The sequence below is a fragment of the Mobula hypostoma genome, chromosome 4 (assembly GCF_963921235.1).
Source record: "Mobula hypostoma chromosome 4, sMobHyp1.1, whole genome shotgun sequence".
Classification (NCBI taxonomy): Eukaryota; Metazoa; Chordata; class Chondrichthyes; order Myliobatiformes; family Myliobatidae; genus Mobula; species Mobula hypostoma.
The window spans coordinates 131567515-131711693 of NC_086100.1; the positions used below are offsets into that span (position 1 = coordinate 131567515).

Consider the following 144179-nt stretch of genomic DNA (forward strand, 5'->3'; position numbering starts at 1 on the left):
AGATTTTCTCATGTGGGGGATGGGCAGGGGCCACAATGTCAAATCTGTTAAAGAACAGGTTAAGTTCATTGGCCCTGTCCACACTGCCTTCAGCTCCTCTGTTGCTAGTTTGCCGGAACCCAGTGATGGTCCTCATCCCCCTCCAGACCTCTCTCATGTTGTTCTGCTGGAGTTTCCACTCAAGCTTCCTCCTGTACCTGTCTTTAGCCTCCCTGATCCTGGCTTTCAGGTCCCTCTGTATTGCCCTCAGCTCTTCCCTATTTCCATCTCTAAACACCCTCTTTTTAGTGTTCAGGATGTCCTTAATGTCCTTTGTCACCCATGGCTTATTATTTGAATATCAAAGGACAATTCTTGTTGGAACATTGCAGTCCACACAGGAGTTGATGTAATCAGTGATGCACTCTGTGAGCCCATCAATATCCTCTCCATGTGGCTCACAGAGTGCCTGCCAGGCTCCTCCATCCCCCTCCAGGAAGACCTCAAAGCTCTCCGTTTTTTCTGGACATCATACCCAACCAGGTCTCCTCCACCACCACTCTCCTCCGCCAAGCGGAACTTGTCCTCACTTTTACTAATTTCTCCTTTGGCTCCTCCCACTTCCTTCAAACAAAAGGGATAGCCATGGGCTCTCGCATGGGTCCCAGCTATGCCTACCTGTTTGTTGGCTACGTGGAATAGTCTATGCTCCAAGCATATACTGGTAAATGTCCTGCACTTTTCCTATGCTACATCGATGACTACATTGGTGCTGCTTCCTGCACCCGTGCTGAACTTGCCAACTTGATCCATTTTGCCTCCAACTTCCACCCTGCCCTCAAATTTACCTGTTTCATTTCTGACACTTCCCTCTCCTTTCTCGATCTCTCTGTCTCTATCTCTGGAGACAGCTTATCCACTGATGTCTATTATAAACTCACAGACCTTCACAGTCCAGCTACCTGGACTATACTTCATCCCACCTAGTTACCTGTAAAAGCGCCATCCCCTTCTCTCAATATCTCTGCCTCTGCCACGTCTGCTTTCTGGATGAGGCTTTTCATTCTAGAATGAAGGAGATGTCCTCCTTTTTCAAAGAAAGGGGCTTCCCTTCCTCAACCATCAATGTTGCCCTCAACCGCATCTCTTCCAATTTATGCACATCCTCCTGCCACCCTACCAGGGATAGTGTTCCTCTTGTCCTCACCTACCACCCCACCAGCCTCTGCGTCCAGCACACAATTCTCCGTAACATCCACCATCTTCTATGGGATCCTACCACCAAGCAAATCTTCCCTTACTCCCCACTTCCTGTGTTCCACAGGGATTGCTTCCTACGCGACTGCTCTATCCATTCGTCTCTCACCACTGATCTCCCTTCTGGCATTTATCCTCGCAAGCAGAACAAGTGGTACCCCTGCCCCTACACCTCCTCTCTCACTGCCATTCAGGGCCCTAAACAGTCCTTTCAGGTGAGGTGACACTTCACCTGTGAGTCTGTTGGGGGTCATATACTGTATCTGGTGCTCCCAGTGTGGCCTCCTGTATATTAGTGAGACCTGAATTTGATTGGGAGAATGTTTCGCTGAGCACCTATACTGTATTTGGCAGAAAAAGCGGATCTCCCAGTGGCCACCCATTTTAATTCCACTTCCCATTCCCATTCTGATATGTGCATCCATGGCCTCCTCTATTGTCATGATGAGGCCACACTTAGGTTGGAGGCTGGCTGGTGACGCAATGGCATCAGTGCTGGACTCCGGAGTGAAGGCTCCCGAGTTCAAAGCCAAGTCGGGCTGCCCTCCGAGCATGCTTTCCATCTATGCCGGGTTGAGCATTGGCCTCGTAAAATAAAGGGTCGAGTCAGGAGCGTTCATATCGTGACCCGGTTAATCTGAAAGGAGACAAATTCTGACACCACGTGCCAGACAACAATGGCTGACTGTCTGGTGCGACACGCTAAAAAAAACTGGAAAAACAATACTTTATATTCCAGTGAGGGTAGCTTCCAACCTGATGGCATGAACATCGATTTCTCAAACTTCCAGTTATGCCCTCACCAGCCCCACTTCACCATTTCCCATCCCCCTTTCCCTCTCTCACCTTATCTCCTTGCCTGCCCACCACCTCCCTCTGGTTCTCCTCCCTTCTTTTCTTTCTTCCATAGCCTTCTGTCTCTTTCACTAATTAAATTCCCAGCACTTTACCTCATCTGTCCCCCCCCTCCAGGCTTCACCTCTCACCTTGTGTTTCTCTCTCCCCTTCTCCCGCACCTTTTAAATCTATACCTCAGGATTTTTCTCCAGTCCTGCTGAAGGGTTTCAGCCTGAAATATCAACTGTACTCTTTCCCTAGATGCTGCCTGGCCTGCTGACTTCCTCCAGCATTTTGTGAGTGTTGCTCAGATTTCCAGCATCTGCAGATTCTCTCTTGTTTGTTGACTGTAGTGTTGCAGCTTTGTGCTCTTGTATGGATGGAAGTTAACGAATCAACCCTCACTACACCCCCATTCTAACTCTTCATGGTACATTTCCGAATCTTTACTTTCTCAGTTATTTTATCACCATCTCATGGTATAGGTTAGGAGTCAATATCCATTTTAAGTCCACAGACTCCAATAGCTACCTTGACAAGCCAACGAGCATTGTGAGGGTCATGTTTTCTGACTTCTCCAGTGCATTCAACATCATCCGCCCTGCTCTGCTGGGGGAGAAGCTGACAGCGATGCAGGCGGATGCTTCCCTGGTGTCATGGATTCTTGATTACCTGACTGGCAGACCACAGTACGTGTGCTTGCAACACTGTGTGTCCGACAGAGTGATCAGCAGCACTGGGGCTCCACAGGGGACTGCCTTGTCTCCCTTTCTCTTCACCATTTACACCTCGAACTTCAACTACTGCACAGAGTCTTGCCATCTTCAGAAGTTTTCTGATGACTCTGCCATAGTTGGATGCATCAACAAGGGAGATAAGGCTGAGTACAGGGCTACGGTAGGAAACTTTGTCACATGGTGTGAGCAGAATTATCTGTAGCTTAATGTGAAAAAGATTAAGGAGCTGGTGGTAGACCTGAGGAGGGTCAAGGCACCGGTGACCCCTGTTTCCATCCAGGGGGTCAGTGTGGACATGGTGGAGGATTACAAATACCTGGGGATACGAATTGACAATAAACTGGACTGGTCAAAGAACACTGAGGCTGTCTACAAGGAGGGTCAGAGCCGTCTCTATTTCCTGAGGAGACTGAGGTCGGACGACGCTGAGGATGTTCTACGAGTCTGTGGTGGCCAGTGCTATCATGTTTGCTGTTGTGTGCTGGGGCAGCAGGCTGAGGGTAGCAGACACCAACAGAATCAACAAACTCATTCGTAAGGCCAGTGATGTTGTGGGGATGGAACTGGACTCTCTCACGGTGGTGTCTGAAAAGAGGATGCTGTCCAAGTTGCATGCCATCTTGGTCAATGTCTCCCATCCACTACATAATGTACTGGGTGGGCACAGGAGTACATTCAGCCAGAGACTCATTCCACCGAGATGCAACACAGAGCGTCATAGGAAGTCATTCCTGCCTGTGGCCATCAAACTTTACAACTCCTCCCTTGGAGGGTCAGACACCCTGAGCCAATAGGCTGGTCCTGGACTTATTTCCTGGCATAACTTACATATTACTATTTAATTATTTATGGTTTTATATTGATATATTTATACTGTATTCTTGGTTGGGGCAACTGTAATGAAAATCAATTTCCCTCGGGATCAATAAAGTATGACTACGACTACCTCTTCTCCCACAGTCCCTTAAGAACACTATTCCATTCTCCCTCTTTCTCCAGATATGTTGCTCTGACCTGTTCTGATGCTGAGACCTTTGATGATTCTACAATGTCTTCCTTTAACCTCAACCAGTTTTAGTAGGGATCTCAACACCATTTCAAGTTTTCTTCCTATGAAACTCCAGCAGATGCAATATCTGCATTTTTACTGCTTCCTTCCATCGTCCAGGGACCTAAGCTCTCCGTCCAAGTGAAGCAGCATCTTTTCCAATTTAACCTCAGCCATTGTTAGTAGGGATATCAACACCATTTCAAGTTTTCTTCCTATGAAACTCCAGCAGATGCAATATTTGCATTTTTACTGCTTCCTTCCATCGTCCAGGGACCTAAGCTCTCCATCCAAGTGAAGCAGCATCTTTCCCAATTTAGTATGCTGTGTTCAGTGTCCAAGAGGAGGCCTCTTTTCACTGAGAAATTAGATGCTGATACATGGATGATATTGTGTGATTTTAAAGTTTGGGGACAGGAGTTGGACATTATGTTGGGATGTTCTATCCTTGATTTTCTATATTCAATTTGTATGTCATTTAACAAGGTGCAACAGGCTAGAGCAGATTATTAAGCGCTAAATGGCAGTTTCTGGCCCAGCCATTCACAATGTGGATGTAAAGGTGGACACAAAGGCCATCTCATTGTTGTTTCATTTTGAAGTATTCATGGAAGTTTCAATAGCGCCATTCTTTGTTTTTGAGTGGAGATTCATGATTTGTTAAGTTTTATAACTCTAAAACGTAAAGCTAATTGAAAGAAAACATAAACTGGGAATAATATGTGTACTCTATCTAGTCTTGTTTTTACTTTAACGAGGTGCACACACATAATGTGGTGATGTGATGACGCATGCCATTCATGTACTTTTATTTATACCCCATAATGAATTATGTAAACAGCAAGAAATACTTAATCCAACAATTTATTTACAGTATTACTCAAATACTACAGACATATTAAATACACAGCACCATTTTAACTTTGCCTCTATATTTAACAAACAGTGTGGATTGCTGGTCATAAGTGAGGAGTAACACCTGGAGATGAAATGGGGGAGAGAGAAAATTGATGTGCAAAGTATTCCAGTTCACGGCATCTTGACCGTGGAATATAACTGAGCTGCAAAGAACATTGCTTTTCTTATTTTTATTCAGTCAGAACTTTCAAAGTGTCACTTAATCCAGGCTGCATTATATTGAATAATAGTTTACCCTCTGAATCTCTGTTTTTCTAAGCATGATTCCTTAAAAATGCCCAAGTGGGATACCCAAAGATTACTGTGGAAAACTGCTCAAAATGATTTTCATCAGTTTTAAGGGAAATAGCACTTTACAGCTGGTTTATAACTATTCTTCTTGTGTTTAAACTGCCTTTCATGTCAAAAGTCTTTTCCTGCTTACAGATCATCAGGAAGAGTTCTGATGACTATAAGCTCCTCCAGGGGTTCCTGCCTTTGATCAATTGTATCACTTCCATTGGAGTTAAAAATAGGAAGCTGCTGTGATAAGCCTTTCATAGACTAGGCATCCCTTGTGTGTTTAAACTCTTTGTTTCATTAATGTACAGCTTTGTTGCTTTACACTTGTACCTGTGAACACAAAGTATAGTGTAGGAGCTGAGGAAGGATTTGGATGTGGACCTCCTTGTAAGTATACTGTTCAGTTCATGTTGAGTATAGGCCTCTCGGTCAATAGAGGAGGTTGTTAATCCTCTGAGTAAACGGTAGTTAGCACACGCATAGCAGGGTGTGCCAACTCGCTTTCAAAACAAAACTATTTAATTTTTTTTGAAGGAATGGAGCTTTGTAGCCATTTGTTTTCGGAAATGGAAGAAAACTCTGAGAAAGATTCCTTCTCTCAGAATTGAAATCTGAAATTCCTTCCTGTCAAACATAAATAATAAATACAGAGGTTAAAATAGCAAATTGTTTCATTAACCTCTCAAAGTAAGACAGTTATGTCTGGCATGCTGAATGGTAAGTGAGACAGAAAGGAAAATGGTAGTAATTATCTTGGATCATGGCACATTAAGCATAAAGGATTTTAATTATTTTTAAGAGCCTAACTGGCAAGAATTTTATCTACCTTGGCCCCAGAATAGAATGATTTCAGAAATAGACAACTGCTTTTAATTGACAACGGTGTGGAATGCAGTTGGTGTCTGCAGAGGCAGGTTGAACAACAGTAGCACTAAGGGCCCTCCGTTGTTCAGAGGCTCACGCCAGGAATCTTGGTAGCATCAGAGTTCCAAGGCTCAGGCCTCATTCACAAAAAGGCCTTTCCTCTGTACACTTCACTGGTGTAAAATGTGAAAAAATCCAGGAGCTTTTTGCACTTTTTAAAAATTTTGTAACTTACAGTAATTTTTATGTCTTGCGTTGTACTGCTGCCACAAAACAATATATTTCATGACCTGTCATTGACAATAAACCTGATTTTCATTCTGATAATTCCTTACAGCAAAATGTGAACAGGGAGAGAAAATAAAAGTGAGCAGATTTCTAAATGAGGTGAATGAAGAGAGCTAGGGATGACAGTACATACATTGCTGAAAGCAGTAACGATATACTTTTTAGAAATCTCACAGGACCTTGGAATTTATAAATTAAGGCACAGTGTTCAAGAGCTTGAAAGTCCTGATGAAACATTATAGAACAAGGCTACAGCCACAATGGAAGTATTGTGTTCAGTTCTGAGCTGCACACTTTTTGAAATATGTGGCATTCTAGAGAAGATCCTGAAGACATTTCCTCGAGGCAGGGGCCATATGGGGAGCAAGAAGTGGATTGTTTTCTTCAGGATTCCAGACTATGCGAGGAGACCTGATCGAAATATTAACATCATGAAGGGACAGAGGTCATGGAGGGTCTTGTTCCCGTTGGTAGAGAAATCAAGAACCAAACTACATCAGAAAACAGGTGACTGGCAAAATAACTAACATGGCATGAAGAAAAGTATTTTTATGCAGTGATCAGTTAGGAGATACATTTTCAGGGGTTGCAGTTGAGGCAGATTCAATTGTAGCATTCAAAAGGGAGCTGGATGAGGAATTAAATGAAAAGTATTTGCATGATTATAGTGAGAAAGCAGGAGAGGAGGACGAGCTGCATTTCTCTTGTGCAGTGCTGACACAGACTGTGTGAGTTCAGTGAGCTCCTGTACCTTTCCTGTAACTGCTGTTAACAACATTCAAAAGACATTTGCTAATGTTCAATGTTCAAAACATTATTTATTATTGAACTGATACATTCCCAGAGCTGGCCCTCTGTTAATACATTGGATTCACCCAGGACCCAGAATAGAAATCATGGTTTTTGGATTTTCCATTACTTTTTTTAATCATAGAAATTAAGATTGCCTGCCACACAGAAATGTTATCCTATTTCTAAGCAAGTTTGGTTAGATCTGGAAGACCAGCTTGAATAAGGCCAGATCAGGTTACACAAACGCACCTTGGCAGTTCCTGCAACCTGGGCACAGACAGTTGTAACTTCACATTAGGAAGGAAATAATGAGGGTTCATTAAATCACTCAGTATCAAATATGCAGGTATGCTTTAGGAGCTCCTTTGCACTTCACTTAATTTTACATTCAAATGAAAACCATCGAGTAATAAAACCACAACCAATCCAGATTTCCTTCATTTCTGTTTGACAATTTATTTTCATACATTTCGCATTGCAGTCCACTGCACAGGGCGGGAAAAAGCTGCGGAGAGTTGTGAACTCAGGCAGCTTCGTCATGGGCATTAGCCTCTCCAGCAGCATCCAGGACACTTTCAAAAGATGATGCCTCAAAAAAGTAGCAATCCATCATTAAGTACCCCCATCACCCGGGACATGCCCTCTTCACATTGCTACCATCAGGGAGGGGGTACAGGAGCCTGAAGACACACACTCAATGTTTCAAGAACAGATTCTTCCTCCCTGCTATCAGATTTCTGAATAGACAATGAATCGATGACCACTAACTCTAAGGTTTCAAAGGTACATTTAATGTCAGAGAAATGTATACAATATACATCCTGAAATTCTTTTTCTTCACAAACTCCCAAGAAAACAGAGGAGTTCCCCAAAGAATGAATGACAGTTAAATGTTAGAACCCCAAAGTACCCCCCAGCTCCCCTCCCACGCATAAGCAGCAGCAAAGCAATGATCCCCCTCCCCCACCAGAAAAAAAAGCATCGGCACCCCCCCACTGAGTACTCAAGCATGCAGCAAAGCATCAGCAAAGACACAGACTTGTAGTACCCCAAAGACTACTGGTTCACCTGGTATTCGACATACCACAGGTTCTTTCTCTCCCTAATAAGGCAGAAAGAATTATCCCTGTTTCACAATGAGAGGGGACACATAACAAAACAGCTTGCCAATTTATGGTGTTGGAAGTCTGTTGCGTTGCTTCTTCCGAGCTCTGTGCCCAAAGATATCGGGTCTCCGGGCACACAGCCAGCAGCCAGCTCACTACTTTCGATCTTCCGTGTGCTCCCACGACACATCAGTTTTCCACGGTGGCACTGACCTCGAGTCCACCCACTCCCAGAGCCACGAAAATCTGGCACCCTGAAGGCATGCTAGTCTTCTAGGCCGTGTCCTTGGCATATTGAAAAGCGGCCAGTCGTGAGGCCCAGAGAGCGGGTCCCATTCCCTCAAAGAACTGAAGTCAGAGTGTAAGTCCAGTTCAGGGTCTTCAAAAGAACCTTGAAAAGGAAAAAAAGAGATATTAAAGATAGAAATAGAGCTTGTTTCCGAAGATGCAAGCAAAGGAGTTGCTGCCTTTAATTGATACAAGTTAAATTAAATTGATATAAATACCTACACTTTTGGAGATTAAAAAGTCTGGTTCTGACCTGCTGTCTTAGTTGTAATTAAATTTGGAGGGGTCTCATTCATTGTCAACTTCCTTCTTATAGCCTTTAAGATAAAGAATTTAGCAACAGAGTATTACTGATAAATATTCTATCCTTATAACACAACATATTATCCTGTTTAGCATTTGAGAACTGAAGACGTTGACAGAGTTGCAAGGTCAAATACTATTCTCAAATTACTGAATTTCATGGAAGTAATGCCAGTATTAGACAGGATAATATCTATGTCTTTGAGCTAAGACATGAATTTTCTGCTTTAGTGCACAGGCTTTTTGGGTCCAGTTTGACTACATGTGCTCAGTCAGGGCAAAAGATCTTGAAATATTAAGCACAATTGGCACTCAGAATAACCTGAGATTCTGCAATACTTTATGCTTATTGAAAAAGAGTGTTTTTTGATAGTATACCTCTTCTCCAACCACAACAGGCATGCCTTGAGGCTAAATTAACCTCCATTGGAATTGTATTTGTTTCCAGATCTTCTGTGAGACATTAAAATTAGACTGTTCCTTTGTTTACAAGGATTGCACAACCCTTGGTATAAAATATACTGAATATATTTGTTAATATTCCTTTACTAGTTATCTGATAAATGTTCTTCACATGAGCAGATATTATTGTTATATATTAATTTGAGAGTGAGTTTAAATTATTTACAAAAGGGTTAACTCAAAGACAAAGATTTGGTACAATTTTCTGATAAACCTTTTACTCAAGTTACTTTTTTTAAACCAGTGAATAATATTTCTTTTCACAAACATACAAGATTTTTAAAAAAGTATGTCATTTAAATAATTGTTTTAAGATGTTGGCAATTTTGTTTGGATTATGCATTAGAAAGAGATTTAGATAAAGACTCAGAGCCTGAAAAGATTAAAATTGATGCAAATTTTAGTGTTAGAATTTGGAGTTTGTTGTAAAGCAGAGATTATCAGGACTCAGATCCTCCTGTTCAGTGTAATGCCATTGAGCACTGTATGTGTAGTAAACCCAAAGGTCAGAAATTGCTTTGATTCCTTTTAATGACTTTAGACAGAACTGAATATCATCCTGTTATGTTTTGCAGGAGTCCCAAAGATGGTGAGCATCACTGTTCACAGAACAGTGTTGTTTTCCCTAAACAAGCAATGTACTAAAGCTGACACTGCCTGTGTGCAAAGGGAGAACAAAGGCCAATGGCTGAAAACCCACTTGAGATCTGAACAGTTGAGACATTGGATCCCTGATTCAGATCTGGTAGTGGAGGATTCAGTTGAGACATTGAGGAATTTGGGGTTCAACTATATGATGCTGGTGTAAGGAGTGTTTGGCCATTGAAAGTTTAGTGTCTGTGGGTGATTGCATTAGAAGTTCAAGGATTGCACAGGATGGAACTGTTCATCAGTGTCAGAGCTTTACAGAGGATGCTTGGAGATTCAATTGTCAGTGGATCTGAACTAGGGGAAAGGTTTCAGCTGACAGAGAATTGGAGCTGGTGTGGAGATGATTCTTGCTCAGTGAAGCCCCAGAGGACAGCATCTTTAGATGGATGATATTTTGATGTGGTGTCAGGGGAAGAGATGGGGTTGGTGGAAATGCTAAACTCGAACAGAAAATCAGGGACTTGGGATATTTGGTGAAATGGATTTGGGGAAAGTTAAAGGGTAATGTGTTGAATTGAATTGAATTGACTTTATTTCTTACATCCTTCACATACAGGAGGAGTAAAAATCTTTACGTTATGTCTCCATCTAAATATGCGATGTGCAATTTATAGTAATTTCTAATGAATAGTATGTGCAACAGGACAGTCAATATAGCATAGAAATACAATTGTATCAACATGAATTAATCAGTCTGATGCCCTGGTAGAAGAAGGTGTCCTGGAACATGTTGATACCCTGTATCAGGACTTTTGGACCTATGTTAGAACTTGAATTCAGAAGATTTGAAATGTTGCTCGTCAGTTCAAATATCAAACCAACTTTCTTGAGGATGTCAGGTTATCAACATTCATGCAAATTAGGATGAATAATTTAATCACTATTGTAGGTAAACTTTCATTAGTGTCATTCAATAATGCAAAATTTAAACTTTGGTTGGCTATCTGTTTGTTGTCTGCCTGTGATCTTTTTTACTTCACAGTGAGCAATAAAATGACTGTGCATCTGCTTTTAGTATTGACATGGCTCCTCCGTAATTCATTTACATCTGTCTGGAATCTATTACCTTTTGTTTTTGTAAGCAACCTTGTAATTCCCACATCAATTCCATCTCCTTTACCCATGGTAACCTTAGACATGTTTACAAGAGTCTGTTATTGAGCATAAAAAAGATTACAAATGGTTGGATGCAGACAAAATGTTTTTAAAAAGTTACAAAGTCTTGGAAATTTATTTTGTTTATTCTAAGTGGCTGCCAAGGCTCCGATCTGTAAACTCTATGGAGCCATAAAATATAGTGCAGGAGGAGGCCAAGAGGACACATTGTACAGTCTTGTGAGGATCTTTCCAGTTCGCTCCATTCCACTGGTCTTTAAGCAGATCTCAGCAAACTTTTCATCCTCAAGTAGTAGTCTACTTCCTTTTGATCTAATATTGGATCTATTTTACCATCCCTATTGCACCGTTCTTTTCCTTTCAACCTCCCACTTCCTGACCTCTTGTTGCCTTTTACAAACTTGGCATTCTTTGAGGGGTAGGGAATCTTTAGGACAGTTTAAAAGCACTAGTTCTAGTGGAAGCAACCTCAGTAGGTCTGAACCAAGGATGTAGTTATTGGTGTTTCACTGGAAGATATGCACCAGGAGAGTGTCTACAGTTATCACAATGTGAAAAGCTGTAGTAAGCTAACCCAAAGTCAGTTAGTCCATGCCAATGCTCTCTTGCAGTGAACACTCAATTCACTGCTGTCTCAATATTGCCCCAAAATTCGTCACTCCCTCAACATTCTTCCAGCTTTCTTGGTCACACTCCCTCTGTTTAATTTTCCTACCCTGGAATTGTTTCTCTTGAATTCTCTATATAGAGTAGACATACGTGAATTTGTTAACCTAATGATTTTTATAACCTAGTTAAGTTTGAAATTGCAATATTTACCTTTTAATTTACAAAATAAGCCATGGAATTGGATTCATTGTTGCCAGTTTTTAGTTGCCACAAGCATAAATGAAGTATCAATTGTCATGCTCATTCATTTTGAGATGAATGGCAGCAGAGTGATTCTGACAGAAGAGTGAACATGTACACAGTAACTCTCTTGCTGGATCCAATATGGTGCCAAGCTGCGAATTCTGTTGAGTCATGGCTCAGATTTCGTTGCTTTTAAATTTTTTTAGATTTGTAAGGATGGTTTTGGGGACAGAGAGAGGAGTTAATGGTCAGGCCAGGGTTTATGGCAGGGATGCGGGCAATTAGAGGGCAAGTTGGAGTCTAGGTCCCCGCTCTGCATTCGAAGACCAGTGACTGGATTTGGGTCATCTGTGATTGGATATCACATGTTGGGCTGGCAGAAAGTGGGCGTGGGCTCCCCAGGTCAGCCTGATGTGGCTGAATTCCAGAGTCGGAGTTCGATGTGGGCACTAGTAATGAATTCCAATGACCTTCTGGGTTCAAAAATAGGCGAGTCTGGAGTTCACAGTCTAGTGTTCAGTGATCTGTGTGACCTACGATCGAAGTCACGGCTCATAAGCCTGGAAGTTGAGGCCGATTGGCTACAGCTGAGTCTGCGAATCTCCTCGAGTCTGCTGGGGAAATTAAATGTCTGTAGGCCCAAACAAGAGAAATTCTGCAAATGCTGGAAATTCAAGCAACACACATCAAAGTTGCTGGTGAACGCAGCAGGCCAGGCAGCATCTCTAGGAAGAGGTACAGTCGACGTTTCAGGCCGAGACCCTTCGTAAGGACTAACTGAAGGAAGAGTTAGTAAGAAATATGAAAGTGGGAAGGGGAGGGTGAGATCCAAAATGATAGGAGAAGGCAGGAGGGGGAGGGATGGAGCCAAGAGCTGGACAGGTGATTGGCAAACCCCTTCTCGGCCTGAAACGTCGACTGTACCTCTTCCTAGAGATGCTGCCTGGCCTGCTGCGTTCACCAGCAACTTTGATGTGTGTTGTCTGTAGGCCCAAGTTTAAGCCAAAATCTTCTGGAGGCTAGAGGGTGAAGAAGATGGCCGTTTTTGGGGTTAAAGGACTGTGTATCTGCAGTTGTAGAAATCTTCAGCAATTGCTGAAGGACTTCAAAATATCTTCATGTTTCCTGGCTGTCGGATGAATCAAACAGTGCTTATATTTAACATTCCCAGTGCAGCATCAGATAATTACAGTATACGTATTGCAAACTGCAAGACATTCAGAACCACGGTTCCCTCTCTTTTGCATGAGAAGGCAGCATTTAATTCCTACAGCAGCACACCAGCAGTACAGATTAGCTCAGTGGCTTGGAGGAAGGAACACTAGTCCTGATTAAAGCAGTCACCATTAAATTCCTCATCAATGGTGAGTTAAAGATCATTAAAAGTGCTCAATTCTAATCTCCCTTCTCACTTTCCCTTCATTCTTGAACCTTTCTTTTTTCATTTTAGATTATGAGGACATTCAGTCCTCATTTATTGTCATTTAGAAATGCATGCATTAAAAAATGATACAATGTTCCTCCAGAGTGATATCACAGAAACACAGGACAAACCAAGACTAAAACTGACAAAAACCACATAATTATAACATATAGTTACAACAGTGCAAAGCAATACCATAATTTGATAAACAGCAGACCACGGGCACGGTAAAAAAAAGTCTCAAAGCACCTTCAATTACTCCAAAAGACTGAGGTTTGGTAAAATACTGAAAGGCTTTTATTTGCTGTACAATATGACCTCCACAGTGAGTGTCTGCCCCCGGACTGAGGGGGAGGGGGAAGACAAACACCTTTATACAGGACTCTGTGGGAGGAGCCACAGGGGCAGTCAGCAGAGGGGTGTGTCCAGACAGGTAACTGAGTTACAACATATATATATAGTTTACCACATTCACCCCTCCTTTTTTTAAAAAGAGTCCCGCGGGGTGAAGTGACTGACAATATTTACAACAAGTATATTTACAGGTTAAGTCTATCAGGCGGTCGAGTCCGTCGCTGTGATCTATGTAGCACCGATGGTGATTGCACCGGCGATGGCAGTTGTGCTGGCTCCAGCCTGACTTCAGGTGCCAGCACGTTAGGCGTCGGTAATCCCTCGTGCGTGTGCATCGCGCCCGGTATGGGAGTGTCGTGTGGTGTCTGTATAGGGTTTGGGGTGCACGGTGTCTCGTAGGTACATACATCGGTGGGTACAGGGTCAATAGTCACCACGGAGTGTTCAGGGTAGGGGCCTGGAGCTCCTGCGGGCGCCAGGTCGCGGATGGAGACCATGTCCTCCCGCCTATCAGGTAAAACCACATAGGCATACTGGGGGTTCGCATGAAGTAAGTGAACCCTCTCGACTATCGGGGAGTATTTATTGCTCCTCGCATGTTTCCGGAGCAGCACTGGCCCCGGGGATGTCAGCCAAGATGGTAGGGTGGTTCCAGTGGTCGATTTTCTGGGAAAAGAAAAGAGCCACTCATGAGGGGTGGCATTGGTGACTGTGCATAACAGGGAGCGGATGGAGTGGAGTGCCTTGGGAAGGACCTCCTGCCAGCGGGAGACTGGCAGTCCCTTTGAGCTGAGGACTAAGAGTGTGGCTTTCCACACCGTGCCATTCTCCTCCACCGGTCCATTCCCCCGGGGATTATAGCTCATGGTCCTTGGTTGCAATTCCCCTAGCCAGTAGATATTGGCGCAGCTCGTCACTCATAAACGAGGACCCTCTGTCACTGTGGATATAGCATGGGTATCCGAACAGAGTGAAGAGCTTGCACAGGGCTTTTATAACTGACGTGGTAGTGGTGTTAGGGCAGGGGATGGCGAAGGGGAACCGCGAGTACTCGTCGATAACGTTAAGAAAGTACACATTGCAGTCGGTGGAGGGAAGGGGGCCCTTAAAGTCAACACTCAGTCGCTCAAAGGGGCGGGTGGCCTTGATGAGTGGTGCCTTTTCGGGTCGGTAGAAGTGCGGTTTGCACTCTGCGCAGACTTGGCAGTCCCTGGTCATCATCCTGATCTCCTCAAGGGAGTAAGGCAGGTTCCGGGCTTTCACGAAGTGGAAAAGCCAGGTGACTCCTGGGTGGCAAAGGTCTACATCTAGGGCGTATAGCCAGCTGATCTGCGCGCTGGCGCATGTTCCCCGGGATAGGGCATCGGAGGGCTCGTTAAGCTTCCCAGGCCTGTACAGCGAATAAAATTGAAGCACCTTCAATTACTCCAAAAGACTGAGGTTTTGTAAAATACTGAAAGGCTTTTATTCGCTGTACAATACGACCTCCACAGTGAGTGTCTGCCCCCGGACTGAGGGGGAGGGGCAAGGCGAAACCTTTATACAGGACTCTGTGGGAGGAGCCACAGGGGCAGTCAGCAGAGGGGTGTGTCCAGACAGGTAACCGAGTTACAACATATATACATGGTTTACCACAGTAGCCCCATCATCTCACGCAGACGGTAGAAGGGAGAAACGCTGCCTGTCATGAACTCCAAGTGCTGCAAACTTGCCGATGCATTGGAAGCACCCAACCGCAGATGACTCTGAGTCCGCCTGAAAACTTTGAGCATCCGACCAGCCCTCCGACACCGAGCACCGAGTACCATCTCTGTCGAGCGCTTTGACCCCACCCTGGCCGCCGAGCAACAAGCAAAGCCGAGGACTTGGGGCCTTCCCCTCCGGAGATTCTGGATCACACAGTAGCAGTGGCGGCGAAGCAGGCATTTCAGAAGTTTCACAGATGTTCCTCTGAGCTCTCATGTCTATCTCCATCAAATCAGGATTGTGCATGGCACCCTACTTGACAGATAACAGATATCATTCACCAGATTGGCCGCGCAAGCTGCATCGCGCCGCCATCTTCTCCTCCCATTAATTCCCAGCAGGGAACCCTTGCCAAAGTTGGTATGGAGTCCTCATGGTCATGATGTGTAAAGCTGTGATCTGCGCCTCTCTTTCCAAAAACAGCAATGCACTAAATATTGGTGAGTGTGATGGAATGAACAAGACTTACAGATACTATGGGGCACAGTAAACCTCACTCCCACAAAAAGATCAATGAAACATACATTGATCTTTCTGACCAATTCCATATGCTCTTCAGAAAGATGGAATGGAGTTGTCACCACTGCATAATATTGGGTGATGGCAACCTGGCCTTGCATTTATCACCCTTCCTTCCTCCATCCCCTCTGGGCCTGCTCTCCCTTTCTTTCTGTCATGCTGGATATTTAGCAGGGATATCACCAGAACCTCATTTCTTCCTTAAGAAGGGATCTATACTATGTTGTCAGGCGTATCTATGTTGATCTGCAAACCACTCATGCAGCATCTCAAAGTCTAATGATTCCCCAACACAGCAGCTACTTATTGCGAAATCCTTTAAACAGCCAAGCCCAGAGGACTTTACTGTTGCAAGGACCAGGTTCCATGTATATGGTTAATTGGAGCATTAGTTGCCTTGTCATGGTACAATTTGGCATCAAATCAGCATCGCACGAGGACTGACATCACTGACCACTGACTTTGTATACATCTGACACATGGAAGTGACCCATGTGCTAACCTGCCACTCACTTTATCAGGCAGGGTCACTCATGCTAAGAATGTGCATGTGATTTGTGAAAGAAATCAACTTCTACAATACCGAAAATAGTCATTGGTATCAATCCCAATTTCATATCCAGGATGTGAAACTATTTATATTTAGCACAATGTTCTCTTGCAGTTGTCTTTTAACACTTGGATCAAATTAGTAAAATTGAATTTCCTATTTTTCACAGCCTTCAGTCCACATTTGCTTCTGCTACTCCATGAACTACCTGTAAGTTAGGCCGGTGGCCCACTCTTTCAGCCATTTTTACACAGCGATTACTTATTAAGTTTGTGAAATGAGCACTAATTGGATTTAGGCTCTCTTTTTCTGGCCCAGTACCACCACTTCCAAACACCTCCACTTGCATCCAACCTCAGACTCCCAGCTCTTTGTCCTCCTGACTGGTTACTAAATCAAGCTACGAAACCCTTGTTTTGAAATTGGATCTAATCCATCATTTGGATCCATTTGAAGCAGAGCCTAATAGCATCTATAATTCAGATTTGTTTAAATGGGTCTCTATATCTACACTGACTTTTGATGACTGTGTGAATTCCACCCCCCAAAAAAAAGCATGACAAAACATTATTCCTTTCTTACAGCCCAGTTTTTATTAATCAAAGCAATTTCTCAGGGGAGAAATCAATGGTAAAATCATATAATCAAGGTGAAAAATGGGCTATTTCCACCCCTGTTTTCTTTTCAAGATCTTGTTCATGCTAATGAGAAACCTAACTCAGTTTCAGGCAATTAACTCTTTGAACTGATGTATTGGTATCTGAGGTATCTGATCAAATGTTTCACTCTGCAGTCAGTACAGGCCCAGCAACTGTGAAAGTTGTTGGACAAATTGAGACCCGAGGGGTACCACAGTACTTTTTTTTGTAGCTTATTATAAGGTAAGGAAATTATTGGACACCTCCAGCTGCCATTAATCAGACATGGAGTCTGTCTGGAGCCAAAGAAGGGGCCTATGGGTGTATTCAGCTAAGTGCTGGGGAAATGCAATGAGACAGAGACAAATGTTTTTTAGCCTAACAGTGCTAAACTATGTACTTTTGCAGCCTTAACATGCATGTTAAAATTGATTTGGTTCATTTATCGCCACTGTCTACTCAGCTATCTGGTTTTCAGACTGACAGTTTTATATTTTTATGTATTTTTCTGTTCAGTCAGTACTCGCAGTATTTATACAGTAATTATACAAGATACTCAGGAAAGGCCAACCACTTTTAATAGTTCCATTTTCCTGCATGCATGACATTTATGAGCAGTACAATAAATGTCAATACAATGACACTCTGACTAGTTAAATTATTGTATTAATTTGTCTTCACTGCGACATTTGCATATATGATTGTTTCAGCATTTCATGTAGAAAGTTGAGAAGTAAAACAAAAAAGACAGGACCATGTTTCAGTCTCTTAAGTCCTGTTATGATTATGCACATATTACATTGCAAAGCTTTAATATTCTGCTGGAAGTAGTTGTGCATACCTGGCACACAAGGCTCCCCGATTTCCTTTTACCAAATGTTCCTTCATATAATTTGAAGCATCTTCCTGTGCTCTGTCACAAGTAATCTTGAAAATATTACGAAAATATCGCAATTTAGGAAGAGTTTTGAAAAAGCATAAATTAATTTACATAATTTCATAACATGTTCCATTTTGCACCTTCGCAACAGGTTATTTGGTTTTTACTGTCCCTAAGCTGGAGTGCCCTTTCCTGTCAAGGCATACTATCAAGAGCCCAGTGTGGGGTAGATGGCAGGTGGGATTAAATAGAGTGAATTTAGGTAGAGTTTTCATGTGTGTGAATTGGCACCCACAAGCAATAAGATACACCCATAGAGGTTGTATCCAATGTACATAATTTCTTTTAAGTTTCATTAATAATGTAATGCTTGGATGTCCTTGGTAGCTGGCATTCTGTATGATGTATCAGCAGAGAGGAGTGCAAGGTTTACCCAGATGATGAACAACTCTTGCATCCTTTTTGTTGAATGTAGAACAGAGGAGCAGGACCTTTGGTCCATGATGTCTGCACTGAACAAGATGCAGACTAAATTACACTAAATCACACTGCCTGCACGTGATCCATATCCCTCTATTACTTGCAATATTTGTACATCTATCTAAAAGCCTCTTATATGCCACTATTTAACCTACTGCCACTATAATCACTGGTAGCTTATTCCAGGCATCTACAACTATTTGTGTAAAAAATTGTTGCCTCACTCATCTCTTTTAAACTTCCCCATTCTCATCTCAAAAGTATGCATTCTAGTACTTGACATTTCTGTCCTGGGAAAAAAAGATTCTGACTGTCAACACCATCTATGCCTCTCATTATCTTATAAGCTTCTATCAGTTCTCCTCTCAGTCTCCAACACCCCAGAGAAAACAATCTAAGTGTGCCCAACTTTCACTTATAGCTCAGATCACCTAATCCAGGCAGCATCCTGGTAGACCTCTTCTGCACCATTTTCAAAACCTTTGCATCACTCCTATAATGGGACAACCAGATCTGCACGTCATTCTCCAAGTACAAGCTACCTCAAAGTACATGATTCTTCCCTCTTACATTCGGTGCCCTACAAGTGAAGGCAAGTATGCTCTATGCCTTCTTTACCACCCTATCTACTTATGTGGCCACTTCCAGTATCTATAGACCTAGATCACAAGATTGCTCTTGAGGCCAATTCTGTTTAGGGTCCTACCTTTTCAAAAAGGAAAAGTGTGATGAGCTTTCTAGAAACATCATACCAAGCATTGAACTTCCAACTTTTATCCTACTCTAGAGTTACATGTGTGAAAGGAAAACTTATTTGTGCTCCCTTTCTTCTACTACAGTAAGCATTTCTAGAGGTAGTCACTGATGCAGGATAAAAGTATAGAACCTAATCTTTACTTGTACGGATAGCACCAATAGCTATTATTGTGACACTTTTGAATGGTTTATTTGACCAAATCATAGTGGATCAAGATTTTCTATTTTTTCCTAGACTTCCATTTTTTCTCTCCTAGATATGGTATTGACTAACTTTTACTTTCTGTTAAGTTTTTACTAGATAGTGAGAAAAAAAAATCAATATTCAGGTCACCAATTCTTCAGTCACTTTAAGAATGCAGAGTGCAATTTTAGTTTACTTCTTTTTAGCAAGCCAGCATCAATTAATTCAACACAGATAAAGAACTGAACTCTGGGAAGAGTTGGGATAAATGGTCCATCTCTGCACTGTGTTATCTGCAGAGTCAATGAGTTGCTGAAGGAATTACAGTCTGCAGTGTTGATCACAGCATATGCACCTCTGGAAACTATAAATGCAGAGTCTGTGACTTCCATAATGATGGCAAACCAGAGGATGCATGTGTGCAAGTTGTCAAGGTGTACTCCCACATGAATTCAAGTCCACATGAATGATTTTCTGTACAGAGGTTAGTCAACAATTACATGTGCTTAATTGCTGTGGCTATAATAGGCTTAACCAGTCAAGCCTTCATCAATTTCACTTTTCCCAAGTTATGAGCATCTTGGTAAAGACTGCTTGCAGCATAATATTAATTATAATGAACCCTGACATGTGCTTAATTCATTGTTTATGTTGCGACGCAGAATCCTGCCTTATGTTATGTTGAGATGCCTTTCTCAGAAATATCTGCAGCCCTGTAGCTCTGTATAGCAAAAGATTCAATCCAATGTTAATGTCTAAACACTTTGCTTTGCATTCACTGAATCAACCCACATATTGAATATTCAGAATCAGATTTAATATCAATGACATATGTCATGAAATTTGTTAACTTTATAGCAACAGTACAATGAAATACATGATAAATAAATATGGAGGAAAAAACTGAGTTACATATATATGAGTATGATAGAGCTAGTTAATTTTACAAGTTCCTGCAACTTATTTTGATCTTGTGCTTGCCAAAAGGTGATGCAGCCAGTCAGAATGCTCTCCATGGTACATTTGTAGAGGTTTTCTAGTATTTTAGTTGACAAAGCAAATCTCTTCAAATTCCTAATGAAGTATAGCTGCTGTTTTACCTTCTTTATAGATGCATCAATATGTTGAGTCCAGGTTAGGTCCTTAGAGATATTGACACCCAAGAACTTGAAATTTCTCAGTCTCTCTGGCTCTGGGTCTACCTGCATCTCTTGACCCTGGGGCAGCAGGTGGTTCCGATGGAGGAACTTGACAGGCCTATTCCCATCCTCTGGTTTCACCCGGAAAACTGATAGGTTTGGCATCTGACTCTCTACCACATAGGGTGTGGCTGCCCAGTCATTAGCCAACTTATGCTTTCCAGGTAGCCCCAAATTCCTTATGAGGACTCGGTCCTCCACCAGCAGTAGGGAGAGCCTCATCTTTTGATCATACCTCCGCTTATTTCCTTGATTCTGCTTGGCAGCTGCAACCCCAGCTAACTCATAAACCCTTTTCAGCTCTTTTCTCATATCAGACACATACTTCAGATAATTCTTCGGTGGTAAGTCACCCTCGTCAGTCCCAAAACAAAGGTCAATGGGCAACTTCGCCTCGCACCTAAACATCAGATAATATGGTGAACAGTTGTAACTGTGGACCAGATGCCAATATATTGACTCCACCTGCTCTTCTTGCTGATCTGCAGGGTCCTGAGCATGCCTAGCAAGGTCCGATTAAACTTCTCTGGCTGGGGATAACCATGCATGTGATAGGGCGTGGTCCACGACTTCTCAACTCCAAGCGTGCCCAATAACTCATGATGAGTCTGCCCTCAAAATCCCAACCCTGGTCACAATGTATCCACCTGGGAAGGCTATAGTAAATGAAATACTTCTCTCATAACACTTTTGCCACCGTAGACACCCTCTGGTCCTTGGTAGGAAAAGCCTGAGCATATCTGTTGTAGTGATTCTTGATGACTAAGACATTTGCCGTGTGGCTGGCATTGGGTTCTACTGACAGGAAATCCATACACACTAGGTCTAGAGGCCTTGCACTCTGCAAGTGGGACAAGGGAACTGCCTGTGTAGGCAGTGTCTTCCGCCATGTGCATCGAATGCACAAATTGCAGTATTCTTCAACCTCCGATTTCATCCAGGGTCAGTAAAACCAGTCTCTGAGCAATTCATTGGTCTTTTCCACCCCCAGATGTCCAGAATCATCATGAAGTGACTTCAACGTAATCCTCCGATACTTCTCGAGCAGAAACAGCTGGCAATGCCGAGGTCGGTCTGGGGGGTGACATGACCCGGTATAAGATCTGGCTCTTCAACTCCATCAGAGGCCATTCCTGCAGTAATAGAGGCACAGACGCATGTTTCATCTTCTCTGCCTGAGCCATGTCTCCCTTTTCTACCACTGCCCAAATGGTACCAATGCCCAGATCATCTCGGGTGAGCAGCTGTCACTTCCCCAGAACTCAATTCTGGCAGCTGATTTGTCTTCAGAGCAGTCAGGTTACAGTAAACTTGGGGTGTGGCATCATCAGAAGCCCCCAATTGATCCACTGCTCGATCCTGCCTCTCCTGTTCCTCTGCCTTCATGGTGATGGCAAACTGATACATGGCCTTCACCCTCGAGGCAGGAACACTCTCTCACTCCTTGTCCCTGTCCAGTCCCTCATTCACCCATTGGGACAAAGCATCCGCATCAATGTTCTGGCTCCCCGGCCGGTACTTCAGGCTGAAATCATAGGCAGACAACGCTGCCAACCACCAACGGCCTGTGGCATCCAGTTTCACTGAGGTCAGGATGCAAGTTAAGGAGTTTTTGTCCATCCTCACCTCAAACCTGGCCCTGTAGATGTACCCACTCAGCTTATCCACCTCTGCTTATTTCAATGCCAGAAATTCCAACTTGTGCATTGGATAGTTTTTCTTGGAGAGGGACAGATTTAGGCTGACAAACGCAACGGGTCTCAACCAAGTGCCCTGATCCTAATACAGGATGCCCCCAAGCCCTCCTGGCTGGCATCCATGTGCAGTACATATGGCAATTGGGGGTCCGGAAAAGCCAGCACTGGTGCTTGAGTCAGCAGCCCCTTCAACGACTGAAAGGCCTCTCCACAGTTTACATCCCACCTCGGTCCAAAGGGCTCTGACAGGCTAAGATACTCTCCACCCTCCTGTCCACTTTCCCCCTCCCTTTCTTTCCCAAGGGAGGGTAACTGCACAGAAGCTGATTCAATGGGTGACTCACCTTTCACAAACCTCTAGTAGTAACCACAGAACCTGAGGAACGAGCGCAGAGCGCTCACAGTCTGGGTTCTTGGTCAGGTGGTCACTGCCTCGATCTTAGCCGGGTCTGTACCTACTCCAATTCATGAGATGATGTGCCCAACATACCTAACAGACATTTTGCAGAACTGACATTTGTCCAGGGAAAGTTTTATCCTTCAGCTTTCAGGCGGCCGAGCACCTTCAGTAGCCTCGCTTCATGTTCCTTCAAGGTGGATCCAAACACTATAAAGTCATGCAGATACACCAAACCTCAAGCAAGTTCATATCTCCCACCCACCATCTTCTCCATGACTCGCTGGGAGGTTGCCGGGGCTCCTGATATGCCCTGGGGCATCCTTTCGAACCGGAAGAATCCCAGTGGATATATAAAGGCCGTCTTCTGTTTGTCAGCCTCACTCATCGGGATCTGGTAGTATCCACTCCTCAAGTCCAGCACACTAAACCACTTTGCACCACTCAGACAGGCCAGCGCGTCCTCGACCCTCGGGACCGTATACTGGTCAGAGGTGGTGTGCCTGTTCAGAGTCCTGTAGTCCACACACATGCGTATTTCCCGTTCTTCTTCTGGGCCACTGCTATTGGGGACGCCTTGGGGCTTCGAGACTCGGTGATGATCCCAGCTTCCTTCAACTTACGCAAATGCCACTGCACATCTTTCACGTCTGCAGGGGCCAATGTCTGCGATCTCTCTCTAAACGGGGTGTCCTCGGTCACCCGGATAGTGTGACGAGTGTTCTTGGAACAACCCACATCAAACTCATCAGTGGAAAAGACACCTTCCAGCTTTAACATCTTCTCTACCAGCCTCCTTTTCCAACCTGCAGGCACCGGGGAGTCCCCGAAGTTGAATGACTCAGTGGTCAACTTTCCCCCTTTTTCCAATAGTTTCTTCCCGGCGTGCCTCATGGGGGCACTAGACATTACCATCACTGGGAACAAATGTGCCGGAGCATCCCCCGCTTGAAGGTGACCTCCCTCTTCGTAGTGTTCCTGACAATCACTGCCATCCTGCTCGCCTGTACAACTGAGGGCTTCTGCAGCTCGGGTCTCACCAGTATCCCAGCAGAAAATCCCGACTCCTCCTTGTGGTCTTCCGGAGTGTCCACTAAGAGGGCCTCGCCCTCAGGCACTCCGGGAAACTTGGAGGTTCCCATCACTCTCGCTACTTCCCCGGGCTGTACTACCATTGGCTTCGACTGGGTGAGCCACACAGTCCGTCGTTTAAATTCGGTATCTGGCCCGATGTTGCCACACACTTCCTCAAAAGCAGCTCGAAACACTGGGTGCACGGACAATGTCCCCAGAAAGCTCTCACCAGCCTTCTCCTTGCAGGCCCCCACGAGCCTCCTCACAAGAGGGGTGTTGACCCCCATCAAAATTGAAACGCCGTCCTTCTCAGCGGGGACCGGACAAACCAGCACTAATGTATCATGGACCTCAGACACTCCCACATCGGCCTCCGAGAACTCCAACTTCACTGACAAATAACTGTCGTATGGATAATCACCAGCACTGAGACCCCAGACCTCCAGTGCCCTGCATGGTGTCCATGGTAAATGCTTCAGATACCGGTTGTAAAACAAATGGTACAACAAAGTGACCTGTGACCTGGTGTCGAGTATGGCTTTAGCATAAATATTCTCTATCTGTAGTGACATACTGGAGTGTGGCCACACTAAGCCTTCAGGAATAGGGCTTTTCACTTTCGGGGGTTCCTTTGTATATTGCTGGGAACATGATCCCCCAGAAACACCAGGCCGTTCCCTCACTGGGTTGCCTCTAGGTTTCCCAACACCTCTCCCTGCTTAGGTACCCGGCGGCTCACTCTCCAAGGGGCTTCCAACCACTCACATTCCTGCCTGAAGTGTCCTTCTTCACCACAGTTATAGCAGACGATTCTAGCCGTCCCCCTTCTCGTGGAACCATGGCTATCTTCAGCCCTCAGTGTAGTCCATCCCCTTGGCGGGTCCCCCTCTCTACCAGTCCTATCATATGGGGGGTCCACCCCTGCTGTTAACACCCGGGACATGTCAGTTCTCAGCTCTGCCACCATCTCCTTTACCATTCCCTGGGTTGGGCTGACCGCAGTCACTTCACCACAAGGGGCTACTATGAGGACTGTACCCTGCTACGGAGCCCGCCCGCGCCTACGACGCGTTCTCCTCCTCCTGTACCTCTCCGATCAGCTCAACAAAGGAGGGAGGGAGACCCCAAGCAATCATGTCCTCGGGCTGGGCGTCCTTGGGTATCTGGTCCATCCTTAACTGATCCAACTCAGCTGCCTGAATGACCCCCCAGTGCCGCAGGCAATTTAGCTGCCTGTCTAGCTGAGAAAAGTACACGGAAAGCTTCTCCCCCTTTTCCTGACGCACGTTCTGAAACCCCACCATGAGCTCCAGCGGGCTCCCTGTCGTACTGAAAGTGCTCTCCAATGCGTCTAGATACTCAGTAAGGGTAGCGGAAGGTTGGCTAGTTCTCACAGCTCTCACCATGTCAGCCGCCAACCCCTTCAAACTTTCAACCAATCTCCGTCACTTTTCGTCATCAGAGCCCTGCCACTCATCTAACATCTGAGAGGTCTGCTCCACTCACGTCTCATACTCCTCCTCCCCCTCGGGGGTGGGCGTTATTCCAGAGAAAATCCTTGGCTTCCGGTGGTGACCCTCTGCCTGTGCACTGGGCCACTTATTCACCAGAGAGGTAAGGGCTGGTGCCAACTCAGAGGTCTCGCTCTTCACTGGGGGACGGGGACTAATTAGACAACCCAAATCCAACCACTCTTTTCCCTCAACCCTCTGAAACGATAGAACCCTGTCTTTGAAGTCTCCGCTCCCAGCTACGGGAAACTCAACGTGTGACTCAGCCCACTCCGCTACCTTCTCCTCTACTGACAGGCCATGGCCCCGCCTCAGCTGGGGCACCGATAGACGCTGGCAGTCCCACCGCCGTAACGTCAGCGCTAGTCTGAACTAAAACAAGGTCTGGGCTCACCATTCTATCAAAATTCCGTGCTACGATCTGAACTTTGCCAATAGCTTTAACCGCACTCAAAAATCAAATTAACAATTCATCCGGGGTACTATCCACCCCACTCAACACGCACACATTAGTTACCGGTAACCCCACAGAGGCACACCACTGCTTCACCCCACCGGCATCCATACCAGCACAGACTTAAGTACACAACCCACTGGCTCAATGCTCAGGGCAATCACACAGCATCGAACAAAATCGATCCCAAACGAGCCCCACAATCAGCCAGCACGTGTTTGTTTGGGGGAAGACAGCCTCTGGCCCAGCCAAGCGGAGAAATCTCGTTTGTGTGGATGCTGCGTGACATGTTGCCCAGTTACAAATCCGCACTGCAAAATATCAGACAGTACACCATATGCAATTAAATGATTGAACTTTATAAATCTTAATCTTAATCTAAATTTAGGGTTAGTAAAGAAAATAAAAAGAAACGGGGCCCATTTCAGGGAAGAAGTCAAAGTGCACGTTGGAGCTTACATGACCTTCCCGTCCACTCCGTCCGGCGGTCCACCAGCTCTCTCCACACACGTCTTCTCTCTTCATCTCTCGCTGACTGAAAACCGCGAAAATCCCTCTTCCAGACCCACAAGAAAGAACAACACCCCTCTCATTGGCTAACATACATTCCAAAGTCCCTGTTATCTCTAGTCATAACCCAAACATTGCTGCTACAGAGAAACCATTACATTAGAAGTGAAACATTACAGAGAAACCATTGCATTAGCAGTGAAACCTTACAGCGCTTTACACAAATTTTCGCAGTTTATTTTTCACTATTTTCATTAATTTCTGTAAGCTCGATTTTTGATGCACGTAATATAAACCCTTGTGCTAAAGTGATAAGTGACTCCAGCTATTTTTTCTTTGGTCATATCCCACGTATCTAACACTTGGACAATATGAAATTTCTTCACCCACGTGCTTCATTCACGCTATAGATCACCTTCAGTCTCTGAATTCTAATGCTCTCTTACTTGGTTTCTAAATTGCCAACATTCATGAACCTGCGCTTAGACAAAACACTGCAGCTTGCTTGCTACTAGACTGCACATCTGTTACCATTTTTGTTAACTGACCCACATTGACTACTATCTACTATAAAAGTAGTTTTTAAACCTTGTGTTTATATCCTCCCATGGCCTATCATCTCCGTAGCTTTTGATAGTTGTGATTTATCTGTTTGCACTCTTAGCTCTAAAATTTTCAAACCAAGTTTCTCTATCTTTGTAACATTCACAAAATGCTGGAGGAACCCAGCAGGTCAGGCAGCATCTATGGAAAAGAGTAAACAGTTAACATTTGGGGCTGAGACCTTCATAAGGACTAATGTTTATGGTTTCTCTATCATTCTCTCCTTCTTTAAAACCCTTGTTATAATGTAATTCTTCACCCACTTTTCACTAACTCATCAAAATGTTTTCTTCCTTCTTGCTGTGTAAACTTGAGGAAGATTATGTTCCCTCAGAGTATCTCTTTTTTTTTTCTATATTTTACCCATACCCACTATCAAGGACAATTATACAGAAAGGTGCCTGATAAAGGCAGTAGCATCATGAAGGATCCCACCCACCCTGCTCATGGACTGTTTGTCCCACTCCTATCAGGAGGAGGCTAGGTGACATCCATGCCAGTTACCTTCCCAAGCAGTAAGGCTGATCAACACCTCCACCCATAACCCGCCACAATCCCAACCAGCACTACTTTATCATTTCCTGTCACTCACCTTACGTATGGACACTCCTATGCCTAGCCTCACTTTATGGACATATAATCAATCTATGTGTATAAGCTATCTCATGTATTTATATTTATTTGATTTTTTAATGTTTGTGTTTTTTCTTTGTGTTTTTTGTGCTGCATCGGATTTAGAGTAATGATTATTTCATTTTCCTTTACACTTGTCTGCTGGAAATGACATTAAACAATCTTGAATCTTGAATCTATCTTGCTCATTCAGCCATGATAATGTGATAATAATTTAATGCTTCCTTTGTCTACATTGCTTACTTATGAAAATGCTTCAAAAGAACATTTGTCAGATTCCACACCACAGAATATGAGACGGACAAAAACTTAGAAAATTGTAATTGCACAACTCAATAAATGGATAATAGTGCAAATGGATTCCTTATCAGTGGAGAATTCTTCACTCCTTGTATTCTCTGTGTAATTCATTTGTTATCTTTGTATTTCTCCCCTTAATGCTGCTTTGAAGAAAATTATCCATGTTCAGCTATCTTCTTCAGGGATAGAGGGGAAGCCTTTTAGGACCGAGATTAGGAAAAACTTCTTCACACAGAGAGTGGTGAATCTGTGGAATTCTCTGCCACAGGAAACTGTTGAGGCCAGTTCATTGGCTATATTTAAGAGGGAGTTAGATATGGCCCTTGTGGCTACGGGGGTCAGGGGGTATGGAGGGAAGGCTGGGGCGGGGTTCTGAGTTGGATGATTAGCCATGATCATAATAAATGGCGGTGCAGGCTCGAAGGGCCGAATGGGCTACTCCTGCACCTATTTTCTATGTTTCTATGTTTCTATGTTTCTTCCTTGAGTTCATCAAGAAAATAGCTTCCACCTTTTCAAAACCATTTCTCAAATCAGTCTTGGTTCTTTGAATCTTTGGTCACTAAATACTTAGCTGCTGTTTCAAAGAAATATGATCATGCCTTTGAAAAAAGGACATGGCAGCAAGGTTATTTCTTTCTCTTCCAACAAAACACACTCTCACACATTTTAATGGAAACCCTGCTTGGAAACTTCAGTAGCAGTTGTTTTCCCTAGTGGCTAAGCAAAATCAAATTTGTCAGCTTGTCCTCCAGCACTTATTGTGTTGTGAAGTTTTTAAAATTTTTTTCAGTAAAGAAATAGATAAAAAAGACAAAATTCAAATAATGCCATCAGTGATCTACCGATCTAGGGAAACCATTGCACAGGGTGCAAGGACAGGCAGGTTTGCTGCAAGAAAATTGTGAGGTGTTACACTGAAATGAAGGTATTAGCCATATAACAGGATGGGTAGAAGCTATTTTATTTATGACGTGTCCATATGGCTCCCAATGAATCATCTCTTTGTCTCGGGAACTGTGTCACTGATATGAAATAGGTGACCTTCGCATGATCTTATTCCTGGTTCACGAGAAAATTAAAAGAAACTGCTAACCACGTTGAATAAAGTTTGATGCATGTTGGCTTTTGCTGGAAGTGATCACAATGTTCACACGAGAGAGATGTGGTAAATGTCACTGCATTGGTGTTTGAACCAAAAGGCATTGCCTGGAGGTGCCACAAATATGCAATCAATGTAATACTTGAAAAAGCTGTTCACCCCGATCATTGCGAGGCACATCTGTCTTTGTCTGAATGCAACACACACAAAATGCTGGAAGAACTCTGCAGGCCAGGTAGCATCTATGGAAAAGAGTAAACAGTTGACGTTTCAGGCCAAGACCCTTCATCAGGACCTTTCACCTGTGTGCCTGTTGGGGTCATCTTCTGTATTCTATGCTCCTAGTGTGGCCACCTGTACGTCAGTGAGACCCGACGTAGATTTAGAGACTGCTCTGCTGAGCACCTATGCTCTGTCCGCCAGAAAAAGCAGGATCTCCTGGTGTCCACCCATTTCAGTTGTACTTCTCATTCCCATTCCTACTACCATGATGACGTCATACTTAAGGCGGAGAGGTAACTCATTATTGCTTCTCCCCCTTCCCTTTCTTCCATGGTCTTCTACCCTCTCCTACCAGATTTCCCCTTCTCCAGCCCTGTTTCTCTTTCAATATTCAAATTTCCAGCTCTTTACTTCACTGGTCCCCCTCCCCAAGTCTCGCCTATCACCTACCACCTTATACTTCTTCCTCCCTTGCTTTCACCTTCTTGTTCTGACTTCTCAACTCTTTTTTGTAGTCCTGAAGGGTCTTGGCCTGAAACTTTGACTGTTTACTCTTTTCCTTAGATGCTGCCTGACCTGCTGAGTTCATCCAGCATTTTGTGCGCGTTGCATGGATTTCCAGCATTTGCAGATTTTCTCTTGTTTCTTCTTGAGTATATATCTAGTTGCAAAATTGCAGTCTGGTGCATTGTGAATCTGATATTTGGAAATTTCTCATGAATGGTCTGGATTTTCCCATTTTACTTAAGTTTGGACATGCAGTTGGCATGCTGATTTTGCCATCAAAATGTTTCTCCATTTTTTCCCTGGAAAATCCAATTTGAATATGAGTAATAAGCAGGTGGCGAATTTGAACAGTGTGGCTATTTCTTTCCCAGTGAACTGACAAATAAATGAACAGTGATTTAATATAAGGTCTTAAAATCAGTTTTTATGTGATGATGAAGTATAGTAGTCATTACAATCACTATTGCTAGCTGATTGATCTCTCTTCAACAGGTCTGATTGATTTGGATAAGATGGTCAGCATCATGAATTTGACTATGTGGGTGTGCTGAGTTTGCTTAGTCTCAGATCTATGTTTAATTATGCCTCCAACAAAATAAGATCATGTTCAGCAGTAGGCTATATCACTGTCAGGCTACCAGTACAACCTTTACTGCATGCAACAGAAAAGGAATGTATGGGAATTTAAACTTGCTTGGAAAGGCATATGCATATATCCTTAATGTAATCATGACTATTGAGGCGAGACCATGCCATTGCCTGTCCCCACCCTGAGTAAGCACCTGGTAAGCAGAATATCTGATGAGTAAAATTCCAAGTAGCATTGCATTGAGGAGTGAATGAGATGATGAACATTTGCTGCCTAGTATAACCCGGGGTGGTTGTGATCCAGGAAAGGAAAGTTGTAGAGCTTTAATTGATGGAGTATGTTTTGCTCTGTTGAAGGCCACTTTGATTTGCAAGTCTGCAGGAAGTTCAGGGCTCCTGTATCAAGGAGTTTGAACTTGAATTTTCACTTGATTTGCACAGGCAGTGTGATGGGCAGCTTAGAGCTTAATGCACTGGAATGACTAAAGTAAAGAGAAATATGGGCAACCTGGCAGAACCACCCCTCCCCACGCTCCCCCACCCCCTCCCCATGCCGTCACCCCCTCCCCACCCGGCTCCACCCCCTGCCCCCTTCCTCATTCCCTACCCCCCTCTCTCCACCCCATCACCACCCCTCCCCACTCTGACATCACCTCACACCCTCCCCACCCCACCATGACCACCTCCCTGACCCCACCACCCCTTCCCAACTCAGTCACCACCCCACCTCACCCCCACCCCACCACCATCCCACCCCCATCCCACCCCCACCCAGTCATCACCCTTCCTTAGCCCCTCCCCATCCCGTCACCTTCTCCTCCCTACCCCTTCCCCAGCCGCTCCCCACCCTGTCACTACCCCTTCCCCATCCCTTCCCCACCCCTGTCATTCCAATTGGAATGGAGCCATGTTAAGTGTTCTGAGGGAGAAAGTTGTTCAGGAAGGTACATTATTTTAAAGCAGGTACGTGCCAGCAGTTTAGTGTCAGTTTTATATTTAACGCTTGTAGGCAATGAGGTGTGAAGGCCCAGATGGAAGAGGCCTTACACCCCTCTTGTAGGAATAAAAGTGTTATGTTTTGTAACTCTGGTAACTAATGGAAAGAAAATCCGGTGTACATGTGTACTTAGTTTCATTTCTTTAGTGGGGCACGCACATACGATGTGGTGGCATAGTAACGCACCACGTACCACTCACGTACTTCTTATGTATAACTCACAATGAATTATGTAAACAAGTAAAGAATGCTGAATCAAACATCCACAGCATGGTAAGTTTTAAATTGTCTCATTCAATCCTAAAGATTTAAACACCGTTGGCAATTTCTTACTCTTATGGGATAGCATCTCTCTTGATGGGGAGGCGGTCGTGGGGTGGGGGGCATGTTGAAGTTACTCTGCTCGACAGGTGTGACGTGGCTGTGAAACAATATCAGGTTCTGGGGGAGTTCCTTTGTAGTGGTTGTAGAGTTGACACTGGGACTGCAGGAGAAGTGGTTCTGACAGCTCCGGACACCTTTCTTCTCTCACAATTGACACTGTCAGGGCAATGTAGGCTATTCCTAGGGATGAAGAGGCACTGCTCTTGGCTTCTTCTTGACATGTTGGTATTCTGAACAATGCATGGGAAAGCTATTTGATCTGCAGATTGATCCCAGGCCACCGGATAAAGCTTCAGTTTTAACCACATCTTGATGACCAGCATCTAGCTCCTTCAACATGTTAGCTCTCTGCTTGGATGATACAGTAACACTCAATCCCCACATAAGGCAACCCCCGTCAAGGGAAAATTTATCCCTGTGCTGGTAAAAATGGGGCAGCTAGAATTTCTGCAGCACATTCCAGCCACTTTGGGTTGTCATGTCTGCTGTTAATTTTTCAGGCTTTTTCTTTTTCAATGGTAAATGGAACGATCCACCAGCATTTCCATGATTAGTAATCCTCTTGAATTCGATCTTGTAATTGTGTCCTCCAAGAAACAGAGCATTCTCTGCATTAATACTGGTGTTGTTAGTGGAACACCCTTCTGTGGATTGAAAGTGGTTAACAGCGGTTGACCAGTGGTTAACAGTGGTTGATGACCAGTTATGAGGATAAAATCTCTCCCATACAGGTAGTGGTTGAAACACTTTACACCCCAAACATACTCAAAGCCTCTCTGTTAATCTGTGCACAATTTTTCTCTGCAGCTTTAAGGGGACATAATGCAAAGGCGATAGGGTGTTCGCTTCCATTACTCATAACATGTGACATGATTGCACCTATACCATGAGACAAGGCATCACAGGCAAGCTTCCTGAACAATATGAGTTGTGCTTCAGCTAGGAGCCATTATTGAACGTTTTCTTGTAAGACTCCACAAACTAAACAATTGCTCAGTGCATTGTTAAGCCCATCACTGAACTGACAATGCTCAATTTCTTCAATTCAGCCATATAACCCAAAACAGACTCCCCTCGCTTTTGATTTCACTTATGAAACCTAAAGTATTCTACAATTAACAATCATTTCGGTTCTAAATGTTCCTGCTTTCAATTCACGATATCAGCAAAACTCATTTCAGCTGTTTTGGTTGGAGCAGTTAAACTTTTAAGCAAATGGTATGCTGTTCCACCTATAACACTGGCATTCACTTTTCATTGGCTATTTTATTTGCTTCAATTAAATTCATCATGTGGATAGCCAGAGGTTTTTCTTCCCCCAGGGCTGAAATAGCTAACATGAGGGGGCATAGTTTTAAGGTGCTTGGAAGTAGATACAAGGGGGATGTCAGAGGGAAGTTTTTCATACACAGAAGGTAGAGATGGATACAATAGGGTCTTTTAAGAGACTCTTAAATAGGTACATGAAGCTTAGGAAAATAGAGGGCTATGCAGTAGGGAAATTCTAGGCAGCTTCTAGAGTAGTTTACATGGTTGGCACAGCATTGTGGGCCGAAAGGCCTGTAATTTTCTATGTTTTAAAAATACTGCTAAATTTCTTCATTATACATTATCCACTTACCTGTTTTGCAATCAAACACATCTATCTTTCTAATGCGGCCAGACATTTCTTCTTTTTATATAGTTATTATTACCATCACTCGGTTCTGACTGTTTATGAACCCATAAATGCTGCACATTTTCTGCCTTTCTTTTAACTTGACTGTCATGCACCCCTTCTGAAGAAACATGTGCTGCACTTTTTGTTAACTCAAATGTCTCGCTGCGCTTCACCTGTAGGTCGTCACTTTGGGTTCATTTTAAAACTTACTCGTCACCACTGTTATGCTTTGTAACTTCAGCAACTAATAAAAAAAAGACGATCCAGTAGATACTCATGTAATTAGTTCCTTTTCTTTTGTGAGGTCTGGACAGATGACACGGAGGCTTAATTACGTATGTCATTCACCTATATAATTCTTACATATTACCTGTAATGAATTATATAAATAAGCAATGAATGCTTAATCAAATAGTGTTTTTACAATATTACTAAAGTACTACTGAAATATTAAATACACTACAAGAAGAACAGAGCATTTTCCAACCCCCAAGAAAACCTTTCAATTTGATGACTCACAATGATAGCTGCTGGCTGATCACTTTTCTCCATAACCCAATTGACAACAACACCGGCACCATCCTCATCTCTCCTCTCCACCACCCACCCCTGGAGACTGCTCCCTGACAACCAGATCTTTGGAAATAACCTGCAACCACAGAGCAACTCTGAACCCGTCCTGGCTGCTGGGGAACTGAACACTTTTGAAGATGAAGCTCTTTTAGTTGGATCCCTAGGAAATATACATCCTGGTTTCCTGGTCAGCAAACACCCATCTCCCCATCCCCACAGTTCATTGTCATGGGAACATGTGCTATTTTCTATTAAACTGGCCAGACTTGATATTCCTTTTCTGAATTCGAGGTGGCTTTCCCTAACTAAATCATGTCTTTCCAGAAGAGTTTAGTCTTAGCTAATGTTAGAATTTTACATTATTTAAATTTTATAACAATAGAAAAAGTGTAATTAGAATTCTCTTTTGGAAGAATGTCACTTTGTTATTCATGAAGGTGCTATTGAAGGTTCATTATTTAAAATATACTGTATATGTTATTTTTACACAAACATTTGCAAAGCCACTGTAGTAAAAGAGGTAACTGTTATATATTTTGCAGCTATATAATCTACCAATATGAAAAGTTGGACTTATAAGTTAAGGCTTAAGCAAAAAGAATAAGAATGCTTCTGAAAGCACTTCTGAAATGCATTGCTTTCAGAAAAGTAGCATTAACTTGAACCAGCCAATTATAAGGAGGTGTGTAAGTTCAGCAGTGGTGTCAGATGTTGCCCCAAAGACCCTAGTTAAGACAGTACATAAAACATCGAAGATAAGTAGGTGGTTTTTAGCTGTCCTCTGTGAGTACAAGGGTCACTGCACTTTATCCAGTGGCTCAGTTCTGCATGTTTCACATGTTACCCGAGCTGCTCCTTGTTAAAGAAAGAACAACAAACTCTCAAAAGGGTGATGGAGAGGGCTGAGGATCCATTTTCATCCCTACTGCTTTGGTAGCACAACACACTATTTTTTTTCTTCCTAAACTGAAGCCTGTCATGATACACCTTCTTGTGTGACACGTTTCAAAGAGATACCTATTCACTTCATCATCGTTTTGCTCCCAAAGTACATTTTGTGTCATATTTGGCTTTGCGTTAGGAAATGTCATTGAAAAATATCAATATGAAGTTATATTTGGGCTAATTTTGCAATCTCTCAGTCTTGGATAGTTCTTTCAATGTTTACTTACGATTTGAGCTCTGAATTGTATTACTTTCAGCAACATTTCTGTCTTTTTTTTATCTACCTTAACTTAACCTTCTAACTTCTCAATATCCCACAATGATTAACTTAAAAATATTCTTCCCCTTTGGTTGAATCGAGTACTTTTCATAACTGGAAAGTCTTTGGCTAACTATTTTATATCACAGCATACTGGAAAATAATCAGTTCAAAGGTTGTAATTACTGAATAAATTGCCTTTCTATTTTTTGTCCCATATCAGCAAAGATGTATATTGGAATTCGGTAATAAAATAGAAGATGCTGGAAACACACAGTGAGTTCGGTTGCATTTGTGGGAAAAGAAACAGTCAATTGTTCTGACTTCTTTAATCAGATCTGGGAAAGAGGAAAACAAGTTGAATTTCAGTGGCACAGAGGTAAGTTGGATTCCATCCTCCTTAAGAGCACTAAGCATTTGTTGGGTTTCACATTTACACTGAATAAATTGTGGACACGCTAGCACATCACAGAAACCAGCCTTCCCTCTATGGGCTCTGTCTATACTTCTCACTGCTTCAGAAAAGCAGCCAACATAATCAAAGACCCCACCATTCAACCAACTCCAGTCTCACTTCTTCCCTTTTCCATTGTCCAAAATATACAAAAGCATGTACCACCTGGCTAATGACAGCTTCTGTCCTGTTATTATCACTCTTGAACAGTCTTCTTGTACAAAAAGATGGACTCTGAACCTTACAATCTACCTCATGTACCTGTACTTTATCTGGAGGTTTTACTCATTATTCTGCCTTGTTATTGCTTTATCTTGTTCTACCTCAATACACTGTGTCATTGATGATTTGATCTGTATTAACACTTTACAAGACAACCTTTCCCACTCTATTTTTGGTACATGTGACAACAATAAACCAATATCAATACCAACACCTTCCCTTTGTCAAAATTGTGAAGATGGTCACAAAGACACTTAAAACAGTGAAACATAGAAACATAGAAAACCTATTAGGTACAGAGGAGATATCAGGGGTAAGTTTTTTTACGCAGAGAGTGGTGAGTGCATGGAATGGGCTGCTGGCGATGGCGGTGGAGGTGGATATGATAGGGTCTTTTAAGAGACGCCTTGACAGGTACATGGAACTTAGAAAAACAGAGGTCTATGGGTAAGCCTAGGTAATTTCTAAGGTAAGGACATTATTGGCATTGCTCTGTGGGCTGAAGGACCTGCATTGTTTTCTATGTTTATCTGTTTCACAATACAGTCCCTTTGTCCCACAATGCTGTGCAGAACATGTATTTACTTTAGAAATTACCTAGGGCTACCCATAGCCCTCTATTTTTCTAAGCTCCATGTATCTATCCAAGAGTCTCTTAAAAGACCCTATTGTATCCACCTCCACCACCGTTACCGGCAGCCCATTCCACGCACTCACCACTCTCGGTGTAAAAAACTTACCCCTGACATCTCCTCTGTACCTACTTCCAAGCACCTTAAAACTGTGCCCTCTCATGCTAGTCATTTCAGCCCTGGGAAAAAGCTCTGATTATCCACATGATCAATGCCTCTCATTATCTTATACACCTCTATCAGGTCACCTCTCATCTTCCGTCGCCCCAAGGAGAAAAGACCAAGTTCACTCAACCTATTCTCATAAGGCATGCTCCCCAATCCAGGCAACATCCTTGTAAATCTCCTCTGCACCCTTTCTATTGTTTTCACAACCTTTCTGTAGTGAGCTGTAGGACTTGGGTGGTTTCCACCAGGGAAGTGCTAGAACGAAATATACTATGTCCGTTGAGTCCAGGCTCAATCTGCCAAAGCTACTGACACACAGCAGAGGGTGTCAACACCTAGAGGCTCATTCTTATGTCAAACTGAACAGCAGCAATACATAATGGCTGTAAGAGAGGAGGGAGGGAAAGATGGTCCAAATAGTGATGCAGAAGATTTAGTGTGGAAGTTTGAGGGCATGTATGATAGCCTTTGACCCAAAAGTGAGGAAGAGGTGGAGCAGGAAACTAACTACGTATACCATTGGAAGAGCCTGGCAGGAGGAGCTATGGATTAGGCTGCTATAAATTTTGGAAAATGCTGGAAGACATTTTATGCTTTTATTAGATATGTCAGTGTAAGCCCTAGACCTGAATTGTACTGTTTCATGCAAACAACATATGTATATGCACACACACACACACATGCGCACACATACACACACGTGTACACACACACACACACACACACACACACACACACAGCAACAAACAAATTGTTGCTTGACCTTACTTGCCTACATCTCCATCTTCACCTAGTCATTGACATTCTGCTCCATCTGCCCACGCACTGGGGTGACTGATTGCATCTAGGCTTGGTGATCAGAGACAGAGGGCAATAGTGGAGGGTTGTTTCTCAGATTGGAAAACTGTAACCCTCTGAAGGGCAATCTGCGATCTATCACGCATAATAACTAAAATAGTTCATAATGATTACTACTCCTACTAGTTCAGCTGACAGCTATTGTGCAGACAAAAATGGAAACCACTTGATGCCCTTTGACTTCTTTGCAACCTTGTCCTGACCCAATTATAATTCTGTTCTCTGCCACACAAAGGCACTGTGAAGCTCTTCAGGACAAACAATGACATCTGGGAGATCCTTGATGTCCTCGGATGAGAATACAGATGACACTTTAGCACAGATCACAATTCTCATTAAGCAATACATTATCAATCACTGTATAATGATTGGAAGAATTGATTATATTGCTCTTTCGTCCTTGAGATCAAAAGATAATGTGGGAATGGCATGGCAGTATGGCGGTTAGTTGTAACAATATTACAGTACTAGTAACCCAGGTTTAATTCCACTGGTGTCTGCAAGCTCTCCCCATGACTGTGTGAGTTTTCCCGGATGCTCTGCTTTTCTCCCACATTCTAATGATGTACAGGTTAGTAAGTTAATGGGTCTTATGGATGTAACTGAGCAGTTAGGCTCAATGGGCTGGAAGTGCCTGTAACCAAGCTGTATCATAGCTTTTCGTGTCAGTGCTGCTTTAAAGGACTGGTGTGAGAAGAGCTTGGATAGTATAAATCTGGTTCATATTGTATCTGGCTGAAAATGTCTGTCAACTAATTCGTTCAGATGCTCAAGAGCATCTTCAACCTCTCAGTGCTGCAGTTGGAGGTTCCTACTTGTTTCAAAAGGGCAGCAATCAGAGAGGTGGCAGGGAAGAGCAAAGTGACCTGCTTCAACAACTATCAACTGAGTCAATCGAGTCTCCTTACAGAACAGCACCCGAATTTGTCACATCCACTGTGACAAAGTGCTTCGGGACGTTGGCGATGGCCAGAATTAACTCTTGCCTGAGCAAGGATGTGGACCTGCTACAATTTGCTACAATAGGTCTACAGCAGACACAATTTCACCCGCCTTCCGTTTGGCTTCGGAGCATCTACACAACATGAATAATTACGTCAGGCTGTTATTTATCAATTGCAGCTCAGCATTCAATATCATCATCCCTTCAGTGCTAATCAACAAGCCTCTAGAGCTCTACACGTTCCTCTGCAACTGGATTATTGACTTCCATATTGGAGGACTGGTGATATAACTCATTAAACTTACGGTCCTATGTAATTGCTCCGGGTTTCTTAGGAAGAGTGATAAATACTGATTTTCTTCATCTCTTCTGGTATTATTCCAGTCTCATAAATGTCATTGATTAAATCAGTACGTTTTTCAATTCTGTAATCTTCAAGGGTAGACTTGTTCTATTACTAATTCATCAAGTTTAATGAGTCATATCACCAAGATACTTCTAAGAATTTTGATGACAAGAGCTAAAAGTAAGATACAAGCTGAAGTAGGTAAAGAACAATGTAGTTTTGTGAAAGACAAAGGTACAAGAAACACAATATTGATGTTAAGGATACGATCAGAACGAGCTATTCAAGTGGAAAAAGATTTGTTTGTTTGTTTTATTGACTACACAAAAGCATTTGATAAAGTGAAACACAATAAGCTATTTGAAATATTACAGAAAACTCTAGATCTAGATTCGAAAGACCTCTGCCAAATCAGAAATCTGTACTGGGAACAAACTGCCGCTGTAAGAATAGATGGAGAAGTGAGTCAGTTTACGAAAATCAAGAGAGGCGTTAGACAAAGGTGTGTTTTCTCCCCTGATTTATTTAATGTGTACAGTGAAACAATATTATAAAAAATAAGAGACATCTTGGGTATCAAGGTTGGCAGTGAAAACATCAATAATTTCAGATATGCGGATGACACTGTGTTAATTGCAAGTACAGAGGAAGAACTACAAAATTTAATTGATATAATTGTTGAAGAAAGTGCAAAAATGGGTCTATCTATCAATCGCAAAAAGACAGAATGTATGGTGATATCCAAAAAGAAGGAGAATCCTATCTGCAGGCTGAGAATAAACGGGGAAGACATAAAACAAGTACAGAACTTTTGCTACTTAGGAAGCTGGGTGACATCAGATGGAAGATGTGACATGGACATCAAAAGAAGAATAGGGATGGCAAAAGACACCTTTACGAGAATGAAGAGTATACTGACCAACACTAAACTAGGCACGACAACCTGCCTCAGAGTACTGAAATGTTACATTTAGCCAGCAATGTTATATGGCTCAGAATGTTGGACAATATCTAGTAACATGAGGAAACGAATTGTAGTAGCAGAGATGTGGTTTTTGAGGAGGATGCAAAGAATATCATGGATGAAACGAATATCTAACAAGGATGTCATGAACAGAGCAAATACAAAAGGAGAAATAATGTATGAGATCATGAAAAGGCAACATAAATATTTGGACATGTGATTGGGAAAGAGGAGTTAGAATGCACGGTAATTATGGGAAAGACTGAAGGGAAGAAAGCAAGAGGAAGACAAAGACAAATGATGATGGAGACAGCAGCCAGAGAACTGGAAATGAATACCAATGAATTGATCCACTTGACCCGAAACAGGAGTGTGTGGTCCATGGCAGTCAAAGCTCAAACTGGGCATGGCACCTGATGATGATGATGATGATAATGATTGGGGGACTGACAATTGTGCAGATCGGTAGTAATATGTCCTACTCATGGGATTATAAAAATACTGGTGCACCTCGAAGATTGCATGCTCAGCCCACTGCTGTGTTCTCTCTGCACTCACGATTGTGTGGCTTGGCACAGCTCAAACAGCTCAACACTGTTGTTGGCAGAATCCCAGATGGCAATGCGGAGGCTTACAGAAGTGCGATAGATTGGCTGTTGAGTGTTTGCTGAACACTGACTGGTAACCTGTCTGAACGACTATTGCCCAGTGACACTTACATCCACAGTGATGAAGTGGTTTGAGAGGCTGGTGTCGAAGTATGTCAGCTCCTGTCTCAATGGTGACTTGGATCCACTCCAATTTGCCTACCGAAGCACAGATCTACAGTAGATGCTTCAAAGTTGCTGGTGAACGCAGCAGGCCAGACAGCATCTCTAGGAAGAGGTACAGTCGACGTTTCGGGCTGAGACCATTCGTCAGGACTAACTCAAAGAAGAGCTGGTAAGAGATTTGAACGTGGGAGGGGGAGGGGGAGGGGGAGATCCAAAATGATAGGAGAAGACAGGAGGGGGAGGGATGGAGCCAAGAGCTGGACAGTTGATTGGCAAAAGGGATATGAGAGGATCATGGGACAGGAGACCCAGGGAGGAAGAAAAAGTGGGGGGGGGGAACCCAGGGGATGGGCAAGGGGTATCACTATACCCCTTCATTGGAGAAACGTCGACTGTACCTCTTCCTAGAGATGCTGCCTGGCCTGCTGCATTCACCAGCAACTTTGATGTGTGTTGCTTGAATTTCCAGCATCTGCAGAATTCCTCGTGTTTACAGTAGATGCTATCTCATTGGCTCTTCACACAACCCTGCAACATCTGGATAGCAAAGATGCATACATCAAGATGCTGTTTATCGATTATAGCTTGGCATTTAACACCATCAAATCCTCAAAACTAATCAATATACACCAAGACCTGGGCCTCAATACCCCTTGTGCAATTGGATCCTGGATTTCCTCACTTGTAGACCCCAATCAGTTTGGATTGGCAAAAGCATCTCCTCCACAATCTCCATCAGCATCGGAGCAGCACAGGGAATTATACTCCGCGCTACTCACTTTACACCTGTGACTGTGTTGTTAAGTAAAGCTCCAACACCGTATTAAGTTTGCTGATGCCAACACTGTTGTGGGCTGTATCAAAGGGGGTGATGAATCAGCATACAGGAGAGAGATTGAAAACTTGGCTGAGTGGTGTAATAACAACAACCTCTCACTTAATGTGAACAAGACCAAGGAGCTGATTGTAGACTTCAGGAGAGAAAACCAAAGGTCCATTAGCCAATAATCATCAGAGGATCAGAAGTGGAGAGGGTCAGTAAATTTTAGTGACTGTCACTATCTCAGAGGCCGTGTCCTGGACCCATCATATAAATGTTATTGCAAAGAAAGCACACAGTGCCTCTACTTCCTCAGGAACCTGCGGAGGTTCAGCATGTCAACGAAAACCTTTGCAAACTCCTGTAGTTGTGTGGTGGAAAGTGTGCTGACTGGCTGTATTACGGCCTGAAATCGGAGCAACAATTCCTTTGAGCAGAAAATCCTACAAAAGATAATGGACTGGGCCTAGTACATCACAGTTAAAACCCTCCCAACCACTGAGCAGTCCTACACGAAACATTGTCATAGAAAAGCAGCATCCATCATCAAAGATCCTCACCATCCAGGCCATGCTCTTTTCCGGCTGCTGCAATCAGGAAGAAGAAGGTACAACTGCTTCAGGACTTGCAACATCAGGTTCAAGAACAGTTACTACCACTCAACCATCAGGCTCTTGAACAAAAGGGGATAACTACACTCATTTAAGGACTCTTATTTTGTTATTTCATGCTTGTTACTTATTGGTATTTACATTTATTTATTAATTGGTATCTGCATTTGCAGTTTGTTTACAGATAAAATCTTCTGATATTGACAGTTTACAGTTACAGGTCTATAGATTTGCTAAGTCTGGCCCAGAGAAAAAAGAATCTCAAGTTTATATGTGGCCTCTGATAGTAAATTTTACTTTCATTTTGAGCAACAATCTTACACACAAAGACAGCAAGACTAAGGAATTTACTGTGACTTCAGGAAGGGGAAGTTGGGAAAATATGCACCAGTCCTCACTGAGGAGGTCAGTGATGAAAACAGGAGAAGCTGCAAGTTCCAGGGTGTCAACATCTTGGAGAATCTTTATTTATTACTTAGTTAGTTAGTCAATTAATTAATTTATTTAGTGATACTGTGTGGAGTAGGCCCTTCCAGCCTTTCGAGTTATGCTGCCTGAGCAAACCCCGACAAACCCGATTAAACCTAATCTAATCACGTGACAATTTACCGTGACCAATTAACCTGCTCAGAATGCCCTTGGACTGTAGGGGGAAACCGGAGGACCCAGAGAAAACCCTCGCATTCCACGGGGAGGACGTACAGAGTCTCCTTACAGAACGGCAGTGGAATTGAACTCCGAACTCCAGAACACCCTGAGCTGTAAAAATGTCACGCCAACCGTTGCGCTACTGCGGCACCCAACGCATTAATGCCATCACCAAGAAGCTGTGCTGGTGGTTCTACTTCACTCAAAGTTTGAAATTTCATAAGCCACCAAAGACTCTTAAAAATTTCTTCAGGTCTATGTTGGAGAGAATTCTGAGTGGTATGGAGGCTCCAATGTACAGCATCAAAAGAGGATGCAGAAGATTGCAGACTTGTCAGCTCTATCACCGTCAAGGACATCTTCAAGAGGCAGTGCTTCAAGGAGGTAGCATCCATTATTAAGAATTCCCATCATCCAGGACATTGCCTCTTTTTGTTACTTCCACTGGGGAGGAGGCACTGAGCATGAAGACTTAAGCTCCCTGCATTAAGAATACCTTCTTCCCCTCTGCTGCTAGATTCCTCAACAGTCCATGGAATCATGAACACTAACTTGCTAATCCTCTTTTCCACCATTTATTTATTTTTATATATAACTTATTGAAATGTTTATATCTTGCACTGTACCGGTGCCACAAAGCAATGAATTTCACAGCGTGCGTCAATGTTAATAAAACTGATTTTGATCCTGGTTCATGGGCTTACGTACTGCATAATGGGGCCCCCAAATTGGCAATACCATGCAGAATGATGTCAGAATCAGAATCATTATCACTATACATAATAAAAGAGAAGAAAAACTGCGGATTATAGTAAGTAAATCTATATATATATTAAGTATTTAAATTAAATAAGTACTGCAAATAAAAATAGAAATTAAGTAAGTGGTGAGGTAGTGTTCATGGGTTCAACGGCCATTCACTAATTGAATGGCGAAGGAGAAGAAGCTGTTCCTGAATTAGAAACATAGACACATAGTAAACCTCCAGCACAATACAGGCCCTTCTGCCCACAAAGCTGTGTCGATCATGTCCTTACCTTAGAAATTACCTAGGGTTGCCCATAGCCCTCTGTCTTTCTGAGGACCATATACCTGTCCAGGAGTCTCTTAAAAGACCCTATTGTATCCGCCTCCACTAATGTTGCCGGCAGTCCATTCCGCGCACTCACCCACCACTCTCGGTGTAAAAAACTTACTCCTGACGTCTCCTCTGTACCTACTTCCAAGCGCCTTAAAACTGTGCCCTCTGTTGAGTGTGTGAATTACTGAGTGTGTACCTTCAGGCCTCTGCATCTCCTTTCTGATGGAAGCAATGAGAAGCGGAAAATTTTCATCAGTGTTCCAGTGTACTTATGGAAATAACATGTTGTTTGGTAGAATAGAGAAAACATTAGACTCCATTTGGTCATGGTGCATTTGATCTATGATTATGTCATGCTAATGCTGATTTGTAACTGTATCCATTCTCTGTGCTCAGCAAGGAACTGTGCTTGAAGGTACAAGTCAGGGAGAAATAGCTACCATGATATGGTGCAGTTTTCTTGACCCAGTGGTCCCAAATTGGGAATGTGAAATCAGTGAAGACATTATGAAGTGCCCAAAATGGGTAATTGCTCTATTTCACAGAGTAAACGTTGCTCAACTTCAAGTGAAACCAACATTTTAAACTATCAAGCGTTGGATCTTTTAAATCACAGTTCAAAATCCTGCCAAAATAGAATGTAGTTTCTTGCTCAGCTCAACAAAGTTTCAGAGGAACGTGGCAGAGGAGGAGGACATGGTCTGACATGTCTACTGCTGTGGTGAGGCCACACTCAGGTTGGAGAAGCAACATCTTATATTTTGTCTGGGTAGCCTCCAACTTCATGGCATGAACATTGATTTTTTGAACTCCTTAACTTCTGGTAATGGACTCCCCACCCCCCTCACTTCCTTCACCATTCCCCATTTCCATTTCCCTCTTTCACATTATCTCATTACCTCCCTCTGGTGTTCCTGTCCATTCTCTTTCTTCCATGGCCTCTATCTTCTCCTATCAGATTCACCTTCTTCAGCCTTTTATCTCTTTCACCAATCAGTGTCCCAGCTCTTTACTTCACCCCTCCCCCCTCTCATGGACGTGTGCTCACATAGAGGGTCAAAGAAATCAAACAATGATTTTTCCATTAATTGATTTTGACCATAACCTTTCCATAGGTTAAAAGTTTATAGATTCAGAACATTTTCTGGAACTGAGCCAAATTATCTTTCTGGAATGAGGTCAAATTCACTGTTTCTGTTATGACATGCACTCAACCACGCCAGATTCTGGGGTTTAGACACTCTAACTCTCTGGAATATGGATGGCTGGTGCATTTCCTTTAAAGATTCAGGCCACCCTGCTCATGGTAGCCATATTTTGGCGCCAGGATTTGATATTTAAAGAGCACCTGAGCTGAGGTTCAGTGCTCAATAGTCAGCTCAGTTTTGGATTTTCATCTAGCGTCTAGTTTAGAGTCCTGTCTTTGTTTCAGTCTTGTATCATGCCTCGATTCCAGTCTCAGATACTCCAGCAGCTGCCTAGGTCTCTCATCACAGTATGATGGAGCCAACATGGACCAAGCAGGGTACTGGATCCTTTCATCAGCTGTGGCCAGCCACAATGAGAAAAATTTCAAGTCAGGGCCTGGGGATACATGACCTCCAGGTCACCGTTTGCCAGCTATCGCAGGGGCGCTTGGGTGAGGTGGTCAGTCGCTCTGTGGAGCCAGTCCATCTTCGGACCCCGGAGAGATCTGGCAGTGGCCCAGGCTCTTGCTGTGGTTTTCTTACTCAATGTTCATTCGTGTTTGAACTCCAGCCGGTGCGGTGTCCTACGGAGTGCAGAAAGGTAGCCTTCATGAACTCTCTCCTGACTGGGAAAGCCCTGACCTGGCCTGCTCCACATTGGGAACGAAGGCTGGAGATTTTCTTGGATTCAGATGGTCTCCTGGTGGAGCGAGAGAGGGACTACCTTACGAGGTCAAAGGGGGCTAGCCCGATCATGGCCTCAATGCATTGTAGTTCCAAGCACCGACCTTGTACAATGACCAGCCCCAATCCTGCTCAGGATCCTGTCGAGACCATGCAAATTAGCCGCATAACAATCTCCGCCGACGAGGGATTCCGATGTCGGAGTCGAGATTACTGTGGGGAAGCAGGTCACCTTGTGGGCCGAATGTCCAAAGCTTCAGTGTCGGATGAAATGTTAAGATCATCCTGTGTCTGGAGGACTCTGATGGTGGACTCCCAACCTCATGGATTTTGGTGTCACACTGAGGGCAGGGATCTCCTGGGGTAAGAACCGATGAGAGGTGAATGGGCAGCTGGAAATCTGGACTCAGGGACTGCCCATAGGCTAAACATACCACTGCAGGAGTTGAGTCAGCACATGCTCACAACTGTCCTGGACGGTTGTCTGCTAGAGCCCAGCCCGATCCATTAGCAGACATTGGTCTTGAGGGTAAAGATAGAGGATCATGCAGAGGGCATTAGTTACAATATCATTGAGTCTCCTCACATACCACTGGTCCTCTGGCACCCTTGGTTGTCACAGCATAACCCTTTCATGAACTGAAAGGAGGGAGGATTGTTGCATGGTCCAGTTGTTGCAAGAAAGTATGTTTTTGGCTTGATGTTCCAACTCTAAGATTCTCCCAAAACAGCTGCTGACCAGGGGGCAGACTTTTGTTCAGGGTAACCTCGAGCCTTCAGGAAACCCAGTCCTGCCTTCAAGGGCAGACAAACTGGCTCCAGCCAACAGGCCCGTGCGAGTCCCAATCCTGTCCGGTCAGGGGTGCGCTGGAACTAGACAGAAAGGATCTCTAGTTCAGGAGTAAGGCAAGAAAGAGCCCAAGCAGTCTGGAACACTAACAGGTAAGCCAAAGGGCTCCTGTTGCCAGGTGCCATCTAAGGGGAAGGTTCCAAAATGGAGACCCTTGGAGTCTAGACCCAGAGTACAAGGACCATTTGTTGCACCTCGCTGCAAATGTCTGAGGATACAGACAAGGATTTGAACTGTAATCTGGCCTCTGTTTTCACCAAAGACTTTTGTGAACCTATGGAGGAGACTCTGGGGTCTTCCAAATCAGCCCCGTTACCTACAGAGTCTCATGTTATCCTTGGAAGAAGGTTCAGGGATAATTGCAGCACCAAAGCCAGTAGAAATCTCCTATGTCTACAAGGATTTGGAGGAGAAAGGCCTTGATTCTTACACCACACCGGCCCTATGACTGTGCTATAGAACTACTGCCTGGTACTTGTCTTCCATGGGGTTGATTATACACGGTCTCAGTCCTGGAGAGAGTATATAAAGGAGGCTCTTGCCCTGGGGTTCATTCGGCCTTCCACCTTTCCAGCTGGCGCTGGCTTCTTCATAAGAAAAAGGGTGGGAACTTGTGGTCACGCATTGATTATGGAGGACTAAGTTGCATAATGGTCAAGCATTGTTACCTTTTCCACTCATGAACTGATGGAGATTCCCCAAGGGGCGAGAGTATTCTTGAAGCCAGCCTTGCAGAGTGCTTACAATCTGATCGCATGGAGAAGGGCGATGAGTGAAAGACAGCATTCAACACACCGGGATACTATGAGTACCTGGTCACGTCCTTCAGCCACACCAATACTTCAGCAGTTTTCCGGGCCTTTATAGACGACACGCTTTCAGATGCTCTCCACAAGTATGCCTTTGTTGACTTGGACAACATCCTAACTTTCTCGAAATCTATGGAGGAGGAAATTGCTCACATCAGAGATATCCAAAAGAGGCTTTCTGATCATGGATTTTATTTCAAGCTGGAGAAGTTCGAAGTTCACCTCACTGCCATTTCATTCTGGGCTTCATCTTTAGCGGCCATTTCAAGATGGATCTTAGTAAGACGCAGGCAATTGGAGATTAACCACAATGATCCAGCGTGAAAAAAGTCTAACAATTCCTGACATTTACCAACTTTAACTGAAAGTTCATTAGAAACCTCAGTTTAGTGGCAGCTCCGCTGACAGCACTAACCAAGAGATCCACGGGCCCTTTAGTTTGGACTACCGAAGCGGAGGCTGCTTTCTCGGAGCTCACCAGATGTTCACGACAGCTCTCATTTCAGATTCAGCTAACCCGGATCTTCTCTTCATCATGGAGGTGGAATGCCTTAGACATCGGAGTGGGCGCTGTGTTGGCTCAACAGACACATTCAGATAATAAACTGCACCCATGTGCGTTCTTCTCTAGGCAGCTACCCCAGCACAGGTGAACTATGACAGAAATAGAGGGCTACTCGCGGTCAAGTTGGCTCTGGAGGAATGGCGTCACTGCTTGAGGGGACCAAGAACCCTTTCATTGTATCCACGGACCGCAAGAACCTAGCTTATATTCAGAAGGCCAAGAGACAGAATTCCAGGTAGGCACGTGGTTTCTTTCCATTAACCACTTTAATTTCATCCTGACCTTTTGACCGGGGTCAAAGAGCCAGATGCCTTGTCCCGTTACTGTGACGAACCCAAGTGAGGGAAGCAGCCTATTACCGTTTTGTCTCAAGCCAAAATGATAGCGTAAATCCACTGGGGAATCGACACACTTGTTTAGTAGGCCCAGGCACAAGGGAAGATTCCTCAGAACGACCCTCCGGATGAGCTGTTCGTTCCTAGTCCCATCCGGCTCAAGTTCTTCAATGGGACATACATTGAGAATGACTGCTCACCCAGGAATGCCAGGGTCCTCAATTTCATTAAGAGAAGATATTGGTGGTCTGGAATGGCGAGGGAGGTCCGTTAATACGTGTAGGCATGTGAGCGGTGTGCACACGGAACAAGGAGCCCTGCATCCAACCTCAAGGTTTCTTTCACACTCTGCCTGTTTTGGACAGACCATGGGCACACATCTCCATGGACTTTGTCAAGGTCCTTCCTCCTTCCATGGGAAAAACTATCATCATGCTAATTGTGGATCGCTTTTCAAAGGCCTGCAAATTCATCGCCTTGGATGGCCGACTTTGTCTTGCACCAGGTATTCAGGGTGCATGGCTTTCCAACGGACATTGTGTCAGATCACAGTCTGCAGTTCGCGTCATGCTTTTGGAGTGCATTCTGTAAGCTGATTGGGGCACAGTGAGTCTTCACCCACAGTGCAATGGCCAGATTGTGCTGATGAACCAGGATTTGGAATGAACCCTAAGATGCCTGGCTTCAGAAAGACCAAACGAGAGGTGAGACTATTTGTGTGGGCAGAGGTCGCACACAGCACTTTACAGCATTCGGCATGGGATGTCCCTTTTTGAGTGCCCCTTTGGGTTATTCTCCTCCACTCTTCCCTGAGTGGGAGGCAAAGGTTGGGGCTGAAGATCTCATCTGATGCTGCAAGGAGAAATGGACTAGGACAAGGGAGATTTTGTTGGCCTCTACACAGAAGGCTGAAGTAAAGCTTAACTGCAAGAGAAGACAGCATCATCTTTGCTGCCTAGGCAGCATGTCTGGCTGTCGACTCAGGATTTGCCTCTCTGGATGGAATCGAGGAAGTTGGCACCCAAGTGGACGGGACTGTTTAAGATTCTCAAGAAAGTAAACCCAGTGGCTTACACCTTGCAGCTGCCCAAGACCCTGAGGACCAATCCCATTTTTCACATCTCCAAATTAAAATGCTTTAGCCTCACCACCATCCATCCTACTGCCACCCAGGTTTGTCACTGGGGAACAGGTCTGCACCATGGGAAGGATTCGGACCCAAGGTGCAGTGCTGAATTCCTGAAAGGGACATCTTAGGTCTGGCTCTCATCCATGGCTACAATCATCATCTCTCCGAGAACCCAGGGCTGTTAGGAGTCATCTGTAGGGGAGGGGGTCATGTTACGACACGCACCCAACCACACCAGCTTTCGGGGTTTAGATGCTCTAACTCTCTGGAACATAGATAGCTGGTGTGGCCTCTTTAGATTCAGGCCACCCCGCTAATTGTTGGCCATGTTTTGACATCAGGATTTAATATTTAAAGAGCGCGTGCACTGAGGTTCAGTAGTCAGCTCAGTTTTGGATTTTCATCTAGCGTCTAGTTTAAAACTCTGTCTTTGTTTCAGTCTTGTATTGTGCTTCAGTTCTAGTCTCGGGTAATCCAGCACTTCGGTCCTAAACATCCTTGCCTAGGTCTTGCGTCACAGTTTCCATTCAATTTGCACTGACATTGTGAATTTCCCGAGGCTGGCCTCACAATACTTTGGTGGCTTCCTGGGAATATGCCACTAAGGAGTGCAATATGGATATTGCAGTCCTCAGACCCCCACAGGAGGCGAGTGGCCACTTCTCTCTAGAAGACTGAAAAGCTTAGAGAATGTAGTTATCTAAGATGAATAAAGGAGTTAATAGGGTAGATAGACAGAATCTAATTATTTTGGTGTGAGAGTCCAGGACAAGGGAAACATAACCAAGTTAGAGCTGGGATTTTTGGGAATGGTGCCAGGAAACAATTCTTCACATAAAGAGTAATGGAAATCTGGCACTCTCGCCCCAGAAACTGTTGCGATTAGGTGAATTGAGACTTTCAAAGTTGCCAGCAATCCATATGGAAGCAAGGCAGGTAAATGCAGTAGACATACAGATCAGCCATAATCTGATTAAAAGGCAGATCAGACTGGAGGGGGTGAGTAGTCTACTCTTGTTTCTTTTCAGTGTATTTGATCTTCTTGCAATCAATTAAAATTCCTTTGAAGGGGATTTGAATTTTAAATCCTGTCTTACTACCAGTGCACCATCAAATAGTGTCCTACCATCTTCTCTAATCAGGTGGTAATATGAGAAATACAACTTCAGACATCAATCCATCAGTCCTGCCGCTGTAAGTACACTCGCTCACATTTAGGGTGGACTTACTCAATATGTGTTATTTGTTTCATTTGGCAAATCTGGAAGTAACTCCAACCCTCAGCTGACATTGACTTCTTCAACGTGCCCACACCTCCATCACGGCACGCGAGCCCTGCTGTCAGACGAAAATCAGCACCTATGGGTATTCCGGCGGTCAGGTTAAAGATGAATAAAAGTATTATCCAAAGTATTTTGCAGAAATAAAAGGTCATAGGGTTTGTTTTTCCTGATAATTGTTTTGACTTCATTTTAAATCATCACATGATCCTTTTCCAGAACTCTCTTAGCTATCAGAATTAAAGTGGAAGATGCTGGAGAGATTCAGCAGGGCGAGGAGCAGCACTGGAAAGAGAAATAGAGTTCATGCTTCAGGTCTGTGAGCTTTCACTATGTCATTTGTTTTACTGTATGCTAAACCTCTATACAGTAGTCAATTTTATTTATGTGAAACAAATCACAGATTGGGCAAGACTAAAGATCATTTGACCTCATTTCTTCAATCTGGAAAACTTGCATTAATGTAGAATTGTGTAGTTGTTGATAGGAAAGAACTACATGATGCTGTGCTGAGATAATTAAGGTAATGATGTCTAATTACACTGAACACTTCTACTTATACATGGCTCATATCTCTCCATTGTCTGTATATTTATGTGCCTGTTAAATGTTTCTATCATATCTGCCAGGCACCCACCACTCTATGTAAAAAAATATTCTTCACATCTCTTTTTTGAATTTGTCACCAGTAGGTCTAATGACCTGGCTGTACTTCTGTTCCTGGCATATAGGCAGAGACTAGGGACTGTAGCACTGGTGGTGAGGCCTGTGAAGGTAAGGTCAAGGGAGGTGAAGGACTGTTTACAGGATCACTTTGAATCAGTGGACTGCACCATAATCAGAGATTTATCTTTGGGTTTGAACTATGCCACAGTCATCACCAATTTCATTAAGACCTGTGTGGATGAATGCGCCTTTGAGAGCAAGCCAGACATATCCAAACCAGAAGCCATGGAGGTTGACAGTCTTCTGAGTGCTAGGTCTGAGGCATTCAAAAACGGTGGTCCAGAATTCTACAAGATGTCCAGGTAAGACCTATCGAAGCCTATTGCAAGAAAAACAAAGCAATTACAAGTGAAGTTAGAGATTCAGATGGGTGAATGTCAGTTGTGGAAGGACTTGTGTGCCATTACTTCTAAAAAGGGTAACCTAACATCATAAATGGTTGTGATGCTTCACACCCCGCTGAACTCAATGCCTTCTATGCATGCTTTGAAAAGGAGAATAAAGCTATACTTGAGCAATCTCTGCAGCATCTGGCGACCCTGTCTCAAAGGCTAACATCAGAACATCTTGCATGGCATCAGGCCCTGATGGTATACCTACCAGGGGACTAAAAGCTTGTGCCAACAAACCAGCAAGAGTGTTCAATGACAGCTTCAACTTCGTACTGCTACATTTGAAGTTTTCCACCTACGTCAAAAGGTGATCAATCATACTGGTACCCAGGAAGAGCAGGGTGAGCTGCCTCAATGACTATCACCCAGTTGCACTCACATCTACTGTGATGAAGCGCTCTGAGAGGTTGGTCATGGTTAGAATTAACTCCTGTCTAAGAAAGACCTTTTTTAAAACTAAATTTTTACTACCGCAATAGGTCTACAGTGGATGCAATCTCATTGGTTTTCCAATTAGCCTTGGAGTAATGCCTGCGTCAAGCTGCTGTTTATTGATTACAGCTCAGCATTCAACACTATCATCCCCTCAGTTTTAATCAACAAGCTCAAAACCTGAGCATTTGTACCTTCCTCTGCAACTGGCTCCTTGATGTCCTCAATAATGAAGATCAGAAATGACATCTTCTCCTCACTGACAATCAACACTGGGGCGCAACTCAAGGATGCATGTTTAACCCACTGCTTTACTCTTTCTACACTCATCACTGTATGGCTGTGCAGATCTATAAATTTAACACTGACACAACTGTTGTTTGCAGAAGCCAAAAAGTCAAACCTGTTATTGGTGAGTCCTGGGGATGAGTTAAAAATCAAAGAAGCAAAACATAGAAAACCTACAGCACAATACAGGCCCTTCAGCCCACAATGCTGTGCCAAACATGTACTTACTTTAGAAATTACTTAGGGTTACCCATAGCCCTCTATTTTTCTGAGCTCCATGTACCTATCCAGGAGTCTCTTAAAAGACCCTATCGTATCCACCTCCACCACCATCGCCGGCAGCCCATTCCACGCACTCACCACTGTCTGTGTAAAAAAACTTACCCCTGACATCTCCTCTGTACCTACTTCCAAGCACCTTAAAATTGTGCCCTCTTGTGCTAACCATTGAGCCCTGGGGAGAAGCCTCTGACTATCCACATGATCAATGCCTCTCATCATCTTATACACCTCTATCAGGTCCCCTCTCATCCTCCATAGCTCCAAAGAGAAAAGGTCAAGCTCACTCAACCTATTCTCATAAGGCATGCTCCCCAATCTAGACAACATCCTTGTAAATCCCCTCTGCACCCTTTCTATGGTTTCCACGTACTTCCTGTAGTGAGGTGACCAGAACTGAGTGCAGTTCAGCGAAGACTGAATGGCAAAGTCCAGAGCTCAGCAAGTCTGGAGATAGAAAGCCTGAAAGGTCGAAGACCGAAGTTAGTGAGTGGAGGAGGAGGCCTAAAGGTCAAATTTGTAAGTCCTGGCTAGAGACATTGAGTCTTTGACCCTTCAGGCTCTCTATCTCTGGACACACTGAGCTCTGGAACTGTAATTTTGGCTATGCCGTTGGTCTGCTGTTGTTTGTCTTGTTTTGTTCTGCTGTTGCTGCTGCTTGTGCTGTTCCGTGTTGTTGATGTGTTGAACGTTGTGCACCTGCTATGTCGGCACTAGAATGTGTGGCAACACTTGCAGGCTGCCCCCAGCACATCCTTGGTTGTGTTGATTGTTAATGCACTGTATGTTTTGATGTACATGTGATAAAAAAATGTGAATCTGGAAGTGATGAGGAGGTGTACAGAAGTACGGTAGATTGGCTGGTTGAATGATGTCTCAACAAACTTGCACTCAATGTCAGTAAGATCAAGGAATTGATTGTGGGCTTCAGGCGCAACACCATCCTTATCAAGGGGTCAACATTAGAAAAGGTGAGCATCTTCAAGTTCCTGGGCATCAACATCTCCGAGGATCTATCCTGAGCCCAATATATTGATGTAATCACAAAGAAGGCATGCCAGCATCTATACTTTTATTAGGAGTCTGAGGAGATCTGTTATGTGCGTCCAAAGGTTCTTGCAAATTTCTGCAGGTGCGTGGTGGAGAACACTGACTGGTTGCATCATTGCTTGTAATGGAGGCTCCAGTGTACAGGGTGAACCAAGGCTATAGACGGTTGTAGATACAGCCAGCTTCATCACGGACACTTGCCCTTCCACTGAGGACATCATCAAAAGGCGATGCCTCCCGAAGGGAGCATCCATCACTGGGGGCCCTCACCATCCAGGGCATGTCCTCTGTTCATTACTGCCATCAGGAAGGAGGTACAGGACATTGAAGATGCACACTCAACCTTTTAGAAACAGCTTCTTCTCCCCGCCCTCATATTTCTGAACTGCCCATGAATCCATTAACACGATCTCACCATTTTGCTCTCTTTTTGCACTATTTAGTTATTTTTAAATATTTCTTATTGCAACTTACAATAATGTTTTATGCATTAAACAGTACTGCTGCCACATTCAACGTGTTTCATGACACATGACAGTGATAATAAACCTGATTCTAATTCTGATTCCCTCTCACCCTGCAGCATTAGGCATTTCAACCTAAAAGAAAGAACTGTTTACCCTATCTATACCTTGCAAAATTCTCTAAACTTGATGCTACCCCTCTGCTACTGGCACTCCGGCTACACAACCTAAGTTTGTTCAATATATCATTATAACTTCTGCTCTTTAAATCCAGGCAGCATCCAGAAAACCTCTTCTGCATTTTCTCCAAAGCTTCCACACCTTTCCTATATGGTGTGACCACAATTAAATGCAATGCTCCGAATGAGGTCCAAACACAATTTTATAAAGTGGCTACATAACATTCTGACTCGTGAACTCAATGGCTCAACTGATAAAAGCACCTTGATTTTTAAAAATGGCATTGGGTTGATTTGTTCTACCTCATCAACCAGACATCATTTCAAAGATGGCATCACTGACAGGGTAGTACTTTCACAGTCACTTTGGTTAGCTGGAGTAAAAAAAAATAACCTAACGTTTCCTCTGATGCTCATGCCCCATTTCCCCTCCTCTTACAAAGAAAAGTAAATTTGGCCTATTGAAGCATTTCAATCATCTTTGCTTTTTAATAAACCCATAAGATACAAGAGCAGAATTAGGACATTTGGCCCATCGAGTCTGCTCTACCATTCCATCACGGTTGATTTATAATCCCTTTCAACCTCATTCTCCTGCCTTCTTCCGGTAACCTTTCATGGCCTGACTAATCAAGAATTTATCAACCTCTGCTTTAAGTATATCAAGTGAATTATCCATATGTGGCAATGAATTCCTCAGATTCAGCACCTTCCTATGTCTGTTCTAAAAGAATGACCCTCTATTCTGAGCCTGTGCCCTCTGATCCTAGACTTCCCCCACTATAAGAAATATCCTCCCCACATTCATACTATCTTGGCCTTTCAATATTCGATAGGTTTCAATAAGATATGCCCTCATTCTTCTAAACTTCAGTGAATACAGGCCCAGATCCATCCATAAGTTAATCCTCTCATTCCTGGAATCATTCTTGTGAAACTCCTCTGGATCCTGTCCAATGTCAGCCCACCTTTTCTTAGATAAGGATTCCAAAACTGCTCACAATACTCTAAGTGTGGTCTGACCAATGATTTATAAAGTCTCAGCATGCATACTTGCTCTTATAATCTAGTCTTTGTGAAATGAATGCAAACTTTGCCTTCCTTACCAGCAGTTCAACCTGCAAGTTAACCTTCAGTGAATTCTGTACGAGGACTCTCAAGTCCTTTTGCACCACTGATTTTGTATTTTCTGCCCGTTTAAAAAATACTCTACTTGACTATATTCTTTCTATCAAAGTGCATGGCCATATACTTCCCTACACTAAATTCCATCTGCCATTTATTTCCACTCTCCTATCTGTTCAAGTACTTTTGCATAATCCCTGCTTCCTCAACACTACCTTCCCCTTCACCTATTTCTGTATCATATACAAACTTGGCCGCCAAGCCATCAATTCCATCATCCAAGTCATTAACATATAATGTGAAAAGCAGCGGTCCCAACACTGACTCCTGCAGAACACCACTAGTCAACGGCAGCCAACTAGAAAAGGCTCCATTTATTCCCACTCTTTGTCTCCTGCCAGTCAGGCAATCTTCTATCCATGTTAGTCGCTTTCCTGTAATACCTTTGGGTCTTATCTTGTTAAGCAGCCTCATGTGCGGCCCTTTGTCAAAGGCCTTCTGAAAATCCAAGTAAACAATGTTTTTTGATTCTCCTTTGTCTATCCTACCTGCTATTTCTTCAAATAATTCCAACAGATTTGTCAGGCAAAATTTCCCCCTTAAGGAAACCATACTGATTACGGTCGATTTTATCATGTACCTCCGAGTGCCCTGACACTTCATACTTAATATTGGATTCCAACAACTTCCCAACCAGTGAAGTCAGGGTACTTGGCCTATAATTTCCTTTCTTCTGTCTCCCTCCCTTCTTGAAGGGTGGAGGGCCATTTGCAATTTTCCAGTTCTCTGGAACCATTCTAGAATCTACTGTCCCACTGAACAACTGTTTGAGTACTGTTGGGGGAGACAGCCTACCTGGGGGAAGCAACAGTGGCCATGCCTCTGGCACAGATTCTGGCCCTATGGCTCAGAAGGGTAGGGAAAGGAAGAGAAAGGTAGCAGTGATAAGAGACCCTATAGTTAGAGGGTCAGACAAGTGATTCCATGGACACAGGAAAGAAACTCAGGAGGTAGTTTTCCTCCCAGGTGCCAGGGTCCGGGATGTTTCAGATCGCGTCCACGATATCCTGCAGTGGGAGGGAGAACAGCCAGAGGTCGTGGTACATATTGGTACCAATGACATAGGTAGGAAAAGGGAAGAGGTCCTGAAAACAGACTACAGGGAGTTAGGAAGGAAGTTGGGAAGCAGGACCGCAAAGGTGGTAATCTCGGGATTACTGCCTGTGCCACGTGACAGTGAGTATAGGAATAGAATGGTTGGAGGATAAATGCGTGGCTGAGGGATTGGAGCAGGGGGCAGGGATTCAGATTTCTGGATCATGGGACCTCTTTTGGAGTAGGTGTGACCTGTATAAAAAGGAAGGGATGCACTTGAATCCCAAGGGGACGAATATCCCGGTGGAGAGATTTGCTAAGGCTACTGGGGAGAGTTTAAACTAGAATTGTTGGGGGGTGGGAACCAAACTGAAGAGACTGAGGAAGAAGTAGTTGGCTCACAAATAGAGATAGTTTGGAGACAGTGTGTGAGGGAGGATAGGCAGGTGATAAAGAAGGGACGCACTTAGACTGACGGTTTGAGATGTGTCTATTTTAATGCAAGGAGTATTGTGAACAAAGCGGATGGGCTTAGAGCGTGGATCGGTACTTGGAGCTATGACGTGGTGGTCATTACAGAGACTTGGATGGCTCAGGGACAGGAATGGTTACTTCAAGTGCCGGGTTTCAGATGTTTCAGAAAGGACAGGGAGGGAGGCAAAAGAGGTGGGGGCACTGCACTGTTGATCAGAGATAGTGTCATGGCTGCAGAAAAGGTGAACGTCATGGAGGGATTGTCTACGGAGTCTCTGTGGGTGGAGGTTAGGAACAGCAAGGGGTCAATAACTCTACTGGGTGTTTTTATATAGGCCACCCAATAGTAACAGGGATATCAAGGAGCAGATAGGGAAACAGATCCTGGAAAGGTGTAATAATAATAGAGTTGTCGTGGTGGGAGATTTTAATTTCCCAAATAGCAATTGGCATCTCCCTAGAGCAAGGAGTTTAGATGGGGTGGAGTTTGTTAGGTGTGTTCAGGAAGGTTTCTTGACACAATATGTAGATAAGCCCACAAGAGAAGAGACTATACTTGATTTGGTATTGGAAATGAACCTGGTCAGATGTCAGATCTCTCAGTGGGAGAGCATTTAGGAGATAGTGATCATAATTCTATCTCCTTTACAATAGCATTGGAGAGAAATAGGAACAGACAAATTAGAAAAGCATTTAATTGGAGTAAGGGGAACTATGAGGCTATCAGGCAGGAACTTGGAAGCTTAAATTGGGAACAGATGTTCTCAGGGAAAGATACAGAAGAAATGTGGCAAATATTCAGGGGATATTTGTGTGGAGTTCAGCATAGGTACGTTCCAATGAGACAGGGAAGTTATGGTAGGGTACAGGAACTGTGGTGTACAAAGGATGTAGTAAATCTAGTCGAGAAGAAAAGAAAAGCTTACGAGAGGTTCAGAGAGCTTGGTAATGTTAGAGATCTAGAAGATTATAAGGCTAACAGGAAGGAACTTAAGAGGGAAATTAAGAGAGCCAGAAGGGGTCATGAGAAGGCCTTGGCGGGCAGGATTAAGGGAAACCCCAAGGCATTCTACAAGTATGTGAAGAGCAAGAGAATAAGACGTGAAAGAATAGGACTTATCAAGTGTGACAGTGCGAATGTGTATATGGAACCGGAGGAAATAGCAGAGGTACTTAATAATATTTTACTTCAGTATTCACTATGGAAAAGGATCTTGGTGATTTTAGTGATGACTTGCAGCAGACTGAAAAGCTTGAGTATGTAGATATTAAGAAAGAGGATGTGCTGGAGCTTTTGGAAAGCATTAAGTTGGATAAGTCGCTGGGACCAGATGAGATGTACCCCAGGATACTGTGGGAGGCAAGGGAGGAGTTTGCTGAGCCTCTGGCAATGATCTTTGCATCATCAATGGGGACAGGACAGGTTCCGGAGGATTGGAGGGTTGCGAAAGGGAGTAGAGATAGCCCAGGAAATTAGACACATGTGAGTCTTACTTCAGTGGTTGGTAAATTGATGGAGAAGATCCCCAGAGGCTGGATTTATGAACATTTGGAGAGGTATAATATGATTAGGAATATTCAGCATGGCTTTGTCAAGGGCAGGTCGTGCCTTACGAGTCTGATTGAATCTTTTGAGGGTGTGACTAAACACATTGATGAAGGAAGAGCAGTAGATGTAGTGTATATGGATTTCAGCAAGGCATTTGATAAGGTACCCCATGCAAGACTTATTGAGAAAGTAAGGAGGCATGGGATCCAAGGGAACATTGATTTGTGGATCCAGAACTGGTTTGCCCACAGAAGGCAAAGAGTGGTTGTAGACGGGTCATATTCTGCATGGAGGTCGGTGACCAGTGGTGTTCCTCAGGGATCTGTTCTGGGACCCTTACTCTTTGTGATTTTTATAAATGACCTGGATGAGGAAGTGGAGGGATGGGTTAGTAAGTTTGCTGATGACACAAAGGTTGGAGGTGTTGTGGATAGTGTGGAGGGCTGTGAGAGGTTGCAGTGGGACATTGATAGGATGCAAAACTGGGCTGAGAAGTGGCAGATGGAGTTCAACCCAGATAAGTGTGAAGTAGTTCATTTTGGTAGGTCAAATATGATGGCAGAATATAGTATTAATGGCAAGATCCTTGAAAGTGTGGAGATCTTGGGGTCTGAGTCCATAGGACGCTCAAAGCAGCCGCGTAGGTTGACTCTGTGGTTAAGAAGGCATAAGGTGTATTGGCCTTCATCAATCATGGAATTGAAATTAGGAGCCGAGAGGTAACGATGCAGCTATATAAGACCCTGGTCAGACCCCACTTGGAGTACTGTGCTCTGTTCTGGTCACCTCACTACAGGAAGAATGTGGAAGCCATAGAAAGGGTGCAGAGGAGATTTACAAGGATGTTGCCTGGATTGGGGAGCATGCCTTATGAAAACAGGTTGAGTGAACTCGGCCTCTCCTCCTTGGAGCGACGGAGGATGAGAGGTGACCTGATGAGGTGTATAAGATGATGAGAGGCATTGATCATGTGGATAGTCAGAGGCTTTTCCCAGGGCTGAAATGGCTGCCACAAGAGGGCACAGGTTTAAGGTGCTTAAAAGTAGGTACAGAGGAAACACAGAAACATAGAAAACCTACAGCACAATACAGGCTCTTTGGCCCACAGATTTGTGCCAAACATGTCCCTACCTTAGAAATTATTAGGCTTACCTATTCCCCTCTATTTTACAAAGCTCCATGTACCTATCTAAAAGTCTCTTAAAAGGCCCTATTGTATCCGCCTGTTGTATCCACTGTTGCCGGCAGCCCATTCCATGTACTCATCACTCCCTGAGTAAAAAACTTACCCCTGACATCTCCTCTGTACCTTAAACCTGTGTACTCTTGTGGCAACCATTTTAGCCCTGGGAAAAAGACTCTGACTATCCACACGATCAATGGCTCTCATCATCTTATGCACCTCTATCAGGTCACCTCTCATCCTCCGTCTCTCCAAGGGGAAAAGGCTGAGTTCACTCAACTTATTCTCATAAGTCATGCTATCCAATCCAGGCAACATCCTTGTAAATCTCTTCTGCACCCTTTCTATGGCTTCGACATCCTTCCTGTAGTGAGGCGACCAGAACTGAGCACAGTACTCCAAGTGTGGTCTGACCAGGGTCCTATATAGCTGCCACATTACCTCTCGGCTCTTAAACTCAATCCCACAATTGATGAAGGCCAATACACTGTATGCCTTCTTAACCACAGAGTCAACCTGCATAGCAGCTTTGAGTGTCCTATGGACTCGGACCCTAAGATCCCTCTGATCCTCCAAACTGCCAAGAGTCTGACTATTAATACTATATTCTGCCATCATATTTGACCTACCAAAATGAACCACTTCACACTTATCTGGGTTGAACTCCATCTGCCACTTCTCAGCCCAGTTTTGCATCCTATCAATGTCCTGCTGTAATTTCTGACAGCCCTCCACACTATCCACAACACCCCAAATCTTTGCGTCATCAGCAAACTTACTAACCCATCCCTCCACTTCCTCATCCAGGTCATTTATAGAAATCAAAAAGAGTAAGGGTCACAGAACAGGTCTCTGAGGCACTCTACTGGTGACTGACCTCCATGCGGAATATGACCCGTCTACAACCACTCTTTGCCTTCTGTGGGCAAGCCAGTTCTGGATCCACAAAGCAATATCCCCTTGGATCCCATGCCTCTTTACTTTCTCAATAAACCTTGCATGGGGTACCTTATCAAATGCCTTGCTGAAATCCAGATACACGACACCTACTGCTCTTCCTTCATCAATGTGTTTAGTCACATCGTCAAAAAATTCAATAAGGATCATAAGGCATGACCTGCCCTTGACAAAGCCATGCTGACTACTCCTAATCATATTATACCTCTCCAAGTGTTCATAAATCCTGCCTCTGAGGATCTTCTCCATCAACTTACCAACCACTGAGGTAAGACTCACTGGTCTATAATTTCCTGGGCTAGCTCTACTCCCTTTCTTAAATAAGTGAACAACATCTGCAACCCTCCAATCCTCCAGAACCTCTCCCGTCCCCATTGATGATGCGCAGAATATCGTCAGAGGCTCAGCAATCTCCTTCCTCGCCTCCCACAGTAGCCTGGGGTACATCTCATCTGGTCCCGGCATCTTATCCAACTTGATGCTTTGCAAAAGTTTCAGCACATCCTCTTTCTTAATATCTACATACTCAAGCTTTTCAGTCTGCTGCAAGTCATCACTACAATCACCAAGATCCTTTTCCATAGTGAGTACTGAAGTAAAGTATTCACTAAGTACCTCTGCTCTTTCCTTCGGTTCCATACACACTTTCCCACTGTCACTCTTGATAGGTCCTATTCTTTCACGTCTTATCCTTTTGCTCTTCACATACTTGTAGAATGCCTTGGGGTTTTCATTAATCCTGCCCACCAAGGCCTTCTCATGGCCCCTTCTGGCTCTCCTAACTTCCTTCTTAAGCTCCTTCCTATTAGCCTTAAAATCTTCTAGATCTCTAACATTACCTAGCTCTCTGAATCTTTTATAAGCTTTTCTTTTCTTCTTGACTAGATTTATTACACCCTTTGTACACCATAGTTCCTGTACCCTACCATAACTTCCCTGTCTCATTAAAACATACCTATGCAGAACTCCACACAAATATCCCCTGAATACTTGCCACATTTCTTCCGAACTTTTCACTGAGAACATCTGTTTCCAATTTAAGCCTCCAATTTCCTGCCTAATAGCTTCATAATTCCCTTTACTCCAATTAAACGCTTTTCTAATTCGTCTTTTCCTATCTTTCTCCAATGCTATTGTAAAGGAGATAGAATTATGATCACTATCTCCAAAATGCTCTCCCACTGAGAGATCTGACACCTGACCAGGTTCATTTTTGAAATTTTCAGTCTTCTTTTTCTCCAACGGCGTTCAGAGAGGCGGGACTGCACAGGCGTGTGACGTCGGGCAGTGCAGTGCGGCAGATATAAAAGGAACAGAGCCTCATACAGCGGGCAGCGTAGTTTGCGGGCTGCGGAGTGAGCCGGGAGCAGAGTGAAGACTTAAGGGCTTCGGCTCAACGGGCTTAGATGGAAACGGGCGAGGCGAGGAAGGTTTGGTATTCATTTTCTGTTGTTATTTGAGGAGAGGGGCAGTATGAGTGTGAGAGCAGTTTGTTGTTCTCGGTGTCGGATGTGGGAGGCCCTGAAGTCTCCAAGCCTCCCGGACGTCTACATCTGCGCCAAGTGCATCGAAATGCAGCTCCTAAGGGACCGCGTTACGGAACTGGAGCTGCAGCTCGATGACCTTCGTCTGGTCGGGGAGAGTGAGGAGTTGATAGAGAGGAGTTACAGGCAGGTGGTCACACTGGGGCCACGGGAGGCAGACAAGTGGGTCACGGTTAGGAGGGGGAAGGGGAAGAGTCAGGTAATAGAGAGTACCCCGGTGGCTGTGCCCCTTAACAATAGGTACTCCTGTTTGAGTACTGTTGGGGGGTCAGCTTACCCAGGGGAAGCGACAGTGGCCGTGCCTCCGGCACGGAGTCCGGCCCTGTAGCTCAGAAGGGTAGGGAAAGGAAGAGGAGGGCAGTTGTGATAGGGGACTCGATAGTAAGGGGGTCAGATAGGCGATTCTGTGGACGCAGTCCAGAGACCCGGATGGTAGTTTGCCTCCCTGGTGCCAGGGGCTGGGATATTTCTGATCATTTTCAAGATATCCTGAAATGGGAGGGTGAGGAGCCAGAGGTCGTGGTACATATAGGTACCAATGACATAGGTAGGAAAAGGGAAGAGGTCCTGAATGGAGAATATAGGGAGCTAGGAAGGGAGTTGAGAAAAAGGACTGCAAAGGTAGTAATCTCGGGATTACTGCCTGTGCCATGCGACAGTGAGAGTAGGAATGCGATGAGGTGGAGGATAAATGCGTGGCTGAGGGATTGGAGCAGGAGGCAGGGATTCAAGTTTTTGGATCATTGGGACCTCTTTTGGCGCAGGCGTGACCTGTACAAAAAGGACGGGTTACACTTGAATCCTAGGGGGACCAATATCCTGGCAGGGAGATTAGCGAGGGCTACTGAGGTGACTTTAACCTAGAATGGTTGGGGGTGGGAATCAAATTAAAGAGGCTAGGCGAGAGAAGGTTAGTTCACAACAGGGGGATGGGAACCAGTGCAGAGAGACAGAGAGGTGTAAAGTGAGGGTAGAAGCAAAAAGTAGTAAGGAGAAAAGTAAAAGTGGCAGGCCGACAAATCCAGGGCAAACATCAAAAAGGGCCACTTTTCAACATAATTGTATAAGGGCTAAGAGAGTTGTAAAAGAGCGCCTGAAGGCTTTGAGTGTCAATGCAAGGAGCATTCGTAACGAGGTGGATGAATTGAAAGTGCAGATTGTTATTAATGATTATGATATAGTTGGGATCACAGAGACATGGCTCCAGGGTGACCAAGGATGGGAGCTCAACATTCAGGGATATCCAATATTCAGGAGGGATAGACATGAAAGAAAAGGAGGTGGGGTGGCGTTGCTGGTTAAAGATGAGATTAACGCAATAGAAAGGAAGGACATAAGCCGGGAAGATGTGGAATCGATATGAGTAGAACTGCATAACACTAAGGGGCAGAAAACGCTGGTGGGAGTTGTGTACAGGCCACCTAACAGTAGTAGTGAGGTCGGAGATGGTATTAAACAGGAAATTAGAAATGTGTGCAATAAAGGAACAGCAGTTATAATGGGTGACTTCAATCTACATGTAGATTGGGTGAACCAAATTGGTAAAGGTGCTGAGGAAGAGGATTTCTTGGAATGTATGCAGGATGGTTTTTTGAACCAACATGTCGAGGAACCAACTAGAGAGCAGGCTATTCTAGACTGGGTTTTGAGCAATGAGGAAGGGTTAATTTGCAATCTTGTCGTGAGAGGCCCCTTGGGTAAGAGTGACCATAATATGGTGGAATTCTTCATTAAGATGGAGAGTGACATAGTTAATTCAGAAACAAAGGTTCTGAACTTAAAGAGGGGTAACTTTGAAGGTATGAGACGTGAACTAGCTAAGATAGACTGGCAAATGACACTTAAAGGATTGACAGTGGATATGCAATGGCAAGCATTTAAAGATTGCATGGATGAACTACAACAATTGTTCATCCCAGTTTGGCAAAAGAATAAATCAAGGAAGGTAGTGCACCCGTGGCTGACAAGAGAAATTAGGGATAGTATCAATTCCAAAGAAGTAGCATACAAATTAGTCAGAAAAAGTGGCTCACCTGAGGACTGGGAGAAATTCAGAGTTCAGCAGAGGAGGACAAAGGGCTTAATTAGGAAGGGGAAAAAAGATTATGAGAGAAAACTGGCAGGGAACATAAAAACTGACTGTAAAAGCATTTATAGATCTGTAAAAAGGAAAAGACCGGTAAAGACAAATGTAGGTCCCCTACAGACAGAAACAGGTGAATTGATTATGGGGAGCAAGGACATGGCAGACCAATTGAATAATTACTTTGGTTCTGTCTTCACTAAGGAGGACATAAATAATCTTCCAGAAATAGTAGGGGACAGAGGGTCCAGTGAGATGGAGGAACTGAGGGAAATACATGTTAGTAGGGAAGTGGTGTTAGATAAATTGAAGGGATTAAAGGCAGATAAATCCCCAGGGCCAGATGGTCTGCATCCCAGAGTGCTTAAGGAAGTAGCCCAAGAAATAGTGGATGCATTAGTGATAATTTTTCAAAACTCGTTAGATTCTGGACTAGTTCCTGAGGATTGGAGGGTGGCTAATGTAGCCCCACTTTTTAAAAAAGGAGGGAGAGAGAAACCGGGGAATTATAGACCGGTTAGCCTAACGTCGGTGGTGGGGAAACTGCTGGAGTCAGTTATCAAAGATGTGATAACAGCACATTTGGAAAGCGGTGAAATCGTCGGACAAAGTCAGCATGGATTTGTAAAAGGAAAATCATGTCTGATGAATCTCATAGAATTTTTTGAGGATGTAACTAGTAGAGTGGATAGGGGAGAACCAGTGGATGTGGTATATTTGGATTTTCAAAAGGCTTTTGACAAGGTCCCACACAGGAGATTAGTATGCAAACTTAAAGCACACGGTATTGGGGGTAAGGTATTGATGTGGATAGAGAATTGGTTAGCAGACAGGAAGCAAAGAGTGGGAATAGATGGGACCTTTTCAGAATGGCAGGCAGTGACTAGTGGGGTACCACAAGGCTCAGTGCTGGGACCCCAGATGTTTACAATATATATTAATGACTTGGATGAGGGAATTAAATGCAGCATCTCCAAGTTTGCGGATGACATGAAGCTGGGCGGCAGTGTTAGCTGTGAGGAGGATGCTAAGAGGATGCAGGGTGACTTGGATAGGTTGGGTGAGTGGGCAAATTCATGGCAGATGCAATTTAATGTGGATAAATGTGAAGTTATCCACTTTGGTGGCAAAAATAGGAAAACAGATTATTATCTGAATGGTGGCCGATTAGGAAAAAGGGAGGTGCAACGAGACCTGGGTGTCATTATACACCAGTCATTGAAAGTGGGCATGCAGGTACAGCAGGCGGTGAAAAAGGCGAATGGTATGCTGGCAGTTATAGCGAGAGGATTCGAGTACAGGAACAGGGAGGTACTACTGCAGTTGTACAAGGCCTTGGTGAGACCACACCTGGAGTATTGTGTGCAGTTTTGGTCCCCTAATCTGCGGAAAGACATCCTTGCCATAGAGGGAGTACAAAGAAGGTTCACCAGATTGATTCCTGGGATAGCAGGACTTTCATATGAAGGAAGACTGGATGAACTAGGCTTGTACTCATTGGAATTTAGAAGATTAAGGGGGGATCTGATTGAAACATATATAATCGTAAAGGGATTGGACAGGCTAGATGCAGGAAGATTGTTCCTGATGTTGGGGAAGTCCAGAACGAGGGGTCACAGTTTGAGGATAGGGGGGAAGCCTTTTAGGACTGAGATTAGGAAAAACTTCTTCACACAGAGAGTGGTGAATCTGTGGAATTCTCTGCCACAGGAAACAGTTGAGGCCAGTTCATTGGCTATACTTAAGAGGGAGTTAGATATGGCCCTTGTGGCTACGGGGATCAGGGGGTATGGAGGGAAGGCTGGTGCAGGGTTCTGAGTTGGATGATCAGCCATGATCATAATAAATGGTGGTGCAGGCTTGAAGGGCCGAATGGCCTACTCCTGCACCTATTTTCTATGTTTCTATGTTTCTATGTTTCTATTTTCCAATACCAAATCAAGTACAGCCTCTCCTCTTGTAGGCTTATCTACATATTGTGTCAAGAAGCCTTCATGAACGCACCTAACAAACTCCACCCCATCTAAACCCCTTGCTCTAGGGAGATGCAAATTGATATTTGGAAAATTAAAATCTCCCATCACGACAACTCTGTTATTATAACGCTTTTCCAGGATCTGTTTCCCTATCTGCTCCCTGATATCCCTGTTACTATTGGGCGGCCTATAAAAAACAACCAGTAAGGTTATTGACCCCTTCCTGTTCCTAACCTCCACCCACAGAGACTCCATAGACAATCCCTCCATGGCGTCCACCTTTTCTGCAGCCATGACACTATCTCTGATCAACAGTGCCGTGTCCCCACTTCTTCTGCCTCCCTCCCTGTTCTTTCTGAAACATCTAAAACCCAGTACTTGAAGAAACCATTCCTGTCCCTGAGCCATCCAAGTCTCTGTAATGGCCACCACATCATTTCTCCAAGTACTGATCCATGCTCTATGCTCATCCGCTTTGTTCACAGCACTCCTTGTGTTAAAATAGACACATCTCAAACCTCCGGTCTGAGCGCGACCCTTCTCTATTACCTGTCTATCCTCCCTCTCGCACTGTCTACAAGCTTTCTCTATTTGTGAGCCAACTGCCTCTTGTCCAGTCTCTTCAGTTCGGTTCCCACCCCCCAACAATTCTAGATGTCAGGGGTAAGCTTTTTTATGCAGGGAGTGGTGAGTGTGTGGAATGGGCTGCCGGCAACGATGGTGGAGGCGGATATGATAGGGTCTTTTGAGAGACTTTTCGATAGGTACATGGAGCTTAGGAAAATAGAGGGCTTTCGGTAACCCTAGTAATTTCTAAGGTAGGGACATGTTCGGCACAACTTTGTGGGCCAAAGGGCCTGTATTGTGCTGTAGGTTTTAAATTACTGTTAATGCCTTCATAATCTCTTAAGCACTTCTTTCAGATTCCTGGGGTATAGCCCATGTGGACCAGATGCTTTATCTACATACCTTCAGACCTTTCAGCTTCCCAAGTACCTTCTTCTTAGTAATAGTAACTGCACTCACTTCTCCCCCCTCCAACTCTTCTGAATTTCTGCCATACTGCTAGTGTCTTCCACAGTGAAGACTGATGCAAAATACCTAGTAAGTTAGTTGGCATTTCTTTGTCCCCCATTACAAGCTCTCCAGTCTGATATACACTCTTACCTCTCTTTTGCTCTTCTTAGATCTAAAAAAATCTTTATATATCCTCTTTTATCTTATGGTCTAGCTTACCTTCAAATTTCATGTTTTCTGTCCTTACAGGATTTTTTTAGTTGCCATCTGTTAATCACTGTCTCCTAAGGGTTCCTTTACCTTAAGCTCCCAAATCACATCTGGTTCGGTACACAACACACAATTCAGAATTGCCTTTTCCATCCTGATGTCTGCCTCACATCCACAGAATCTCTGTCTGCTCCTCTAACTATGGAATCTGCTATCACTACTGCATTTCTCTGCTCCCCTTTCTTTTCTGAGCCACAGAGCCAGATACAGTGCCAGAGACTCTGTTGCTGCACTTCTCCCAATAGATCATCCCCCACCCCACCAACAGTATCCAATGTAGTATACTTATTATTGAGGGGAGCAGCTCATGTCAACGTGGTGAATAGGAAATTAACTGTAACAATGTCACTGAAACCTGAAAACTCCAGAAATGGCCTCGTTCCCACTGGAAATACATTGCTGTTGGAATATGACAGTTGACAAATTGCTAATGTGACCGTCTGATTTACTTAATATCACTGTCTGATGCTTAAACATAAACGACATACCAGGGATTAGTCATATAAAGCCTGCAGTTTGCCAAATAAACATCTTAACAGGCATACATGACACAAACAGATGTTCCAATTACATGTCAGAGAACATGATATTTACTAGTCTCACCACAGTTTGACCCTGTGATGCAGGTACATTTGAGTTCTTTGAGGGATTATTTATGATTTGCTGATTTGGAGACAATGAATAATTCCAAGCTTGATACATTTTTGACGCTAAATGCATGTTAAGGTTCCGTCTGGCAGGAAGCTGCAGAAATAGTCGGCAGAATTTCTGTCTGTTGCTCTGCTGGAGTTGCACTGATGTTAGGATGGGTGGGCCAGAAAATCTGCAGGATCCTATAACTTTTGGATCTTTGCCCATTCTTCAGCTCTGCTGGAGAAATGATGTAGATAGGAACACACCAACAGACACACAGACAGGTACATTGAACTGAGATGCTAAAGGCAGAATAACATAGGCAATCCCTTGGTTAAATAATAGTTCTGCTCCAACCAACAGTCCATAAGCTGATTTCTCTGTAAATCAACAAAATGAGTTTTCTCCAACAATTCATATTGTATGGGTCTACATACACCTGCTATAATTTTTTCATTTCGTTGAATAATGATCTCATCATCACCCATAATTAAACTAATGGAATAGATAGTTTATCCAGTCACTAATTAATATCATGACACATTTTATTATTGTTATACTAGCTTCAAAATGCTTTAAAAATGTATGCAAGAAGTTGCATAAAGTCAGATTTCCGTAACTGCAGTCATTGATAACCTATCGAGCCCCTATATTTTATATCCCGTCACCTGATAATATAATTTGGCAATTCTGCATGCAAAGAACATCAAAATTTAATGAGCCTTCAATGTTTCAGACAGACATTTGTACAGAGCCACTGACTCAATATCTTCCTATCATTCCCACTATGATGTCAAAATTGATTTCAAGTAATCTATTTTGTTTACAAAATTTCTTACAGTAGCTTTTTCTTCAGTACTGGACAATCCCTACATTAAAGGGTCTATTATAACATATGAAAAGCATTTGATCACATGCCTCAAAAACTTCTCAACCAATATTGAATGTCACAGACATGATATAAACTACATTAGGTACATTTATCACATCCCTCCTTTAATAATGAAAATAAAAAAAACATACAAATGTCCAAAATAATGAATGAACATTATAGCAGATGCTGGGATTTTTAAATAAAAAACCAGAAAGTGCTGGAAATAGTCAGCAAGTCAGGTAGAAAATGTGGAAAGACAAGCAAATCTGAAGTTTTATGTTGACTCAATCAAAGATCACTGAGCTGAATTGTAATCTTTCTCAGTCAGTTGCTGCCTGATCTGCTGAAAATTTCTAGCATCTTCTATTTCTAATTCAAAATTATGTCTCTTTATTTTATTGAATGGTCTTAACTGGTTGTAGTCCTCATGGGGATTGTTGACAATCTGCGGTGAATCTGTCTTGTTGTCTCCTTTTCTACTTCTGACACAGAGGTCCGTACAATTGTCTTCCTGAGTAGCTACCAGGTTCCTTCTTTGTGTGCTTGTAATAAACGGTGCTGTAGTATGTATCCAGTCATATTGCTTACTTCACTTGGTCTCCATCCTCTCCGGATCTTCAGCTCTTTGCAGTAGTGGCTGTGGTAATGTGCTTGCTCTTTTGGCCACCTCCATTTGCCCTCCTACACTAATTTACACTTCTAGTTTGAGCAGTCCTTATCTTGTTGGAGTAGAAATCTATTTTCTGCTCAGGATGATTCATTATCACTAGCATTGTTGGGAGCAGGATCGGATGCAATCCAACTGTGATAATTTAATCTTGTTTTGCAATTCCTCAGCCACCTTCTTAAGGTGTTCTTTTTTATTTTTCATTAGCTTATGGAAAATGAAGTGATGATGTTTACTCTGCCAGTACTTTAAGGACCACAGGAAGCTGCCTGATGAGAGCTACACACTATTAAATGTGGTCAACTCCTCTGGCCAGACCCACAGATTCCAGCAAAATCCTAAATTTTGATTAGCAGGTCCTCCAAATTGGCTAATGACAGTTAACTGCCTTAGCTCTGTTCAACATAAGTGAAAGGATCATCCATCTTTGCTCCTGGCTGACAGGGAAGGATCACTATCAGTCAACTATTTCACTTCTAAGTGGGCTGTAATATGCTCGTAGCACACATAATCGATTCTCTGGGGTCTCATTTGAGAGCTGTAAACTATGGTATAAATCACTTGTGATCAATGAGGCACAAGAACTTCTGTTTTGTTCTGGTTTACCAATCATATGCAGCTGAATATATATTATGAAGTTCTCTATTCACTCGGTCCAATTTAAAGACAGTGAGCTGCCTGAAAATCTAATGATATTGGTGTCTTCATTTGCTCCGCTGCCCACTTTTCAATTAAATCACATGGCTCACAGTCTCGCAGTCCATATCTACATGTGATCTTAATAGGAAAGTATCCTACCCAATATTTGACCTTTGAAGCAGAAACAGAATCAGGTTCAATATCATCGGCATATGTTGTGAAATTTGTTAACTTTGCAGCAGCAGTGCAGTGCAATACACAATAATAGAGAGAAAAAGCTGTAAATTACAGTAGATACACACACACATCACTACAAAGTGATCCAAATTAATTACAAATATAAAACATAAAATAATTGATTGCATAAGTATTCACTCCCTTCAAGTCAGCATTTAGTAAATACCCCTTTGGTAGCAATTACAGCCTTGAGTCTGTGTGGGTAGGTCTGTATCAGCTTTGCACATCTGGACACTGCAATCTTTCCCCATTCTTCTTTCCAAAACTGCTCAAGCTCTGTCAGATTGCATGAGGATCGTGCGTGAGCAGCCCTTTTCAATTCCAGTCACAAATTCTCAATTGGATTGAGGTCTGGACTCTGACGTGGCCACATCAGGACATTAACTTTGTTGTTTTTAAGCCATTCCTTTGTAGCTGTGGCTTTATGCTTGGGGTCATTGTCTTGCTGGAAAACAAATCTCCCAAGTTGCAGTTCTCTTGCAGACTGCATCACGTTTTACTCCAGGATTTCCCTGTATTCTGCTGCGTTCATTTTATCCTCTACATTCACAAGCCTTCCAGGGGCATTTGCAGTAAGGCATCCCCACAGCATGATGCAGCCACCACCATGCTTCACAGTAGGGATGCTGTGTTTTTGATGATGTGCTGTGTTTGACTTAAGCCAAATGTAACGCTTATGGTTTCATCAGACCATAGGAATCTTCTTCCAGCTGACTTCAGAGTCTCCCACATGCATTCTGGCAAACCCTAGCCAAGATTTCATGTGAGTTTTTTTCAACAGTGGGTTTCTATTTGCCAGTCTACCACAAAGCTGTGACTGGTGAAGCACCCGGGCAACAGTTGTTGTATGCGCACTCTCTCCCATCTCAGCAACTATAGCTTGTAACTTCTCCAGAGTTGTCATAATTCTCATAATTCTCTAGTTTGCTTCTTGCACAGTCACTCAGCTTTTGAGGACAGCCTGCTCTAGGCAGATTTATGGCTGTGCCATATTCTTTCCATTTCTTGATGACTGACTTAATTGTATTCCTAGGGATATTCAGTGTCTTGGAAATTTTCTTGGATCCATCTCCTGACCTGTGCCTTTCAATAACCTTTTTGCAGAATTGCTTGCAGTCTTCTTTTGTCTTCATGGTGTAGTTCTTGCCATGATACTGACTCGCCGTCAGTTAGAACTTCCAGAATCAGGTGTATTTTTACTACGATCAATTGAAACACCTTGACTGCACACAGGTCTCCAAAAATAGATCTCCATTTAACCAATTATGTGTCTTCAAAAGTCAATTGGCTGCACGAGTAATGATTTGGTGTGTTATAGAAACATAGAAACATAGAAAATAGGTGCAGGAGTAGGCCATTCGGCCCTTCGAGCCTGCACCGCCATTCAGTATGATCGTGGCTGATCATCCAACTCAGAACCCTGTACCTACCTTCTCTCCATACCCCGACCCCTTTAGCCACAAGGGCATAGCTAACTCCCTCTTAAATATAGCCAATAAACTAGCCTCAACTGTTTCCTGTGGCAGAGAATTCCACAGATTCACCACTCTCTGTGTGAAGAAGTTTTTCCTCATCTTGGTCCTAAAAGGCTTCCCCTTTATCCTCAAACTGTGACCCCTTGTTCTTGACTTCCCCAACATCGGGAACAATCTTCCTGCATCTAGCCTGTCCAATCCCTTTAGGATTTTATATGTTTCAATAAGATCCCCCCTTAATCTCCTAAATTCCAGCGAGTATAAGCCTAGTCGATCCAGTCTTTCATCATATGAAAGTCCTGCCATCCCAGGAATCAATCTGGTGAACCTTCTTTGTACTCTCTCTATGGCAAGAATGTCTTTCCTCAGATTAGGGGACCAAAACTTCACGCAATACTCCAGGTATGGTCTCACCAAGGCCTTGTACAACTGCATTAGTACCTTTCTGCTCCTGTACTCGAATCCTCTTGTTATGAATGCCAGCATACCATTTGCCTTTTTTACCGCCTGCTGTACCTGCATGCCCACTTTCAATGACTGGTGTACAATGACACCCAGGTCTCGTTGCACCTCCCCTTTTCCTAATTGGCCACCATTCAGATAATAATCTGTTTTCCTGTTCTTGCCACCAAAGTGGATAACCTCACATTTATCCACATTAAATTGCATCTGCCAAAAATTTGCCTACTCACCTAACCTATCCAAGTCACTCTGCATCCTCTTAGCATCCTCCTCACAGCTAACACTGCCGCTCAGCTTCGTGTCATCCGCAAACTTGGAGATGCTGCATTTAATTCCCTCATCCAAGTCATTAATATATATTGTAAACAACTGGGGTCCCAGCACTGAGCCTTGCGGTACCCCACTAGTCACTGCCTGCCATTCTGAAAAGGTCCTGTTTATTCCCACTCTTTGCTTCCTGTCTGCCAACCAATTCTCTATCCACATCAATACCATGTGCTTTAAGTTTGCACACTAATCTCCTGTGTGGGACCTTGTCAAAAGCCTTTTGAAAATCCAAATATACCACATCCACTGGTTCTCCCCATCCACTCTACTAGTTACATCCTCAAAAAATTCTATGAGATTCGTCAGACATGATTTTCCTTTTACAAATCCATGCTGACTTTGTCCGATGATTTCACCACTTTCCAAATGTGCCATTATCACATCTTTGATAACTGACTCTAGCATTTTCCCCACCACCGATGTCAGGCTAACCGGTCTATAATTCCCTGGTTTCTCTCTCGTTTCTTTTTTAAAAAGCGGGGTTACATTAGCCACCCTCCAATCCTCAGGAACTAGTCCAGAATCTAAAGAGTTTTGAAAAATTATGACTAATGCATCCACTATTTCTTGGGCTACTTCCTTAAGCGCTCTGGGATGCAGACCATCTGGCCCCGGGGATTTATCTGCCTTTAATCCCTTCAACTTACCTAACACCACTTCCCTACTAACATGTATTTCCCTCAGTTCCTCCATCTCACTAGACCCTCGATCCCCTACTATTTCCGGAAGATTATTTATGTCCTCCTTAGTGAAGACAGAACCAAAGTAGTTATTCAGTTGGTCTGCCATGTCCTTGTTCCCCATGATCAATTCACCTGTTTCTGACTGTAAGGGATCTACATTTGTCTTCACCAATCTTTTTCTTTTCACATATCTATAAAATCTTTTCTAGTCAATTTTTATGTTCCCTGCCAGTTTTCTCTCATAATCTTTTTTCCCTTTCCTAACTAAGCCCTTTGTCCTCCTCTGCTGGACTCTGAATTTCTCCCAGTCCTCAGGTGTGCCGCTTTTTCTGGCTAATTTCTCAGTTTCTTCTTTGAACATATAGATTACATAGAATAATACAGCACAGTATAGGCACTTGGGCCCACAATGTTGTGCCGACCCTCAAACCCTGCCTCCCATATAAGCCCCCACCTTAAATTCCTCCATATACCTGTCTAGTAGTCTCTTAAACTTCACTAGTGTATCTGCCTCCACCACTGACTCAGGCAGTGCATTCCATGCACCAACCAACCACTCTCTGAGTAAAAAACCTTCCTCTAATATCTCCCTTGAACTTCCCACCCCTTACCTTAAAGCCATGTCCTCTTGTATTGAGCAGTGGTGCCCTGGGGAAGAGGCACTGGCTATCCACTCTATCTATTCCTCTTATTATCTTGTACGCCTCTATCATGTCTCTTCTCATGCTCCTTCTCTCCAAAGAGTAAAGCCCCAGTTCCCTTAATCTCTGATCATAATGCATACCCTCTAAACCAGGCAGCAGCCTGGTAAATCTCCTCTGTACCCTTTCCAATGCTTCCACATCCTTCCTATAGTGAAGTGAACAGAACTGGACACAGTACTCCAAGTGTGGCCTAACCAGAGTTTTATAGAGCTACATCATTTCATCGTGACTCTTAAACTCTATTCCTCGACTTATGAAAGCTAACACCCCATAAGCTTTCTTAACTACCCTATCCACCTGTGAGGCAACTTTCAGGGATCTTTGGACATGTACCCCCAGATCCCCCTGCTCCTCCACACTACCAAGTATCCTGCCATTTACTTTGTAAATGGAGTTTGTCCTTCTAAAGTGTACCACCTCACACTTCTCTGGGTTGAACTCCATCTGCCACTTCTCAGCCCACTTCTGCATCCTATCAATGTCTATCTGCAATCTTTGACAATCCTCTACACTATTTACACCACCACCAACCTTTGTGTCATCTGCAAACTTGCAAACCAACCTTCTACCCCCACATCCGGGTCGTTAATAAAAATCACGAAAGGTAGAGGTCCCAAAACAGATCCTTTTGGGACACCACTAGTCACAATCTTCCAATCTGAATGTACTCCCTCCACCATGACCCTCTGCTTTCTGCAGGCAAGCCAATTCTGAATCCACCTGGCCAAACTTCCCTGGATCCCATGTCTTCTGACTTTCTGAATAAGCCTACCATATGGAACCTTGTCAAATGCCTTACTAAAATCCATATAGATCACCTCCACTGCACTACCCTCATCTATATGCCTGGTCACCTCCTCAAAGAACTCTATCAGCCTTGTTAGACATGATCTGCCCTTCACAAAGCCATGCTGACTGTCCCTGATCAGACCATGATTCTCTAAATGCCCAGAGATCCTATCTCTAAGAATCTTTTCCAACAGCTTTTCCACCACAGATGTAAGGCTCACTGGTCTATAATTACCTGGACTATCCCTACTACCTTTTTTGAACAAGGGGACAACATTTGCCTCCCTCCAATCCTCCGGTACCATTCCCGTGGACGAGGACATAAAGATCTTAGCCAGAGGCTCAGCAATCTCTTCCCTCGCCTCGTGGAGCAGCCTGGGTAATTTTCTGTCAGGCCCCAGGGACTTATCCGTCCTAATGTATTTAAACAACTCCAACACCTCCTCTCCCTTAATATCAACGTGCTCCAGAACATCAACTTCACTCTTATTGTCCTCACCATCATCAAGTTCCCTCTCATTGGTGAATACCCACCCTTATCTCTAATCGGTCCTATCTTCACTCCTGTCATCCTTTTTTTCTTCACATAATTGAAGAATGCCTTGGGGTTTTCCTTTACCCTACTCGCCAAGGCCTTCTCATGCCCGCTTCTTGCTCTTCTCAGCCCTTTCTTAAACTCCCTTCTTGCTTCCTTATATTCCTTAATAGACCCACCTGATCCTTGCTTCCTAAAGTTCATGTACGCTGCCTTCTTCTACCTGACTAGATTTTCCACCTCACTTGTCACCCATGGTTCCTTCACCCTACCATTCTTTATCTTCCTCACTGGGACAAATTTATCCCTAACATCCTGCAAGAGATCTCTAAACATCGACCACATGTCCATAGTACATTTCCCTGCAAAAACATCGTCCCAATTCACACCTGCAAGTTCTAGCCTTATAGCCTCATAATTTGCCCTTCCCCAGTTAAAAATTTTCCTGTCCTCTCTGATTCTATCCTTTTCCATGATAATGCTAAAGGCCAGGGAGCAGTGGTTACTGTCTCCCAGATGCTCACCCACTGAGAGATCTGTGACCTGACCCGGTTCATTACCTAGTACTAGATCTAGTATGGCATTCCCCCTGGTCGGCCTGTCCACATACTATGACAGGAATCCGTCCTGGACACACTTAACAAACTCTGCCCCATCTAAACCCTTGGAACTAATCAGGTGCCAATCAATATTAGGGAAGTTAAAGTCACCCATGATAACAACCCTGTTATTTTTGCACCTTTCCAAAATCTGCCTCCCAATCTGCTCCTCTGTATCTCTGCTGCTACCAGGGGGCCTATAGAATACTCCCAATAGAGTAACTGCTCCCTTCCTGTTCCTGACTTCCACCCATACTGACTCAAAAGAGGATCCTGCTACATTACCCACCCTTTCTGTAGCTGTAAAAGTATCCTTGACCAGTAATTCCACCCCTCCTCCCCTTTTCCCACCCTCTCTATCCCTTTTAAAGCAATGAAATCCAGGAATATTGAGAATCCATTCCTGCCCTGGTGCCAGCCAAGTCTCTGTAATAGCCACTACATCATAATTCCATGTATGTATCCAAGCTCTCAGTTCATCACCTTTGTTCCTGATGCTTCTTGCATTGAGGTACACACACTTCAGCCCTTCTACCTTACTGTCTTTACACCGTTTATTCTGCTTCTCTTTCCTCAAAGCCTCTATATATGTTAGATCTGACCTTACTCCATGCACTTCTTTCACTGCTCTATTGCTCTGGGTCCCATCCCCCTTGCAAATTAGTTTAAACCCTCCCGAACCATGTTAGCAAACCAACCTGCAAGGATATTGCTCCCCCTCCAGTTCAGATGCAACCCATCCAATCTGTACAGGTCCCACCTTCCCCAGAAGAGATCCCAATGATCCAAAAATCTAAAACCCTGCTCCCTGAACCAACTCCTCAGCCATGCATTCAACTGCCATCTCCTCCAATTCTTACCATCACTGTCACGTAGCACTGGCAGCAATCCTGAGAACGCCACCCTTGAGGTCCTGTTCTTCAGCCTTCTGCCTAGTTCCCGAAACTCACACTTCAGGACCTCATCCCTCTTCCTGCCTATGTCATTGGTGCCAACATGTATCACGACTTCTGGTTGCTTTCCCTCTCCTACCAGGATGTTGTGCACCCGGTCAGAGACATCCCGCTCCCTGGCACCCGGGAGGCAACAAACCATGCAGGTGTCCTTCTCACGTCCACAAAATCTCCTGTCTGCTCCCCTGACTGTAGAGTCTCCAATGACAACAGCTCTCCTCTTCTCCATTCCACCCTTGTGCACCACCGGGTCAGACTCAGTGCCGGAGGCCCTGCCACCGTGGCTCACACCTGGTCGGTCATCCCCGCCAACAGTATCCAGGACGGTAAACTTATTATTCAGGGGAATGGCTACAGGGGTGCTCTGCACTACCTGTCTACTCACCTTTGCTTTCCCCCCTCTGACTGTCACCCAACGACCTGCTTCTGACAGCCTAGGTGTGACTACCTCCCTGTAGCTCTCATTTATGACTGCCTCATTCTCCCTTATGAGTCGAAGGTCATCCAGCTGTTGCTCCAGATTCGTTACATGGTCTTCCAGATCGCCCAGCCGTATGCACTTCTGGCAGATGTGACTCTGTGGGAGAGGGGCGTTCCCCCAAGACTGCCACATCTCACATGAGAGGCACATCACCGTCTCAGGAGGCATCGTAAAGACTAACTACGAGCAAGATTGTCCTCTGCCTCTTCTTATCGAAGCCTCTTGTGTCAAAGCCTCAAATTTCCACTCCTTCACTGGCCCACTCACTCACTCGCCGCTTTCCAAAGGCCGCTTCGCTTGAGCTATCCCTCTATTTATCTGTTTTGGAATTGATACTATCCCTAATTTCCCTTGTCAGCCACGGGTGCACTACCTTCCCTGGTTTATTCTTTTGCCAAACTGGGATGAACAATTGTTGTAGTTCATCCATGTGATCTTTAAATGCTTGCCATTGCATATCCACCATCAACACTTTAAGTATCATTTGCCAGTCTATCTGAGCTAATTCACGTCTCATACCTTCAAAGTTACCCTTCTTTAAGTTCAGAACCTTTGTTTCTGAATTAACTATGTCACTCTCCATCTTAAGGAAGAATTCCACCATATTATGGTCACTCTTACCCAAGGGGCCTCGCACGACAATATTGCTGACTAACCCTTCCTCATTGCTCAAAACCCAGTCTAGAATGGCCTGCTGTCTAGTTGGTTTCTCGACATGTTGAGATGTCGACATGTTCATATTGAAGGGGGGGGGTGTATACTTACCCAAACAATTATTTTGTATTTTATATTTGTAATTAATTTCAATCACTTAGTAGATAGCTGTTTTCACTTTGGCACAAAAGAGTCTCTTTCTGTTGCTCAGTGTCAAAAAGCCAAATTAAATCCACTGTGATTCAATATTGTAAAACAATAAAACATGAAAACTTCTGGGGGTGGGTGGGGGTGAATACTTTTTATAGGCACTGTTTCAAATAATTAAATTAAATAAACAGTGCAAAAAATAACAGAAGTAAAGAAAGTAGTGAGGTATTGTTCATGCTCAATGTCCATTCAGAAATCTGATGGCAGAGGGGAAGAAACTTTTCCTGAGTCATTGAATATGTGCTTCTACCTCCATCCTGATTGTAGCAATGAGAACAGGGCATGTCCCGGGTGATGGGGGTCTTTAATGATGGAGGCACCTTTTTGAGACATTGCTCCTTAAAGATATCCTGAATACTACAGGGGCTGGTGCCCAAGATGGAGTTGCCAGATTTTACAGCATTCAGCAGCTTACTTCCATCCTCTACAGTAGATCATAAGGGTTATAGACAAGGTGAAAGGACATCGTCTTTTTCCCAGTGTTGGGTGCTCAAAAAGAGAGGGCATAGATTTATGACCAGAGTTGTGAGATTTAAGAGGGACATATGGGGCAACTTCTTCATACAAAGTGTGGTTCATATTTGGAATGAGATGCGGGAAATAGTGGTTGAGGTGGGCAGATTAGCAACATTTAAAAGCCACCTAGATAAGTAACGGATAGGAGGGACTTAGGGGAAATGGGTCTATGTCGCTGGGCATCATTGTCAGCATGAATGATTTGGGTCGAAGGACCTCATTCAGTTCTGTATGACTTAATGATCCTATGTCAAAAAAGACAACAGGTTTCTGTGATTTTGCTTACATTTTTTATTGTGAGAATCCAACATTAAACTGAATCTATTTTTGCAGATCATCCAATCAAAGTCTAGTGCCATCAGTAGAGGAGGAGAGAAAGGAATAGCTTAACTAACCACAAGTTAGGCAATATTACACAGAGACCAATTAAAAATAAGTGAAATGAACAGTACAAATAATGCAACTTAATGAGAGACATGCTGGGAGACTGAGTGCATGTCCAAGCAGTTCAATAACTTCCTGGAGTGATCAAAATCTGTGAATAGATACTTTAAAGTTCATATTCTAACAATTACACCTCAATTGTTGAGTTCATCCGCCATAATTCCATCACACAGATTCTGACAGCTCCTGGATAGTTGTATGCTTCAGCATACCCTTACACATTTTGCCCTGCTGTAGAATCCATACCAGCATCTCACTGCTTGCAGGCATTGCCAGCTTTTGAAGCATGATAGCTATGTCAGATAAATGCAGCTGAACTCATATATTGTCTCCTATAGGAAAGATAATGCATGATTGGCATTAGTAATATCTTATTGAACAGTGTAACTGTATAACTTCTCCTGAACTTGAAGACAAGGTGTTCTCCATCATCTGAACAGCTTTGGACTGCTGACACCACATCCTCATATCGAACACTTCTTCTTATATTCAACTTTCACAAGTTCTCATAATTTTTTCTGATTTATGAGCTACGTATGGCTGGCTGGTGGCGTAGTGGCATCAGCGCCGGACTTTGGAATGAGGGCTCCGGAGTTCGAATCCAGCTGCCTCCCTTGCACACGGCGTCTCGATGACTCCACTCAGGGTTAAGGGCTTTCTTCTTCCTCTTCTTCTTCTTCTTCTTCTATGAGCTACATATGGAAATGCAATTCTTTTACTTGCCTTGTTGTCTTTCTAGTTTCCTTCTTCCAAAAAATTAACACCTGGAAACAGGCCAAGTTGTGGTGGAACAACAAAAAGAAAGTAAAGGTGAAACCACAATATAACTTTATTTAACACCAATAGCCACTCACCTCAGAATCAGAGTCAGGTTTATTATCGTCGGCAGATGTTGTGAAATTTGTTAACTTTACAGCAGCAGTGCAATGAAATACATGATAACTAAATATAGAGAAAAAACTGAATTACAGTAAGTATATATATGTCTATTAAATAGTTAAGTTAAATTAAGTATGCAAAAAAATAGAGATAAAAGAGTGGTAAGTTGTTCATGGGTTCAATTTTCATTCAGAAATCAGATGGCAGAGGGGAAGTAGCTGTTCCTGAATCGCTGATTGTGTGTCTTCAGGCTTCTGTACCTCCTACCCGATGGTAACAGTGAGAAGAGGGCATGTCCTGGGTGGTGGGAGTCCTTAATGATGGACACCGCTTTCCTAAGGTACAACTACTACATAAGATTGATTCTTATACCAGACATAATTGAGTTTGGAGGTGGGATATATATAATGTGTCTCCAGATATGAGTGGTCAGCAGCCAAAACACCTTTGCTCCATCTGCCATAACAGTCGAAATCTCCTGGTGGACAGTTATTTTAATTCCATTTCCCAGTTCCACACCAACACATTTGCCCATGGCCTCCTCTACTACCAAATTGAAGCTAGATGCAGATTAGGGGATCAACACCTCATATTCTGTATTGGTAGTCACTAACCTGATGGCATCAACATCAATTTCTCTAGCTTCAAGTAATTGATGTTCTCTGTTTCCCTTCCCACTCCACCCCACATATACACCTTTTTTTTCCTGATTCCTCTAGTTCCCTCACCCCTTATCTTTTCCCACCTCTGTCCTTATAACCAACCTTTCATCCACGCCTTCCTCCTTCTTGTTTGCCATCTCCTGCCCTTTAAACCATGGTCTAATTATCCTTTTTTGATCAGATTTCATCTTGTTCAGCCTTTGCCTATTATAACCTTCCAGCATCTCACATCATTCCAACTTCCCACCCCCCTCCTTCACCTAGATTCAGTAATCACCTTCTAGCTCATTCTCCTCCCACTCTTCCCACCCTTTTATTCTGGCTTCTGCCGCCTTTCTTTCCAATCCTGGTGAAGGTCTCTCCATTGCTGCTGCTTGACCTACTGAGTTCATCCAGCATTTTGTGTGTGCGTTGCTCCTGTTTTCCAGCATCTGGAGTTACTCATGAGCCTTTATCATAGTTACCCCCAATTATTGCTCCATCTTCCCCCAAATGTTGTTCTCATCTTCTAAAATCTAAATCATTCCTCCTACTTTTCTCCCAAAAGTTGTTGGTTCAAACTTTTCTCTAAATTGCTTACTTAACACCACTCAAATCCATTATTTGTTCACCACCGCTCTGACGCCACCCCGTTTCTTCACCTCATTTAGCCTGTGGTTGATCTTCCCAACCACACATCCATCATCACATGGGCAGTGGTTTGGACTTCATCTACTTTGATTAAAATTCCTTATGTAGTGGGGCCATTAAACTTTCAAGACTCTTCAAGAAGATGATGAGTTCAAAAGTCAGAGTCAACAATGCCGTAAAGATGATTGTTGAGTAATACTCTTATGCTGCTGCATACCAAGGACAATGAGGCGAGAAAATCCAGTATTGTCGGAACTCCTTAACAATGTTCTGACAGCCAACTTTTCTGTGTTATACCAGTTGACTTTGTCATGACATCAATTCTCTGTACTGCAGAAGATTCATTAGCATCAATATTTATCACCATTAATACTGTGAATTAAGTTCAGGAACATGCTTAACCCCTTCCTGCCAACAGTAGTGCATATGAAGTCGAAGTCATTATTTCAAATTTTCTTCCCACATTTTTCTCTTGTATGAATCAGCATACAGGAGGGAGATTGGAAATCTGGTTGTGTAGTGCCACAACGACAATCTCTCACCCAGTGTCAGCAAAACCAAAGAGCTGACTATTGACTAGAGGAGGAGGAAACTGTAGTTCCAAGAGCTAGTCCTCATTTTCTTGTGGGCATTCAGAGAAAATACAAAGAAACACAATAGAATCAATCAACAACTGCTCACAACAAAGACGGATGAACAATCAATATGCAAATGACTACAAACTGTGTAAATACATAAAAGAACAATGAACTAAATAATAATAGTAATAAATAAGTAATAAATATTGAGAATAGTTCTTGAAAGTGAGTCTGTAGATAGTGGAATCAGTTCAGTATTGGGGTGAGTGAAGTTGTCCACTATGGTTCAAAAGTCTGATGGTTGGGGGGTAATAACTGTTCCTGACCCTGGTGGTATGAGCTCTGGGGCTCCTGTACCTTTGTCCTCATGGCAACAGCGAGAAGAGAGCATGGCCTGGATGATGGGGGTTTTTGATGATGGATGCTGCTTCCCTGTGACAATGTTTCGTGTAGATGTGCTCAATGGTGGGGAGGGCTTTACCTGTGATAGATTGGGCCATTTCCACTACTTTTTGTAGGATTTTCCATTCAAGGGCATTGATGTTTCCATACCAGGCTCCGATGCAACCAGTTAATATACCCTCCACTACATGTTTATAGAAGTTCGTCAAAGTTTTAGGTGTCATGCTGAATCTTCATAAACTTCTAATGAAATAGAGGCGCTGCTGTGCTTTCTTCATAGTTACACATATGTGCAAGGCCCAGGACAGATAATTACACATATGTGCCAGGCCCAGGACAGATGCTCCAAAATAATAACACTGAGGAATTTGAAGTTGATGAACCTCTCCACCTCCGATCCTCTGGTGAGGTCTGGCTCATGGACCTCTGGTTTCCTCCTCCTGAAGTTAATAATCAGCTCCTTAGTCTTGCTGACATTGGGTAAGAGGTTATTGTTATGGCACCACTCAACCAGATTTTTGCTGACTACTTTATTTTAGTTGGACTCATTGCCAATGAGTGAGGATGATTTTGGGATCTGGAGAAGAAATTTTTTCACCCCAATAATGATGCTGTTTGGAGCATATTTCCTTAGAAGATATTGGAGGCAGGTACTCCCCCAACTTTTAAGTTACCAAGGCACGGTAGGCAAATGATCAAGTGCTGGTATATGGGGTCTGAATGAATAGATAGTTGATGGTTGGCATGGATAGAGTGGGCAGAAGGGCCTGTTTCTGTACTGGGAGGGTGGATGCGGAGAGGTTGTTTTCTCTTAAGGAAAAAAACTAATAGCTGAGATCACGATTTAAAAATAATGGGCCACCCATTTAAGACAGTGATGAGGCATTTTTCCAGTGGGTCATGACCCATTGGAATTCATCCTCACAGGACAGTCTGAATAAGTAAGACAAGCATAGATAGATTGTTGGAAGACAAGGGAGTGAAGTGTTATTAGAAGAAGAAGAGGAAGAAGAAGAAAGCCCTTAACTCCAAGTGGAGTTACCGGGATGCCGTCATGACGGCGTTTTTTTTAGCAGGCTTTCTTATTTTTATGAGGCTGAGTTACTAGCTGGATGCTCAACCCAGCACGGATGGAAATCCTGCAAGGGAGCCGGCTGGATTCGAACCTGGGAGACTTCGCTCCGAAGTCCGGCGCTGATACCACTATGCCACCAGCTGGCGAAGTGTTATTATGGTAGGTGGAAATGTGGAGTTGTGGTTACAATCAGATAACTCGTGGTCTTATTAAATGACAGAGTAAACTAATTTGTTAGTATATACCGTATCAAAGTTCAAAGTAAATTTTATTATCAAAGTACATATATGTCACCATATACAACCCTGAGATTCATCTTCTTGTGGGCACACTCAGCAAATCTATAGAATAGTAACAATGACAGGATCAATGAAAGATCAACCAGAGTGCAGAAGACAACAAACTGTGCAAATGCAAATATAAATAAATAGCAATAAATAACAAGAACATGAGATAATGAGATAGAGTCCCTGAAGTGAAATCATTGGTGGTGGGAACATTTCATTGATGGGGCAAGTGAGCGTAGTTATTCCCTTCTGTTCGAGAGCCTGATGGCTAACTGTCATTGAACCTGGTGGTGAAAGTTCTGGGACTCTTGTGCATACCTGATGGCAGCAGCGAGATACGAGCATGAACTGGCAGATGGGCTATTCAAGTTGGGGTGTGGTTTCCCCTTGTGGCCAGTGAAACATGCATCGCTGGCTCAGTCTCCAGCATATACTTAAAAAGTTTTAACTTAATTCATTGACTAACTCATGCCAAAGCCTCACCTGAGCGACTCTGGCTTCCTTCTTGCGAAAGTTAACACATGGTGAGCTGGAGGTCATGTATCTCCAGAATCTGTCTCACTGTGGCTGGCCACAGTGGACAAAAGATTCTGGTACCCCACTGGGTCCATGTTGGCTCAATCATACAGTGATGAGAGATCTTGATGAGGATGGTAAGGACCCAAGTGCTGAGCATCTGATGCCAGGGTTAAGACATGGTACGAGTGAAACAAGAACTGAGCACTAAACAAGACAAGAGACGATAACCCACACGAGCTTAAAATTGAACACTGACCCTCCGTTCAGGTGCTCCTTAACTAGTGAAATCCTGGTGCCAAAATGTGGCAGCCAGTTAGCAGAATGGTCCCGAATTCTTAAAGGAGCTGTGCCAACTATCCATACTCCGGAAAGTTAGTGCGCCTAAATTTCAGAAGCTGGCGCGTTTGGTTGTGTATCGTAACAATAATGTGACTACTGCAGCTTTGGGGTTTGCCTACCTGTGGTCAGTCTGTTTTCTGCATCCGAGATGTGACTTGAAGGGCAGCATGACAGCAAAGCTGGCAGAGCTGCTGTGTCACAACCCCAGTGACATGAGTCTCACACTGACCTCTGTGTGGAATTTGTACAGCTTCTCTGTGATCACACGTGTTTCTTCCTACACCCCAAAGGTATAACGGTTGGTGGGTAAATTGGCCACTGTAAATTGCCTCCAAAGTGCAGTTGAGTGGTAGAATCTGGGAGGAGTAGATGGGGGAAATGGGAAAAAAAACAACTAGGAATAATCTTGGTTTAGTGGTACAATGGTCATCACTCACTGGGTAGGCCCTGTTCTCCTTGCCCTATGGCAATGAATGTATGATTATTATGATGATGGTATTATCAAGGCACAAGTTTGAAGTGAAGAAACTTTTTACTTTCACTATTAAGTGGCTGTTTTTCATATTTCTCTGGCTATCTGTCCAAAGGTTGTGTGGACACTAGTTTAGTCAGAAGCATCATGTGTGCTGTACAGTCTAGTCAGTGTGATGCATGTTGTGGAGTGCAGTATATTGATATAATTACATAAGATGTTTAGTTCTTTTGAATAGAGTTGAATCCCTAGGCAAGAGTTAATCAATTTCTTAAATTGGCTTCAACTGAGCCAACAGTGGGGCAAAGACAAAGTAGCAATGGGTGAAACAGGTCTGGTGCTGTTCTAACAAGAGCCAGATTAATAGAAAATTAATGAGTTAATCTTTGTCAACAGAGCTCCAGAAATCTGTCTTTACAGTATTAGCAGTATAAAAATGTGATAACAAATCAGTAGGAGGAATTTAATGGCAATTTAAATTGCTGAGACGTTAAACAGTCTTCTGATTCATTATCCTGATTTCATTCCACTACCAAAGATTGATATTCCCTCCTTTCTGTTCCTCACCCCTCTCTCTGTTAGCTGCTTTCAAGATGTAGATTTAAGATTTGGGTGAATGGGAAGCAAATATTTAAAGGTAGTTTGCAAATTTTGTTATGCTCAGTTATGTTTCATACAAACATATTATAATGAGTTTCTAATTCAAGTAAAAAAAATAAGTAGGATTTTTTTATATGAACAGATGCCAGCCCAATTGTACTCTGATCAGGGTACCTATTCTCTTGGCAAAGCAAGGATTTACTTATCAGATTGCGCAACAATTTGATAGACAATGCAAAGTGATATTCTATCAGCTGATTAATTTCATGTCATCTACCTGATGCAGGGTCTCTAAACATTGAGCTTCCCTTTGCCTCCTCAAACGTTGTTTGACCAACTAAGTTCCTGTAGCAATTTGTATTTTTTTTTGCTTAAGAAAGGTAGATTGGTCTCAAATCTTGGAATTTTAGGAACAAAGATTGTCTGATAATGCTCTTGGAAAACAAATTTGCTAATCTTTTATATCTAACGTAAAAAAAAATTCAAGCCTGAAGAGATGAATGCTGCCAACTTAATATTAGCAAAGTGTTTACATTCATTTCCAATTACATGTCTTCTCACAATTGTTGTACATATGATGAATTTGTGAGTCATGGGATACTTAGACAATTGGGCAAACCTTGATGATTGGTGTCAGCAGCTCCAATCTGCTTGAAACTTCACTCTCAATACGCATACATGAAGGACTGAGAGTTACTGGAGTTACAAACACTAACAACAGCTGTTCTTATCAGCGAAGTCATGTCATGGCATTTAAAATATCCACCTTCCATTGTCTGCCCTGTGTTATCTTGGATGATCAGATTGGTTTGGTTGTAGAGCTCCAACATATTCTTGGTGACATCTTGAGCCTAACTTCCATTTGTCAGATCCTAATGTTTGCAGGGATATTTGAATATAAGGTGGAGAACCATATGATGAAAAATCAAGGAAATTGCTCAGAAATCTTGCAGGATCTGGAAGAAAGTCCTCCATGTTAGCAGACTGGCAGCACATTAATAGAATGGAATCCTTTCCTTGTTATGGAAACTCTACGTTGTCCTGAGGAGATCTTGGCTGACAAATGATTTAAGTCCATCAACTTCTGTAACTGCAGCAATTCATTCAGATTAACAGTTCCAGATACCCTCTCATTCTGGCTGGAGTTTCCTATGGGGAAATGACCCACCTAAGAAACATCCCAATCAAACAGGTAGCTTCAAACTTAAGAAGCCATTTGGCACAATTTCTATTAAACCTTTCTCTGAATATTCTCAGAAAATGACTGATGTAGCTCTTGTGAAGGAAAAACATTGTGAAGGAAGTCATTTAAGAGCAATGGTACTAGGCTGTTATATTTATGGTGTGCTCACATTCTTAGCTCCTTAACCCTCATCCAGTATTGTTGTTCTCTTATTGATATTTCATTTAGATTTCAGGGAGTTTAGTAAATGGGGTTAAAATTGCTCTGAATGTATGTTTAACATGCTTAAATATAAAAAAAACTGTGTCTTTTTCAGAGAATATTCCAGTGCTACAAATGCATTGTGATCAGATCTTGAAGCCAACAGTTCCATAACAGTTTCATATAAAGAAGCAGATGATCTCCCCCCATATAATCCCACCTACAGGAAAAGCTCTCTACATTCAGTGGTGAATCATCCCTCCATTCACTGCTGAACAAGTTTTACGTGGCTGACACACTTTAGGCCACTGATGTTGGTATCTGTCAAATTGGTCAGTAATCTGCAACACCAATGAATCCAATAATTGCAGCTTTGTTGGGCAGATATGATAGACAAGGATGGCTAGGGGAGAATCAATTAGGAATAATGTGGATGAGTGCTTGATTGTTGGCGTGGACTTGCTGGGCTGAGGGGCATGTTTTTGTGTTGGATGATTCTATGACATAATATAGGAACTGTCCACATTTTCCTGTCTTGCTGTTGATCTTTATTGTCCAAGAGCTGTGGTGGCACAGTGGTAGAGGACAATTGTATGGCGACTTTGTTAAGCTTTGGAAATGATGCCGAGCTTGGGCTCCAATGTCCGCTCCACTACATGTAACCTATTCAATGCCACTATCTGAATGAGAGCATGAAGCTCTCTTAATGTCGCAATGAAATATCTTTTACAATAAATGCTGAAAAATGCATGTTTGCTAATAACTTAATCAAGACATGTTTGCATCTTAAATTAGTGGGCTCACTCAGTTCCATGTGAAATTAAGTTCCATGTTTCCACTGGTTTCAGTATAATAGACTGATTGGGCTCCATTCTGACCAATTAATCTTGACCAAGTTGATCCAGTTTCCCATTTCCCTGAAATGACCAATCCATAGATGAAGGACGTTTGCTGACATTTTTAAGAAACTGTACACCTAAGTATGGCAATTGTCACAGATGCTTGAAAGACTGACATTTATGCCAAAGGCAGTAGTGTGATGTGGGTAGAGGTAGGTGCAGGATGTTGCGCACTGGATCTAGACCATATTTCTATGAGTTTGTGTTCAGGAAATTAGTGCAATTTGATCCCCCAATTTCCAATTATTAATTAGTATAGTTAATTACAGCCTCTGGCTAAGTGATGATTGTCAGTGATAAAATGGTATGTCATATCATTTATTGGTTTCAAATATATGACTTTTTAGATTTTTAATCATTTTTACCTATCTAATGTTTATATGTATTTCCAATATAATTTCTCATCATTGATAGCATTAATAAAGGTATCATAATTTAGGTACTGTAATTGCACTTTGCCATCCATGGTAAGGATTATGGAATAATAATTTCAGAGCACACTTATGGTACCTTTCAGGTTCCACTCTCCCAACCACCTGTTTCCCAGCTACAGCTAAGCACACACTACAAAATGTACTGCAGAAATCAGCCAAGACTTCTCCAAAAGCATCTTCTAAATTCTTGACCATTTGAAGAAGAGCATTGAGAATATGAGTTTTCTCCTAGCTACCCTCACTGACAACTTCAAATCACACATTAGGCTGACTTGGGAATATGGTCTATTATCATTCTCTCATTTTTCCTAGGTCAAGATTCTGAAACTACTTGTCAGCAATTTGAGAGTACATACACTATTGTCAATGAAGATGTCTCACTGCCAACTTATGAGGGGAAGGTAAGGATGGACAATAAATACTTTTTGTCCTTGCTGATATAGAACAGAAGTGTTAGCTCCTGAGATTTCTGCCAATGTGTGGATTAATAACAATGCTGCATAATGATCAAATATGGAAATAATCAATCAATGAACAATCCTGTTCTAAATATTTTATATGAATTTGGTGGAGAAATTAATTGGAACCTGAAGGAAATATGTGGAAGGACTACAGAGACTTGTGACATCCAATTAACAATAGGTTGATATTGATTTCAATTGTTATGTTTAACTGCAGTTTTTCTCTTTAATTGAACACTTGAAACAGGAAATGATAAATGATCGTAAGAAAACATCTTGATATATTAAGAATGAAAAAAACTAGAAGGGAGTACATTAAAGGGTTTTCGAACATGTCTGTACTGTTCTGACTTTGAACATCATACTTAACAGTAAAAGTAAAAATTAAAGTGAGAGGAATTGACATTACAAATACCACATGAGAAAGTAAAGTCATTGCTTTCTTCTTTGACATACACAGATTTAGTTTCAAACTTCAAGAGTAGAATAGTGGAATGATGTAGAAACTTGCCCACGTGTGAGATCAGCTTTAATCTGTGTGAGGTCCCCTCCTAACATATACAGTGGCATGCAAAAGTTTGGGCACCCCTGGTCAAAATATCTGTTACCGTGAATAGTTAAGTGAGTAGAAGATGAATTGAACTCCAAAAGTCATAAAGTTAAAGATGATATTATTGCAAACACAAGGATATCTGCAGATGTTGGCAAAAGGGATATGAAAGGATCATGGGACAGGAGGCCTAGGGAGAAAGAAGGGGGAGGGGGGAAGACCAGAGGATAGGCAAGGGGTATAGTGAAAGGGACAGAGGGAGAAAAAGGAGAGAGAGAGAAAAAGAATGTTTGTAAATAAATAAACAAATAACGGATGGGGTATGGGCGGGGGCATTAGCGGAAGTTTGAGAAGTCAATGTTCATGATTGTGGCCTTCTATATATTGGCGAAACCCAACGCAGACTGGGAGATCATTTCGCTGAACACCTACGCTCTGTCCGCCAGAGAAAACAGGATCTCCCAGTGGCCACACATTTTAATTCCACATCCCATTCCCATTCTGATATGTCTATCCACGGCCTCCTCTACTGTCAAGATGAAGCCACACTCAGGTTGGAGGAACAACACCTTATATTCCATCTGGGTAGCCTCCAACCTGATGGCATGAACATTGACTTCTCAAACTTCTGCTAATTCCCCACCTCCCCCTCGTACCCATCCGTTATTTATTTATTTATATACACACATTCTTTCTCTCTCTCTCCTTTTTCTCCCTCTGTCCCTCTCACTATATCCCTTGCCCATCCTCTGGGCTTCCCCCCCTCCCCCTTTCTTTCTCCCTAGGCCTCCTGTCTCATGATCCTCTCATATCCCCTTTGCCAATCACCTGTCCAGCTCTTGGCTCCATCCCTCCCCCTCCTGTCTTCTCCTATCATTTTGGATCTCCCCCTGCCCCTCCCACTTTCAAATCTCTTACTAGCTCTTCTTTCAGTTAGTCCTGACGAAGGGTTTCAGCCCGAAACGTTTACTGTACCTCTTCCTAGAGATGCTACCTGGCCTGCTGCATTCACCAGCAACTTTTATGTGTGTTGATTAGTATATTATCTTTGTTTTGTACAATTTTAGAGTGAAAAAAAGGAAAGGAGCTCCATGCAAAAGTTTGGGAACCCCAAGAAACTTGTACACTCAGATAACTTTTACCAAGTTCTCAGACCTTAATTAGCTTGTTAGGGCTATGGCTTGTTCACAGTCATCGTTAGGAATGCAAATTTCAAAGCGTTATAAATACCCTGACTCCTCAAACCTTGTCCCAACAATCAGCAGCCATGGGCTCCTCTAAGCAGCTGCCTAGCACTCTGAAAATTATAATAAATGATGCCCACAAAGCAGGAGTATGCTATAAGAAGATAGCAAAGTGTTTTCAGGTAGCCATTTCCTCAGGTCGTGTAATTAAGAAATGGCAGTTAACAGGAATGTTGGAGGTCAAGTTGAGGTCTGGAAGACCAAGAAAACTTTCCGAGAGAACTGCTCGTAGGATTGCTGGAAAGGCAAATCAAAACCCCCATTTGACTGCAAACGACCTTCAGGAAGATTTAGCAGACTCTGGAGTGGTGGTGCACTGTTCTACTATGCAGCGACACCTGCACAAATATGACCTTCATGGAAGAAAACCTTCAGAAGAAAACCTTTCCTGCATCCTCTCCACAAAATTCAGCATCAGAAGTTTGCAAAGGAACATCTAAACAAGCCTGATGCATATTGGAAACAAGTCCTGTGGACTGATGAAGTTAAAATAGAACTTTTTGGCCGCAATGAGCAAAGGTATGTTTGGAGAAAAAAGGGTGCAGAATTTCATGAAAAGAACACCTCTCCAACTGTCAAGCACGGGGGTGGATTGATCATGCTTTAGGCTTGTGTTGCAGCCAATGGCACGGGGAACATTTCACTGGTAGAGGGAAGAATGAATTCAATGAAATACCAGTAAATTCTGGAAGCAAACTTCACACCATCTGTAAAAAAGATGAAGATGAAAAGAGGATGGCTTCTACAACAGGATAATGATCCTAAACACACCTCAAAATCCACAATGGACTACCTCAAGAAGCGCAAGCTGAAGGTTTTGCCATGGCGCTCACAATCCCCTGACCTAAACATCATCGAAAATCTGTGGATAGACCTCAAAAGAGCAGTGTATGCAAGACGGCCCAAGATTCTGACAGAACTAGAAACCTTTTGCAAGGAAGAATGGGTGAAAATCCCCCAAACAGGAGTTGAAAGACCCTTAGCTGGCTACAGAAAATGTTTGCAAGCTGTGATACTTGCCAAAGGGGGTGTTACTAAGTACTGCCATGCATGGTGCCCAAACTTTTACTTCTGGCCCTTTTCCTTTTTTGTTATTTTGAAACTGTAAAGGATGGAAATAAAAAAAAGTAATCTTGCTTAAAATATTAAAGAAATGTGTCATCTTCAACTTAATGCCTTTTGGAAATCAAGTCATCTTTTACTCGCTTAGTGATTCACAATAACAGAAATTTTGACCGGGGTGCCCAAACTTTTGCATACCAGTGTACTCTTTAGATAAATGTATGTAAGCAGAGTTCAAACAGAGTTATCAACTGTTACTTAATTACAATTAAAAACCCTTTAGCTCATGAAATCTGTTTTTTTCCACACACCTTCTATAACATACATGCCACCTATTTGAGCACCACACACCAAACATTGGAGGACATCAGCAGGCCAGGCAGAATCTGTGGAAAAGAGTAAACACTCAACATTGCGGGCCGAGACCCTTCATCAAGACGCCATCTATTTGAATCATCAACTTTATGATTGGCTATTACTAAAGTCTGAAAAAATAGTGAAAACGTTAACATCAATTTTACAGTTGAGGATTACACCATATTTAGATTTTTCCAGGAATAAACAGCCAAATGGTTGTACTTCATTGGAAATTGTTGTTACTTTGGTACATTCCTATGGGCAGGTTATTCTGGGTGCAAGTGAATTTTCTTTCTCTCTTTCTCAGTCTTTTACTCTCCACCTGAGGGCTTTGTTACCTGTCAATAACAGGTTTATTTCAAATCAGAACTGTAGCCTCAAATCTTTCCTGCTACCTCAGGTAGAGCTTTATTATTACAACACATCTCCATGGAATTTTTTTCAAGTGGATGTCATATTTGCAGCTTACAGTGGGTGAAAGGGATGGCCTCAGTGAGGACAATAAAGAGTTCAATATTATATTCAAGTGACAAGCATGGGAAGATTATAAATTTATTTTGCAAGACTCTGATACAAATTAACATTGTATCATATATGCATTAGATTGTTCCAATGGAGTCAGAATTTCTGTTTCTAAATGAAACCCTGTGACACATTAAATGGGGCAGATGTTTCTAGAATGGGGCACCTTGTAGTAGGGTTTGCCCTCTAAAGCTATCTAGTTTTTAAACTTGAAACCTAAATATCATGCAGCAATATGCTGAAAATGAAAGCTATTAACAATGCAGCTGCATCATTTGAGATCTTGGTGAACAAAGAAGCTGATATTTTATTTCCTTAACCTATGAAATTCAAGAATTAGAAAACAGACAGAAGAACAGGGAAACTTAATAGGATAAACTGGAGTCAGTTCAGTTGAAGGAAGAATGACAGGGGTAAAAGAGATAAATATAATAAGACAAGTAAAAGGAAAATAAAGGGAAAATTTTAAATAATAGGATGTCATAGGCATAGAGTGATACAATATGGAAATAGGCCCTTTAGTGCCACTCATCGATGCTAATTGTTGTCTTCTTGAGCTACTCCCATTTCTCCAAGTTTGTCACCTGTCTAAACTAGCAAACTATTACTATCTGAAACAAAGAGACACGGTTTCAATTATTTATTTTAAAGGTTAGAGACAATGTGCTAGAAATTTATTTTACTTTAGCTAAATGCACAATGTACGACTTGATGTGTATTAGACTCAGCTTGTACAGTAAAATTTGCTTAGATTGTAAACAATGGAACTGAATTTCAGAAGTATGTGACTCCTGGCATCTTGTACATCAGGTGCTACTGAACATTGAAAATTTTGAGTTGTATTACAGGAGCATAAACTAAAGGATTTGAATAGACCCTAAAGCTGGAGAGTGCTTGCTGACTCATTTTTGGCGAGCTTACTTGGCTGTTATTGTGGAAATACAGACGTTTCTGAAACTCAAGAGAAGATTGAAGACATTCCTATTAACACAATGCCGATGATAAGTAAATCAATCAGCAATTAATGGCAAATCACAACTCATAAGGACTTTCTTCCCCACCACAGATTGACTGCTAGTTAAGTTACCCATTGGGAATTACAAAGAACATTAACACCATTTTTTTCTCAACTGCACATGTCATTATTTTTTTGCCAGTTTTGCTTGCTTGTCATTTTAATTCTTTGTGATTCTCATTGGGTATCGTCTCTCCACAAAAGGAGAATATGAACTACAATTTCCCTAATACGTTTTCCTATCCCCTTAAAAGAGTTGGAATTTCCACAAATTATGAATGAGTTCTAATGTCAAGTCCCAGGACAAAGGAAGTGTGTAACTGCTGGTTGATCTTAGAAGACAACTTTATACAGTATATACCGTATATCTATCACAATTTTTTAGTAATCAAAGTCAGTAAATGAGAGCATAAATCAGGTCATTACAGGAAGGGGAACAGAATAAGGGGGAGAGAGAGAGGGCGAGAGAGAGGGAGAGAATGAGAACTCCTTCTGAATTAAAATTATTATTCAGATCTTTACACCTTGTTGAAAGTGGCACTTAAAATCTGACAACCGCATTGAGCTATTTAATTATAATTTATGTCTTTCGTTCAGCAGTATCTACTCGGGAGTGTTATTTCCATAATTCTACACGTGATTTTAAGTTTTAAAAAAAATTGAGAAAGACCTTTGAATCCACTGGTGACTATTGCTCTTGTGAGTCACCAGGTCTTCCAGACTGTCAGGGTAAATTGTGCAGCCAGCTAGTTGTCATTATGCATTCTCAATGGATGCTGCATGCTGTTAAAGTCACTGCAATGAGGCTTATGGGGGGAATACTGTGATTCTTTGTATTTAGCATGTCTTCTTTCAAAGCACAACACCCACATTTCATTATTCAGAAGTGGCAATGGAAATGTTTTCACGTGTGAGCAAAAGCAAAATGAGGGGAGATTTTATGCCTCCTGTAGAATTAACTTCTCCAGTCCACTATTCATTCAACTCAGCTTCTAAAAAAACACACAGCCTAGGTAGACCCACATTAAGCGCTGGTGCTGCTTTACATCACTGCATATTGTGATTCAATTCAAATCAAATTACAACTTTTAATCACCATTAGTTCCACAGCAGTACTTAAAAGCCATTCTTGCTCAAGGGTTCAGCAGACTGTAGCTAACAAGTTGACATTCAGGTTACATTAGCCACCAATGGCTGGCTGCTTAAGCGCCTTGTTAATGATTTATGAAATGTCTACACAGGCAACCCACAATCGTCTCATGCAAACAGTTGGTTACTTATTACCAGATATGTTCAATAGCTATGCTTTGGGCCCTTTAATAAAAAGAACCAACATAATCTGGAAGTTGGCACTGAATGGCTTTATTTTTGGCACTACGTTTTATTATTCTCTGTTCCCTTGGACCCCTAATGGTGGTCTCAGACCTGGATTGCAATTCTTGAGGAAATTAATAAAAAAATGAAAAGAAATCTTGATTGTCACGTTACCCAGTGGCTTATGAGCCATTACATGCGTAATGTGGAGCTTGGAGGACTTTGGTAATAGGCTTCTGCACAATAAGGTCATTGTGTAGCCTGATTTTCGGAAGTAAACCTAAAACTTGGACGATAAGTAAATAGAAGGAAGGAAATAATCAATTTAAAGCTTTTACTGAACAAGTTCTTATCTTGATCCTGCTTCAGTATTGCACTGCTGGTTAAATATTATGTGAAAATGTGTTCCAAAATGTTTAAAGAGATAATGTTGTCCTACTAATATTAATGCTCTGAAAGAGGCAACTGGGCAATTGTAATGGAGAGTGGGATCTGTGTTGCTGGGAGCAGGAGGTGGAGCAGACAAAACATCTCAACCATATTAATAGCACAGAGCCTGGCTGCTTTCATTTGCCAGGCCTCACTGTCACATCTCTGTCTCATCATGCTAAACAATCTCTAGCACGACTCTCAAGGTCACAAATTAAAAGATTATTTCACCTCCTAAAAGTAAAAGTTTGTATTCAATAATATGAATAAGCATTGGTGTCATAAGCTAAAGAATGCCACAGTGAGAAGAAAGGTTGCCAAACAGTCTTTGAAAGCATTTGGCAAAAAGTGATGACTTTCCGCACCCCCAACCCCCAGGGTGGTGTGAAGCTGTCCAATTATCTAATTTAGGGATACTAGTGAGACTGAGTTCCACAAGGGAAATAGGATACAGCACAGGAATTGATAAGGTCAGTCATCCACTGAGTTCTGGTTTGCCTCAGACCAATAGGAGTAACCTCACTGAGTTGTCTTGTGTTACTGAGTAAACTATTGCTGTCTCAGGGTGGAGGCATGTCTATTCCCTCACCACCATTCCGATACTATGCATTCTGGGACAGACTGTAGAATTATCCTCAAGGTTTGACCTTCTGGATGCTACAGCTTAGCCTCTGAACCTTCCGGTGGAATTCTTGTGGGCATGGTAAAGTGTGTAAATCTTCATTAGATTGACATTTAGCAGAATTAATCAATAACTGATTCGGATGGATATTAAAATCATCTTTGCTGTTGTTATTTGCCCTAGAGTCTGGATTGTGAGTCTAGTAAAATTAAACTGCATGATTTTAATGTAATAATTAAGAAAGTGGTTATTAAGATTACTCAGATTGGCATGAATGTAGTTTTAGCTGTTTTCAGGCATTAAGTAATTTAAAGTTATGAGTTTCAAATTTAAATTTATTATGAAAGTACATATATGCCACTATATACAGCCCTGAGCTTTATTTTCTTGTGGGCATACTCAATAAATCCATGGATTAATAACCATAACAGAATGAAAGAAGCATCACACCACGCCAACCAGTGTGGAAAAGACAACAAAATCGTGCAAATGCAAAATAAAATAAATAATAATAATAAATAAATAAACAATAAATATTGAGGACATGAGATGAACAGTCCTTGAAAATGAGTCCATTGGATGTGGAGCATCTCAATGATGGGGTGAGTGAAGTCATCCCCTTTGGTTCAGGAGCCTGATGGTTGAGGGGTTTTAACCCTTCCTGATGGTGGTGTGGTGTCAGTTATGTGGCTCCTGTACTTTCTTCCAGAAGGTAACAGCGAGAACAGAGCATGTCCTGGATGGTGGGAGTCCCTGACGATGCTACTACTTTCCTGCGATAGTCTTTCATGTAGATGTGCTTAAAGGTGGGGAGGGTTTCACCTGTGGTGGACTGGGCCACATCCACTATTTTTTGGAAGGATTTTCCATTCAAGGGCATTAGTGTTTCCATATGCAGCCAGACAATATACTCTCCACTACACATCTATAGAAGCTTGTCAAAGTTTTAGAGGGTATGGATCAGCGGTCCCCAACCACCAGGCTGCGGACCGGTACCGGGCCGCAAAGCATGAGCTACCGGGGCGCGAGGAAACGATATGATTTGGCGATAGGAGTCAGCTCCATCTTTCCTCATTCCCTGTCAAGCCCACTGATGAGTCGTTACGCACGCAAGGTCATTACCCGTGTGTCATCCATGTCCGCGCGGGAAGGAGATCAACCCCTCGAGCTTGCAAATGACGGCCGGCTGAAAAGTATGTTTGACATAACATCTCTGCCGCCATTCCAGATCAAAGTCAAGGCTAAATATCCTGAGATAGCCACAAAAGCACTGAAAACGTTGCTTCCATTTCCAACATGTCTCTGCAATGAATGCAACGAAAATTAAATTGCGGAATAGACTGGACATAAGGAACCTCCTTCGAGTATCGCTGTCTCCCATCACCCCTCGATGGGACCGTCTTGTTGCAGGGAAACAAGTCCAGGGCTCCCACTGATTCAGCGATATTGGTGTGTTGCAATGATTTTATATGTTCATACGGGGAAAATATGTGCTGTGTGTTTAATATCCAAACGTTACTTAAAATGTTATGATGCTATTGACTTATAAGTGACTTATATAACCATATAACAATTACAGCACGGAAACAGGCGATCTCTGCCTTTCTAGTCCGTGCCGAACGCTACTCTCACCTAGTCCCACCGACCTGCACTCAGCCCTTAACCCTCCATTCCTTTCCTGTCCATATACCTATCCAATTTTTCTTTAAATGATAATGTCGAACCTGCCTCTGCCACTTCTACTGGAAGTTTGTTCAACGTTTACTTCAAGCTCCCCTGTCCTCCCCTGATAATTGACTTATCACTATATTCATGCGAGGAAAATATGCGCTGTGTGTTTAATATTAAATTCGTTAGATAAACCTCTTTAGAAATGAAATTGAGTGTATTAACCACTTATCACCTATATTCCGGTTGTGATTAACACCCCCCCCCCCACCTCCCACGAACGGAATTGCGAAAATCGATTTGCAGCAAAAAATGTGCGCATACACGCATAAGCAAGTCACGCATGTGCACTGGTGCCCGCGCAAGGATTCATGGTCATTGTCGACTTTCTTGAGGTAAACACAGCGTATTTGACTGCTACTCTTGTCCATTGGCAACCCTAGCCACCGCCCGCCCCCCCCCCAGGTCGGCCGGTCCGCAAGAATATTGTCAATATTAAACCGGTCCGCAGTGCCAAAAAGGTTGGGGACCCCTGGTATGGATGTTACTCCTAAGGAAGTAGAGTAATGAAATGCTGAAGTATTAAATAATTAATTAATACTTTGTAAGTATTTTAGTGTCTCTCCTACCTTGTTTTGCGTAGCAATACCTTATCAGATGGTGTCCAAGTATAGACCTTTCACCTCCAGCAATAATAGCCTCAACATATCTCAAAAGTGAGTGAAACACATCAGATGAAAGCATGTGAACCTTTGCATAACAAGTATTTCAGGGGCTATAGTGGTTTCTCGCGATGTCAGACCCAGGCTCCAAGTGTATAGCATTTCCATGCATGTTCTTAAGTGGCAGTGAAGGCATCACTGCTGCACAGAGAAGCTTCACTGTGACACCTTTCTTCCTTCCAGGAGCGAGCCAGGCTTCCATCCCACTCTCCTTCAATCAGAATAGGGTGTGAAGAATCTCTGGTGTTCAGGATCCCATCATTGACTAATCTGCAGATCAATACCAAAGGTTGATTGGCAGTCCGATAGTTGAAGCCTGATGGCTGAAGCCTGGAGACCTGGAGGCCCAGAGGCCTGTCCTAGAGTTGGAAGATTGTGTGTGTGTGTGTGGGTGTGTGGGTGTGTGTGTGGGGGTGTGTGTGTGTGTGTGTGTGTGGGTGTGTGTGTGTGTGGGGGGGTGTGTGTGTGTGTGTGGGTGTGGGTGTGTGTGTGTGGGTGTGTGTGTGTGGGGGGTGTGTGTGTGTGTGTGGGTGTGTGGGTGTGTGTGTGTGTGTGTGTGTGTGTGTGTGTGTATGTGTGTGAGAGAGAGAGAATGCGCGCGTAGAAGAGGAAAGGGGCCTTGTTTTGTTCTGCTCTGTGTTGTCCTGCCGGCATTGTGGGCATGCCATGTTTCCACCGGAATGTGTGGTGGCACTTGCATGCTGCCGGAATCCATGGCCCTCTCTGTCCCTTTATCTCTTTCTCCACTTGTGCTGACAACTGCAAAAGCATGCAAAGAAAATTCACCCCATACTGGATTGGGACTTTCATCTCAGGATCTGGTGGAACACAGAGTGCACGAAGAAAAATAAGTAAGTCAAGCATGGGAGTGGATCCAAACCAGAGTTTGTTGGGGCAAGGGGGGAAAATCAAAAAAGTTGCAGTTTGGGAATCTGAAAGAAAAAACATAAAGTGTTGGAAAACTGAGCAGTTCCGGCAGCATCTCTGTTTTTCCACAATTTTCTATTTCAGACCGGGAAGGGTTGTTGACAGGAGGTGATTGTTGAGGACTAGCTAGTAGGGAAATTGGCATGCTGAATGCACGTGGCTGGGAGGTGAAGTGGACATTGAGTCAGATGGATGTTGCTTAGTCAGGAGGGGGCTGGGCTGGGATAGGTGGAAGTCCATGAATGAGAGGGTAGGGATTGCTAAACTGGTTTCCTGTGTCTGACAATTTGAAGGTCAGCTCATAGAGCTGGAACCAGGGCAAATGCATTCAGAGAGGAGTGGGTGAGTGCAGATTTGAGCTTATAGGGATGAAACTAAAAACTTTGTGAGTAGAAGTTTTGAGTCAAAAGCAATGCAGGTAAGTCAATAAATGATGTGATCATTTCTTGAATCAGGTTCCAAAAGCAGGACTGGGCCTTGCTAAATTATATAGTCACAGAGAAAGCAATGTGATTAAAACCTGGGCTGCCTGATAATCCCAATTACAGAGTTGCTCAATGCCATGTTGTTGTGTATTCAATATTTCATTAATATTGTAAATATATTGTTTGATTAAGCATTCTTTGCTTGTTTAAACAATTCATTACAGGTTATATGTAAAAGTACATAAATGGCATACGTCATCACACCACCGCGTCATACATGCATGCACATAAAAAAGAAGTACTAAGCCAGGAAATTTCTCAGCAACTCTCTATGGTCAGCTATTTTAGAATAAGCGAAATGAGTTCTCAGATTTAAGGGATTAATTGGCTTTTTGCCCTAAATGTCTCTGTTATTTTTGCTGATATTAATTAACCCATATTTCTCACCTCTAGATCCACTTGGATCTCCACTAAGTCTTGTATATTTGAACTGCAACGCTTTACACTGCAAAATATTTATTTAAATCAATTAATCCCTATATTTACTTTGCAGATCAAGCAGCATATGTGGAGAAAGAAATGGTTAATGTTTCAGAAAGAACTGAAACAGAAACAAGCTAGTTTAGGTACCAGAGATGATATGCTGTGGAGGTGGGGTTGTGGAAACGAGTGGAACTCTTCAGATTTCTTAGGTAGATTAAAAAAAAAGTGGTCTGACTCCCTGAGCTGCTCAACTCTCTCCCAGTTTGCAAGTGACTACGGTAGCAAAACTATTTCTAGATATTGAGCTATACACACAAAACAATGGAGGAACTCAGCAGGCCAGGCAACACCTATGGAGTAAAATAAACAGTAGATGTTTTGGGAAGGGTCTCAGTCTGAAATGTGAACTGTTTATTTCCCTCCAAACACGCTGCCTGACCTGCTGAGTTATTCCAACATTCTGTGTGTTGCTTAGGATTTCCAGCATCTGCAGAATCTCTTGTGGATCTACACATTATTCCCTTTGAATTACCCATTTTAGTTTTGTTCCTAGCTGTTCAGACCATTTAGAGAACCCCATTCCACCGGGGGTGGTAGTGGAAGCAGACCTGGTAGTGATGTATAAGAGGCATTTAGATAGACACATGAACAGGAAGGGAATAGAGGGTATGGATCCCCTGCAGACAGATAGAATTGGCTTCAAGGTTAGCAGAGACTTGATGGGCCAAAGTGGCCATGCAGTGCAGTCTTCTACATGAAAGCATGAATTAGGAACAGGAGCAAGCCTTTCAGCCTCTCAGGCTCAGACTTCCATTTATAACAATTGGTTTTATTCGTTACATGTACATCAAACTATACAGTGAAATCGTCATTTTGCGTCAAATCAGATCAGCGAACAGCCCACAAGTGTTGCCACACTTCCTGTGCCAACGTAGCACGCCCACAACTCACTAACCCTAACCTTAATCGTGGGTACAAACCAGAGCATCAGGAGGAAATCCACGCAGTTCTGAAGAGAACATACAAACTCATTATAGGCAGCAAAAGGAATTGAACCCTGATCAATGGCATTGTAATACCTTTATGCTATCATGCCACTATCGTGTCATAAAATCATAGTGTCATACAGCAGAGAAACGAGTCCTTTGCCCACCACGCCCCTACCCACTTTTTTGCCAGTCTATTATAATCCCATTTGCCCACATTATGCCTGTATCCTTTCTGTCCTTTCTAATCAAGTGCCCAGTTAAATGTCTCTTAAATGTAGTAATTGCATCCTATTTCACTACTTCCTCTAGCACCAAGTTCCAGATATCAACGACTCTCTATGTATAAAAAAAGTAGATCACTTTAAAACTCCTACCTTTCACCTTAAACCTATACCCTCTTCTTTTTGATATTCATAATATGGGAAAAGAGTTCTGACTATCCATCAATACATGCCTCCTATAACTTTATATACATTTATTAGATCACTCTTTAGCCTTCTTTACTCCAGGGCAAACAACCTCAACCGATCCAATCCCTCCCCATAATTAAAGTCCTCCATTTCATGCAACATTCTGGTGAATATCCTTTTCACTCTATCCTCCACAACTATATCCTTCCTGTAGTGTGGTGACCAGAACTGCACACAATGGTCTAAATGAGGTCTAATGAGTGTTTTGCAAAGATGCAATATAATATCCCAACTTTTATATTCTATGCCCTGACCTATGATGACTAACATGCCATGTGCCTTCTTCATCACCCATCTATCTACGTTGACACTCTCAGGGAACAACGGTCATGAACACAGGGGTCATTCTGTTCATCAACATTTCTCAGCACTCGACCATATACGATACATGTCGTATCTCTATTGAACTTCCCAATCTGCATCATTTTGCACTTGTCAGGATTAAATTCCATCTGCTAGCGTTTCGGCAACTTTCCATGCTACCGTAGCCGGAGAAAGCTTTTCAAGCTAATGCGGCTGATCTGATTATGACCTCAGTTCCACACTCCCATCCCTTTGGGAGCATTTTACTTCGTTGCTTACCAATTATCTACGTTTATTTTATTGATATTCAACCTCCATTGAAGCCGGGTGTTCCAAAAACTCAGGATGCTGCAAGAGAAAAAAAAAGCCTTATTTCTGTCTTAAATGGGTGGCCTCTTATTTTTTAACAGTGATTCTTGGTTTTATATTCTCCAACAAGCTGAAACATTTTCTGTACATGTATCTTGTGTTTCAATCAACTCCCCCACTATTCTTCTAAGCTTGAGTGGATACAAGCCAATTTAGTTTGTTCAGTCTATAAACAGATTACAGAAACAACGTAAAAAATTCTCTGACCATGTGGTCCTACTCGGATAGAAAAGGCTGTGCGTTCTTCCTCGCATTACAGTGTTTTTTCCTCCAACATCGAGGAAACGGCAGAAGGGGTAATTACTGGTCACCTTTAACGTGTCAGCAATAATCAGCAAAAAGAGCACCTTCATAGTTTAAGCAGGGACTGCTTTTACCTCATCCCCCAAAATCAGAAGGTCTGCAGCTCAATCTCTGACTTAACACCTTTTGAACTCCCTGCAGTTTTTGAGATCCACCACTTATTGCAGATTATAAAGGTTTCTGCCAGCTTATAGTGATCCTTTCCATGTAAATTCCTTAAGCCACTGTATTACCACAAAATACATAAAAAGTAGTACTGGCCAACCAATCACTAACCTGCTGTTCAGTGACATCACTCATTGATAATTTTTTGTTACTTTTGGGTCGTGTAATGTATGGATCCATTTTTGTTTTGAAGCAATGATTCCACCCCCACCCCGCCAAGCACTACGTATTGATCTATTGACTGCACATGTACATTGCTCTCTCTTTCACCGCAATGCGAATACACCGGTTAAAGCCATCTCCCATATGCGTGCTTTTATTTAATTGATATGTAGTTGTGCTCAGATTGGCAATGAGTACAAACCTGAATGTCAGACCACACCTGGAGTACTGTGTGCAGTTTTGGTCTCCAAATTTGAGGAAAGATATTCTTGCTATTGAGGGAGTGCAGCGTAGGTTCACAAGGTTAATTCCCGAGATGGCGGGACTGTCATATGTCGAAAGATTGGAGCGTCTAGGCTTGTATACTCTGGAATTTAGAAATCTGAGAGGGTATCTTATTGAAACATATAAGATTATTAAGGGATTGGACACGCTGGAGGCAGGAAACATGTTGCCGCTGATGGGTGAGTCCAGAACCAGAGGCCACAGTTGAAGAATTAGGAGTAGGTCATTTGGAACGGAGTTGAGGAAAAACTTTTTCACCCAGAGAGTGGTGGATATATGGAATGCTCTGACCCAGAAGGCTGTGGAGGCCAAGTCTCTGGATGCTTTCAAAAAAGAGATGGATAGGGCTCTTAAAGATAGCGGAATCAAAGGTTATGGGGATAAGGCAGGAACTGGATAATGATTGTGGATGATCAGCCATGATCACAGTGAATGGCGGTGCTGGCTCAAAGGGCCGAATGGCCTACTCCTATTGTCTATTGTCTATAAAATATTACAAACTTCACCAACAGTTGCGGCATGGTTACAGGACGAAATAGTAAGAGTTAAACAGCATGAAAAAGCCCTCATGAACGTGTAACAGTGAAAGACACATTAAATTTAAAGAAAAAATAACATAGTGATGAGGTCAGTTGGGAAAGTTGATGAATTTGATAGTGCTAATGAAGGCTGGGACCATATATTGAGAGGATGGAACTGTATTGTAACGTGAACAATATGGAGGAGCAAAAAAAAACCCCTGCACTTCTTAGCTTAATGGGCCCAAGAACATACAGTCCCTTATGCAACCTAGTAATCCCTGAGAAGCCAGCAAGCAAGACCTTCAATTAAATTGATACGACTTTACAAAATCACTTGAGCCCTAAACCGCTGGTAATAGCTGAGAGGTTTAGAGTTTACAAAAGGAACCAGTCAAACGATGAAAGGCTTTCTGAATACATTGCAGAACTGCGCATATTTTCCAGAACTATGACTTTAGGGGTGAACTTTCTGATGCATTAAGGGGCAGGCTTGTATGTGGTATGCGTTGTCAAAGCTCTCAAACAAGGCTACTATCCGAACGAAACATAACCTTAGAATGGGCGTTGACCGTTGCAATATCATTAGAGACAGCAGTAAAGGATGCAGCAGAACTGCAGAACAGGAGGTTAGAATGTTAAATGCAAAAAATGTCCCTGAATGGTGTCAAAAAGCTAAAGATGTTATCGATGTAAATGACTGTTGGTTCAAAGAAAAAGTCTGCAGGAAGTGTCATAGACAAGGTCACATAGAGAGAATGTGCAAGGCAGACAATAAGCACAACCAAGTGAAAAGTCTCAAACACAAAAGTAAACCAATGTAAAAGAGTATCAGACAACACAGTGTCTGACAAACATGAACTGTCATGTATAGTATAACTGAAGCAGATCACAAAATCATCTGGATCACAATAGATGTGTCCAGTGTAAAACTAAAAATGGAGCTGGATATGGGGTCAGCTTTGTCCATAATTCCAGAGGCTGACTACAACAGACTGCTTTTTAAGTTACCATTAGAAAAGGCCTCAGTGATGCTAAAGACCTACACAGGCCAAAAAGTGTCTCCCAAAAGCAAACTGAAAGTAAATGTGACATATGGAGGCCAAACACAACAGTTAGGGCTTTATGTATTGAAAAGTGGAGGACATGAATGGTTGAGAAAAATCCAACTAGACTGGCACTCAATCAAAGCTCTCAGGTGACATCAACAGACAACCACAGCCCATATGGTAGCACTAACCAGAGACTGGCACGGCTGCTTAATGCTAATGAGAAGGTGATTGGTAAACTCAAAGGCATGAAGGCCAGGATTGAACTGGATGGAACAGCAACACCAAGATCCGTACGTACTACATCCTATAAAGTGGATGCTGAACTGCCGAGCTTGGATGAGTCTGGAATTCCCTCCAAGGTTGAGTAGAGCAATTGGGCCATGCCCATTGTCCCAGTGATCAAGAAGGGGAAGGCCAGAGCCATTCGCATATGTGGGGATTTCAAAGCGAGCATCAACCTGCTGTGTACTGTGCCATACCCCCTGCCATGAATCGAAAACAAGTTTGCATCTTTGGCTGGGGGGGAGAGGTTTTCAAAGATTGACTAGCCACAAGCCTATCTGCAAATGGAGATTGATGAGTCAAGCAGGAAGTTCCTCACAATCAACACTCACAAGAGACTGTTCCAGTATAGTCATCTCATCTTTGGCATCACATTAGCTCCAGCAATTTGGCAAAGAGCAATGGACCAAGTGTTCCAAGATAACCCAGGAACACAATGTTACCTTGATGACATCATCATGCCTGGCAAGAATGATGAAGGGCACCTCCAGAGCCTTGGTAAATTGCTTACTTGGCTGAGTAAGTATGGCCTGCGCACAAAGAGAGAGAAATGTGAGTCTTTCAAGAATAAAATCTCATATTATGGACATGTCATTTACAAGCATAGCTTACATCAGTCACAGGAGAAGACTGAAGCAGTGCTACAGGCACCTAAACCAGAAAATGTGTCACATCTCAGGTCATACTTGGGCCTTGTAGGCTACTACCACCAGTTTCTCTCAAACATTACGACAGTGCTGCACCCATTGAATGCACTGTTACAGACAGGAACAAAATGGGAATGGTCAGAAAGATGAGAAAGAGCATTCAAAAGAGACTAATAACATCCAATAAACTGCTTACCCATATGGCCCATCCCTGCCATCGGATTTGTGTGCAATGCGTCCCCTTATGGCATTGGATCCATTTTGTCACATGTTATGAAAGGTAGATCTAAATGTCTGATTGTCTTTGCTTCAACATTACTGACGAGAGCAGAATGCAACTATGTACAGATTGAATAAGAGATCCTAAGTCCAGAATGTGGAACAAAGAAGTTCCACCACTACTCCTACAGACAAAAGTTTATGCTAGTGACAGATCACCAACCCCTTGTGTCCACTTTCAAGCCCAGGAAGGGAATTCCAGTGATGACTGCTACCTGGTTACAATGATGGGCACTATTCCTATGAGCCCACTCTTATGACATAGAGTTCAGGGGTACCAAACAACATAGCAATGCTGATAGCTTGTCACATCTTCCACTGTTGACAACTGAAGAAGAAAAGTCTTCATCCATGACCTTGCAGTAGTGTTCCACACTGCATTGGTGGACCAGTTGCCAGTAACAAGTTCTGAAATACAAAGGGAAATGGGAGATGTCCCGACATTGTCAAAAGTCTATGAAATCACCATGCAAGGATGGCCAGCTCATGGTAATCCTATATCTCCAGAGTTCTCACTGAGATGATACCAACTGTCAGTATGTCAAAGAACACTGATGTGTGGATCTCATGTTGTGGTTCTCTTTAGGTTGCGCACCAGAGTATTAGAAAGTCTGCATAAAGGTTACCTGGGTACAGTCAAGATGAAGAGATTCTCCCAGAGATACGTGTGGTGGCCAGGAATAGATAAACAATAGGTTCAATAGGTCAATAGGTTCAATTTAATGTCAGAGAAATGTCTACAATATACATCCTGAAATTCTTTTTCTTCACAATCATCCATGAAAACACAGGAGTGCCCCAACGAACGAATAGCAGTTAACTGTTAGAACCCCAAAGCAACCCCCCAGCTCCCTCTCCCACATACAAGCAGCAGCAAAGTGACAACACGCCCTCCCCCAGCAGCAAAAAAGCGTCAGCACTCCCCACCGAGCACTCAGCATGCAGCAAAGCATCAGTAAAGACACAGACTTGCAGTACCCCAAGGACTACTCGTTCACCAGGTAATTCAACATACCACAGTCTCCCTCTCTCCTTAATAAGGGAAAAAGAGGTATCCTCATTTCACAGCAAGTGGGGAGGCATAATAAAACAACTCACCAATTTATGGTGTTAAAAGACTGTTGCATCACTTTTTCCGAGCTCTGTGTCTAAAGATCTCAGATCTCCAGGCACACAGCCAGCAGCCAGCTCACTGCTTTCGCTCTTCCGTGTGCTCCCATGACACATCAGTTTTCTGTGGTGGCACTGACTTCAAAACTGTCCGCCTCCAGAGCCACGAAAATCCGGCTCCCTGAAGGCGCGCTAGTCTTCTAGGCTGTGTCCTTGGCATATCGAAAAGCAGCGAGCCGTGAGGCCCTGAGAGCGGGTCCCATTCTCGCAAAGAACCAAAGTCAGTGTGTAACTCCAGGTCTGGGTCTTTAAAAGAACCCAGAAAAGGGAAAAAAGAGATATTAAAGATAGAAATAGAGCTGTTTCCGAAGATGCAAGCAAAAGAGTCGCTGTTAGGTGCCATCATCCTGAATCAGATTGAAAACTTGGCCAAAAGCTGTTCAGGACACTGTAAAGCTCAAAATGCACCCCTACAGGCACTGTTACATCCATGGGAGTGGCCGCTTCACCACGGCAAAGAGTACATATTGACTTTGCTGGGCTATTCATGGACTCCATGTTCCTGATTGCTGTGGATGCTCATTCAAAGTGGCTGAGGTTATACCAATGAAGTCAACCACCTCAACGAAGATTGACTCTGCCCTGAGGATTATCTTTGCCAAAAATGCCTTACGAGAGCAAATTGTGTGTGACAACGGACCACAATACATGTCAGAAGAATTCCAACCGTTTATGAAGAAAAATGGCATCAGACATTTCAAGTCAGCTCCTCACCACCCAGCTATGAATGTGTTAGCTGAAAGCTTTATCCAAATATTCAAGAAGTCCATTAAAATGATGGGCAAGAAGGATATTTCTCTACAGCACAAGGTGGACAACTTTCTTTTTGTGAATCAGAACTCTGTTCATGCGATGACCAATCAAGCACCTGCAATGCTGTTCATGAGCAGGAATCTAAGATCTCACATAGACCTCCTGAAAACAGACCCACAGAGGGAAGTGCAGAATAAACAGCTTAGCTAGTTGTCAAGTGAAGCAGCAAGGAGCTTTGAGATCAGACAGGAAGTCCTAGTGCATGACTACCGAGCAGACAAGTGGTCACCCGGTAGGATAGCTACAAGAATTGGATCACTGATGTACACAGCAGATGTTGTAGATCAGACATAAAGACATCATGTGGACCAGGTACTGGATGCTTAACTGAAGAACACACCTGAGTTGACTGCATCTAATAAAGTGGACACATTACCATCACCAGACTTACCTCTCAGTGATGATGTCACTGACAGCAACGTGACACCGGAAACTGAGAACGTTGTCTTAGACACGACACTTACCAAACCTGATGTCACTTCACAGGTCTAGAGGCACTATCTTGAAAGAAACAGAGTGCCATCCAAAATACCCTTTATAATTGTGAAGTTGTTATGGACTGTTATTGTGAAAGCAGGTTTATTTGGAATATTGGTTTATGAAGGGGACATTCAATGTTCTGTACATATACAGTTTTATGTTGCATTAATCTAAAGGGAGAGGAAGTTTAATGTATAGGTCTATTTTTTAGAGCACTGGCAATCCACCAGCACTACATATTGATCTGTTCTCTGCGCATGCGCATTGCTCTCTCTCTTGCTGTAATGTGAATACACCAGTTAAAGCCAACTCCCATGTGCGTGCTTTTATTTAATTGATATATGGTAGTACACAGAAACAACAGGTAGATTACCTCATAGCTTTCCATGAACAAGTTCCCGTCTTGCCCAATGACTGCCCTCTCCCTCTTCTCTATATGTTTTCTCATGACTTGTCTGCACCATCCAACTGTCTCATTCCTCCTTGCATAATCACTTTTGCACAGCACTTGCTCCCTTACAGCTCTATCTACCTAGACTGCAATATTCCCTACTATACTGCTGATTAAATTCCTTTTTCTTCTGAACATGAGTGTGTGTGTGTGCGCGCGTGCATGTGTATGTGTATGTGTGTGTGTGTTTTGTGGGTGTGTACATGCATTCAAGACGCAAGGTGAGTAAAGAAGATTTTAAAAAGTAGTTATGTCAAAAACTGTTATGAGTGCACAGGACAAAAAAGTTTGTTTTGACAAGTATGTTCCCTACAGGGAAGATACTGGCAAGGACAGAGGAATGGCTGACAGACAGGAGGCAACGAGCATGAATAAAAGGGCCTTTATTGGTTGTCTGCCAGTGACTTGTGGTGTTCCTCAGGGGTCAGTATTGGGATGGCTACTTTTCACATTGTTTGTTGATGGTTTGGATGATGGAATTGATGGCTTTGTGGCAAAGTTTGTGGATGATAGGAAGATAGGTGGAGGGGTAGGTAGTGCTGAGGAAGCAATGTGATTGCAGCAGGACTTAGACAAATTGGAAGAATGGGCAAAAAATGGCAGATGGAACACAGTGTTGGGAAATGTATGATAACGTATTTTGGTACAAAGGAATAATAGTGTGGATTTTTATCTAAATGGGGAGAAGGTTCAAATATCAGAACATAGGAGACCTCCTACAAGACTCCCAGAAGGTTAATTTACAGGTTGAGTCTGTGGTAAAGAAGGCAAATACAATCTTGGCATTTATTTCAAGGGGAATAGAATATAAAAGCAAGGAAATAATGTTGAGGCTTTATAAGAAACTAGTCAGACCGCAGTTGGAGTATTGTCAACAGTTTTGGGCCCCATATCTCAGAAAGGATGTGTTGTCATTGGAGAGAGTCCAGAGGAGGTTCATGAGGATGATTGCAGGAATGAAGGAGTTAACATATGTGGAGTGTTTGGCAGTTTTGGGCCTGTACTCATTGGAATTTAGTAGAGTGTTGCGGTGGGGGGGGGGGGGTGGAATCTCATTGAAAGCTACTGAATGTTGTAAGTTTAGATAAGAAGGGTATTTCCTATGGTGGGGGTATCCAAAACTAGAGGGAACAGCCTCAAAATTGAGGGGCAACATTTGGGAACAGAGGTAAGGAGGATTTTTTTTAGCCAAAGAGTAGTGAATCTGTGGAATGCTCTACTACAGACTGTGGTGGAGGCCAAGTCCGTGGGTATACTTAAAGTGGAAGTTGATAGTTTCCTGATTGGTCAGGGCATCAAAGGATATGGAGAAAAGGCAAGTGTATGGGGTTGACTGTGATCTGGGTTCAGCCATGATAGAATTGTGGGGCAGACTCGATGGGGTGAATGAATGGCCTAATTCTGCTCTTATGTCTTATGGTCTTATGGCCTTATGACATTGCAATTGTTAACAAGATCATAAATAATTTATTCTCAAAATGAGAGCTCCTTCATTATGTCCGGAATTACTTAACTTCTGGGAAAAAAAAGTCCTTTTTAAATGCTCATAGTATAGTTTCTTTTCATCCAGCAGTGCTTATGATGATAGTTTTCTGGAGTTTCCCTTTAGAGTGATTAAGGGAGCTTTTAGCAGTTGAACAACAAGAGTATATTCCTCCAGGCCATTTTAATCAGAAAATTCCTGCTGGAAATGAATCAAGTTCCTGCAAGTAAGAACAGACTGTACAAAGCAAGAGAAAGGCAAACAGCATGTACTGAAAATGACAGTAAGTTACTAAAGCACTTCACTTTTGATTTAGGCAACATCGAATACAACAGATAAAGGTTACACGGTTAATACACATCAACTAATTAATTAAAGAGAGAGTGTGGAAAGGGTCTTTCTGGCCCTAAGAGCTGCACCACCTATTTAATACGAGCCTAATCGAAGGAAAATTTACAATGATCAACTAAACTATTAACGAGTACATCTTTGGACTGTGAGAGGGAACCCATATACTCAGGGAAGAAAGTACAGACTCTTAAAGACAGCGTCAGAATTGAACTCTGAACTCCGGACGGCCTGAGCTGTAATAGTGTCGCGCTAACCTTGCGCTGCTATGACACCATAATGACTTTCTTTACTCAACTTAACTTAGGCCTGTTTCTTTCTCAAGGTTCCTCCATGGCTTACAAGTTCAGTTAGGGGGTGTAAGTTTCTGTTGGGCTTTTTCAAATCCTCTCCACTATCTTTTGAATCATCCCCGCCCCCCCAGTGTTTCTGGCAGATAACCAATCAAAATTTCAAGAATGATTTGGAGAATCCAGAACAAATTTAACCTCATGTTTTTTTTAAGGTAAGTTTAAGAACTGGACTTCTCACTCAGAGAGGAACTACTTAATGCTAAAACTGGGAATGATTACTTGAACCAAGGTATGTTTCAAGTTGCTGTTTTTGAATGATGCAGGAGAAGTTGTTCGGATGACCAATTAGTGGACATGCAGGAGTGGCTATCTTGCACTCTTATACTGAGTAGGTGAGATTACTGAAGCACCAAGTACCACACCGTCTGGTCTGGCAGCCTATGTGTACACAAGGCATTAATCTACCTGTTATACACTTCCAGTCTGACTGCAAATGCTATTTTAAAGGCCCTGGACTGTTAAAATGAGTCCTATTTACACAATCTCCAAACTTATATGTATGTAAAATTCGTGCCAATACCTCAGTCCTAGGAGATAATTAATTTAATTACTGTGCATGCAGTATATCCTCTGATGATTCCTGGTGAGGTGTTGTGTCTTGCAAAATATTTTCAGTCTTTAGTTCAACGGAGATAGTAGAGCCTGCAGGACCATGATAGATGAGAAGTTTAAAATTTATTCAGATTATCAAAATGATTGGAAATGTTTGCAATTAATTGATTGGAAATGTTTTTGACAGATCCACAATGTTATTGTGGCAGTTGAATATATTCCTCAGTATGAGTACACTCCTCAATCATAAAGCAAACAATTTACTCTGGAAATTGCCTTTGATGTTCATTACTCTAATATTTTAATGCAAATGAGAACAGTTTGAAACGTAACCACCAGTTATTTTGAAAAGTTAAAGTTTTCTATGTTCTAAATGATAATGGGTACAAATACTTTTAAGCATATGTGGGATTCCACCTGCAGGAATTAAAAAAATAGGCAAAATACTGCAGTTGTTAGGAATCCAAAAATTAACAAAAAAACAGTAAATACTGGAAATACACAGCAGGTCAAGAACATCTATGGAGAGTGAAAAAGAGTTACACTTCAGTCTGAGAAGCTTTCAATCAAAGAAGGCGAAAGGAAACCTGATTTTGTGGACCAGTCCCTGTCATGATTATACAGCAGCAGTACACTGCAATACATAATAATAATCATCACCCCCAAAGTTGGGGGAGGTAATTTGCAGGATGAAAATGCTGCAATTATTTTTAATGATTTTCAAATATAGTTAATATTTGGAAACTTATAAAACTATCAAAACTGAAGTCAAAGTATCAGATTAAGAACTGACCTTTCAGATCCATATTCATGCTGTTGCAAACACTGCTGGCTTCTATCTTTGTAATAACATATGACTCTCCCCCTGTTTCAACTCTTCTGCTGCAGAAACTCTCAGCCTTCACTTTTCCAGCTTCTCTCCTAAATTCTGTCCTTTAAAAACAAAAGCTTATCCAAAGCACCAGTACCTGTTTATTCTCTTTGCCCTTCTTAGGCAATACCTGGGTATTGAGGATGTCTTTTTTGGTTGCCCTTTGGTTTTGTGAGTTCTGAGGTGATCAACCTTGTCAGTATGGGAACAATAGATTCTTCCACAAATTGGGCTGGAGGTGCTTGATGGGATGGCTTGGAATTAAATATATTCGATTATTGCCCCTCTGCTACCCGACCTACATTGACTTCTGACCCAGTAACTTTTCATCCTTGTTTCACCACATCTATTTCCTGTCGTCTCATTGAGCCTAATACAGATTCAGCGACTCCTTTGCAAATTACCTCTGCTTGGTCTGCAAGTTAGAACATAGCACATAGAACTGTACAGCAAAGAAACTTGCCCTATAACCCATGTGTTTTTAAAAATACTCTTGCTCCACTTATCTCTTTAAACTTTAAATTCTTTCACTTTAATCTCACACCCTCTAGTATTAGATCTTTTAGCTCCGGGAAATGGTACCAACTATCTACTCTACCTATCCCTATCAACATTTTATAAACCTCAATTATCCCCTCAGCTTCCTCCACTCCAGAGAAAAAATCATAGTTTGTTCAGCTTCTCTTAATAGCGCCTGCTTTCTATTCTAGATAGTATCCTGGTAAACCTCATGTGCACTCTTTCCAAAGCCTCTATATCATAATGGGGGGACCAGAACTGAATGCAATACTCCAGATCTGACCAAATCAAAGCTTTATAAACTCAATTTATGGCTCTTAAACTCAGTGCCTTGACTGATAAAGGCAAGCACGCCATTTACCTTCTTTACCTCCCTGTCATTGTGTGAACACTTTCAGGGAGCTACGTCTGACCCCAGCTATTGATCATCTGCCATTTTAATTCTCCAATCTATTCCCAATCAGAATTCTCTCTTATCGGCTTCCTACAGTGTTGCAAGGGTGCGACCCTAAAGCAAATATTAGAAACTCATCTGTTGACTTGTTGCATTACAACTTTATGACTTGGACTTCAACAATTTCTTATAATGGTTGTGCTATCCCCATATTCAGGATATACACTGCATTTCTCTGATGGTCCCGCAACCGCTGCCTGTTGACTTGTATCTTTACGTTTTTGTCATTTAATTTCTATTTTCCATCAATTCTTTCCTCCAATAATTTTTTCTTATCAGTTTTGATGAAATGTCATCAACCTGTAAAGAAATATTTTTTCTCTCTCTCCATAGGTGTTGCAGAATATTTCCAGTACAGCTTTTTTTCATACTGAAGTGCAAAAGTTATCTCATGAGCCAAGTTAAAATTAAACAATATAATTGGTATTCATTCAGGATTGTGATGTTTCTTAGCCCTGAAGTTCTAAAGCAATAGTATCTTGCCATGTAACTAAAATTGTTACTGATTCCAGAGAAATATCTTCAAACAAACTACCAACCTTGCATCTCAACTTCAATGAACTTATATTAGAAACAGGAGTGGGCTACTCAGTCCCTTGAACCGTTCTTGTTCTGAATATAACTTCAACTTTGCCTAACACTAATAACCTTACATCTATTTGCTTATCCAACTCTTCCTTAGAAATATAAAATGTCTCTTTTGCACTACCCTATGAGTAGGCTAATACTAATGCTTTGCAGCCCTAGAATGTGAAGCTCTTTGTTGTTCAAAAGATCCTCTCACAAGATGAAACATTATCCCCACAGCCAACCTTTGAAGAATCCTCAGGATCTCATATCTTTTATCAAAGTTGTCTCCTGGCTCCCTAGATTTCAGTAGATACAAGGTTAAGTTGCCTTCTGGTAGTACAAGCTTGACATATGGATGTCTTTTTGTCTCATGTACCAGAGTCTCCTTTTCACCCTGTGTGTGCCTCCAATGAGTCATGGCTGCTACCAGTATCTCCACGGTGATGTCCTTTGAGTGAGAACTGGAACACAGCAATAAGAAGTACACAGGAAGTACACAGCAATAAGAAGGCTCTGTGAAACCCAGAACATGTTCAAGCATATACAATGCTTTCATTCTTAGGGAATCCTTACTACCCAATATTTTCCATGGCTGGGGGTTGAATCTTGTGCTCAAGTGCCAACCTCTTAATCGTTGGCTCCTGACATCAGTTTTCACCCTTATTCCTGAATAGTTTTACTATAGTGAGATTTAAACAAGAACCAGATCTTTAGGGAACCACTGTTGGTCTTCTGGAAATAGATTCCAGTGCCTTCATCAGTCCAGAGTAACTGGCATACACATCCAGAGGTGCAGAGGCTTCACGTTCTGTATGTTGCTCAACCTATTGATGCAAGTCAGCAGTGAATGCAACAAGCTGCCATCGAGACGTGAGATGTTGACCTGCAGTAAGGTTGAAGAGCAGATGGATAAGGAAGGCTACAGTGTTAAGTTTGATCAGATCACTGTCAACATTATTCATGGGCATTTAAAGGACTTCCTAAAGTCCAGACTCCAGGCAAAATGACCCTATCCATTATCTGATGCTTAACACCATTATAGTTCACCAATAAACAGGCAACCCAGAATGCACAAAATATATCCTGCTTTGCAGGACCAGCTACACTGATGACAGCATTTCAATAAATGGATCTCTGACCCACTTCCTGAAATAACTTGTTGCAAATGTTGGCAGTAGTGTCCAGCTCTTGTGAAAAACCTATGAGCACATGAAATTTATTTTCTTGAATAAGTGGGGATTCTTGTATTTCGAGGAGGCAGTACAGCCATCTTCCTCTAGGCTATTCCTAGTATGTGATAGAGTCATGGTCACAAACACTGTACTGGTACCGGCCCGCAAATTGTGTGCTACCGGACTACAAGGAAACAATACGATTTGGCGATATGAAATGATATGAGTCAACTTCTCCTTTCCTCATTCCCTGTCACACCCACTGCTGAACTTGATCGTGCGCGAGGTCATTGTGCACGCGAAGTCATTACCCACATGAGGTCATCAGTCGGTTATTAACCTACAACTACTCGATGAGTAAAAAACAAACGTCACTTGTGAGTTTCTTTGGAAGAGGTGGTAGGGGACATAAAAGGTCTAATGATGATGATAACACAGAGACAGCTGAGGCCGAGACTGCAAAAAAAAAGAAAGCTTCCTTCAACAGAAAATACGACGAGTCGTACGTAAAATACAGCTTTATTGCGATCGGTCACTCGCACGCTCCAAGCCCCCTGTGTGTGATATGTGGAGACAAGTTGTCTAATGAAGCAATGAAGCACTCAAAACTGCTTTGGCACCTTGAGTCCAAGCACCCTGCACTTAAAGACAAACCCGTTGAGTTTTTTCAGTGGAAAAAACGTGAGCAAGTGGGACAGAAGCAATTGCTGAGAGCCACCACCTTCACAAATGCTGCTGCTCTGAGAGCGTCGTGCTTAGTGGCTAGTCGTATTGCTAAGGCTGAGAAGCCTTTCACTGTTGGTGAAGAATTGATTCTGCCTGCTGCCAAGGACATGTGCCGTGAACTGTTAGGAGAAGCTGCAGCTAACAAGATGGCACAGGTTTCTCTTTCAGCTACCAGAGTTTCAAGGAGAATCGATGACATAGCGGAGGATATCGAAGCACAGCTGTTGGAACAGCCTAACAAGTCACCCCTCCCCCCGTCGGCTGGTCCGCAAGAGTATTCTCAATATTAAACTGGTCCGTGGTGCAAAAAAGGTTGGGGACCCCTGACATATAGCATAGAAACAGGCTCACCTGTGGAACCAACAACCACCTATTTATACTCTACATCAATCCTAGTGGCTGATCTCCTGCACTCCAAAGTCTAGGACATCCCTTTCAGTACTTGTCTCAGTAAAGAATATAAGACCATTAGACATAGGAGTCGAATTAGACCATCTGGCCCTTTGAGCCTGTTCCACTATTCCATTTTGGCTGAGTAAATATCCCTCTCAACTTCATTCTCCAGTCTTCTCCGTGTCACATTTGACACTCTTTCTATTCAATAACATATCACCATATGCTTTAAATACATCCAATGTTTTAGCTTCCACAGCTGACTGTGCCAATGAATACCACAGATTCGCCACCCTCTGGTCAACGAAATTCTTTAAGAATATTAGAATACCTGGACTGGCTGGTGGCACAATGACATCGGCGCTGGACCCGGGAGCGGAGGTTCCCGGGTTGGAAACTAGTTGGGTCCGCTCCTGAGTACGCTTTCCATCCGTGCCGGGTTGAGTGTTGAGATCGCAACTTGACCTTGTAAAATAAAGGGAAAATACTGTGAAAATGTCTGTGTGAGGAGTGGTGCATCACACAGTCTCTCTCTCGCTCCGTGCCTTGTAAAAAGCCATGAAAAATCCATCACCACAGGCGCACGTGCACGCACGCACACACAGACGCACACGCACAGACTCGCACGCACGCAGGCACATGCCAAAAAAAAGGAATATTAGAATACCTAAAGAATATTAGCATAAAGAATATTAGTTCTCCTTCACTAGATCTAAGGATTCTCCCCACCTCCCTTTCCCTTTGCTAGGAATAGAATATATTGTTGCTGTCTCCTGTACTCCAGTGAGAATAATTTCTTTAAAAGCTTATGCCCTTCTCATGTGGGTGTGGGGCAAGTTGTCAGAAGTTTTGTTTAATCAAGGCTGGGGCTGGCAAGAATCAACAGATCTTGTTCTGTTCATGATTCTGGCTGTAAACCAACATGGCACTGTTTCTACCTATTTCTGGTCAATTTGTGAGGTATCCAATAAGGTATAGTGTTAAATACAACATATATTTAACACACTTTAAATGCATAAAATCTTTGAATGCCTAAACATTTTCAATCCTTTTAGTAAATGCATCAAATGAGGGAAACGTCAACCAAAACATGTAACCTTCAATACTATCTTCAAAGTGGCAAATAAAAACAGGGCTTTTATTTCAGCATCTGAGGTTCATGGAAAATATATATCTTAAAAAAAAAGCTTGCACCTGGCAGATCTGATTGGTTAGGTGTGTATTTTTAAGAGAATGACTTAGTGTGACAGCCAAGATGTGTTGAAGTAATTTTCTGCCTTCTGAATCTCAGTAGTACTGTAAGTTTTAAATGAGCTCAGGATGCAGTTTGGTAGGTTGCTGCCTCGAGCATTGTCCTCGAGCCAGTTGGGAACACCTGTTACAGGTGAAACAAGTGGGATTTCTTTTATACTATAATGCAGGTGAGTATTAAGTGATTCACTTTTGTCTCCCTTGAGATGAAATCTTTATCAAAGAATTAAACTTTAGTATGATATTGCATTCAATATCAAAGAGTTTTACAACAAGGTTTTTTTAAAATAATCTTTTGAATTACCTTGACATTTAAAATCCATTTTAGCAGCATGTAAGAGGTTACAGCTCATAATAGCTCAGAGCCTGCATTAGGTTAAGAGAAAACTGATTGATACAGGAAATCTTTCTGATGTTATCCTGGAAGAAGTCAAAGCCTTAATGTTAAAAGCCATTGTGATCTTAGTTTTTGTTGCTGATGTCTGCAGTCCTGTCTTAAGCTATTAACTTGTGATACTGAACATGCAGAGACACTTCTTCCTCTATCATATTAGGAAAACTGACATGTAGAAGTACTCCGAAAAGTGGAGACACTCAGTGAGGGCACTCAAGCCCTTATAGATGCCTCTCTTGCAATGACTGGCATAAGTGGTCATTGCATAAGCTGTCTGTCTCCCTCACACACATTTCTTTAGAGGTCTCCCTCTGCACCACCACCCCTCCCAACACACATTCATTTGCTTGTTTTACAAAATAGTCTTTCTCTCTTAGCTGATCATTAGTTGGATAATCAAAAATATACATAGATTTTAAAATTGAAGATCCTTTCTATTGCGTTTCGGCTTAGATCAGAAATTACTTCCTTCTCGTCTAGTTTCAGGGTTCAGAGACTAAAGCATTATGGGAAATACTGAGGATAAACTACAAAAAAACTGAATTTTGTGTGAATTAATGTGATTCAAGTTGAATTCTGTTGAACTATTATTTAGGAACCACTAAAAATATCCTTCCATGTTATTGTCATTAGTAAGGGTCTAAACTAACCTGGCTGGGGAATGGAAAGCTAAGAGTTGTTTCAGAGGGAGAGAGAAAAATATTGGATGTGGAAGGCGAGGTGTTGTGTATTTAATATTTAAGTAATTAAGCAATGTTTGAGTAATCTTGTGTGTATGTATATATAGTTTGATTAAACATTCTTGTTCATTTAAATAATGAATTATGGGTTATATGTAAAAATCCGTTAGCTGCATATCTCATCACACTATCAGTTCCAAGGTACAAAAAGATTCAATGGTTTATTTATTATCAAAATTTACAACTCTGAAATACTTCTCCAGATAGGCATGAAACCAAGATAGAAAAGAGAGGCAGTATGATTATCAACCCCAAAATCCCCTTCTCCAGCACACATAAAAAATCGAGAAGGATCGAGCAAAAAACACAAAATACAAAAAAACCATAAGACTGAAAAAAGTCCACATCCAAAATGCAGAAAACCTGGGCAACATTCTCCTTCCGTAGTAGAGCGATCTCACCAGTGATAAGAAGGCAGGCTTCCTTCTCCTGCAACAGAGTGATACCCAGCGACAAAAAGGCAGACAGCCGTTTCAATCTCCCTTATTGCTTTAATCGGTGAACAACGGAAGCTTTAATCGGAGAAATGGAGTCAAACATCAGCTCACAGCTTTCTCGTCGTGAGGTTCCCGCACACATCCTCTGCCTCCCAAAATCCGCTTGGAGACTGCAGAGCGCTGAAACACCCAAGCGATCTCCAAACTGCAAATTACAGGCTCCAACAGTTCCAGGATCGCATTGAAGATGAAAAACAGATGTAAAAGAGTAAAAGAATTGAAATATATAGTTTCATGACCTATCTAGAAGATGTCGACTGAAGGAGCGTTGTCCGCAAGCACCATCTTGACTGGAAGAGACCACGTGATACATGCCACCTTGGGAAAAGTAAAGATGAAGCCAGACCTGTATTCCCAGCCTCCCATGTTTTCGTTTAATTAATTTAATATTTTGAAGTTACAAAACATAACATGAGGGATTAGTGAGTTTGAAAGATTAAGAAAACAAGGGCTGGAATGAAGGCAGTGTTCACAGTACATTTTATATTTATGGTGTCTAAGAAAAAAAATTAATTAGCTGAAGGCATGTTACAATAGTAGGTTAACAATACTGCATTATAGACGCTACTATTGGTTTAAAGAAGCACAAATACAAAACCCCACAATTCCTATTATAGTGTCTTTAGATAAGGTAAAGAGCAATATTATAAATTAGCTGCGTAGGAATATCGGTAAAGATAACAATTGTAGGGAGGAAAAGTAAACTAGACAATAAATGAGACAACATACATCAAAGTTGCTGGTGAACGCAGCAGGCCAAGCAACATCTATAGGAAGAGGTGCAGTCGACGTTTCAGGCTGAGACCCTTCAATTGCAAAATTATAAAGGGGGTAATCAATCATATTAGTGGGAGAGTTCTATGGACCTCCAAACAGTCTAAGCGCAAATACATTGACAAACATCTGAAATATAGAAATAGTGAAGTATGAAAAATAGGGAATGTCTGCCAACCATATTTATTTACCTTAATGTTACCGGGAATATAAATAATACTTTGTAAGCATTCAGAAACATTAAATCTCCTAGCAATTTTGGAGGACAGGACCTACCAGTTAAGATTGAAAAGCCCAAGGCTTGAACAGAGTTTGACTATGAAGCCGAATTCCCAGAGAAAGATTGTGTCTGGGGACTTGCCCCAGAGAGGCTTTTAGGGCTGGTGGAGCTTGGCAGCTTGATGGTCAGCACATGTGGATTTGGGCTACAAGTGGATGGCTCTAAGTGAATATTTTAGCTTATATGTGGGTGGCGGAAGTTTGGGGAGGGCAAAGAAGTGGAACTGCCTTGGGGAACTGGTCCACCATTGTCAGGATTACCATGCCCCCATCAGAAGGTGACAAACCTGTGATGAAATCCATGACAATGTGGGACCACAGGCATTGAGGGATTGGTAGGGGCCACAGAAGCGCAGAGTGAGCCCACTAGATTGCCTTAGAATGCACAGCTGCTGTACGTGCAGTTGTCAGGTTTGTCGGCTGGAGCAAGCATGTGCTGTAGGGCCAGTTGGATCTGGCTCTCGAGATCCCAGACGATCGGGGCGACAATCTGGGAGGATAGATTGATGGACTGAGGGTCGACCTCTGTTTCAGCTAGATCAAACTGTCACGATAGGGCATCTACCTTTGTGTTCTTGGGATTGGGTCGGTAGGAGATGGTGAAGTTGAATTGCTCGAAGAGGAGTCCCCAGCGAGCCTGATGTAGGTTGAGTTGGCGTATCTGCTGAATGGATATGATGTTCTGGTGGTCAGTCCAGATCAGTAAGGTCTCTGTGTTTTCCCTCAGCCAATGTCTCCATTCCTTCAAGGCCTATTTAATAGCCAGTAGTTCCCACTCCATAACGGCGCTGTGAAGAGTTGAAGTTTAGCAAGAAGAAGGCTCAAGAGTATGTCTTCCTGTCTGGTTCTTACTAGGAGAGGATGGCCCTGGTGCCAACATCAGAGGTGTCCATCTCTACCACAAAAGATCTAGAAGTGTTCAGATGGTAGAGAATGGGACTGGTGGTGAAGTGCCTCTTGAGCTCCTCGAGAGCGTGATCCATGGCAGTAGACCAGGTTATCCTTGAGGTAGGTGATTTGCTGAAGGAGGTGAAAGAAGTGGCAATTTGGATGTAGTTCCTGATGAAACGGCAGTAGAATTTGGAGAAGCCCAAAAAGCACTTTAGCTGTATGAGGGAGTGCAGTTGGGGCCATCCAAAGATGATGCACACTTTCTCTGGGTCCATAGTTATGCCTTGCGGTGAGAGGACGTAAACCAGGAAGGAAATGACTGGGTCGTGGAACAGGAATTTCTCTAACTTGCAATACAGTTGATTTATGAGGAGATTCTAAAGGACTGACTAGACATGACAGATATTGGATAAGATGAGGATGTTGTAGAGATAGAAGGACACATATCTGTGTAGTATGTCTCAGAGGATCTCATGAATGAAGATTTGGAAAATGACTGGACTGCCGAAAAGTCTGAAAGGCATCACTAAGTATTTGTAGTGGCCAGTGGGTGTTATGGATGCTGTCTTCTACCCATTCCCCTGGCAGATGCAGATCAGGTTGTTCATGCTCTGTAGATCCTGTTTGGTGAAGTTCTGGATCATGCGCAGTGTTTTGAATGCACTATCCATCAAGGGGAGAGGGTAGCAGTTGTTAATGGTGATTTTGTTGAGTGCATGGGAATCAATGCAGGGATGGAGAAGCCTATCTTTCTGCACCAGCTGGGGACTGGGAGGGTTGAATGAAGCTGTGCTGTACTGCTCAGCAACATACTTATTCATGGCTTGAGTCTCAGAAGGGGAGGGAGAACAGATAACCTTGGGGAGGAGTAGGGTCTGGGAGGAGGTTGATTGTGCAGTCATGTGGTCTGTGAGGCAGCAGGGTGCTGGCTGCCCTTCTACTGAAATTGATGGCTAAGACATGGATTTTCCTGCAGGAGTTTGGTGAGGGTGAAGTTTCCTCTGTTTCCAAGGATTTATGGGGTGAAGTCACCAGATGTTGTAGGCAGGTAGTCCAGCAGGTGGGTTCCCAGTTCACTAGTAAATTGGATGACCAGGTAAAGTGAGGGTCGTGAGTGGAGAGCCAGGGGTAACACGATGAGTGGAGTGTTGGGTGAGTCGATAAAGAGGAATTGGATGAACTTGCAGTGCTCTTTGATGTTCACAGGCATAGGCCGTGTGCATGCTCTAAACATTCCAGACCCCAAGGGACTTCCAGCAATGGCCGTGGTGTGGACGTGATGTGAGATAGACTCTGTAGGGAATCCAAGCTTCACACACAGAGTCCGGTCCAGAAAGTTGCCTGCTGTGCCACAATCTACCAGAGGCTTCTGTGTGTGTAGACCTGTCGGGGTGGTGGAGGAGGACAGAGAGAGTGAGTCAGGCTTTGGTGCTAGAACAAGGGTCTAAGGGGAGTTTACTAGATAGAAGACCCCTCATCTCTACCTGGTGGTGTCATTTTCCTGGATGCAGTGGGTATTTAATATGTAGGTGATTGGCTACTTTGCAGGAAATGCAAAAATTGTTCCGTCACCAAAGTTCACACTCTTGGTGGGGGGTGGGGTGGTTGGTTATGGGAGCTCTCCCTAACTGCATATATTCTGGGGATGTTGCTGATCAGGGTCCTGCAGCCTGAAATAGTTCTGGGAACAGAAATAGTGTTCGAGCTGGTGATCTGGTGAATCATTCCACAGGCAAACGAAGGGCCAGAGTGATGAGGCTTTCGAGTTCAGTGGGTATCTCCTAGGTAGACTGCTCGTCTTCCAAGCACTCAGATAGGTCTTTATGGTAATGGGCCAGCAGAACTTCTGTATTCCATCTGCATTCCTTGCCACTTCCTGAATGGTTAAAAACCCGATGTATCTTAGAGGTGAATTCCTCATTTTTATTGCAGGTGGCGGTTTTATTGTCGCAGCCCAGGTCAGAGTTCGCTCAGTCAAGAGAGAAATGACGAACACAGTGTTGGCTTGGTCCAGAGAATGCAGAGATAGCTGTAGCTTGAAGTGCAAGGCACATTGGGACAACAAGTTGCAGCTTTGGGTCGAAATTCATCAAAGCCTTTCTGCACTGGAATCCGGGGCTCTGAGGGGGGGAGGGGATATTGAGTGACACTTGTTTTCTGTAATGAGATGGAGAGTTGGTTGAGAGTGGCGAACAGATGATCAATGGTTTCCTGCTGCTTCTAGATTATGTATACGTTCAGGTAGACTACTTCCTTTAGGTGGGCAAACTCTGCTGGGTCAATCACTGGTTCACCTATCCTGTCAGGAAATGTAGAGGAGGCTTGGTCCAAATGATGAGCAACAGAAATGATTTAGCAGTGATCGATCACTTTAATAATAAACTGCAAAGTAACAGTATCAGAATCAGATTTATTATCACCAGCGTGTGTTATGAATTTTGTTAACTTAGCAGCAGCAGTTCAATGCAATACATATTATAGAAAAGTAAATAAATCAATTACAGTATATGTACATTGAATAGATTAAAAATCATGCAAAACAGAAACAATATATATTAAAAAAGTGAAGTAGTGTTCATGGGTTCAAAGTCCATTTAGGAATCGGATGGCAGAGGGGAAGAAGCTGTTCCTGAATCACTGAGTGTGTGCCTTCAGGCTTCTGTACCTCCTACCTGATGGTAACAGTGAGAAAAGGGCATGCCCTGGGTGCTGGAGGTCCTTAATAATGGACACTGCCTTTTTGAGACACTGCTCCTTGAAAATCTCCTGGGTACTTTGTAGACCAGTACCCAAGATAGAGCCGACTAAGTTTACGACCCTCTGCAGCTTCTTTCAGTCCTGTGGAGTACCACCAACCACCCCCCCCCATACCAGACAATGATGCAGCCAGTCAGAATCCTCTCCACAGTACATCTACAGAAGTTTTTGAGTGTTTTTGTTGACATACCAAATCTCTTCAAACTCCTAATGAAGTATAGTCGCTGTCTCGTCTTCTTTATAGCTGCATCAATATGTTGGGACTGGGTTAGGGCCTCAGAGATTTTGACACCCAGGAACTTGAAATTGCTCACTTGAAGCAAGTTACAAGGGCCATCAAAACAAGAGAGAATGGTTACTTAACATGACAAGGCATCAAGGTAACTGAAGGCTAGGAGCAACTAGTTGAGGCTGTCTGGGTCAATGTGTGAATAAGAATTGTGGATGAAAGCTGGGTTTAAATTGGCTGCAGGTGATGAGTTGGAAACGAGTGGCAGGTGACTCTGGTTAGCTGGGTGGAGACTGGGAGATGCTTGCTTGTGCAGGAATGAGAGATTTAGGAAAGGAACTCTAATCACAACTGACTCATCAGAAAGCACAGCCACCAATGGTGAATGGAACAAAAAGGAAGATATGCCAGAGGGCTATTGTTCTTAGGTATTAATGTCTTGATTAGATATATAATCAGAGAAAGAACAAAAAAAAAGATTTGTATAAATATAGCACTTTATATTTATCCAGTCATCATGCCATATGTTACAGACAATTTACTATTTTGGAGTGTGGTCACTGTGGTAATTCAGGAAATGTATTAGCCAAATAGCACATCTCAACTTTCCACAAAAAAAAACAAAGCAATATTGGCTAGACCATCTACTTTTCTGTGGTTAGTTGGTTGATAACTTCTGTGGAGCAAAGTAGGGTGTCCAGAGAGGCCTGATTAAACATTTATGCTTTCATCAGAGATAATTTGAACTGTTTTCACTGGGTGAAAATCAAATGTGTTGCAATTATCGCCTAGATTTTTTGCTGCTGAGAGAGTTAGTCTACAAACGTTGTAATTCCCAGTGACTTTTTGTTGGATTTTAGCTGAACAAAAGTACACCTCTGAACTTATGCCAAATCAATCAAGCCTAGTCAACACCTAAAATATGAGGTATATCTCAAAGCTCCAATCATAGCCAAAGGAGTCATTCCAATAATTTTCAAAGATTTCCAACTATATCAAGAGAGTTGGGGATTAAGCATTAACACTGTGTAGGTTAGCTTGTTCTCTTTATCTTCTCTCTCTCTCATGGCAACGCTTCCTTCCACATTACACTTATTAGTTCTAGATTTTTCTGTACTTTAATATAGTCCTAATCTCAAATTAAAAACCATTGTTTTTGTTTTTCAGGATTTGCCTTTAAAGATATATTCTCAATTGGATCAAAGCCTTGCTTGATCAAAGCTTTATTTTGCAACATTGACTTTGAATATTATATGTTTAGATTGTGGTGCAGTCTGAAAATGCATTGCCCAACATCTTGAACAGGAAGCATTCCTGAAGGACGTAATTGCTTATTTATATAATGATAAAGTTGTGAAACTTCTTGATAACACTGAACATGAGTTGTGACAGCCAGCAACTCTTTTGGCATTCAGGCTTTAAATATAGGAAGTGAACTAGCTGGTAATAGCCTTGAGATAAGAGGTAATCGGGCATGGAGGTATGAAGGAGAAGATAATCAGCAAGCAGCTCCCTTGGAACAGACAGACGGTCAGCTGAAGAAAGATATTTTAGAATAGTTTATTTTGTTATCCTACTGTTTAATGTAATACAGAAAAATACATAGAGACCTTCCATAGAAGAAATCATCGCCCACCATGGTTGTGGATGAATTCAGCACAGTGGATTTTTTGATTATATAGGAATACTTTGGATATGTAAATAGACATTCTGGCCAACTAGTACCTCTTCCTAGAGATGCTGCCTGGCCTGCTGCGTTCACCAGCGACTTTGATGTGTGTTGCTTGAATTTCTAGCATCTGCAGAATTCCTTGTGTTTCCATACTATTGTTCATGCTCCAGTACATCTTCTCTGTTCTTTTTCCATCTAAATCAGCTTAATCTACCATTTTTCTCTCTCATATATTTGTTCCACCTCCTTTTATATGCTTCCCATACTGTCTGTGGTGGTGAGTTCTGTATTCTTGTTACACTTTTCTCTCTAGCCTGTTGATTTAACTTCTTTTTGCAATTAAATAGACTGGACGTGGAGGGAATGTTTCCTATAGTTGGAGAGTCTAGAACCAGTGGGCACAGCCTCAGAACAGAAGGATGTTCATTTAGAATAGCTATGAAGAGGAATTTCTTAAGCCACAGGGTGATGAATCTGTGGAATACATTGCCACAGAAGGCTGCGGAGGCCTTAAAGCGGTGGCTGATATGTTATTGATTAGTCAGGGCTTCAAATGTTTTGGGCAGGAGGAGGAGAATGGAGTTGAGAGGAAAAATAAATGAAGATAAATCAAATAAATTGATGGGCCAAATAACTTAATTATGCTCCTATGTTTTATGGTCTTATTGAGCTGTCTTCTACCTTTAAAAATCTATGCAAATGCATTCCAAAGCTCCTCAATTTCTCAAATTATTTCGTCACTTAAAGATTACTATTAAGTTATTTTATTGTATACACCTTGCCTTGAGTCATCTCTCCAAATGCTTTACTTACATTTGTCTGTGTTGAATCCCATATACCATTTTTTCCTCAACCACCTAGACCAGGGGTTTCCAACCCTCTTTTATGCCATGGACCTCTATCATTAACCAAGGGGTGCATGGACCCCAGGTTAGGAACCCCTAATCTAGACCATCTAAATCTTCTTGCAGCCTGAAACTTTCCTCCTCATGTGAACCATAGGGCCAATATTAAGTATCATCTGCTCATTTCTCCACCTTGTCCACTACAATTAGGTCTATATCATGAGTATATCTTAAAGTAAAAGCAAGGCACAACATACAATTCTTTTGAACTCCACTGTTAGGAGTTTACCAGTCATAAATGCCCCACTAACTGTTGCCATTTTCTTTTTGCCACTGAGCCAATTTTTGACCCAATTTGTCGTTCTCCTTGGATTCCATGGGAGTCCACTTCTCCTTGGATACCATATTTTAGACCTGTCTTAAGAAACTTCATCAAAAGCCTTGCTAACATCCCTGTAATTCAAACCAAACATACTATGTTCATTCAGGTATTTTATTATATCCTGAGATTATTGAATCAAGTTACTATCTTTACCCCACAGATCCATATTGAGTGCCTCTGCTGATGTGTGCCTTAATTAATGATGGCTATCAGAATGAATTCAACTAATTGGCCTGTAATTAATTGGTTTATCGTTCCCCTGTTAAATTCCAGAGGAAACATTCTCTCTGTTTCCATTCAAACAGTCCAGAATATTTCCATTCTATCAAAAACTTCCATCTTTTTTAATGATCTCAATTAAGTCATACTTCAGCTATCATTTCTCAGGTGAAAAGAGGCACAGTCTGTTCTTATGTTCCTGGCACACACACACACTGTTGGATTTTAATTTTGCCGAGTAAATCTCTGTACTTTCTCCATCACCTACTTCCTTTTGATAATACAGCATCCAGAAACTGTACACATTACATGGTCTAATGAATGCTTGAAGCAGCTTTAGCCATATTTGCCTACTTTTCACTTTTAGTTCTCCTACACTAACCCCTAGTGCTTGGTAAGATTTTCTTGTAATTTGGTTCTGTCCTCCCCATTCTCCTGATCAGCAACTTGGTAGTACCTTTCAGAATCAGAATCAGGTTTATTATCACTGGCATGTGACGTGAAATTTGTTAACTTAGCAGCAGCAGTTCAATGCAATACATAATCTAGCAGAGAAAAAAATAAATAAAATAAAAAATAATAATAAATAAACAAGTAAATATATTATGCATATTGAATAGATTATTAAAAATGTGCAAAAACAGAAATACTGTATATTAAAAAAGTGAGGTAGAGTCCAAAGCTTCAAAGTCCATTTAGAAATCGGATGGCAGAGGGGAGGAAGCTGTTCCTGAATCACTGAGCGTGTGCCTTCAGGCTTCTGTATCTCCTACCTGATGGTAACAGTGAGAAAAGTGCATGCCCTGGACGCTGGAGGTCTTTAATAATGGACGCTGCCTTTCTGAGACACCGCTTCCTAAAGATGTCCTGGGTACTTTGTAGGCTAGTACCCAAGATGGAGGTGATTAGATTTACGACCTTCTGCAGCTTCTCTCAGTCCTGTGCAGTAGCCCCTCCATACCTGGCAGTGATGCAGCCTGTCAGAATGCTCTCCATGGTACAAATATAGAAGTTTTTGCGCGTATTTGTTGACATACCAAATCACTTCAAACTCCTAATAAAGTATAACCGCTGTCTCGCCTTCTTTATGACTACATCAATGTGTTGGGACCAGGTTAGATCCTCAGAGACCTTGACACCCAGGAACATGAAACTGCTCACTCTCTCCACTTCTGATCCCTCTATGAGGATTGGCATGTGTTCCTTCGTCTTACCCTTCCTGAAGTCCACAATCAGCTCTTTCATCTTACTGACGTTGAGTGCCAGGTTGTTGCTGCGGTACCACTCCACTTATTGGCATATCTCACTCCTGTACGCCTTCTCGTCACCACCTGAGATTCTACCAACAATGGTTGTATCATCAGCAAACTTATGGATGGTATTTGAGTTATGCCCAGCCACACAGTCATGTGTAAACAGAGAGTAGAGCAGTGGGCTAAGCACACACCCCTGGGGTGCGCCAGTGTTGATTGTCCGCAAAGAGGATATGTTATCACCAATCCACACAGACTGTGGTCTTCTGGTTAGGAAGTTGGGGATCCAATTGCAGAGGGAGGTACAGAGGCCCAGGTTTTGCAATTTCTCAATTAGGACTGTGGGAATGATGATATTAAATGCTGAGCTATAGTTGATGAACAGTATCCTGACGTAGGTGTTTGTGTTGTCCAGGTGGTCTAAAGCTGTGTGGAGAGCCATTGAGATTGCATCTGTTGTTGACCTATTGTGACGATAGGCAAATCCCTTTCAGTTCATTTTGGGATCAGGGTGATACTGGCAAGGGCAAGATCAACATTAATTATCCATCCCTAATTGAGAGAGTGGTGATAAGCCATTTTCCTGAACCACGGCATTCTTTCTGGTGAAGGTTATCCTACAATATTGTTGGTGAATGAGTTCGAGGATATACTAGATGGCGGTGATGATAATGATAATGACTGAAGATGTATTCCAAGTCAGGATAAGATGCATTTTGTTGATGGTACACTCTTAGCCACTGTTTGCTGGTGGTGTAGGGAGTAAACATTTATAAAATACTTGACAAGGTAGTAATAAAGCAGGCTATTTTGTCCAGACTGGTGTTGAGATTCCTGAGAGCTGTGCTTGCTGCAGTCAGGCAGATATGGAGTAATCTCAATTTCCATTTCCAAATAGAGTTATGAGTTAATTCTAGTAATTCTAAGATAGCCTATTGCAATGGAAGGAAATTTAACATCAGATTTTGGGAACAGTTGGTCAGACATATAAATTAATGTTAGAGTTCATATTAATATTTTCATGTTTTATGATGGGCTTTAGTTAACTGTAACAGGTGTAACTATATCATTAAGTTTAATATTGTTTGTTGTGAGTATGGAGTAATTATGTAAACTCGAACTAAGCAGCTCAGAAACATTTTATTACGGTTCATTCACATTGCATTTAAAATGTGAGTATACCATAGTGAAATGTTCTTCGGAGTGATAAATGAAGCTTTTAGAAGTGGAGTAATAACATTTTACAAACTCACTTGAAAGAAGTAAGTGGGCAAAAAGATGTAGGAAGATTACTACAGAGCTTAGGGTACTGAAGGGTGTCAAAGAATGCATCAAAAAATCGGAAAAGTCCAGTGGAATATGAAGATTACTGAAAGTGGTTGCTACTGGGAAGGCAGAGGTGGGATAATTGACAAAGGGTGATGGATTATGCAGTGGAATAGACACCTTGTTGAGAATTTTAAAATGGAGGCTGTGAAGTCTGTGATTACAGGGAAGTGAGCGGACTGGAGTTGACATGAGTTGGGAGTATAGAGGCAGGGTAATGTCTAATTTTCTCCTTACATAAGAGATATGATGTTATGGAAAGGGCATGGACTATGTAAGATTGTATTACAGATATTCTTGTTGAATGATAAAGCATATTGAGTGGCAACAGGTATGCCTGCTAAGAATATGGGATAGGGCTTGATGGTGAGCTCCTGGTCTGAATTACTGTCATTCCATTTTTTTTTTGTTGGACTGAAGAATGACTCTTGCAAAGACCAGGTCATCTCATTAATGCTGTACTAAACTGAGTGCTAATCCAGAAACAAGATTTAGTTTTTATCTGGGTTAATTCAGCTTGGTTTTAATAAGCTATCAGCAATCAAATGACAGGTAGTTATGGGGAATTATTAATAGTTCCTTATTTTAGTGTTTACTTATTTCGTTATTTTAAATAGAGAAAATCATTGGAGCAGTTGAAAGCTTGTGAAATCTTAAATGGTACAAGGGACTCTGGTTGTGGCTGATCAACCTGGGGACAGAAAGTCAGAGCTGCTTAGATTGAAGGCTGATCTCTTTTGCTGTATGTGTGGAGTTTAAACGTTCATCCAATGATCATGTGGGATTCCCGCAAGCGCTTCTGTTTCTCCCCACAGTTAGAAGATGTGGGTTAATTGGGAATGTGCGGAGAATACCTGACAGGGAGAATCAGAGAAGGGGATGGGATTACTCTGTGAGATGAAATAGACTTGACGGTTTGAAGCAACCTCCTTCTATTTCATAAGGAAATACAGAATATGATCTGAATGAGGATTCAGTATAATTATCAAATTTTATTGTTTGATATTTTCTTATTATTAGATGAAACTTGTAAGTTTGATAGAACCAGTGGTAACATAAAGGTTTCCTCGGCATTCCTACCTTTTAGACCAACTTCTCTTGGTGGTGCAAAAGCAGAATAAAAGGTGCTGAAAGTTTGGAAATGAAGGCTGATTACAACACTTCTGGAGTTGAAATGAATGGGCCATTTGTGGCCTCCATCACTCTGTCTGAGTCAGATCAAAAATAATCCACCACTTGTATATCTTCTGTTTAATTCCATCTGCCAGGTAAATGACTTGGCTACTGCCGGTAAAACTCTCCGCACAAGATTAGTGACAAAGGCAATAAAATCTCCTATGACAGATTCAAAATCAATCTGGTTGAGAAACAGAATTAAAGCAATCACCCTCTCCAGAATTCTGAGGACCTTTAACGACCATGTTATATTTTTCATGAAGCGATGACTGTGCCTCTGAGAAAACAATATATCCATTTCAACGCTTCATCAGATATGGCTTAAGAGTCAGCCTCCCAGTGAATAGCTGCTTCTGTACCTTAAATGAAGTTTAAGGTTTCTAGGCACAACACCAACTGTATTCTTATATTTTTGTTCAGGCTTTTAAGAGTACATTATTTGTTTTTGTAGAAAACTGAATGAACAGATAACTGATTTTGCATGTCTTTTAAAAGTTTTTAATTAATAATGCTCTGCAAGATCATGATCTGATTTTGCTTCCCTTTTACTTTGTAGAATGATTAATGGTCAATAACAAGAGGCAAAGTAAATGATGAAGGAGATATTCAGAGAAGTGCAACCAAATAATAAGCTTTAATTAATGTTGTTAGGTGTTTTATAAATACAGTAGTTTTAATTGTAGATGGAGATAAGTTTAATCGATATTAGCAAAACAGATATAAATAAGTAAGTTAAGCAAGGTAAGAATAATTTGACTTTATAAAATAAATTAAAGTAAGAGGAAAGGTAGAAAAAGAAATCAATTCAAAATTCATTCATTGCCCATTCATTCAAAGTGGTTACCAGGCCAAGACTAACAACGTACTTTATGGTTCAAGGGCACTTGATTATAAATTTTGATCGATTATTATAATAATTACTGATAAGAACACTTAGAGATAAATATGGGGAAGTTAGCACAGCCACCTTAAAAACAACATTGATATGTGGGAAGGAGTTACTGGGAGACAAAAGAGAACAGAGTTGCTTTTTATTTTGGATGGATATTGGGAGGGACACTTGCAATTTCCCTGATATCTTTAATGGAAGAGCCGGGCTATCTTTGGCATAGAGTCACAGTGCTGGATATCTCATAGCCCCAGAAAACAGGGCTGTTTCCTATGCAGTGTTTGTTTTCCCTGTGACTGTGCATTTCCTCCTGATGCCCTGGTTTTCTCCCACATCCCAAGGATATGTAGGTTAGTAGGTTAACTGGCTATCATAAATTGTCCCTCATATATCAGTGAGTGATAGAAGCTGGGTGGAGAGTTAATGGGAATTTAAGAATAGTTTATGATTTTTCTGGGATTGGTTATAAATGGTTGCTTGTTGGTCAGTGTAGTTTCAATGGGATTAAAGGGTCTGTTTTGAGCTGTATGACTTAATGGCTGCTTAAAAATGAATAGTTAGATATTTTCAAACATCTTGACAATTTTAGAAGATTAGCTGAGACTCACTTATTTGAATGAAGATTCAAAAAAGCGATCACATTTTCACTTCCATTAAAGCAAGTGAAGTTCAACTGAACAGTGTTCAGACCGAATTTGCTGAATGGGCAAAATATTGGGTTAGATATTGGAGAGGAAAGAAAAAAAACTGCCTATCAGATAATAATGTTCTTAGAGGATTCTGTTCAATTCCTACTCGATATTTCCATGAGCAATCTCTTTGGGGTTCCAGATTTTCAATCCAGTTGTTCTTTGACATTTGATGCCTGCAAAAGGCAGAGCTCACCATGCACTCATGCCTGGAGTGCACTGCTTGTGGCAGTAAGGTCACATTGACCCTGGACTTCTTAATCTCTGGACCGCTCCAGGCAGTAGTTGAAAATCAAAGAAGTGCCGATGCTGGAAGCCTGAAAGGAAAACAAGAAACACTGGCGACACTCAGCAGGTTAGGCAGCACTTTATGGTAAAAGGAGCAGAGTTAATGCTCTAGATCAAAGGCCTTCCTTTAGTTTTTGAGTAGCAAGAGAACAAGTAAGTTTTCAGCTGAAGAAAAGATTTCTGAGAGATGGATAATTGAAAGAATTGTTGCTGATAGGGCAAGGCTATGTTTCCTCGGAGATGCACGGCTTCCGTGGTCATGTAGTAGGGAAAATTAAGAGAGAGAAAAGAAACAGCATTTCTCCTCAACCATCTGGGTCTTGAACCCACAGGGGTGACTTTACTTACCCCAACAATGAACTGATTCCACAACCTATGGATTCACTTTCAAGGTCTCTACATCACATGTTCTTGATATTCATTCATTCATTCATTAATCTATCTATCTATTTATTTGTTTATTTATTTATGTATTTACTTATGTATGTATTTATTTATTATTTTGTTTTTTTTTCTCTTTTTGTATTTCCTCAGTTTGGTCTTTTGCACATTGGTTGTCTTACTTGTGTGTGGTTTTTCATAGATTTTATTATGTTTCTTTGTATTTACTGTGAATGCCTACAATAAAATGAATCTCAGGGTAGTATATCTGTACTTTGATAATAAAGTTACTTTGAAATTTGAACATTGAAAACAGAGGGATGTATTAAAACTGTGAAATGCAGGTCTGAGCTGCTAGAGAGAACTGAAACCAAAAACTGGACATACACAGCCAATCATGTGATTAGACTCCTGAGTCCTGAAGAAGGGTCTCAGCTCAAAACGTCGACTGTTTGTTCTTTTCCATGGATGCTGCTTGACCTGCTGAGTTTCTCAAAAATCTTGTGTGTGCTGCTTTGGATTTCAAGCATCTGCAGAATTTATCATGGGAGTAGACTGTGGACTGACAGCAAATGTGGATGTAAGAAACATGATCAGCTATGCATTGGGATATTAAACTGTTTGCAGCCCCCTCACTGCCCAATAGTAATCCCCCCTTCTCAACCTCATCTGACTGCTGCTGTAGTAAACAGGGCCACGCCACCTTCTCCTGCGAGGGTGAATAGCTGGAAGTGTCTGTAATTCTGAGATGTGTAGATGCTAGGGCAGTGGTTACCAAACTTTTTAAGCCCAAGTTCCCCTACTTCAACCTTAGTGAAGGGCAAGATCTACCTACTAAATCATTTAGAGAAAAAACAGCTCAGATTGTACTTCCAATTTGAGGCCTTTTATTTGGGCTAATTGTATTTGAATTACACAAAATACTTTTGTCAAGCTTTCAAATTAATTCAAACAAGAAAACACTGTAACTAGCATATCAAACAGGCCATAGCTGTCTTTCTTTAAGAATATTAAAATACTTAACACCTTTAATTCTAAGTTTCATTATTTAATTTTATTTCAACGCAAAAAATAAATGAATAAAAATTGACTGTTGCACTCAGTGTGATGACTGGAGCTGAATACTTTCTGCTAGTTCCCTGAAATTTGGCTCATAACTACAGACGGCCAGTCTGAGACAGCCTGTGAGGTGTCTGTCAGTAAAACAGCTCCTGTACTTAGATTTAATAATTTTCATCTGTGAAAATGCAATTTCACATAGATAAGTTGACCTGAAGTAGGCACTGACTTTTAGTGCTATAAAACCAACGCGCACACTGCGCATTGCTGGGGCCTCATCAGTTGTAATTGCCACCAGTTTGTGAATGGGGATGTCATTTTCACAGACATATTTTTTAAACTCATTGTAAATATCCTCACCTCTCATTCTGTCCTTTAATTGCAAAAGAGTGAGGAAGTCATGAGCGAGTGCCGTACAGCAGTGGTTCCCAACCACCGGGCCACGAAGCGTGCAGCGGTAGTCGGAACGCACCCAGCACGTCTTTAAGAAAAAATGCCGAAATAAACAAGCTAATTAATTAGGTGCCGATTGTGTCGCCTCTGATCTGGGCCGACATTTACGTGCCGGGCGGCGCCTAATCAATTAGCTTGTTTATTTTGGACTTTTTTTCTTAAAGATGTGCTGGGTGTGTTCCGACTACCGCTGCACCCCTGCATTCTTCGTGGCCTGGTATCGGTCCGTGGCCCGGAGGTTGGGGACCACTACCGTATATTGATGTTTGCGACAGTCTGTACTCTTACCTACATCTAATTGGTCACTATGATGCAGCACAAGCTATGCTGAAAACGTGGTGTATGGCGGGGGAACTACACACATGCGCACTGGGCAGAAAGAACGGAACTAAAACCCCGCAACCCGGAAACAATCTCTCTTTACAAACAGCTTTCAGTAGTGAAAGTATTGTTATATTACCATTATCCTAATTAGTATTACTTATTTTTATAATGCTCACATTACAACAGTACTTGTGTATTTATTTTTGATTTTTGTTGGGATCTACTGGAAAAGTCTCAAAGATCGACCGGTCGATTGCGATCGACGGGTTGGCGACCACTATGCTAGGGCATTGATAAATATGTGTGTATGTGTTTCGGGTCATTTGAATATTAGGACAAGTAGCTGTAACGGACTATTGGAAATGAGGAACTTGGAGCAGTGTGTGAGCTGCACTAGTTGTTGGCAACTGGGCTTTGGTGATGTATTCATTGAGTCTAAACACATCTGCGAGGCCTTTCAACATTTTGCTAAATCACATCCATGTTTTTGGGGCAGTATTCTGAGCACCCAAATCTCTTGCAACCTTCTTCCAATGCAGCTTCATTGGAAAATCTAGAGGGATTTTGAGGCCCCCAACCTTTAGGGAGTTTTCAGCTAATATCCTGTTTTTTGCAAGAACTTTGCTCTCCAGGTTATGCAACGATATCGGGCAGTGGCTGCTGACTGTGGGCACGTCCTCTTTAACAGCCTCCGGCATGTCTTAAATCAGCAAAAGTTGGTTTCAGCTGGGTGTGTGAGACTCCTGAAATGACTGTGTTATTCAATGCTTAACGAAAAAGACGTGTAATTATGATTGCTTAAAGAAATTGTTCTGCATTCTCCACTTTCTTCCTCTGTGATTCAAAATACCTGGTCTAGAAATTCTATTGACCAAGACAATCTACTTTTAAATGCTAAGTGATAAGAATTTTTAAAATCCCCAAATGCTAAATGTGATCAACATACACAAGATTGTTCACGGAACTCAACAAGCCAGGCAGCATCTATGGAGAGGAATAAACAGTTGACATTTAGATCTGAGACCCTTCATCAGGAACCAATATCAGCCTTGACAGAGAGTCTTGGCCCTAAACATTAATTGTTAAAAGAGGCATCACAAGTAGATAGGGTCATAAAGAAAGCTTTTGACATGTTTTCCTTCATAAATCAAAGTCCTGAGTACAGGAGTTGGGATGTTATGCTGAAGTTGTATAAGTCATTGGTGAGGCCTAATTATCATCCAAATCTTTGCTATATAGTACCGACAAAAAGTATTTACCTCCTTTGGAAGTTTTCATGTTTGAATGTCTTACAACATCGAATCACAGTGGATTTAATTTGGATTTTTTGATACTGATCAAGAGAAAAAGATTCTTGTGTCAAAATGAAAACAGTTCTTGACAAAATGATCTAAATTAATTACAAATATAAAACATAAAATAAATGATTGCCTAAGTATTAACTTCCTTCAGGTCAGTATTTAGTAGATGCACCTTTGGCAGCAATTACAGCCTTGAGTCTGTGTTGATAGGTCTCTATCAGCTTTGCACATCTGGACACTGCAATTTTCCCCAATCTTCTTTACAGAAATGCTCAAGCTCTGTCAGATTGCATAAGGGTTGTGAGTGAACAGCCCTTTTTAAATCCAGCCACAAATTCTCAATTGGTTTGAGGTCTGGACTTGGCCACTCCAGGACCTTAAATTTGTCGTTTTTAATCTATCCCTGAGTACCTTTGGTTTTCTGCTTAGGTTCACGGACTTGATGGAAAACAAATCTTCTCCCAAGTCGCAGCTCTCTTGGCAAATTGCATCAGGTTTTCCTCCAAGATTTCCCTGTATTTTGCTGCATTCATTTCACCCTCTAACTTTCACAAGCCTTCCAGGGCCTGCTGCAGTGAAGCATCCCTACAGCATAATGCAGCCACCACCATGTTTCACGGTTGGGCTGGTGTGTTTTTGATGATGCGCAGTGTTTGGCTTATGCTTATAGAAACATAGAAACATAGAAACATAGAAAATAGGTGCAGGAGTAGGCCATTTGGCCCTTCGAGCCTGCACCGCCATTTATTATGATCATGGCTGATCATCCAACTCAGGACCCCGCCCCAGCCTTCCCTTCATACCCCCGATCCCCGTAGCCACAAGGGCCATATCTAACTCCCTCTTAAATGTAGCCAATGAACTGGCCTCAACTGTTTCCTGTGGCAGAGAATTCCACAGATTCACCACTCTCTGTGTGAAGAAGTTTTTCCTAATCTCGGTCCTAAAAGGCTTCCCCTTTATCCTCAAACTGTGACCCCTTGTTCTGGACTTCCCCAACATCGGGAACAATCTTCCTGCATCTAGCCTGTCCAATCCCTTTAGGATTTTATACGTTTCAATCAGATCCCCCCTCAATCTTCTAAATTCCAATGAGTACAAGCCCAGTTCATCCAGTCTTTCTTCATATGAAAGTCCTGCCATCCCAGGAATCAATCTGGTGAACCTTCTTTGTACTCCCTCTATGGCAAGGATGTCTTTCCTCAGATTAGGGGACCAAAACTGCACACAATACTCCAGGTGTGGTCTCACCAAGGCCTTGTACAACTGCAGTAGTACCTCCCTGCTCCTGTACTCAAATCCTCTCACTATAAATGCCAACATACCATTCGCCTTTTTCACCGCCTGCTGTACCTGCATGCCCACTTTCAATGACTGGTGTATAATGACACCCAGGTCTCGTTGCACCTCCCCTTTTCCTAATTGGCCACCATTCAGATAATAATCTGTTTTCCTATTTTTGCCACCAAAGTGGATAACTTCACATTTATCCACATTAAGTTGCATCTGCCATGAATTTGCCCACTCACCCAACCTATCCAAGTCACTCTGCATCCTCTTAGCATCCTCCTCACAGCTAACACTGCCACCCAGCTTCATGTCATCCGCAAACTTGGAGATGCTGCATTTAATTCCCTCATCCAGGTCATTAATATATATTGTAAACAACTGGGGTTCCAGCACTGAGCCTTGCGGTATCCCACTAGTCACCGCCTGCCATTCTGAAAAGGTCCCGATTATTCCCACTCTTTGCTTCCTGTCTGCTAACCAATTCTCCATCCACATCAATACCTTACCCCCAATACCATGTGCACACTAACATAGCATTCAGTCTGATAGCCAAAAAGCTCAATTTTGGTTTCATTAGACCATAGAATCTTCGACCTTCGACTCATAAGGGAGAATGAGGCAGTCATAGAGGAGAGCTACGGGGAGGTAGTCACACCTAGGCTGTCAGAAGCAGGTCATTGGGTGACAGTCAGAGGGGGGAAAGCGAAGGTGAGCAGATGGGTAGTGCAGAGCACCCCTGTTGCCCCTGAATAATAAGTTTACCATCCTGGATACTGTTGGCGGGGACGACCAACCAGGTGTGAGCCACAGTGGCAGGGCCTCCGGCACAGAGTCTGACCCTGTGGTGCAGAAGGGTGGGACGGAGAAGAGGAGAGCTGTCGTCATTGGAGACTCTATAGTCAGGGGAGCAGACAGGAGATTTTGTGGATGTGAGAAGGACACCCGCATGGTTTGTTGCCTCCCGGGTGCCAGGGTCCGGGATGTCTCTGACCGGGTGCACGACATCCTGGTATGAGAGGAAAAGCAACCAGAAGTCGTGATACATGTTGGGACCAACGACATAGGCAGGAAGAGGGATGAGGTTCTGAAGTGTGAGTTTCGGGAACTAGGCAGAAAGTTGAAGAACAGGACCTCAAGGGTAGCGTTCTCAGGATTGCTGCCAGTGCTACGTGACAGTGATGGTAAGAATTGGAGGAGATGGCAGTTGAATGCGTGGCTGAGGAGTTGGTGCAGGGAGCAGGGTTTTAGATTTTTAGTTCATTGGGATCTCTTCTGGGGAAGATGGGACCTGTGCAGATTGGATGTGTTGCACCTGAACTCGAGGGGAACCAATATCTTTGCAGGTAGGTTTGCTAGCATGGTTCGGGAGGGTTTAAACTAATTTGCGAGGGGGATGGGACCCAGAGCGATAGAGCAGTGAAAGAAGTGTTTGGAGTAAAGCCCGATCTAACATACAGAGAGGCTTTGAGGAAAGAGAAGCAGAATAAATGGTGTAAAGACAGTAAGGTAGAAGGGCTGAAATGTGTGTACCTCAATGCAAGAAGCATCAGGAACAAAGGTGATGAACTGAGAGCTTGGATACATACATGGAATTATGATGTAGTGGCCATTACAGAGACTTGGCTGGCACCAGGGCAGGAATGGATTCTCAATATTCCTGGATTTCAGTGCTTTAAAAGGGATAGAGAGGGCCGAAAAAGGGGAGGAGGGGTGGCATTACTGGTCAGGGATACTATTACAGCTACAGAAAGGGTGGGTAATGTAGCAGGATCCTCTTTTGAGTCAATATGGGTGGAAGTCAGGAACAGGAAGGGAGCAGTTACTCTTTTGGGGTATTCTATAGGCCCCCTGGTAGCAGCAGAGATACAGAGGAGCAGATTGGGAGGCAGATTTTGGAAAGGTGCAAAAATAACAGGGTTGTTATCATCAAACAACAGGAATTCTGCAGATGCTGGAAATTCAAGCAACACACATCAAAGTTGCTGGTGAACGCAGCAGGCCAGGCAGCATCTGTAGGAAGAGGTGCAGTCGACGTTTCAGGCCGAGACCCTTCGTCAAGACCAACCGAAGGAAGAGTGAGCAAAGGATTTGAAAGTTGGAGGGGGAGGGGGAGATCCAAAATGATAGGAGAAGACAGGAGGGGGAGGGATAGAGCCAAGAGCTGGACAGGTGATAGGCAAAAGGGGATACGAGAGGATCATGGGACAGGAGGTCCAGGAAGAAAGACAAGGATGTGGGGGGGGGGCACCCAGAGGATGGGCAAGAGGTATATTCAGAGGGACAGAGGGAGAAAAAGGAGAGTGAGAGAAAGAATGTGTGCATAAAAATAAGTAACAGATGGGGTACGAGGGGGAGGTGGGGCCTTAGCGGAAGTTAGAGAAGTCGATGTTCATGCCATCAGGTTGGAGGCTACCCAGACGGAATTCCGCTAAGGGCCCACCTCCCCCTCGTACCCCATCTGTTACTTATTTTTATGCACACATTCTTTCTCTCACTCTCCTTTTTCTCCCTCTGTCCCTCTGAATATACCTCTTGCCCATCCTCTGGGTCCCCCCCCCTTGTCTTTCTTCCCAGACCTCCTGTCCCATGATCCTCTCGTATCCCCTTTTGCCTATCACCTGTCCAGCTCTTGGCTCCATCCCTCCCCTCCTGTCTTCTCCTGTCATTTTGGATCTCCCCCTCCCCCTCCAACTTTCAAATCCCTTGCTTACTCTTCCTTTGGTTGGTCCTGACGAAGGGTCTCGGCCTGAAACGTCGACTGCACCTCTTCCTAGAGATGCTGCCTGGCCTGCTGCGTTCACCAGCAACTTTGATGTGTGTTGCTAGGGTTGTTATCATGGGTGACTTTAACTTCCCCAATATTGATTGGCACCTGATTAGTTCCAAGGGTTTAGATGGGGCAGAGTTTGTTAAGTGTGTCCAGGATGGATTCCTGTCATGGTATGTGGACAGGCCGACCAGGGGGAATGCCATACTAGATCTAGTACTAGGTAATGAACCGGGTCAGGTCACAGATCTCTCAGTGGGTGAACATCTGGGGGACAGTGACCACTGCTCCCTGGCCTTTAGCATTATCATGGAAAAGGATAGAATCAAAGAGGACAGGAAAATTTTTAATTGGGGAAGGGCAAATTATGAGGCTATAAGGCTAGAACTTGCAGGTGTGAATTGGGATGATGTTTTTGCAGGGAAATGTACTATGGACAAGTGATCGATGTTTAGAGATCTCTTGCTGGATGTTAGGGATAAATTTGTCCCGGTGAGGAAGATAAAGAATGGTAGGGTGAAGGAACCATGGGTGACAAGTGAGGTGGAAAATCTAGTCAGGTGGAAGAAGGCAGCATACATGAGGTTTAGGAAGCAAGGATCAGATGGGTCTATTGAGGAATATAGGGAAGCAAGAAAGGAGCTTAAGAAGGGGCTGAGAAGAGCAAGAAGGGAGCATGAGAAGGCCTTGGTGAGTAGGGTAAAGGAAAACCCCAAGGCATTCTTCAATTATGTGAAGAAAAAAAGGATGACAGGAGTGAAGGTAGGACCAATTAGAGATAAGGGTGTGAAGAGGTGCCTGGAGGCTGTGGAAGTGAGCGAGGTCCTCAATGAATACTTCTCTTCGGTATTCACCAATGAGAGGGAACTTGATGATGGTGAGGACAATATGAGTGAAGTTGATGTTCTGGAGCATGTTGATATTAAGGGAGAGGAGGTGTTGGAGTTGTTAAAATACATTAGGACAGATAAGTCCCCGGGCCCTGATGGAATATTCCCCATGCTGCTCAACGAGGCGAGAGAAGAGATTACTGAGCCTCTGGCTAGGATCTTTATGTCCTCGTTGTCCACGAGAATGGTACTGGAGGATTGGAGGGAGGCGAATGTTGTCCCCTTGTTCAAAAAAGGTAGTAGGGATAGTCTGGGTAATTATAGACCAGTGAGCCTTACGTCTGTGGTGGGAAAGCTGTTGGAAAAGATTCTTAGAGACAGGATCTACAGGTGTTTAGAGAATCATGGTCTGATCAGGGACAGTCAGCATGGCTTTGTGAAGGGCAGATCGTGTCTAACAAGGCTGATAGAGTTCTTTGAGGAGGTGACCAGGCATATAGATGAGGGTTGTGCAGTGGATGTGATCTATATGGATTTTAGTAAGGAATTTGACGAGGTTCCACATGGTAGGCTTATTCAGAAAGTTAGAAGGCATGGGATCCAGGGAAGTTTGGCCAGGTGAATTCAGAATTGGCTTGCCTGCAGAAGGCAGAGGGTGGTGGAGGGAGTACATTCAGATTGGAGGATTGTGACTAGTAGTGTCCCACAAGGATCTGTTCTGGGACCTCTACTTTTCGTGATTCTTATTAACGACCTGGATGTGGGGTTAGAAGGGGGGGTTGGCAAGTTTGCAGATGACACAAAGGTTGGTGGTGTTGTAGATAGTGTAGAGGATTGTCAAAGATTGCAGAGAGACATTGATAGGATGCAGAAGTGGGTTGAGAAGTGGCAGATGGAGTTCAACCTGGAGAAGTGTGAGGTGGTACACTTTGGAAGGACAAACTCCAAGGCAGAGTACAAAGTAAATGGCAGGATACTTGGTAGTGTGGAGGAGCAGAGGGATCTGGGGTTACATGTCCACAGATCCCTGAAAGTTGCCTCACAGGTGGATAGGGTAGTTAAGAAAGCTTATGGGGTGTTAGCTTTCATAAGTCGAGGGATAGAGTTTAAGAGTCGCGATGTAATGATGCAGCTCTATAAAACTCTGGTTAGGCCACACTGGGAGTACTGTGCCCAGTTCTGGTCACCTCACTATCGGAAGGATGTGGAAGCATTAGAAAAGGTACAGAGGAGATTTACCAGGCTGCTGCCTGGTTTAGAAAGTATGCATTATGATCAGAGATTAAGGGAGCTAGGGCTTTACTCTTTGGAGAGAAGGAGGATGAGAGGAGACATGATAGAGGTGTACAAGATAATAAGAGGAATAGGTAGAGTGGATAGCCAGCGCCTCTTCCCCAGGGCACCACTGCTTAATACAAGAGGACATGGCTTTAAGGTAAGGGGTGGGAAGTTCAAGGGAGATATTAGAGGAAGGTTTTTTACTCAGAGAGTGGTTGGTGCATGGAATGCACTGCCTGAGTCAGTGGTGGAGGCAGATACACTAGTGAAATTTAAGAGACTACTAGACAGGTATATGGAGGAATTTAAGGTGGGGGCTTATATGGGAGGCAGGGTTTGAAGGTCGGCACAACATTGTGGGCCGAAGGGCCTGTACTGTGCTGTACTATTCTATGCTCTATGTTCTATGTAACCTTCTTCCAGCTGACTTCAGAGTCTCGCACATGTCTTCTGCCAAACTCTAGCTGAGATTTCATGTAAGTTTTTTTCAACAGTGGCTTTCTCTTTGCCACTCTTCCGTAGAGCTGCAAGTGGTGAAGCACCCAGGCAACAGTTGTTGTATGTGCAGTCTCTCCCATCTCAGTCACTGAAGCTTGTAGCTCCTCTGGAGATGTCATAGGTCTCTTGGTGACCTCCCTCACTAGTCCCCTTCTTACAGGGTCACTCAGTTTTTGAGGACAACCTGCTCTAGGCAGATTTACAGCTGTGTCATATTCTTTCCATTTCTTGATCATTGACTATCTGTACTCCAAGGGATATTCAGTGACTTGGAAATTTTCTTGTATCCATCTCCTGACTTTTGCTTTTCAATAACCTTTTTGCAGAGTTACTTGGAGTGTTCTTTTGTTTTCATGGTATAGGTTTTGACCGGATGCTGACCCCCCAGCAGTTGGACCTTCCAGATACAGGTGTATTTTTACTATAATCAATTGAAACACCTTGACTATGCACAGGTCTCCTAAAACAAATCTCCATTTAACTAATTATGTGACTTCTAAAACCAACTGACTGCACCAATGATGATTTGGTGTGTCATATTAAAGGAGGGTGAATACTTATGCAATGAATTATCTTGTGTTTTATATTTGTAATTAGATCTGTTTTCACTTTGAAAAGAAAGAATCTTTTTCTGTTGATCAATGTCAAAAAAGCCAAATTAAATCCACCGTGATTCAATGTTGTAAAACAATGAAACATGAAAACTTCCAAGGGGTGTGAATACTTTTTATTGGCACTGTAGATGACAAACAACAACAGACCCAGCATAGGTCCCTGCACTACACTGCTAATCACAGGTCTCCAATCAGAGATGCAGCCATCTACCAACATTCTGTGGAGAACCTCCTAGTGGGACCTGTCAAAGGCTTTGCTGAAATCCCTGTAGACAACATACACTGCCTTGCCTTCATGTTTCCCTAATGTCTCAGTCTGCCACACTGATTATCACCTCAACCCAATTTCAGCCTAGTACATAATGTACTTGCTTCATTATCCCTTATCTCTGCAAGGGAGAAAAAAGACAAGGAAAAGACTTTGTGTACCATGTGCTTTGAGTG

General features: G+C 42.7%; 1 long non-coding RNA gene across 1 annotated transcript; it reads right to left on the bottom strand.

Annotated features, from left to right (window-relative positions):
• Positions 1 to 7999: 7999 nt before the first annotated feature.
• On the bottom strand, positions 8000 to 69463 carry LOC134344932 (uncharacterized). The gene is made up of 3 exons (XR_010017567.1): positions 69288 to 69463; positions 17852 to 17937; positions 8000 to 8499 (listed from the first exon to the last, which is right to left on the bottom strand). It is a non-coding gene; the product is annotated as an uncharacterized LOC134344932 (long non-coding RNA).
• Between the last annotated feature and the right edge of the window lie 74716 nt (positions 69464 to 144179).